Genomic DNA, 141,137 nt, shown 5'->3' with positions numbered 1-141,137 from the left:
CCCCATGGCCAAAGCCACAGCACTGACACCTGTAACGAGCACAAGGGCAGCTGTTTGCAAGCCAGAGTTACAACTTCTTGCCCGTTATTTTCAAAGCAGTGTAAGATGAGATTTGCCAGTCAGAAGAGCATTAAAATGAAGGCATGTCATGATTAGAAAAATAGGAATTTGCTGAATTCCTTTGGTTGTACAACTGGAATCTGAAAGGATTTATTTACAGTCAGAGCCATGCTTTCTTCATTGCAAACCTTTCACAGGCCAGCAGATTCCAGGAAAAGAAAGGCCTGCTCTCCACATGTGGAGAAGACACTTGGGCCTTGCTCTCAGATATTAACAGGTTAAATAAAGTTGACTGTTAGCCAGGACAGCTGGAGCACAGAATAAAACTTCCCAGACCTCTGCAGTGATTAATCCCCACCAACGCTTTGGACAAAGACTCCTGTCGCTCTGCAAAGGCAGCAGAGCATCTGCACACCCCAGTGGGATACTGAACAGCTCAGCAACCCACAGGGAAAGAAATTCTACTGCCCTGCTGCACACTGGTTGGTGCTAATGCCATTATTGGAGCCAAGAAAGCACAGCTGGGATGTAACAGAGTGCTGTGCTTGGGCTCAGTGCACACCCAGCCCAGGGCTCCCCTGCTCACTCCTTCCTTTTCACTATTTTCTCTATTTCACACAGGTCAGACCGAGTTTCCTCCGTGCAGACACCTGTCACTGCATTAAAGGTCTTCTCAGGCATTTATTTGCATTCAGGCAGGCTTGAAAAGCCACCACCTCTACTCCCACCCTCTGCAAAACACAGGCAGGAAACTTGCCGTGCAGGACCCAGAGCAGCAAGGTACAAGCACACACCTGATCCCAGAGGGAGCACTCATGCCAAAGTCTTGTTCAACAGGGCATCAGAACAAACAGCTTTTACCAACCTCTTGATGCTTTCTACTTCCTCCTCCTCTGCCAGGCCCTGCCTTTTAACTGCTAGATTCGTATCTATCACTTGTATTTTGGAAACAGTGACATAAGAAGAGACCAGGGCAGATAAAAGCTTTCTGCCTCAGAACCTGAAGTACAGAGTAAACAGACAGATGTCGAGACAGCAGCTGAGGACCTGCACTTGCTGCCCATTTGCACATCAAGAGAAACAGCTCCTTCCCTACGGTACTCACTGGGAACTGATCCCACTGCAAGCTAAGACCTGAGTTTAGGATTCCAAGTTTTTCAGTGTTTCCCCCCTCCCCAGCTTTGGTTGTTTCAGTTCTCTGCCTCAACCCTCCACTGAGTTAAAAGCCATCAAGAAGTGCAGCCCATATGGAGAGAGAGGGAGACAGGCTGTACAGAACACACACTGTCCTTCCAAGGAAGGTCAGTCTGAACTGAGAGGGGCTGCACAGGTGTTCCCAAATCCTGTGACCAGGAGCTCGTGGCTACAGCACAGGGCTCCATCCTCCTTGGCTTACCCTGGGTCTGTCAGAGCATCAGAACAGAAATGTTTAGACACCACCTGATTCACAGAGAACAACAGTGCAATCACATGCCCCACACTCAGGTGAGGATGCAGCTGCAAACAGCATTTCTGGTTATGTTTAAAGAAAAAAAAAAAACCAAAACAGAAATACATCTTTGTGTCACTGGGATAAACCCCCAACCTGAAAGGCTTCTAACTTTGGTAGCACACCACAACAGGGTGGTTACTGAGGGCCTAAGGCCATCACAGGGAAATTACATCATGTTTTATCTGAAAAAAAGTTTATATCTTCATGCAATGAACTCAAGACAAACTATTGTCATCACTCTTAAATACACAGCCAGTGGGAACCAGAAATGATCTGCTCCACCCTACTAGCTGGTCACTAACCTCAGAACATGAATAGTTTTGCTCTATAAAAAGATTTTCTCAGTTACAACAGCAAGAAGATAATCTTAACTGGCTTTCAGCTTCTATTAAAGAGTGAACCAAGTAGGGCACAGCAATTCCACAGTGTGTGGCTCAGGAGCAGGAACACACTACAGTATATGGAAGACACAAATACAGTGAATATGGGATCTCCTACTCACCTGTGGAAAATAAGGTATGAAAATTAAGAAGGGAATAAAATTAGTACAATAAATGACCTCCATTTTTAACAGTAAAGTTAGTAATTACATTTAGGGGTGTAACATGGCCTTTGTTACACTCAAGAGTTGTAAAACTTGTGTGCTTAGCAGACTCGTGTTGCTGGTGCACGTTTACTGCCAACTGTGCTTGTGGAGTCTAGGCCAAACCTCCAGTGATGTTATCAGCAATGTTAACCAGCTTTAGTCTGGAATGAGCAGACATCTCCTAGGTGGTTCAGTTTGCCAGCAGAGCTCACTGAGCTTATATTGACTTCAAGACTTGTATTTCCCTCTGCAGCTCAGAACATTACAGCAAAGCTGAGAGAAGTAAAGCAGAATATAAATAAATAAATAACTGCAGACCATGGAACTGAGTTGTCAGCCAGACCTTAAAGTCAAGAAGAGACCAAGTGAGATTTCAGCATGACTCAGGGGTTTGCTGTGAATTTGCTGGGTTCTGGAGGACACCACAAGCCACTCCAACCAAGTACTTAGGACAGTCAAGGGTTTGCAGTGGATAAACAAGCCTGATCCCTTCTCTCCCACACACACTTGTGTACAAACACTTCCACTGACATGGACTCAGAGCAGCCTCCCTGACAGAGCTCCCCTGGCAGGGGTTGCCACCCTCTTTGTACTTGCAGAGGCAGGGGAAGCCCATCTGCCCCACAGGGCTCTGGGGACAGAGCCCACTGCCTGCTGCTGCTCCAGGGAAGACTTGTTCATGGTACTGAATCCTCAAAGAACATCACTGCCTACTGTGGGAGTTCACACACAGCTGGAGCACTCACCCTCTGTCCTCCTCTCAAGATCTGCAATTTCCTTGCCCCTTTTTACATTTACTTCTTTGCAAGCAGTCAGTAGAGGGAAAGGAAACAACCACACTGCTACACAGAAGGCAAAGCAGGCTTGTTTTGGCAAAGGGAAGTAACACTCACCAAGTACTTCACTAATCACTTGCTCAATAACTGTTATCCAAGACTAAAGAGAAGGCACATTACAACCCTAAAAATAGTCTGCAGCACTGCTCAGCCTTGGAAAGCCCTAGACAGTGTCAAGGCAGTTAAGGATTTATTCCAAAACTGCCAAAGAAACTACCAGTCCTTGAGTGTATCATAAGAGGTACTGTGATGAGAGGGGGAAAAAAAAAACCAAACAAAAAGAAAGAAAAGAAAAGCATTGTTATCCAGCAGTAGAGAACTCAGAAGCAAATTAAATTTTCAAAATCACTTATATTTACATCTGAGAAAAAAAAACCAAACAAGAACTTCCACTATTAGAGCAGTACACTCAGCTCCAGACTGAGAAGAAGCAAGAATTGAGAGCCTTCTAGCAGGAAACCTTAAGGCTGTTTATAGAGTGGGGCTGCCAAACTCTACAAGGACTTCTCTCCAGCCTGACAGAATCCTTGCTTTGGATAATTTAAAAAAGGTATAAAAAAAGATTATTGCTACTCTGCCAAGAAAACAGGACAAACTACAGGAAAGAAAGAAAGTGCATTCCAAGTCTTTTCTCAAAAACCCACAAGCTTATCAGCCACCACAGGCTACAGACACCCAAGTACCAAAGACAAGATTCTCTAACAATCCTTTCCTCATTCTAGCTCTTCTTCCTGCAGCAATTCCTTCCCTTCCCTGTAAAGGCACTTTCTATATTCTATATCCTTATGCAGGGAAACACTTCCAAGTTTTCCATCTCAACAAACAGAACAGTCCCACAAATACACAACATTCAGAAGGAATTTTAATTAACAAAATGGTCCAGGAAAGGGAAGGGAGAACCCAAAAAAAAACCAGGCCATTGCATTTGAAAGGTTGCATGTCAGTCACTAGGTATGCCTGCAAGCCCATGCACAGGAAACCATTTGGACCTTTGTCAGTGCAGAACTAGTCTCAGCTTCCAGAACCACTTCTCTACTCCTTCCTTATATAGGCTAAATATTATATACATATATAAAAAAAATACAAACTTGAGTTTGTTATAAAGTGGCTTCTCTCTCTCTCCCCCTCCTATGCTTGCTTGGCACATGAATGCATGCAAAGCTAAGTAGGCTCTGAGGGCTGCACAAACAGCAGGTTTTGGCAACAAAAAAAATAAACACAGCTAAAATAGATAAGCAAGATTAAAAGCCACTGAATTGAAAACCATATATTTTTCCAATTGTATAGAATTAGAACTACAGCTACGACTTAAAACTGTAAGAGTCTGTCATCCTCTCTCCCAACTCATGTCAAAGTTCATAGCAGCATAACACGAGATTCCTCAAGAAACATCAAGCCAGTGTTCTCTGCTTCAGGAGTGAGTTCACAGGTCCAAGTTCAGTCTGTCCGAAGGATCATGGGGGGATGCTCACTGTCTTCGTCCAATCTAAGGGAGTTGGTTTCATCTTCCAGGCAAGTTCCACCCACAGCACCCAGTTCATCAGTATAGGCTGGAGAGAAAGGAACAAGGAGTTGGGGAATCAGCGGCAACAAAGTAAGGCTTGGATCCAGAGTGAATGAGCAGAGCTGAAGTACCAGGCATTACTTGAAATAGTTTCACTGCCACCCTATGTTTGTTTTTATCATGACTCTGTTTCATGACTGTGTTTCTCCAAGCCAAGTGCAGTTCATGATCAAAATTAAACTGTGTGTGTGTGCAGTGCATACTGGAGCTTTGGGCAGGCTGGTGTTTTCAGTCTCCACTGATGCAGTGCAGTACACTCTGGTATGTGCTGACTGCCCTCCCTTTGCAGTGAGGCACCAGACATGGCAAAAGCTCCACTGACTTGGAGAGCTGCAGCATAAACCAAGTTCTCATCCTCTTGATTTAACAGAGCAGTGAATCAGGCTAAAAGGTCGCTGTTCCCATAAGGGAACAATAGCAGCATTTATCAACCTTTCATAAAAAAAAATCTTTAAAAAGGGAGCAGGGCTATAATTCAGATGCTTTGCACAGTCTAAGCGCAGAACTGCCTCAAGAACCATGTGGCATGTGCTGAAACTATCACTACAGCAATCAACCACAACTCAAGACAAAATTCTACCCAGAAAGCAGCAAGACAAGTGATCCATCTACAGGAAGCTACTGCACACCACGAGTGCTCTTTTCCTACTGCTCACCAAGGCTCCACCTCGCACGCGCGGTTACGCAAAGCTCGGTGCGGACGTGGACCAGCTCACGCAGCCATCTAGAAGGAAGCAACAGGCAGAGGTGCTCCCTGCCCCATTCCCAGCCTTCTCCTTACCATGCCTGGTGGGTGAGGAAGGCACATATGTACCTTTAGTCACAGCAGCACTGTATGTCTGCGCTACCAACGGCCGGTCGTGGGATGCAGACTCCAGAATTTCATTGGCGGGCTCCATGCTGCCATCGAGCCTGCCAGGGAGAGAGGGGTTAGCTGGAGAGGTGATCTGGGCAAAATCCAAGATAGTTTTCAGCTACAGGAAAATATTTCATCTGATGTGCAAGAATTATGTATATAGAAATGCAACAGGAGGAACTCAGTCCCTCTATTCCAGAGGCCAGGCTAGAAAGCACCTGACAACACTTGGTATTTCTCTGAAGACTCCTCAGCCTCATGTTTGCCTCTGACACAGCATCAGGATCTAAATCCTAGTAGCTCATAGCAGGAAAAGAAGACTCCAAACAAGACTGCATGATTAAACCCCCCCATCCCAATCAGCAATATTGTGGGATATCTTGGGCTCTGTCACAACAGAAGCAGTTGCTTCATGCAGATACTACAAAGCCCTTTAGAGAAAGCATTTCAAAGATTAACAACTTGGTAAAAGCTTCCCTCTATTAAGGCTTCACTTCATCCCTAACCAGAGGTCATGCCTTCAAATTCTCAGATAAATGTATGATTTTTGACCATAATTGTAGGTTGACCAAAGCTGCAAACCTGAATTATCATCACGAGTTATTATCTTTAATTCTATGGTTGATCAAGTAATTTGACTGTATTACCCCAGCTTTTCCTGCCAACCCTTATTGAAAAACAGTGCATTGTCCTATTTCTGTAAGAGTTCTACAGAACTGTTACAGAACACCAGCTGCCTGGCCTATGTGCAAGGAAGTTTAATAAGGACACCAGCAGAGAGAGAGCAGGGATAATTTCACAGGCCAGTTTCCCCTCTGTGAAGTCAGAGTAGGATCTTTCTCATGTTTGTAGCCGCTTCATTTATTGATGAAGAGGATGGTGTCACACGTTTCAAATTCTTGTTTAAATAACTCAACTCAAAGTGCCAGGAGGAAACAGGAGCACAGAGAGAACAGTGATTGATCCCTCCCTGCACTGGGACAGGGTTAAGTTTCTGCTGGTAAAGCGGTGCTTGGTGTAGTGGATACCTGCAATGAAGGCTCAGGGGGATTCTGAAGTTACTCATTCATGTCAGAGGTCTGGAAACAGATTAGTTTGAAGAAATGAGCTGTTCTAAGTTAGACTTTTCCAGAACAGAACTAAGTTGGAGAAGAAACTGCATTTTGAGAGGAAATAAAATACAACAGTTCTCAGCTGATGTGGACTTACTTGTGCTGCTTCATTAGTGTGCACTCGCCTCCTTCCTGGGGGTCTAAGTTGTACATGTACAGATACCCATCAGCAGCTCCCACCAGCAAACGAGGGATCTTCTGGATTCTAGAGAGATTTAGAGCAGAAATTATTAAATAATAGATTATTAAATAACATAAGAAAGCATGCTTCCTCCCCGCCCACAGTTTAATGGTTAGACTCAATCTCAGAGGGTTTTTCCAACTCAAATGATTCTATGACTTTAAGGCATTATTTTCCACACTTTTGTTCCTGGACAGGGAATGCTGTTAATAGTTAGAGCACCCAGGAAAGAACTCTGTGTAAAATATTTACAGCATAACCACATTTTGGGGCTAACAGGATGCCACAGCAATCAAGCAATTACATATAACTCACTAAAAAAACAGATTCAGAGTTTACCATCCTGTTATCAAGCTTTGTGCAACTCCAGAGACAAATATTCTAACGGGAAGGATTTACTTATTTGAGAAATGTTACAAAGCTTAATTATTGCTTAAAGGGTGCTTTGAGATCAGAGGAGTGAGAGTATAGACATGAAGTCAATTTAGCATAAAAACTATAAAACCCCCACAAAGTAAGTTTACAACTGCTCAGCTTATTACTTTGGTAGCTGTGCCAAATGGGACCTGCCTTTGAGGAAGACAGCATAAAAGATTAGATTTAGTCCTCAAAATTAACTTTAATGAATGCTAGGCTGTTTTAGAGACAAGAATTATATGAACTTGCTTTCAAAGACTTCTTTAATGGTTAGGCTGGATTGCCTAATTTTGCAATTCACTAACAACATACACCATCACTCCCCATAGCACTAATGGAAACAAATGCCATAAAAGCCCATGGGTCTGATCTCAATATTCTAGTTTCAAAATTAAAAGACATCTTTAAACAACACTTACAAATGGGCTATTCCTATCCAAACATTATGCCCCCCTCCTCTCACAGGACTGTGAGGCGTTAGCTCTGCCACACTGCTCTAAAACTGGAATGATCACAGGTTGCTTTGCTGCAGATGAAGCTGTGTTTTCCAGCCTCTCCAGAGCCCAAACAAGCCAGCAGGGTGGGGAGTGCAGGCCCCATCTCTGTACTCACGTGGCAAGTGCACAGATGTTTTTGTGCCCACAGAAGGGCAGCCTGACTGTAGCAAAGGCTCTGCCCTGGTTGAACATCTCTGTTACTTGAGAGGGCAGATAGCTCGTTGAGGCCATCAGCACTTTTCCAAAGTAACCTGTCCAGGTTGTAGGCTCTTCCTGAGGTCTGCAAGTCAGAAGAGAAAAAGTGTGCAAACACTTGAAAACATTTGATTTTTAAAAGCTATTAAACAGCTGTTTCTCTTCAGAAGGACTAACATCCTTGAGAATTCTAACACACTTCATTTATGCTACAGGACAAAATGTGTCCTCCAATAACCTCAGCCTGTTATTTAAGTCTGTTTGATTGTAAACTGATACTTTTGCATATAATACTGTGTTTTATAACGTTCATTATACAAGAGCAGAGTCCACTGGAAAGTGCCACGCTTCAGGATTTTATTAATCTGTTTATCACTAAGAAAATCATTGTTTCCAGTAACTTCCACTGAAATGGAATTAACAGTGTCCTCTCAAATCATAAATAGGAACATTTTACAACTTGGTGCCTTTTAAAGGTCCCTGTATGCAGCTGGAAGACATTGCTGAGATAGCTCTTCCCATATGGATGTCAGAGGAGGTGAAACAAAAGTGACTGAAAATGTAAAAACTGCTCCACATTGCTCTGTGAAGGATGGCCAAGTTCTCTTTGGCAGAAAAACACCTTTTCTACTCAGTGGGAGAACAGTACACAGCTCAGCTGCAGTTGCTGATTCATAAGTGACTTCTTATGCCCTTTACTTTACAGTAAAAGTTCAAAAGAAGTCTGTCCACACTTTTGAGAACTCATTCTGTTTAGCAGAGCCAACTTTTAAGCCTTTTCCTTGAAAAATCTAAGGCACCTTTGAAACCTACTTTTCTTTCACAGTCTCAAGTTTGAAGATATGCACCGTCTCCGTGTTACTGGATGCAGACAGAAACATGCCATCCATGCTGAAAGCCAATGAACAGATGCTCACACACCTGGGAAAAAAGAGAAGAAAAACAAGGAAGTCAAACTATCTGGTTTAGTAGTCACCACTACTTTGCAAGTAAGAAAAAAACCCCTTCAATAATAAGCACTCTGAATTCTATTATAATTTCTTGAAGCTATTCAAACATAAGAATAATGATGTTCAGCTCTGATGTTGACCAGGTATCAATTAGTAACAATCCGAACTCAGTGTTACCCTGTACAAAGTACAGTGGAACCACAGAATTGCTGCTATCACAAACCACAACACCATTTCAAAATGGCCATCAATGGCCACAGCATTAGAAGGATGTAGAAGAGAGTAAGAATATTAGATGTACTGCCTCCAATTGCTATAAGAATACAATATATCCTCCAAAAGGTGACCCACTTTAAACAAGTTCCCTTACCAATAAATTTTTAAAAGGCAAGAGGGAGTACAGTTCTGACAAGATTGATTTGTAGAATAGTCAAGTCCAAAGGAATGAAATTGGAAAACATTCAAGCTGAAACTGTTATAAGCATACATGCAGGGATGAATGAAGATGAAAACAAGCAAAAAACTCAGGATGCCAGTTCAATTGCTGAACATATTGGAAATCAACCATAAGGAATAAGCACAGGTAATTAACCCAGCTGAACTTTACCTCTTCACTCCCCTTCGGAATTCAAAGAGTTTCTGTCCCTCTGGAATGGAAAACACTCTTATTACTGTCCCCTGCAAAGAAAAAAAATAAACAGATCATTTTTCATTTCAAGTTCATTCACTGTGTACTAGCTCTAGTGAGCAGAGTACAAGTAGAAGCAGCAAAGCACTTTGCTGTTAACTCATTGCTGTGATACAGCCCAGATACTACATGAAGTATTTATGGAGCTTGTTTGTAGGATGTGTTTGAAGAGTACAGAAACAAGAGGTGGGAGCTACTAATGGAGAGAACAAGCTGTGCATCAAAACCAGCCCTTCTTATCATATTTGGTCATGAAAATGAGCACACTAGGCAAGTACCACGAGTGCAGTCACTTGGATGTCTTTGTGCCTTTATCAGATGCAATCAGTTATACCTTTATAGTCTAAGGTTATTACTCAAGGAGCACAGGCTTCAGACTCTCTAATTTACACACATTACATGAACAATTTGTCATCACATGCCAGAGACTAGCAAGGCACTTCTCTCTATTTGGATTTTAACTGTCTTGTTTTCATTAGGAAGACAGCATCAAAACAAGACAACTAATTTCTAATAAGTATCCTGCACTAAAGGGAGAAGCACTCAGAGGACTGCCCTAATTGCAGCCAGAGTAAAATGTTTTATTTAAATAACCTTATTATCCAACATTTCACAGCATGGAAATTGTGTCAAATATCATTAACAGATCTTAACTTAGATTTCCCATTTTAACTGTAAGCCTTCTTTTCTGGCACTTGCACATGGAACTGTGCACACTTAAGATACTTAACAACAAATCTGATTTTTATCACTGTTGGCAAAGCAATCAAAAGCTCCCTTACCTTTTCTGAGGCTGTGGCAAGTTTAGTACCACTTGCATCAAATGCCAAAGCAGCCAAGGGACTATCATGAGCTGGGATCATATTGGCAGCTCTCTGCAGTGAATCAATAAAACAGAACCTTAGAACAGCACAGGTTAAAAGCTACATGTGACTGCATATTTAAGCACATTCAAGGCAAGTACAGGCCTTACTTTCTGGACAACAGCATCAATATTTTTTCAGTAACTTAAGTACATAAAATTATCACTGAAGCATACACATAGACAGCACAAGCAGCAGGAAGACAATTCAAATAGAAATTACTTGGTTCCACCCATTTGCCCAATTTTACTTATTCAAATCTAGTATTAGCACTTGCATTTTATTTGCTGACATTCTGTGAAACAAGAGATGCTGCACAGAAACCCAAGTGTCCAGTAATTCCTCTCTGAGCAAGTTAAATAATTTTCAAAATCTGCATCTTTAGAGGAGGAAACAGCATTCAAAGATTCTTACCAGATTGATAGTGTCAAAGACTTGTACTTCTCCAATAGTTGCACTTCCTGGATAGGCCAGGTAGCAATTATCATTGTTTATTGACAAAGCACACAACCCTAGGAGGGATGCAGAAACAGGATTATAAACAGGCAAATTCCAAGACTTATGCAGTAAAACTTTCTGATTTTGCTCTTGAGTAATAAAAATAAAGCAAATTATCAACAGAAATAAAAACAAAATGAGTAATCTCAGAGTCAACCTGCAGTATATCCAACTATTTAGTGTAAGTTTGTTTAATGTAAAACAGAAAAGGAAGAATATCAGTAGAGTTACAGTAACTGATTAAACAGCAAAACTTCCCATGTCTGCCATGATCCCTAAAGCATTAACCTGACAAAGTCTTTAACTACACCAAGTGATGTCAAAATCCAGTTTTTATCTCTCCTGTTGTTTTCTAACATTTCAACACATCCACTCCAGGAGACCAAAATACTGGGAGGATGCAGTTTAGGGCAGAGTCTGCTACTTGTTCTTAGCTGGATCAAACATGCAAGCTTTCAGACAACACTCATATTTGTTATTGTATTTGAAAGCAGAATTAACACCACCACATTTCCCTGCAGGGAACCTCAGACACTGACACAAAAAGCACTTTTCAGAGCTCTGCTGATTCCACCATCACATTTACCTGCAGGATTGGGAGGTGTCTCCCTGATTGTATGTAATACCTTCATGTCTCGTATGTTGTGTATATAAAGAGACTCTTCCAGACATACTATCAGCCTCTAGAAAAGGGAAAGGGGACAAAATGGTGACATGGAAATAGAGTTCATATGGATTTAACAATCTTAAAAAATTCTATCCCAAAATGCAGCAGGAACCTTCCAACAGAGAAGAGGCTGTACCCACCTGATGGGGAGAAAGGTCTGACAGAAGCCACACAAAATCCAGCTCTTGACACAAACACTGCACGTGGTCACTTGAACTGACCACTGCACCCACTTCCCTCACCCTCATCAGTGCAATCTGAACACATTCCCATTACTAGTTTAAGTCAGCAAGCCAGAAACCTCCTTATTCTTATTTCTTCATTCTTATTCTGTGCCAATTTACACATGGAAATAATGGAAATTACTTTCTGCTTTTGCTAAACAGAGAAAACAGACAAGACTTTTTAATCATTCATAAAGCCTATAACTTATCCATAATCATTTGTGAATGGTCTTTTTTAAAAATTCTTAGTAAGAATTCTTCATCACCTCATTTACTTTGTAGACTACATGTGGATGACTAATTAGACATTACTCATGTTACACTAACTCCCTGCGCCAGAAATCAATTTACCCACTCTTTCTCTCATGACTTTAAACAGGAAACCCCTCCTCCCCCCTCATATTTTGGGGGCAAAGACAGTCATTAAGATTTTCTCCTCTAGATGCCATTCCCACTAGTTTGAATGAACTGACTAAAGACAGAAGTCTGTATTTGCTGAAGAGCCTACTAATGGTTCAGTCATACAGCAAACTATGCTTGCAGGTACTTTAAAAATTCAACAGTTGCATGACATTTTTTAGATTTTATTTTTTGAGAAGAATTCAGCAAGCAGTACTTCCAACCATAACAATTTAATAGATAACTTTAAATTTTGGCCTGAAGAGAAAATGTCAGTCTTACATACTTTCACATTCAGGATGATTCACACTGGGAGGGACCTCAGGAGGTCTCTAGTCCAACCTCCTACCCAAAGCATGCCCAGTTTACTCAGGGTATTTCCCCAAGTAAATAAATAAACACAAAACCAGGAATATTTAACCAAATATAAATACTGAGAAGCCACACTTGGAAAGTTACTACTAAATTTCAAACAGCAATTCTGTCACTAAAAGGAGAGACATCAATCAGCAGAGGAAGTGCCAGAATAAGATCCACAAGCCCTCTCCCACATTTCCACCCAGGAAAAACTCACCTGTCTGTTGAGTTTGACAGCCAAGATGGTGTTGGAGTAACTGTAGTTGCAAATCTCTGTCCCCTTCTTAAAGTGACAAACTTTCAGCTTGCGTGGAGCTTTAAGGCTAACTATGGCCACCAGACTGCTGGAGAAGAGCCTCTCCACAATGCACACATCTTCTGTGTCAGCTGAGGAATCACAAGAGAAGGGAAAAATACAGAGGGAGATTTCAGGGAAGAAGAATGATGCACATCAACAGGAAATACTGTCTAAGAAAATCATAGAATTATAGATTCAGCCTATGCAAAAACACAGTTTATTCTGCCATGACAGTTCAGAGTCAAGGTGGGACATGGGACAGGTTTTTAAAGCAGAAAATCCACAACAGTGAGTGCTGATCTCCAAATATTTCCTCCCCCTTCCCCAAGGTGTCACACAAGTTTGTTTCAGAACAGTGTCTACTCCCCACACCCAAAATCCAAGAGAAAAATCCCAAAGTTACAAAACCCAGAAAACTGCAAAATTCCAGAATTGCACAACTTTCTTTTATCTCTACAGAAATCTAGGAAAACAAACATTTTTTGGGCTTTTTTTGTGTGTGTGTTTGGTTTTTGTTTTTAAAGCTGTATTACACTTGACAGAGTTTCTGATGACCCAAACCCTTGGCATTTCCATTTACCTGTCCATGAAGAAAGAAAAGTTTCAGCACTCAGAGAAGCTGGTGAAACTCATTTGCCACAAGACTGCTGCAGCCTCCAATTAGCATTTCCACATATACCATCTTTTACCTGACAGGTCCTAAGAGCAATTTGTGCAGGAATCTCTGATGCCCAGCATTCATGCAGAGCCATAAAACATCACATTTGCCAAGTGTTTCTACTATGGGAGCACTGAAAGCAAAGGAGGAACACAAACCCCTATGTGAGGGGACAGCAGGAGGGAGGAGAGCCCAGGATTTCTGGCAAAAAAAGCAATTTCAGAGCATTTGATCATAGCACAGCATTGGACCAGGCTGGCAGGAGGCCAGGTCCCAGCACCAGTTATCCTGGCATCTGTGCCTCCCTCTCCATCCCATAAAGTTCCTCTCCAAAGCCCCAGGAACACAGTGGACACAGTTGTCAGGGCAGTGAGAAGCTGCAGAGAGTTTTACCATGCTCTGCAGCCCTTTCATTACAGAACCCAATCAAGACAAGTGACTTGAGCTTTTGGCCTTGATCCATCAAAACAAATTTTTCAGGAGTTGGCTTCTGGATTAGCTCAATGCTTAATACATTCCAAACTACAAAACTGCCAGTAAAAAACAACAACAAAAACAGCACCAAAAAAACCAGCTTGTTTCTGAAGGCTTCTGTTTTGGCCAAGAGAAACATTTAGTAATTAATCTGCACTGTTCTCATCAGCAGTGACAGAAATTCCATGAAAAAAGTTCTGTTCAACATTCTCAGTATGTGACACTGCCATCATGTCTGCTTTTAAACTGCTTTTTCTGGGCAGTTATTGCAAGAAAATGAACACACAAAGTATTTAATGTCCTACATTTTTTGAGAGAAACAGCCTACTTATGAAAGAGGAGCAGGTTTATACCCTGCATTTTCAGTACTCCATGCTGCATAATTGACTTTTATCTACATCTTGTATTTAATATGGTACTTTTCCAGAGAAGACATAACAGCTCACAGAGGCTTTGAAAATTCAATTTTCTCATGCAACAGAGATAATGCATTTTAGTAATTACTTTGTTTTCAAGGAATTGTTCTCCATTTTTCTGATACTATACAAAACACATGAAAAAGAAATACAAAAATCTGCTTCAATAAATGTATGCAGAGACTTTGAAACGCAGAGGTCTGTGTTCTTGAATCAGAGCAGCTGCATAAAAGACTCTCAAATATTTTATAAGATGGGTTATCAGCTTTCCATCTTAGCCTGGAGTACTTCAAAATGATGACATCCTTTAACAAGAGTTAGAAGACCAGCACACAGAGACCCAAACCCCACAGTCTGACTGCTCCCAGCTCCAGGGCAAGCACAGCTTCTTTTCCCATCCAGGGACAAGTGTTCAGACACAACTTGTGGGATTTGTCACCCTCCCAGGCAGGCAGGAGAACTGGTATTTCAGAAGAGCAACAGCAGCAGAGATTCATATGGAAAAAGTGCTGTCCTATGCTGCACTGATGGTGGGCAGCAGGGAAGGCACACAGGGAAGAGCACAATCAACAACTAAGCCACCAGACAGAAGAAAAAAATTTCAATAAGCAAAATGCCTCAAAGGTATTGATAATCCTTCAGTCTCACCACAAAAAGACTATAATACAGACAGTTACCTTTAAAGAAAGGCTTTGTGATGGACATTTAATTAAATTCACTTTAAAAATACAGGATGCACCTCTGCTCCTTTGTCTTCCTTTAACAGGAAGAAGAGATAAAATCACTCCACAGCTGCCAAGTAATTTATGCTTCCCAAGAGCAACTATTCAAAAGGGTACCAGGCTATACTGCCCATCCTGTGCTCATCTGACCTGAATTAATCATATGTTTAGCAGCCCTAGAGCCCTATAGCAATGCTGTTACTCAGGTTTTGGTTTTTTCTATTAGTATTATCTCCTTTATTCTACACAATTGAGCATTGCCAGAAACTCAGATTCAAAACAGAGTAAGAACAAAAAGAACTGCAAAACAAATTAAGTATCAGCAGTGAGGGGAGAACAAGCAAACACATAACAAGATTAGTTTCATAAACACAAGCATGTAGCATCACAGACAAGAGCTGGTTAGAGCCAGCTAGATTATGATCAGCTGTGTCTTTATTCCAATTTTAATCCAAGAACATGAAGCATGTTAGAAGCATTCATTAAGCCTTTAAGCACCCTCCAATCTAATGCTTGTTTTTACAGTGGGATCAACTGCACAGGGAGTCAGGAGATTGGCAGACACAGGAGAAGTCAGTGATGGGAGCAGCCACATCTCCCATCTTTTTTTGTGTTTCTCTCAAACACAAGACAGCTGAGGCATATTCTGCAGCTCAGTTTAAACACCTACACAAGAGCTGGCAGATCAATCTTCCAGAAGAGAAGGAGGGGTCCTTAACAGTGCTCACTCAACACAAGAAGTCTTCAGAACCACTTAAACCAAACTGGGAAGTGGGAGGCACCCTGTTTCAAGATACCTTTCCTTGAGGAAAGGAGGTACCCAATGCACAGGAAGCCCTCCACCCTCATATCAACTTTTAACAGGCATGGTTTGCAAGTCAAACACTGAAAAGTATTTGACTCATACAAGAAACTGAAGGTCTCTCAATATTTTGATCTGCTTTGAGCCAAGACTTTCTGGCTTCCACAGGCCAAACCAATGGATTTTTTTGTAGTGAGAGTACAAAGAGTAATGAGTTCAAACTCATAGAGGGAAAATTCAGGCCTGGTATATGGAAGAAATTCTTCCCCATGAGGGTGGTAAGGCCCTGGCACAGGGTGCCCAGAGAAGCTGTGGCTGCCCCATCCCTTTAAGTGTCCAAGTCCAGGCTGGACAGGGTTTGGAGCAACCTGGAATAGGGGAACTGAATGATCTCTAAGGTTCTTTCCAATCCAAAACACTCTACTAAATATTATCTCATACTCTGTGCTCAGCTTTCATGGACTTAGCACTCAGAAATCTTAAAATATCAAAGAGTTTAAGTCAACACAAGGATCCCAGAACAGTCTGAAGCCAAGACTGGAATCAGCAGGTCAAAATTCAACTTCCAGCTGCCTTTATCAGGCTATTGCAACATGTTGAACACGGCACTTTATCCAACCTGTACTTTTTCTCTCAAGGACTACCCAGAAGATGCAGTCCTGCCCAGTGCAGGATATTTTTTCAGTGTCTTGTGTAACAGGGAATCATCTTCAGTCTCCTGGGGTGATAGCAGGGCAGCCACTGTAAGTGCCTGACATACTGCAGAGGTCAGGTACATAAACTCCACAGCAGAAAATGGAATCCAAGCCACTTATTAACCAGTACAACCAGCCCATGACTCACATAGGAAGATGGAGCTCCAGTACAATTTAACCTGACCACAGGTGCCTAATTTGAAGCTCCCAATGACTTCTCTCCATTGACTGTGTACAGAAGGAGGCTGTCATCCCAGGTAATGGGTGATCTGAATCACACCCCATTTCCAAACTTAACATGCCACAGGGTCAGGTCACTTTGGGAATGGAGTCTGAGGACAACTCTGTCATGGGATCTCACTGTAAATGCTGACATCACAGCAATTGGTACCAGCTGCTCACATGGAGTTTACAAGAAAGCAAGGATACTCATACACAGCATTCATAGTTGACTTATTAGCATCTCAAAAAAGGGAAGTTATGAACTGCTGGCAGAACAGGGGATACCACTCCTCCCCCAGGCCTCCCTCCACTTCAGCTCAGATCCTGCTCAACTGTGATCAGTATTGATAAGTTATGGGAATAACTCAGATGAGTTATTCACCCTTTTGGATGAGCAAGTCTGCAGCTATCGTGTTAAAGAGTAATTTTCTAACAGAAAATACTAGGATAAAAAAATATATAATTGAGGCTTTGTTTTCTTATTTCATAAAGGTATATTAGTGCTTCCATACCTCAACAGCCAGTATAAAGACCCAAAAGACACTCCCTCACATGAGTAAATTATTTTTATGCCCAGCTGCTATGTAACCTGGCTAAAACCTGGCTGAACATAAAATCAGAAAAGCAGAGTTCTCACAGCTACTACCAAATATCACACCATACCAGCTAAATATAAATATAGAGCATTGATTCATAGTTTTACCCTGCCTGCAATTACTGTTTTATATTTATGTGATATTTAGGTTCCTTTTATGCCAATTTCAAACAACCTGCAAAAAAGTGAAACATTTCTTATTCTTCCCACATTAAGCCAACTGAGGGGATTAAAAAAAAATAAAAAAAGATACTCACTGCATTCATAGATCTGCTCTAATTTGTCCACAGAAGAGAGAGAGAAGAATTTGTAGCCTGATTTACTGCCAACTGCAAGGGATCTGCAAAAGAAACAAGCCAGTCAGGAACATGAACTCCATCAGCTGTGATTACCCTTGGACAGATCATTACCCAGCTCCAAACCTCCATCTGGGTTAGCTCAGTAAGAAAAGTGATAACAAGTTTGTCCAAAAAAGTCATAACAGACACAGACAGCTTCCTCAATTCTGATTAGACCAAACAGCTTCAGAATTACAGAATGTGGGTGTGGAATTCTGCATCACATTTATGAAATGAGAGCTCATAGCCTAAAGTAAACCTAGTGCCCAATTCTCACCGGTGATTTCTTCACACAGGCTAAAAGCTTTAGTGTGGAGGGAAGATGATGACTTGAATAATGTAATGCAAACCAATTACATCATTGCCTCATCACTAGAGGTGACCTCCAAGACCTTTTAAACTGGGCTGTCTGGGGATTTTTGTTCTTTACAGTGTAACCACCCCCGAGCATCCCAAAAGAGTTTTCATATTAAAAAAAAAAAGTAATTAAAGACTGCCAACTCTAATTTTCTCTGGCTTTAAGTGATGATGTTCTAGCACCTCCATTGTTAGGTCTCAGTCTTACAGATGCTCATACTGAATCTTTGATCAGAGGCACCCTCTCAAAAGTGCCAGTCACTGATGTTAAACAGATCGAACAATAGCAGAACATTAAAAAACTGACTAAACCCCCTTTTTTCCTCCATTACTCAATTTTCACACTTAGCTCACAGACCATTTAATTGCTTTTCCAGCCAGAGTCAAAGGCAGGTCTTAAATTTTAAGCTAGGAAAACCTTTAGCCTGTCTTGCAGGTCTTTACACACCAAGGCAGAGGACAATGGCTCATTCTTGTTTCCCCTCCCCATTTGGAGGACGATTTTATGCCACAGATAAAGAAAATTAACAGTCAATACAGTTTCACAGGAGTGCATTAGCATGCTCATAGTTCATATATTTCTTACTGCCAAGAAACAGGAGGAAAATTTCAATAAAATACATTTCAATACCCTAAATTGTGGCAAGTCATTCAACACAGGGCTCCAATCCAAAGGTGTCATTCAGCCTGCCAAAAACGCCTTTCTGAACTCAGCAAGATGATTCTCTGCAACAATTAATGCTGCAATGAAGATTCCTAGATTTCATCTTCTTTCTGTATTTTCCACTTGTGGCTCCAAAGTGAGTCTTTTTTAAATTTCAGCATACCCAGAAGATTAAAAATTGTTCCTCATATAGTTCACCCTCTGAAATTAAGCTACAAAATCAACTTCTGTAGGATGGTGTGACCTTCTCTTCTAGAAGAAAATACAACTGGCACGATCTGGTTAGGAAATTATGTTTGAGAAGGTTTAAACCTTCAAATTAAAATATGAACCATGCAAGCAAGAGATTCAATTCCACAGATTCAATAACCAAGATATTAAAAAAAGTATATTAGGCTTAGAGATAGAGAAGCAATCATAAAACAAAATTTTGTTGCTGCTCCTCTAAGTCACCCTAGAAATACTGAATTTAATTTTCCTTCAGACAAAATCAGTATGTTCAGCAGTCTCCATCTGATTAATCACCAAAGACACTTCAGTGGTTTTGCCCAACTACTTTTGTACAACTCAACAAAAACTCACATTATGTGAAAAAAAAACCCTGAAACTCTAATTTGGTAAGACAAAGCAATGAATCAGCTTTTCCTGTATCATCTACAGTTTTCTTCAAAAGAAAGTTTAACAAAGAATGACATTAAAACTGTCACTTTGCAAAGGTAAACAAGCACTCCACAGAGTTAAAAAATAAATGGACTCACAAGACTCTTTGCAATATAAATGATCCACAAAAGACACAGGATGATTTCCTCAGAGAACCCCACACAGCAGCTATTTGTATTACTAGGCAGAACTGACTCCTGAATTGGATTTACAGCTTTAAATAAGAATACTGCTGAATCACTGTTTTACTGACAGGATCACTGAAAGCAGTAAGGAAGCCCATTTTTCTTGTCCTATGACTATACCTCATTCAAATGAGCTGTAGACAATGGCAAACAAGAATTTTGTACATGATAAAAATCACTAGACTGAACCCAAAATGCAGAAGCACAGAATGGACCTTTCCTTCCATGACAATTGCTTTTTGTTATTTGTTTCAGGATGGAGGTGAAGCCACAAATTATTTGTTTACACAGAGCAGTTCAAGTCAAGATAATTAAACCCATTTCAAGTGCAAGTGTAACTGCAAAATAACCCTTTTTCCTTCTGAACAGCAGTCTTGTTTTTAGAGGGGTTGCTTTGTTGGTTTGATTTTTTTAAACGTAGTCTTAAATTACTTCTTATGAAACTACTGGAAAAAGGCTTTTTATATGTAATAAGAACCCACTAGGCTGAATTATACCAGCATAATCACAGTGATTTAAATCTCTCATCTTCCCCTGCACTGATATTACACTTAAGCCCTTAAGACACCCCACAGCCATCTAAATGGCCAAATCCACAAAACAAGGACCTAGCCAAAATTACCTCACCTCTGGAAAAAATGTGCAAGCATATGGGGGAGAAATATGATCAATAAACCATTCAGCTCATGCTCAGATAGACAGTGGGTAACAAGAAGCTGCTGTGGTTTATCACAAGCTCCTTTTACAGCGTAGGTGTTGTGCTTTATAATCACTGATTTTCAGAAGCTGATGAGGGACTGAAATTGAAAATAAAAAATATTCTCTAAACCAGCCTTTTTTTCTCCTAACATTATGCTATACACATGTGGGTTTTTAGCTCTATTATGTGTAGCCTCTATTACACACTTTAGACTGTAGGCTCTGAGCTATTTCATTATGAAGGTTGTCTCCTCACTACAAAATTATCAATATAGCCATGATTTATGGAACTGTGTTTAGCCACTTTTTGCAGAGATAATGCTGCAGACTGATCCAAGACTACATAAATCTTGATAGTATTTTCAAGAGTGACTACCATAAATAATTAAAACTATCCTCATCAAGCAAACAGTGCTGGGAGATTGCACACACTCATTGGAAGATGCTGACACTCTAAGTGCACTCACCTAAAGTGGGAAATCAGCTGCTTCAATCTCTCTGGCTCTTTAGGAACAAGTTTTTTCAGCTGGGTTAGAATCCTAAAGTTTTCTTTTGTTTCTTTAATATACATATAGAAGGAAGAAAACCAGTTTTTCCCTTTCCATATCACAGAGGACCTTAACTACTAATCAGAAATATTCTACATTAATCAGAAGGTTCTTAACAAGGGCAGCTCTCTCAAAGATTAAATCAATTGCAGCTGCAGCATAAACATGACTCTGAAAGTCATTACTACTTTAAATAACTGGTTAATTAAGCCTACTTTCATTATGATACAGTCTCATTAGACTAATGTTCCATCTCATTTCAAAACCAATGTAAATTTCCACAGACAAAACATTCTGGGTTATGATGAAGAAGGGGAAAATAATAATAATAAAAGAAAAATCAATGAAGACGTAAGAATTGCTAAGGAATTACTAAGGAAATGTACCTTGCTTTATTTCCCCCTCCAAAATATCTGCTGCAACATCTCATGGACATGCCTTAATATCAAAGGTCATTATTTTGGAAAAGAGACACAGAACTTCATACATTCAATGTTTTTGTCAGCAACATTCTGACAACCCACAGGAGATTTTCCCATTATTCTTATATTAAAAGAAAACCCACAAACTTAAATCTGCTACACCAAAAGGAGACTATGCCTGCTCATCACTCAACATTTTCTGGGACAACAGAAAGTCCATCATCCAAATAAATATCACTGTTCTTGGGCCAAATCCCCATCCAAATGGTCACACAGTGAGGAACAGTTCCTCTGAGCAGCCCCCCTCAGCTGCTGTGCCCTCTGCAACAACAGCAAGAAACACAACATACGGTTGTCTCTCTCAGCTATCCTCCCTGAGTGTAGGAGCTACGTGACCGCTCTGTCCTTCCTTTTTTTGGTCTGTGTTTAGCTTTAAAGTCTCCTTGGAATAGAGAGCTCTCCTGTCCTCAAGGATCACGGGTGAAGGACACCTGAACCTAGGAGAAACAAAGGCAGAGGAGTGAATGCTCAGCACCTAACCCTTGTTCCTCCCACCACAAGCAGTTTACTACAGAGCTCCAAACATCAAAGAGTAAGGGGATGAGAATGCAACTTGTAGGACACAAAACATGCCAGATGCATATAGAGACAGCAGCATTTGCTCACCATGTAGAATGAAATCGATTTGTTTGGGAAATAAAGGGCAGAATTAAATTGGATAGAAGAAATACATGGATTGATACATGTCCTGTGTAACTCCCCACATAAATGAAAGCAGAGCCTGAAGAAATCCTTGCCAGTAAGGCACAAACCAGTGTTTCCTTAGAAGGCCAAACATGAGATTTCCTCTTCCCCTTTCATCAGGAGTCTGTTTTCAAAACTGCAGTGACTGTTTTGCTTCCAAATGCTGTCACACAATTACTTATTTAAAAAAAAAAGATGACTAAAACTTCTCTAATGCCCACTTGCCTTATTTCACAAGCAGGCTGTTCAGTGGGGTTATTTTTTGTGAGTGTGGGCAAATGTGTGCATATTTGTAATTGTAAGTACTTCCAGAGAATACCTGTGCAACAGCTTCAATACTGAAAGTTTTACCTATTATACAGATACATACAAGTTTTGGGATCTTGAAGTTATGCTTTGCTTAAAAAGTCACAAACTTCTAATCCATTAGCACTTCCCTTAAGAGATGTAAAGCTGCTACGAGTTTGTGAGCTGTTTAATTTTTCATAAATGTATCTGTGCTCAGTTTTAGCAGTTTTCCCAGAAGCAATACCAACTGCACTGGGGTTTTTCTTCCCAAGTATCCATTGTTAAAGACTCACAGCTGTAAAACCTACCTAGCACCGAGGCCACCCACAAGCTTCCACTGCCTGGTTTTGCTGGGACACCCGAATTCCAATCGGTTGCTCCACTTTGATCTGCAAGCTGGAGCTTCTGCCTCTCAATCAGAGAATGCCAGTCATGCCAAGTTGTGCAATGATTGATTCACTGGGGAAAAGGGCTAGGTCCAAAACAAGCACACTAACATCTTTGGAAAATACCCTTCTCTGTGTTTTTACTTAATGAAAACATTATATCAAAGAGAAGCCACAAACCAACCGCTTCTGCTGCATTATAGGTGAAGTGTTTTCAGGCAGAGTTCCAGTCCCAGCCAGTAATTCAAAACTCTCATGTAAATAAAGCTTAGGGCAATGTGGGATAAACAGGCAAGACAACACTTGCAATAATGCAGATACTATTCCAAGAGACAATGTCACTACACACAGCATCCATGAATGAATATTCCAAGTCTGGGAAAACCAAGGGACTAAAAGCAGGATAGAGGATATCTGCTTCAGTCACCAGGGATTGCAACAACTGGGAAAAGCAGAAGCAACTTCTATGATGAAACATTCTTATAACTACCAGCAATCCAATTTCCCAAGACTGAGAGCCACCATGAAGCTCATCTTCCTACAGGAGAGAGTAACTGATTACCAAATCTTCATAAAACCAAAGAAAAGTCAGCTCGATGCTTATTTTCAGAACTGGTTCTGCTGTGCAGGTAAGCAAGACACAGGCCTGAGTGGAACTGGCACCTTGTTAGGGTGAAGGTAAAAGCTTTAAATGTAGTAACAACAATGAGCCCATGTCACTTATTTTCCAGTTTTGTCTGTCAGCAATTTTTCTAATTACTGAAGCACCTTAAAGCATGATGTGAGCTCTACTGACTGGGCAGACATAAACAAAGCTTTTCTTTCATATACTGCCTGAAAGAACATACATTTGTTTACCTTGCCTGTCTGGAGAAGGGCTCCAGTTACCTGTAAAAGTTGAAAACAGGTGAGCTTTCTGAGGCCCAGCATGGGAAAGTGTAAGTCACTCCTAGTAAGTTCTTTTCAGCTCTTCTCACCTGGTAAACTGTGATCTCCTAGATATATAAAATAGAATACTATAAACCCAGAGAGCTGCTCTCTTGTTTCTCTATTCAAACAACAAACTAGGAGAGATCATGGGTGGGAAACAGAAAAAAAAATTAAATAAACTTCCAAAAAATTCTATTCTAAATTCTATTCAGTTTAGGAACTTGAATGCAACTTGGTTGTTTGGGCCACTTACCACATCAGACAAGGGTTTCACTGGGAAGCTGCTCACAAAGGCATCTGCAAGACTGGTTTTATACTCACTACTTTTCTTGGGGAGTTTTATTTAAGACACTGTTAGTAAGAAGAGATTATTCCTCATCATCCACCACCTCATTTATCTCTAAGTGTCCTTTTAAATTAATCTCAGAATTTTGAGACAAAAGTATGAACAGGAGCCTTTTGATATTTCTGTCATTTCTACATCAGATACCTGAATTCACAAATATTTTAAAATTACACAAAAGACCTAGTAAGACAAAACTTGGAATTGCAAAGATCTATGGGGCAGGTCTGCCTCACATAAAAGATACATCACCAAAATTCTCATAAATTAATCTCAAGGGGATTTTTATATAAATAATATTTTTTAAAAGCATCATTTATTGACACAATGGATATCAGAATACCAAATACAAAAAAAACCAATCCAAAACCAAAACCCAAACCAGCTATCAAATAACATTTTTTGGTTAGTTAAAAAAATGAAATGGGAAAAGTAGTGCAGCAGCACACCCAACTGAGGAATGAAATCATTAGCCAGGTGTCCCTTTTCTCTCCCTATAAACTTGATGTTATAAAGCAATTATCTTTACACTACTTGAAGAAAGATTTCAAGGTGTACAAGCCAAAACTCATTTAAGTAAGTTTATGTTATATTTGCTTTCTTTTTATTTCTGTCTTGGTTTTGTTCTCAAGTCAATCTGCATTTGAACTCTTGTTCAAATTAATTGAGGTTTTTTTGTCACAGCTCACGGATCTTTAGGTACATAAAGGTCTCCCCAAAGCTAAGGTGCAACTAAAAATGCAGAGATGCCACACTGGAGAACAGAGCTGAACTTCAAAAACTTTATCATGGCCTTTATAAACTGCAGAAGAAAGAGGTGACAAATCCCCTAGTTATAATGACTTGGGTTTTTTCCAGTAATAGGTAAAAAATGAATGGTAGCTAAGCAAAACTTGGTCATGTTTTATATGGACAGAGTGAGCTCTATATGGCACCCACTGAAAAAATGTGAAAAGCAGTTGCAGAAGTCTCTGGCTTGAATCAATATATGGATAATGATTTACTTGCAAACACACAGAGCACTACTGCTCCCCACCATAATTTACCACAAGTCATTTACTGCCAGAATCTCTTGTCTCAAATCTACCCAGCTCCAATTGCTCATCTCTTCACCCTCAACAAAACCTACAGAAGCAGGCAGAGTCTCTCCTGCTGTGATGTAACTCTGCTTGGCAGTCACCAGAAATAACCTTCTCACCTTCCCAACTCCCATGTGCTACAGGACGTGCTGAGGACAGGCACAGATCTCCCTCGTGAGGGTAAGATATTGTTGCTTGCAATAAGAACAAGCTGTTAAAAAAACAAACCCTCCACCACACACGTGGGCTACACTTTGTGATGCCAACCTGAGATCATTTCCTCTTACTCACTTCCTAAAACAAAACTCCTTTCTCGAGTACAAGTTCTTTCAGCTCCTACTCCCCCATTTCATCTCTCAGGTATTTAAGACAGTCAAATTCTTCTTTAAATGATCTTCAGTGCTCCAATCCAAACTAATAGGAGGTTCCTAAATTAAAAGCATTGCTTTATAATACCCCATATAAAAATTAATATGCCCTAATTGATCTAAATATGCTGCAATGATTAAGTAATTTGCGAGACGTGCAGCTTGAACCATCCGGAGCCCAAGGAAGCGCAGTTTCAAGGATCACAGAAAGGCCTCTTTTCTAAACCAAAACCAAAAGTAGCACGTGCTCATAAAAACATCTCCAAGCCTAACTCTTCCTGCTTCAACATAGCAGGTGACAATAAAATAACTGTATGAAAAGACAGCTCTAAGGAACTTTCAGATGAAGTCTTTGCACGTCCTAGAAGTCCTGGGGCTTCATGTCAGGCCCTCCTAGGGCTGAACATCAGCGAGGAGCAGCAGGAGCTCCCCTTCCGACCCCTTCCCCAAGGAACAGCCAGCGATGCCTCCCAGGCAGGAGCAGAAGTTCCCCAGGGGGAAGGAGAGGGCACCACGCTGCCCCACAGCTGGGTGTCCCCGCGGGAGGAGCGGCCTGGCTCCGCGGGGTCACAGCGAAGCCGGAGGGCACAGGGGGGCTGCTCCGGTTCTCCTCCCGCGGGGGACCCCGGCCCCGCTCCGGCCCCGAGGCCCCAGCAAGAGGCGGCTCCACCAGCGATCCCCGCCACGGGAAAGGGCGGCACCGGGGAGACCCCACCACGCCGCCGCACCCCGCGGCCAGGCCTGCTCGGGACCCCCAGGCCGCTGCCCCCTCCCCGGCCCGGGCCCCCCTCAGCCCGGCCCCCTTACGTGTTGTCCTGGTTGAAGTTGGCGAAGAGCAGATGGCCGCTGCCGGCGTCGCCGCTCTGCCCGGCCAAGTTCATGGCGGGACGGCCCTCGCCACCCCCGTCCGGCGGGGGGAGGACGAGGAAACACCTCCGGAAGGCTGCGCCCCTCAGCCGCGGCCGCCCCGACCCCGCCGCATCCCCGCCGGGCCCTTGTTTACGCGGCGGGCGGCGGAGCGGCCCCCGCGCCTGCGCCCTGCGGCCCCTCCCGGCCACCGTACGGCCAGCGCGCCTGCGCGAGCGCGGCGGCGCCGAGCGGAACGCGTTGCGAAGCTAAGCAGGCTCCACCGCGGCCGGCGGTGGATGGGAGACTCGGCACGTGCGTGTGATCCCCGGCTCGGGCGTGTCCCCGCTGTCCCCAAGGCGAGCGCGGCCACCACGGTCCTGTCACGGTGGCACGCGGTCACATCGTCACACCCCGCGCTGTTCCCGCCCGCCCGTGCCTGTGCAGTTCCGCTTCGTGCCACGGGGTGTCCCCGAGGCTCAGCAGATGAGCGAGCGGGGGCTCCGGGCTTGGGAAAAAGGAAAAAAAAAAAGCTGGGGCTGTTCAGCCTGGAGAAAATTGCATGGAGAGATCAAAGCAGCCTTCAGTATCTCAAGGGGCTGTTGGTCAGGATTTGTAGGAATAGGACAAGGAATAATGGGTTCACATTGGAAGGGGAAATAGATAGACAGAAGGAATTCTTCACTGTGATGCTGGTGAGGCACTGAACAGGTTGCAGATGCCCCTCCCAGCCCTGGCAGTGTCCAAAGCCAGGCTCAATTAAGCATCCTCTAGTGGATAACACAAATTGCAGGGAAGAAAAAACAACAAAACAAAAACCAAAACAAACAAAAAACCCCCACCCAGAACTGAAAAAGCGATTTCTGGAAACGGGATCAAAACCAAGGGATTAGTATGGAAAAGGGTAAATCTCACAAATATGAGCCATCAGGTGTTGGGTTTGTGCCTCTGGAGCCAGCTGGCCCCAGAGTGATGCTCATGGAGCAGTGTGGAGTGATGGATCCTCTCTCTCACCAGCCTGGGAGGCAGAAGCTGCTCCCCTCCAGCTCTGGCACAGGGACCCCTCCAAATGGCCTAAACCCAAGAGGCCGTGCCCCAGCTCCCTGCTACCCTGAATCCACCCTGCCATGTCCACGAGAGCCAGTCCTGTCCCCCACATTCTCCTCTGCCTCCTCTACACCTGCTGCCACTACATCCACGTGTCCTGTAGCTCTTTCTGCCCATCCAAAGCATCTTTGTTCCTGCAGAGCCTTTTCCTACTGATGGCAGATTTTAATCTCAAATTGTCTCTTTTATACCTGTTGGCTGTGGCAGTTTGATGTGCAGGAAAGTGTCCCTGCCTGGGGAAATGGGATCACAGCATGTGCTGCCAGGGGAGCCCAACGCTGCCATCACTGCAAAGCTGTGGATCCTCACACTGGGATCCCCCAGAACATTTCACTGGGGACAATGCACAGCTGTGGGAATCCTGCAGAGAATCACAGAATATCCTGAGATGGATACACAAGGATCAGAGTGCAGCTCCTGGCCCTGCACAGACACACCAACAATCCCAGCCTGTGCATCCCTGAGAGCAGTGTCCAAACACTCCTGGAGCTCTGGCAGCCTTGGGGCTGTGACCATTCCCTGAGGAGCCTGTTCAGTGCCTCACCCCCTCTAGGGGAAGAATTTTTTCCTACTATCTAAACTAAACTTCCCCAGACAGCTCCAGCTGTTCTCCCAGATCCTGTCACTGGTAACCAGGGAGAAGAGATCAGAATGAAGGAAGAAAACATCCCTGGGTTCATGAGCCATTTCTCATCTAAAGCAAAACTCTGCAGAGTTTTGGTGACATTAAAAAAACCCCGACTCTATTCAGGGTACCCCAGAATATTGGAATTTCTCCTTAACACCCTTACAATTTCTCAGATCTTTGCGAGCTGGGGAGTGCACCAGGGATGGGAGAGGAAAGAAAAACAAGCTGGGCTCGTGGGCAGAGTGCATGAGGAGAGCTGCTGTGCAGGGAGGGGACACATCCCAGTGGGGTACAGGTGGTGTGAGCGTGGACAGCTCCACTGCCCACCTTGGAGCAGCCCCTGGCTGCCTGTGATTCTCCGTCTGCCAGGTTTGGAGATATTGCTGGGGCTGGAGCCATTCCCCAGCACGATGCTCGAGGCTTTGGTTGCCATAACAACTGGATTCAGGCTTCAAAAATAGTAACTTATTTTTCATTCAATTTGCCTTTTGCCCTCTGAGACGGATCTATTTTGGGATGGATGGTTTGCTTCAGGTGTCCCTTGCCAGCACCCTCGGCTGTGGGCTGGGGGCTTGGGGGATGGGGGTTATTTTCTTAAATGTGATTTAATGTCCTTTCTTCTTCCTCTCCTCTTCAGGCCCAGAGAACAGGTACAGCAGGGCACAAGAATCCTGACATAGGATCTGCCAGATCTCATCATCTGGGAAAGGAATTTGAAAAAAAATCTTCCCGGTTAAGTAGCAGAGCGTGGGAGAGGTTTTCAGAGATGATCTCACTGCATCTCAGCTTGGACCTGCCACTCTCAGCCAAGGCTTGGCTGCCCCAGATATCCTACTGAAGATGGGGTTTATTTGGTTGCCCCTGCACCTCCTGACCTGTTGCCACCAGCCTGGTCCCCACTGGTGTCTTCCATCCACAGTGGGAATTGTGCAGGAAGGCTGAACCTGCTGCTGGCTCCTGGGATGCTTCTTGTGTGCCTTGGGGACACCCCACAATGCAGCTGCACCTGGAGCATCCTCTGAGGGATTGAGCTGCTTTTGGAAGGGGTTGCAGAGGGTGCTGGGATTAATTCCTGCCTTGAATTAAGGGACTGTTTCCTTTTTGTCTGCTTTGGCTTTTGGAAGGCCTGTGTGTGCTCGATTTCCCACGGAAATGGCCATAGGAGCACAACCCTTCTTGTCAAGATGTCCCTTTTCCACCTTCAGCAGGGAGAGGTGGTGTTGGGGTGCCCAAGGCTCTGCTCCTCCTGGTGCTGCTGACCTCTCCTTTCTTGTCCCTCAGCTGCTGGCCTGAGGGTGGCTGCAGTCCCTGGCACAGCGAGGGCAGGGGTGACACCCACACAAACCCCCGTCACCTCTCTTGTCCCCTCTCTGAGCTGCCTGACCTCAGATGTACCTCGGGATGTCACCTCCTGTAGGAGCCTGCTTGAGTGATGTAGAGGAGGGAGGGGTGAAGGCTTTAGGATGGAGATGGGCAGATTTGGGGGTCCTTAATCCTCGCCTTGCTGCTTTGTCCCCCTTCTCCCGAGCAGGGAGGGATGGTGGGGTGCTGGATTTGTGCACCCGGCAGCGACGGGGCTGAGGCAGAGCCACGCACCCCAGCTGGGGCCTCTGGAAAATAATGGGAAAAAAAATAAATCATTCCAACCAAATAAATAAAAGCAAAGCCAAACAAACCAGCTCCTTGGGGATGGCGCTGCCCCGGCGCGGGCAGAGATGCCACGGGGACCCTCGGGGGGACCTGGCCGTAGGGTACCGTGGGTACCGTGGGTACCGTGGGTACCGGGTTGTGCCGGCACTCTCCCCCTCCCCGATGCTTTACTCACATTTTCAATTCAAATCTGCTGCTATTTGATCCCCCGGGGGTGGCAGCGGGGAGGGTGGGGGATATTTTTAGCTGTGCTTAAAGCTGCCGGGGGGCGGAGGGAGATCGCGCAGGTTGCTGTGGCCGGGAAGAGTCCCCCCATACCCCCCTTTCTTTTTTTTTCTCCTCCTCCTCTTCCTCCTCCTCCTCCTCCTCGTTGCACATCTGAGGGCGGCAGCGGGGCTGGCTCTCCCCTCCCGGAGGTCGCCTTTGTTTTCCCCGTGTCGCTTCTCCCGAGCAGCCGAGGGGGCGGGAGGGGGCCGGGGCCGGGCTGGGCTGTGCCGGGCTGGGCTGGGCTGGGCTGGGCTGGGCTGGACCGGCCGCCCCTTCTGCTGCTCGCCCGCCCGGAGCTCGCCGAGTTGGTGCCGCTCCCCCGGGCAGCACTTTCCCCCCGGGCCGGGGCTGAGCAGCCGCCGCCCCCCGGGACCCCCATGGCACCGCCGCGATGTTCGTGTCCCGGCTCCTGGATTTCCAGAAGACGCGCTACGCCAGGTAAATCCCTCGCTGCGGCGATCCCCGACCCCCGGTGCTCGCGGAGCCCCCGGACAGCCCCAACCCCTCCCCGGGCTCGGCTCCGCTGGGATGGAGCCCGAAAGGATCTTCGAGAGCTGCCCGGTGCCTCAAAGCACAGGGCAAGTGCGGGCTGGGCTTTCGGCTACCTGCTTTTCTGCATCCCTGAAGGATTCTCAGCATCCTTGGGGAGCCTTCGCCGCCTTTCGCTGGGTCTAACTTCACCGCGGCTCTCATCCTGCTGCCGGCGGAGCAGGATCCTGCCTTGCCGAGGGAACAGACCCTAGCGCTGGCTCCGAACCCCCCAAGGAGGGACCAGCGTGGTCCAGGGTCCCGCTGCTCCCGGGTGAAACCCCCTCGGGGCGGCTCTCCCAGCCTGGACCCGCAGGCTCAACAGGGCTCCCACGGGATGCACGGGCGGTGGATCCTTCTCTCCTTCCATGGAACCTCCAGGGAGGGTTACCAGCAGCAGCCGGGACTTGTTTTGAAAGCTGAGGTGTAGCAGGAAAGCTCACGCTGTTACCTGTGCAGGGGAAACCTGAGGATTGCTGAGCACAGGTCAGGGGGCACTCGGCCACACGCGCAGGCTGCGGGATCAGATGTGGCCTTTAGAAAGGAGCTGGCAGGTGACACGGGGACAACGCCAGCCCTCTGCTCCCCGGGATGAGTCAGATGGCACCGGGTGCTGCACAGATGGGGACCAGGGGGCTGCTGGGGGGGCTCAGCTTTGCTCCCAGCTCCCTGGGGCTGTGGTGAGGGTGTTTTCCTCCCCACGGGCTGGCACAGCTCCTGGAGGCACTGAGCTCTGTGCTGCCACTTCCAGACTCCCCGGTGATCCTGTTAGGGGCAGATACCAGAGAAAAACTTGTACAAAAGAAGTGGTGATGGTGCTTCTCACCTGCTCCAGGCGGGATGATCCCTGAGGGATGTTTGTCTGGGCTGGGTAAGGACAGAAGACCATCCTCCAACCCCCTCCAGCCATCAGCTCCTTTCCTTCCGGGTGTCCCATGGGGAAAATCCATGCTTGTGTCTCCAAAACCTGCCTGAAACGTGGCCACTTGCTCAAAAACCGTTTTGATGCTGTAGCTGCCTCCTGATAACCTTTGCCTGGGGGAGAGGCAGGAGGCACCCAGCAGATCTGCACAGTGTGCCTGGTACAAAACCTTGTGAAAATGGAGAATTCAAGACTTTACCCCTCCTCCCAGTCCCCCTCAACTGGCATGCAGAGGACAGAGCTGGGAGAAATGGAGCTGAGCAAAGCTCTGTACCCCCCAGAGCAGGAGGCAAACCATCCCTTTACCCCATGGCAGGGGTGCAGAGGCTCTTTGGGAACTGGGCAGCAGATCAGAAGCTGCTCCACTGACATCAGTCTCCCCCAACAGAACCCATTTGCCAACCTGTTGCTCGATTTATCCCGAATCAGCCTGCTCCAGCCTTGTTGTGGTCCTTTCTGGAGACACCTTGTTCAATGGGGTGAGGCATCACCGAGAGCCTTGCAGGGATGGTGCCCACGTGCAGGGCAGGGGCTGTGGGGCACGGAAGGGCCAGATCCACAGGGAATCCTCCAGCCCTCACTGTGTGCCAAGGCTGGCTGGGGAGCAGCAGGAGGATAAGGGTGCTCCCTTGGCTTCCACCCCAAGAAAGCCACCAGCACGTGATGCTAACCCAGGGCTTCCTGTATCATCGCCGAGATCCTCTTAGCCCAGTGCTCAAAAATAACAGTGGGATAATCCCCGTCCTCCCCACACTCCCTGCACACCAGCTCTGCTCTCCATGGAAATGCTCTGCTGGGGAAGATCCTAAAAGAAACCCTAAAGCTGCTTCTTCCCCTGTGCCAGGGATGCTATTTCAGCTGGGCTCTGAGGTGGGAATTGGGGTGAGCACAAGCCAGGGGACTCATGGTGGCACGTGTCCTTCAAGGCAGCATCTCCAATCCTGTGTTCAGTTTTCACTACAGGAAGGATGTTGGGGTGCTGGAGCAGGTCCAGAGAAGGATAAGGGAGCACAAGTCTGATAAGGAGCAGCTGAGGGAGCTGTGGTGGGGCTCAACCTGGAGAAAAGGAGGCTTGGGGAGAATTTCTCACTGACCACAACTCCCTGACAGGAGGGTGCAGCCAGGTCAGGCTCTGCTCCCAGGGAATAAGGGACAGGATAAGACAAAATGGGCTGGAACTGCACCAGGGGAAATTTAGAATGGATATTAGGAAAGATTAAAACAGGCTGCTTAGGGAAGTGGCTGCATCAAAAACACATGTGGATGTGGCACCTGGGGACATGGTTTAGGGTGAAAATGGCAGTGCTGGCCTAATGGTCAGACTCCATCTTAGAGGTCTTGTCCAACCTTAACAATTTTATGATTCCATCTTGCAACATCTTTTCAAAGAATGTGGCCTTGGTTATGGTGTCCCTTGAAGAAACAAAAAATATCAAAGTTTTCCTTGTGGTGGAAAAGCCTGGAACAGGCTTACATTTTTCATGTCATTTTATCTAACTTTGAGCGAGGACCAAGAAAGGAGGAACTTGGCCATTGATACACCCACCAAAAGGAATAAATAAAACACAGTGTGGTGATGAAAGACCTGTTGTGTGAGAACAAAGAGATGAAAAGCAGTGATCAATGTGGGAACATTCTGTGAACTGCCAGGAGAAAACTCAGGGCTGGAGGGCACTAGGCTGTCTCCAAACGCCTCCTTGCAGGGAAGGGCTGTCACCGTGGGGGGAGCAGGGTGCAGGGCAGTGCCATTTGAGCACACTGTGGTTATAAATGAGAAACTCGGTGGTTCCTGCTCTGCTGTGGGGCCCAGGAGGCTCTTCCATCACTGACACCGTGGGGAAATGGAGTTTCAAAGCGCAGTTGCTGCAAGGCTTTCCCTGTCGCTCACAACCTGCACCCTGACAAGCAATATCCATCTCCTGCCCGTTTAACCACAACACCAGCACAGCACGAAGTGTGAGCAGATGTGATTCCTCCTGCTTTATCCAACCACTGGAGGGTTATTCCTCTGCTCCCTCTCCACTCTTCCAGCTCACCAAAACAGTGCTGGGTCCCTCCCAGACCAGCAGACCAGACCAAGCTGCATCTTTATCACTGGGTTCACTGGTCAGGTTACATGAGCTGGTAACCAAACCCTCCTTGCACCTCACCACAGCTTTGACCCCATTTTGGCCCAGTTTTAACTCAAACAGGGTCTGGTGCCTCCTGCCCTCATAGCTGCCATGGGGCTGAGTATCTCCCTGTGGGGACAATGAATGCTTCCAGACTTTGGCCATCCAGAGCTGTAATTGGAAGGAAACATGATTAATCAGGGAGCTGCTGTATCTCTGGAGCAGCAGTGGAGAGGGCTTTGCTGGGATCTGCAGGGCACTGAATCACCCTCACAAACTCATAGCAGCTCCTTGGATTTGCTCATGTAAAAGGCTCTCAATCTTACTCTGTTTGCTTGGCTTGCCCTGCATGGAGCAACACATAGAGGAGCAGATGGGAAAATCCACATTAATATCTCAGCCCAGGAGCAGGGGTCTCTGTGGGGTCTCTGCAGGTGCAAGGTCCTGGCTTGTCCTCACCTCCCTGTGCCTGCATTGCCACCTCCTCACCAGCATGAGGGCATGAAGGTCTGAACTCCACGCTTGCTCAAACCCAATGAATTTGAGAAAAGGCAGCTGGGAACACCTTCCTTGTTTCTCCCTGCACCTGTAATTATTGAGCAAGGAGACATTCATCAGCTATTCCAGCATCTGTAGCCAAGACAGGAAAAGCAGAACTAGCAGGTATAAGAGGAATAGGAAATGTTGAGGTGCTCAGACTCCAAACACAAGGAAACCAATGCCAGGCTGACAGCCTGGACAGAGCAACCCCATTGGGAAGACCCGTTCCCCATTGCTTTGCCATGAAAACATGAGCCTGCTCCCACACACTCCAAGATGCTTTCCAAGAGCTCTGCTTCCCCCACAGCCCATGTGGGATGAAGCAGTGAGGAGGGAAATGCTTTCAGTGTTGATTCTGCAGCCTGAAGCTCCTCAAGAGGCAGGGGCTGCTCACTTTGCAAGCACCAGCCCCATCAAGACCTACCAGTGTGTCCCCAGCTGAGCAGACAGACCCCCTGATGCAAAAGGCACTGCTCCAAGAGATGGAGAGGCCCCCAAAATAGATACCCTCAGATACCCTCTTAAAATGGCACCAGTAGGAGTTACCTCATGTAGCTCAGGATGCAAAATTAGAGCCGGGTATTTGGAAGGCAACAAGCTCTCAGAGCAGCATTTTTATGGGATATCCACTCAAACTGCCCCATTCCATCCTCTGTGAGGGTTGGGGCACCCAGCAGGACAGGCTCAGATGGGGACCACCACATTGAAGAAGTGCATGAGTGGGCAAACCAAGCCCCATGCCTTGTGCTTTTGGGGGAAGGATGGTCTCTTGGCTGCCCAGGATAACACATGATCTTTCCCCTCCTTCAGCTGGTGTTGGATGTCAGCCTGATGTGATTCTTTGGCACAGTTTGCTGTGTCCAGCTTCACGAGGTAGCAGCCAACACAAGCCATGGGAAATTCAAGCCAGTGCCCAGCAGGGCAGGTCAGTGACTGTGAGAAATGGGGCTCTGCCAGGACTGGTCCCAGGCTCTCCTCCCCTCCTCCTCCCTTCCCACACCCCCAGCTCCACAGCGAGACAAAGCCATGCCAGCAAGTACAAGTGCCAAAAAAAGGAAGGGAAAAGAGCACAACTTATTCCAGTCCTTCACTCCTGAGGGGTGCCTGGCTGCAGCTGCACGAGGAGTTTTGTTGAGTCCCCAGAGATGCTGCTGCCAGGGGATGGATGCTCAGGGCTGGGTCTGAGAAAGGCAGAGGAGACACAACCAAACACACAGAGCAGCTCTCTCCAGGTGTGACAAACTCAACATCTTCATGCAGTGGGAGTCCAGAGCCTGATAGGCTCTCTGTGATAACACTGCAGCCTCTCATGATAACACGATACCACAGGTATCATATTCCTGGTGGATGAGTCAGATACCTCTGAGCTGAGCCAAGCAGTGCTGACCTTCAGCAGAATTTGGAGTCAACTCTGTGCTCCTGATCGACTTTAAAGCCCAGGTTTGCTGCTGCTGAGGAAAGGATTTTATGCAGGAAGAGATCATCAGGTCAGGGCAAGGAGTTGCCTCCTCTCTGTGCTGAGCAGCACTGGCTGGCACAGCAGAATTAGACACAGCCCTGCTCTCTGTTGTAAGTAATATTAATGGAAATCTTACTATCTGCCTGCTTGGCTGGTGAAATACATGATTTTCCTCCTGTGCCTTTGCTGTCCAGAGGCATTTGCTGAATAATTTACAGATATGATTTGTGCTTGAGCAGCATCTGGGAATCCCAAATGAGAGCCTGGCTGTGCCTCTCAGGCCACGCTCTGGGGAGATTTTATGAAGCTGGGACATGGTCACCTGCCCATGTATTTCAGTCACAGCCAGGGTTAGAGGCTGGGAAAGCTCCAGCCCTCAAACCATCCAAATCTTCTGCCAGCAGGCACAGGATGCAGTGGTCACGCTCACTCCTGCCCACCTTGGCTGTTGCAGGATTTATCCCACTAACTCCTTGCTCAAGGCAAGGCAGCAAGGAACATGCACAATGACTTTCCAAACAAGAAATTAATGAATAATAGAGGATTTGCAGTTCTGGAAACACTCCTTCCAACATTTACAAAACACCTGGGACATCAGAGTCATTTTGTGACTAATCAGCTGTTGTTGGACGTCTCATGAGTATCAAATGAAACAAAAAGTCCCAGCTCAGAAAGTAATTTGGGAAACACTCACCAATCCCATCTGTTGTGAATAAACAAACAGCTCTGCTGTGGTTGCAGGGTCATGAATTGCCTTGGAAGAGTTAGAGATACCATCTACGTAGAGGGTGGGGAGAAAAATAAATATCCCTGCCCACAGGGGATATGGACAGTTAGCACCCTGTTGGGAATTACTGCTGAGTTTCCACCACCACCAACCAAGCCCTGCTGGGTGTACAGGGGCTCTTGTGGGTGCAGAAATGGTCAATGCCTGCACCCAGCCTGCCTTGGAGCCTCCTGTGCTGTCCCTGCTAGGATGAGGAGCAAGAAAGGGATTGTGTATGCCCTTGGTATGTCCAGGGGAAGAGCAGCATTCCCTCCTGCACCCTCTGAGGCAGCAGGATGTGTCAGGGGTTGCCTCCTCTGTCCCTTCTCAGGGGACATCTGTGCCTGTGGCTCAGAGCCAGGTGCAGCACGGAGCTGGCTGAGCACAGGGAGCATCTCTAAGTCAGCAGCAGCACTTCTCATCGATTCTCAGGGCATGCAGGTTGTGGAGTGCCAGGGGATGCTCTGCAGCCAGCCCAGGGTGCTTGCACACGTCAGAGTGCTGGGGATGAGCAACACTGGGATGGGAGGAATGAGGTGATGGATGATGATCTGATCTGTTGCCTGTTTTGACTCACTTTGGGGAAGCAAGACTTGCACCAGGGAAATCTGGGTGGGTTACTCCAGAAATCTGGTGATCCACTAATTTACCCATGAGAAAGACAGAGAAATGCTGGCTTAGATAAAAACCTCCCATTTCCTGCTCCCTACACAAGCTGCCAGCTCCTCGCTAGGAAACGTGACAAAAGAAAACATTGAGTTGTGTCCATCAGCCCTCCTGCCCCTCTCCCCCAGGATGAGGCACAAGAGGAGCCCATGGATGGGCCTGCCCCATCTCCCCTGGCCCAGGAGCTGATCCCAACCCACAGGAGGAGCCCCTGGATGGGCCTGCCCATCTCCCCTGGCCCAGGAGCTGACCCCCAAGCTTCCAGCAGGCAGAGCTGAGCTCTGCAAAGCAGGAGCACCATATGTGTGTGTGGGAGCGTGCAGGCACTGAGCAATGGGCATGGAAGGGAGGGTTCAGCTCCCAGCAGGTGCCAGGCAGCCACACATGCCCGTGTGGGTGGCTCTGCAGATGGCACTGCCGGGCAGCATCAGCCTTGGCGTTTCTGCTCCCCAGGGGCAAATATTCCCATGTCAAGGGGTAGGAAGGAAAAGCAGGATTTTTCCTGCTCCTGGGCTGGATAAAGTAAAGTCTGGGGGATCTCCAGGGCTCAAGGTGGTCCATGGGTGTTTCCTCGTGGTCCTGAGCCTTCTGAGCCCAGGGATTGTAAGTGTGTGCTGTACATAAACAGCAGCCAGGCTCCACGCCAGCACACACAACTCCCCAGGACTGAGCTAATTACAAACCACAGAGGAGCTCAAGGGATTGAAGCCTCTTACCAGGGATGCAGCTGGAGCTTTACCAGATTCCGGATCAGAGGCAGAGCACTTGCCAAGCCCCAGCTTACGGGGATGCCACCACAGCAGCTCCCACGTGAGCCCCAGGACCAAGCCCTGACATCTGTGCTGGGTGTGCAGCCTCAGGGCTCTGAGAGCAAACCCAGGACATGCACTGGAGAGTCAGAGGCCAGCCTGCCCTACAGGGACACATCTGCTCCATCGCTGACACCTCAGGCATCACAACACTTGTTCTACCAAGGGACAACCCCAGCAGGACTTACCACCACTGCTGATCAACATCCAGCTAATTCTCCCTCAAGCCTTTATCTCTGAGCACCACCAGGATCTTCCTCTGCTACTTTAAAAGCAGCTGTGACACCCAGTCACAAGAGGAAGGAGAAATCATCTCCCTTTGCAGCCAGATCCCAAGAACACAGCTTGGAAAAGCCCCAGCTCCTTGGGCAGGAGGGTGGATGCACAGCCAATCCATCTCCACAGGCTTTAGGCCAAAGCCCAGCCCTTTTATAAGCCATTTGTAGGTGAAACCTGTAGAGGTGATCTGCTCTGGGGAGATTTGTATCACCTGGGATGACCTTGCACTGCTGACTGCTCCTTTGTCCCCGTGGCACCCAGCCCACAGTGCAGACACACAGACAAATGCACAGCCTGATTTATGGCAGGGCTGGGGAGGGCAGGTGTTGGACCAACTCTTTCAAGGGCAGAAGCCCAGCTCACACCTCCCCATCCACATCTTAGTGGTGATTTTACACCCTCCTCACATTATCCACCCACATTAAAGGATGTCAAAATTATTATCCTCACTTGGAGAGAGGGGAAAGGGGAGTGAGAGGGACATGAAGAGGTGTGGCAGAGGCCAAACAGGGAGTTGTGTCAAAGGCAGGGCTAAACCCCACCTGTCCCAAATTGCAGCCTGGTTTGGGTCTCTTTTGGGGCTGTTCCCCTCATGTGTGCAGCTTTCCTGCAAGTGTTCCATGGCTCTGTTTGTGTGAGTGTCTGGTGACCATGGAGTGACTGATTCAGGTTCTCTTGGTGCCCTCAGGAGAGCTCAGATGGTCCCACATGAGCCCTCCAGAGGAATAATTTTACTATATCCCTTTCTTACCTTCTTCCCACCCTGGCAAATAAGAGCCAGGCAGATCTGCATGATTTTTGAGGTTGGGATTTTGTCCTTGGATAAAAGTCTTTTAAAAACTCAGTAAAAACCCCTAAAGCTATATTAAAAAAAAACCCCAACCCAAAAGAGTGGGAGAAAGAGCAGCAGAAAGGAACAGGCCTGGGAAGCCAGCCCTGCACTTTGCCCCGGCGCCCAGGGACAAGGGCTCTTTGTTTCGCTGGCCAGAGCTTGCTGTACTGGCCCTTTTCAGGCTCCCTCCCTGGGAAAGAGGCCAGAGGAAAGCAGGCACAAGGCAAAAACCCTGGGGCTGCTGTGAATAACCCCTGGTCAGACCCTCAGCAGCCTCCCCTCTTCATGGAACCAGTTGTAGGGACTCTGCCAGGAGCAGCACCAGGAGAAGGTGCCCGGGAACCCTTTGGCTCCCTGCTTCCCACACACCATCCCTGGAATGGAACATGCTCCTGTTCCTGCTGAGCAGGAGTCTTTGCCCTTCTCTGTTCTTTTGGACTTTGCCATCCTGAAGCACCTGCTGAGCTGCACTGGAGCACTCAGAGGTGTGTAAACACCTGTTTGTGGCTTCCTGGAGCCAAGGATCACAAGTGCTCTTTGCAAATGCATCCATCTGTCTGTCCAGGCTGGAGCTGTGCTTTGAGGCTGGCATGGCAGCTATCTGCAGGCTGGGAATGCTGCAGGGCTCCCTGTGCCCTGCCCTACATCCATGCCAGAGGGCACAGATAACATGAGCTGGTCCATAAAATCCCAGAGAGTAGGGGAGGAAATGGCCCCTGCACCCCTGGGAAATAAGGTACAGCCAGGGACTTTTCCTGCCTTGACAGGAGATGTGCAAACACCAGCTGAGGACCACAGAAATGTGCCAAATTAGCCCCAAACACAATGCACATCCCAAAAGTGGGGCTCAGGCTGACCCAGCACTGTGCAGCCAGGTCCCACATCTGCGATGCTCCAATTTCCTACCGTCCACAGGATGATGCTTACTAGAAAGCAAGGCAGGAAAATAAAAGCAGCCTCTCCCTGGGTGGAAAAAAAAAGGTTCTTTCTCAAGGCTCTGGGAAAAGCAGGTTTGTGGTGTCCCACACCAGCACAGCTGTGGGCTTCAGGAGCACAAATGCTCTTCAACCTCATTACATGGGGATGGCTTGAGGGTCCTTCCCAGCTTCTCTACCCTGTACCAGAGCTGGGGAGGGTATTTGCACCCCAGGGACACCTTCTCAAAGGGGCTGGGTGCTCCCCAGCCCTGGGGAGGGGGACTGTGGAATTGATTCTGTGCTGCTGCTGTAAACAGCAGAGGGAAGATGGAGCAGGCTTTGTTAAAATCAATAAATTCAAGGAAAAGGCCTTGGATGTGTTTCCTCAGCAACTGTGACGTCATGTGGACGTCTGGCCTCCCCTTCTTCCCCCCCTCCTTCTTATTATTAAAAGGGAAAATAAAGGGAAGCAGACAGTGAAGGGGAGCTGGGGACAGTCTCCTGGCAACGCTGGGGACAGTGAAGTCCTCCTGCCAGGGAACGTGGCTCCAGCTCAGGCAGCCCTGCCAGGACTTGTGGCAGCAGTGGTGAGGTGGGGAGGGCATCCCTGGTGTCCCTGGGGTGGAGGTGACACCATCTGGGCACAGTCATGTCCCCAGGGATGCCCAGCTTCTTCCCAGCCCTGCTGAGCCCCAATTTACCCTTGGTGAGCAGAGCAGTGGGAGCTTGGCTGCTCCATTCCCCCTCTTAATTCCAGACATTTTTTGGTGATGAGGACCATGAATCTCTTCCCACGGTGCCAGGGTCTGGCAGGAGGCATGGCAGGGCAGGGGCTGGGGACAGGGCCCCTCTGTGGGCTGTCACTGTCACCTGCTGGGGTGCCCCTCACCCTGCTGTGGCTGCTCAAATCCCCCCACACCAAATCCTTGTCATCTGAGCTATTTAACCCATCCTGGCTCAGTGGCTGAGGCAGTGGGGCCAAGCAGGCAGGAGGTGGCAGAGGAGTCCACACAGGCATGGGTGTCTTGGGGACAGGGAGAGGGGACTTTTCCTCTGCTTTTCCAAGCATCCCAGACTGAGACATCACCCAGTGCCCAGCAGCAAGGTCTTGCCAGCCCCTGAGCCCCTTTGCTGGGCACAACTCAGCTGTGAAACGCTGCAGATGGTGCTGGAGCTGGGGGCAAACAGGGTCACAAAGCAATTAGCCCAGTCCTGCCCAGCAGCCCTGCCAGTGCCTGGCCATCCTGACCTGAGCCACAGCAGGAAAAGTCTTAAAGCCCTGATTCTCAGCACTATGGAGGCACCCTCTGCATTTCCATTTTCCTGTTTCTCATTCCCTTTGCTAAGCCTCCACTGCTGTCTCCTGCCAGAAGAGGGTGGTGAACGAGCCTTAGCTCAGACCTGTTATCCCAGATGCACATTTAATTTGTTGTTACATACCCAGCCATGGGGTGACACTATTTTTTATCGCTGTGTGTTGGTCCAGCAGAGGAAATCAATACATTCCTGTGAGAGCCAAGAGCAAGCTGATGTCTCCTAGGACTAAGAGAAACAGGAATAAAGATGCAGGTTCCCAGGCTTTTCCCCACAGCAATCTGTGTTGGGATGTGCAATCCTGGGGGTGTGCAGGTGGTCCATAAAATCCAGAAACCAAAGGCATTGCAGGGATCCCTATTTTGGAGCTGTTGTGACATAAAGGTGTCACCCCTGGAAGGGTTGGGGTCCCACAGGTCTGCTCACTACCCTATGTTCCCTCTTTGTTGCTGGGGCTCTTCCTGCCTCTGCTCACAGCACCTGGCAGAGCTGCATCCTGCTCTCCAAGCAGCAGCAGCTCCCAGGAGCTGCTCCAGCCTGAGCCATGGCTGAGCAGGACCTGGGGTCTGGCACATGGGGACAGCCAGGTGGACACGCTGTGCTCTGGTGTCACTTCTGCAAAGAGCAAAGCTGAGCCATGGTAGGGCTGAGGGTGGCCCTGTGCAGACCCCTCCAGGAGGGTTTTGCTCCATCTCTGTCCCCTGAGTGTTTTTCTCCCTGTTTCTCACTGCAGGTTCATGAATCACCGTGTCCCATCCAACTGCAGGTACCAGCCCACGGAATACGAGCATGCAGCCAACTGTGCCACCCACGCTGTGAGTCCTGTCCCTGTCCCTGGGTGAGGGAGGATGGTGCTCATCTCTCTGGGATCCACTGAGGAACCTCAAGGGACACCTGAGAATGTCTGTGTTCAGCCCTGGAGCAGTCACTGAGGGTCTGAGGGCTGTGATGAGGTGGATGTGCCCCTTGTGCTCCTGGGGATTGGGATGTTCTCCCTTCTCCTGTCTTGGGAAGCTGATATGCATCTGCCTTGCTCTCACCCACTGTGGCCCCATGTCCCTGGGGAAGCAGGCTGTGGGCTTGGTGAGGCAGGAGTGTTTTAAAGCTCCCTGAAAATGGATTGTTTCACAGCAAGACCTGTGACAGGAGCCCGTGGGGCTGCCTGTGTAGCAGTGGGAGGGACCTCTCCCCCAATCAGGATTTCTTTTGGGAGCTGACAGTTCCCACTCTGAGTCCTGAGAGATGACTCAGAGACAGCCATCATCCATGTGCCTTCCTCCTCCTCCTCCTCCTCCTCCCTACCTTCTGGACAAACTATTTTGGAGCTGCACCACGCAGGGAGGGACCCTGCCTGCCCCTTATGGGTGGTAGCTTTGACCAGAAGCTAAAGAAACACCTAGAAGGAAAAGTGGAGGCTCTGTTGTGGCAGAGAGTCAACAGAAGGTTTGCTTCCCCTTCCAGTTCTGGATCCTGCCCAGCATCCTTGGCAGCTCCATCCTCTACATCCTCTCTGATGACCAGTGGGAAACCATCTCAGCCTGGATCTATGGATTTGGCTTGTCCAGCCTCTTCATTGTCTCCACCATCTTCCACACCATCTCCTGGAAGAAGAGGCATCTCAGGTATCATCCCTGATTGCTCAGGGCTTGGGAAGGGGGAGAGGGTCCAGCTGCCCCCAGTGCTGTGACCCATCTGTCCGTCCTGCAGGACTGTGGAGCACTGCCTGCACATGTTTGACAGGATGGTGATCTACTTCTTCATCGCCGCCTCCTACGCTCCCTGGTGAGTTGCTGGGGGCCTTCACCTGGCCCCACTGAAGGGGAAAAAATCATCCTGGTTCCAATAAATAGAGTTTCCCTCTCTAGCTTTGGTTCTTCTCAAGGGCATACCTTACCCTTTTCCACAAAACCTTCACGTCCTGTAGATTTCAACCTCTTGAAGCTGGGAAGACGCTTTGGTGGGACAGCCATGGGGGAGAGGGGGTGAGCCCAGTGCAGGGTGCTGCCCTAGACCTGCCTCACCACAGCCCTGGGTCTTGCAGGCTGAACCTGAGGGAGCTGGGTCCCTGGGCGTCCCACATGCGCTGGATCATCTGGATCATGGCATCCATCGGGACTGTCTACGTGTTCTTCTTCCATGAGCGGTGAGTGCCTGTGCCCGAGCCTGGGGGTGTGTGGGACAGCAGCAGGGACCTGCTGCCATGAGTTGCTTCCTCCACGTGGTGGCACCAAATAAAAAGCCAAAGTCCCCAGAAGTCCCGAGTGCCAGGTCCCAAGCCAGTCCGCACATGAGGACATGGGACCTGCTGTGGTGGCACTGCCACCCCTTTCTCTGGAGTGCTGCTGTGGAAATTACAAATGGAAAACTCAACCTCCCTCTGTCCCTGCTCCAAGCTGTCTCTGTCTGCTGCAGGTACAAGCTGGTGGAGCTGGTGTGCTACGTTATCATGGGCTTCTTCCCTGCCTTGGTCATCCTCTCCATGGTAAGCCCCTACTGGGAAGCACTCAGGCTCAGCATGAGGGACAAACCCCAGGAGGGGTTTGAAAACCCAGAACAGTTTGTCTCTGGTGGGTTGGTACAGTCTCCAGGCTGTGTGAGGGATAAAGACATCCCTGATAGATGTGGCTCACCTTGGTTTTGCAGGTGCTTTGGGTACCCAGCAGGCACCACATGCATCTCTCCCATCTCTCCTTCCTGGGCTCTTTTGGAAATTGTGGGATCACAGAAACATAGAATGGTCTGGTTTGGAAGGGACCTCAAAGACCATGCAAAGATTAAAGGTCATTCTCCCGGTGCTGCTGGGTCCCTGCTGTCCTGCTTGCAGAAGGCAGAGAAGCCCAGAGCTGCAGCTGGACAACACTTGTGTTCTGACTGGGGTGGTGGGGAGAGGGCAGAGCCCCCTTGGCCTCACTGAGCACTGCCTGCTCCAGCCCAACAGGGACGGCCTCCTGGAGCTGGTGCTGGGCGGCTTCTTCTACTGCCTGGGCATGGTGTTCTTCAAAAGCGACGGGCGCATCCCCTTTGCCCACGCCATCTGGCACCTCTTCGTGGCCATCGGAGCTGGCATCCACTACTATGCCATCTGGAGGTACCTGTACCGGCCCGGAGCGCTGGACACCGACACCTCCCGCTAGAAGCCTTACAGACATTGTTTGTGCCACCTGGGGACACAGAGGGCACTGGGGACACAGCCTGCCCCAAACCGCTCCCTCACCCCATGGACAGCAGCTGGTGGTGCCCTTCCTGCACAGACAGGAGAGCCTGGAGGTTGATTTTAAATATTTTTGTTTTTTTTAACCTCGGGAACTGTTTATTTTTTTAGGCAAAAGTTTCAGAACATAGTGATTGACTGGGCTGTGGGTGATAGGGGAGTGACCGCTCGCTGGGAGCTTCGTTCATTCACCTGGTCTTGAGCATCCCATGGGATTGGGAACCTTGGCCCCACATGCCCCTGGCTATGACACCCTGGGTTTGGCTACTGGAGTCCTTAGCATGTGCCCCTGAGGGGACTGGAGGAGTCAGGATGAGGGGAGAGACCCAGTGGTGACACCCCTGCACCACCTGGACTGGCTCCTAAATCATCCTAAGCCCTGTCAGCATGAACAGCTCCATCCCAAGTCCTTGAGGGGATGGTCCATTCTCAACAAGCCTTACCAGAGACTGAAACTTGAATCTCTTCCAGGGCATCCCAGCCCCTGAGCACTGGGAACCCTTTCTCTAAGCCAATATTAAGTGCACAAATCAGTACATCCCTGGGATCCCTTATGGACATTTTCTCCCTGGAGTGCTTGGTTTTCCTCTCCAGCCTCGGTGCCAGTGGCAGCCTGAAGCCCAGCCCTGCTCCCAGGCCCTGCTGCACCAGTGCCTTCAGCAGGGAGCACAGCTGGGATCCAGCTGCTGGCATCTCCCTGGCTGGGGTCAGCCCATCCACGTCAGGGGATTCCCTTTCTCCTCAAGGCAGGGAAGTGAACTCCTCGGGCTGGGCTCATGGGGGCTACCTGCCTTCTCTGCTCCCATTCTGCTGATGAACCTATTGCTCATCAGATTTAATTCCACTTTTGGAAAGATTTCTAGCATTCCCAGGATTGCTGCAGGGCAGGAAAGCATCCACACGAAGCCTGGATGTGAGCTGTGATGGAGAGATCCAGTGATGCTCAGTTTTTACATGCCTAACCACGGGCACACAGTGCTAACTCAGGCTAAGGAGACATGGAACATCCGTCCAGCTGCTGGGAAAACCACACCTGATCCTGCTCCCCAAACACCCTGGCAGAGCTGCAGGAGCCAGGAGGGTGTGGTGTATGCTGGGCTGTGCCTGCACCTTCCCCATCAGCCCCCAAAAGAATCAATTGCCCAACACATCTTTTTTTGCCTTTGATTAGTCACAGCCTCTGGCACAATGTGGCAAGTGAAGGAGATTTGTGGCCACCATCCCACATCTGTTTCTCCAGCAGCATTCCAGAGAGCTGAGCAGAGCTTAGGGCCCCCCAGCCTGTGGCACCCCAGGACTGGCTCTACAGGGCTGTGCCATTTTGCAGCAAATTACCAAAGAGGAAGCATCTGGATACTCACCCCTCCTGTTGTGGTGGCTGTGGTTGCCAGGCTGGCAAAAATATCCAGTGGGTTTTCACTTCCATAGGCAGAAGGTTCCTGTAAAAGGCTCTGGGAGCTGTACCCCAGCCTGGCTGGGGCTGCTGGGGATCTGGACACCCCAAAGCAGCCTTTGGGCTGGGGCTGGTTTGGGGTGAGGGGTGGTCTGAGGGATGGGGGTGAAGGAGCTGTGTGAGCCCAGACTCTGCTGCTGCCTCTGCCCAGCCCTGGCCCTGCCTCCTGCTGCAGATGGAGAGGTGGAGAAGGACAAGCTGTGAGCAACCAGCAGTTGATGGAGCATATCCAGGGCTGGAATAGCAGGATACAGAGCTCCCAGGATGGGAGATGCCATATTTTCTGTCTGGCAAGTCACTACCCTTCTCTGTGCCTCAGTTTCCCCATCTGGGAAGCAAAGACCCTGACCTACCTCACAGGGCTCGTGTGAGGACCCCGTGAAGCACTTGGAGGGCAGCCAGAGCTTCACCAACACCTGCTTCAATTTTCACTGAGTCTGGGGGAGCAGTTCCCAGAGCCACCACGGGCACAGTGACAACTTCAGCTTAGTGTGTGTGCCTGGCTCTCCTCCCCCTCTGTCCCCAAATCCCACAGGGAACCACCCTGGGCTCAGACCATGCAAACAGCAGTCCCAGCCACAAGCAAATGTCCCCTGGCAGGGGCTGAGGATGCCCAGGGACCACCACCGTGTTTTGCTTCATCCCAAGGGATTTATCTCACAAACTGTTTTGCCATTGTGGTCTTTTGGCCCTAAATCTGTCCCAAGGGCTCCTGAGGCCCAGGGAGGTGCCAGAAGGACCTTTCTGAGGCTGCTGCATCTCAGTCTCCTGCTGAACATCCAGGGCAGGACAGATATCCAGGCAGGAATGGATTTCCCTGTCGGGAACATCACCACCCTGCCTTCAGCCCGGACTTGCAGAGTGGGCTCCTCTGGAATTGAGAGGCTCCCCCTCTTCTCTTGCTCCTAAATCCTCCCCTTGCACAGCACAGGGGACACAGAGCAAGTTAGCAAGGATTGTCCTCCTATTTTATACTAATTTTCAATGACTTGTAACATTCAGGATGTTTGTGGAGGAGGGCTCGAAGGGAACTTTTTAGCATCTCATGTTTTTCACCATCCATCCTTGTTCAATCAGTATTTTATATTTAACACAGTATTGGGTCAAATACAAGCAAATGTAAGGAAGATAACGCTAGTGGATATTGTTTCCTGTGGAGTAGGATCGAAATAAAAACTCAAGATACCTCACTCTTGCCTGGTTGTTGAATCAAAATTAGTTCCCCTGCAGCACCTGGAAATAAACTCATTTTCTATCTGACTCATCCCACACGGCTTTGCTCCCTGGTGAGGAGAGGAACCACTCAGCCAAGTGCAGGGTGCTGGGATGCTGAGCCCTGACTCACCCTGGTGCAGGGATGGCATTGCCAGCTGCTGAATAAACAACCAACCAAACCAATCAATCAGTCAGTGAGTTTGCTGGCAGTGCCCCCGTGCCCAGAGGTGCTGGCTGAAAGGCTCACCAGCATCTCACCACAGCAGCTTCAGCAGAGCCCCCCACGCCTGCCCCAGCCCTGCCATTTCCCCTCCTCCTGGCTGAGTCAGAAGTCGAGGTGTGGAGCCCCAGGGCTGGCACTGCAGGGGGATGGAGCATGAAGGATGCCAGAGCCACAGAGGAGGAGAAAATCTGTGGCAGACTGAGCAGAGAGTAAGCACAGCTCAGTGACCCCACAGGGGAAACCCACATCACCCAGCAGCTCCCACAGCCTCTCCCGTGGGTGCTGGCTCTTCTTGGAGGGGCAGAATTTGCCCCCGTGCTGGAGCCACCTGCCCTGGCCCTGCCCATCCATTGTGTGTCCTCTGTGCCATAATTACACAGGGCTGAATTCCCCCCAGGCTGCCATGCTCAGCGGCTTTCCCAGAAAGCCAGGGAGGGTTCCCTGCTTCCAGGGACAGCTGAACTCACCCCGAAACCTGACCCACAACTTCCACCTCGCCCATCATTTCTTTGCTGCTGGCAATTGGGCTGGACTGGGAGGCCTCCTGACTTTGCTTTGGTGCTGTCATTCCCAGAGGGTGTCTGGGTGGCAGAATTGCTTTCCCACCCAGAGCAGCCCGGACAGGGAAACACCCTTTTACTGAAAGGAGACATTTTCACCAAGGGAAGCAGAGCATCAGTGACCATCTCAGCCTGAACAGCAGTGCAATAATGATCCATCCCTCACTCCTTTCAGGCACCAGCCTGTGTGCAGCCTCAGCAGTCTCCAGGTCAGCTCTGGAGCTGGTTTGATAAAACCTGTTTGGCCAAAGCCAGCCTGTGCAGCTGAGCCTGTGAGCTGTGCTGCATGCAGAGCCCTGCTTGGCTCGCTCCTGGAATTTTCATAGAATCCTAGAAAGACTTGGAACGAACCTTAAAGCTCATCTTGTTCCACCCCCTGCCGTGGGCAAGGACACCTTCCTCTAGACCAAGATGATCAAAGCCACATCCAACGTGGCCTGGAACTCTTCCAGGGATGGGGCAGCCACAGCTTCTCTGGGCAACCTGTTCCAGGGCCTCCCCACCCTCACAAGGAAGAATTTGTTCCCAATATTCCATCTAACCCTGCCCTTTTTTGGTGGGAATCCATTCCCCGTTGTCCTGTCACTCCATGCCCAAAGTCCCTCTCCAGTTCTCCTGGAGCCCCTTTAGGCACTGGAAGAGGCTCTGAGGTCTCCCTGGAGCCTTCTCTTCTCCATCCTGGTCTCCCCCAGCTCTCCCAGCCTGGCTCCATAGGAGAGGTGCTCCAGCCCTTGGAGCATCTCCTGAGCCTCACTCCAGCAGCTCCACACCTTTCTGTGCTGAAGGTCCCAGTGCTGCATGCAGTGCTCCAGGTGGGGTCTCAGAGACTGGGGCAGAACCCCCTTCCCACATCCTGACCCTTCCTAAATCCTGACACTTCCTAAATCCTGACACTTCCTACATCCTGACCCTTCCCACATCCTGACCCTTCCTAAATCCTGACACTTCCTACATCCTGACACTTCCTACATCCTGACCCTTTCCCTCATCCCAACTCTACCCCAGTCCTGACCCTTCCTAAATCCCGACCTTTCTCACATCCCAACCCTCCCCAAATCCCGACCCTTTCCAGTCCCGACCCTCCTACCAAATTCTGACCCTTCCCCAAATCCCCGACCCTTTTCCACATCCTGACCTTTCCCCAAATCCCGACCATTCCCCAATCCTGACCTTTCCCCAATCCCGACCTTTCCCCAATCCCTACCCTTCCCCAAATCCCCGACCCTTTTCCACATCCTGACCTTTCCCCAATCCCGACCCTTCCCCAATCCCGACCCTTCCCCAATCCCGACCCTTCCCCATTCCCGACCCTTCCCCATTCCCGACCTTTCTCCATTCCCGACCCTCCCCAATCCCGACCTTTCCCCAGTCCCGACCCTTCCCCATTCCCGACCCTTCCCCATTCCCGACCCTCCCCAATCCCGACCCTTCCCCATTCCCGACCTTTCCCCATTCCCGACTTTTCCCCAATCCCGACCCTCCCCAATCCCGACTTTTCCCCAGTCCCGACCCTTCCCCATTCCCGACCCTTCCCCATTCCCGACCCTTCTCCACATCCCGACCCTTCCCCAAACCCCGATCCTTCCCCATTCCCGACCCTTCCCTATCCGGACCCTTCCCCATTCCCGACCCTTCCCAAATCCCGACCCTTCCCTATCCCGACCCTTCCCCGCCGCTCCCTCGCGGGCAGTCGCTGCAGTTCCGCCGCTGTCCGCGGGGGGGCGCCGCGGCCGCAGTCGCTCCGCCCCGGCGGGACGGGACCGGCCCGAGGTCCCCGCGCAGCCCCGGCGGCTCCGGGCGCTGCGGCCGCGGGAGCGCCGAGCCTGCCCCGCTCCGACCGTGAGTACCGGCACCCCGCGGGGGAAAAGGCAGACCCTACCCCAGGGACCCCTCTTTCCTGGGGGGCAGATCCCCGCTGTTGAGTCCCCGGACACCCTCAGTGCGTCGGGCGGGAGCGTTTGGTTCTCGTCCCCAGGGAAGCGGAGGCGGGAGGAGCGCGGCGCTCGGGGCTTGTCCGGTTGCCGTGGGAGACCCGCGCTGCCCGCGGAACCGCAGCGGGCACGGCCGGAGGGAGGGCTGTGCCCGAGGGTCCCTGTCCTGTCCCATGGCCGGACACACGGGGAGCCTGTCCCTGGGGGTCCGTGTCCCATCGCACATCCCTTGGAATCATCCCCGTTCCATACCCCTTAGGCTCCTTCTCCTCGTTGAACTCTCCTCGGAATCCTTGTCCCCATTCCATACCCCTCAGGATCCTTCTCCCAGTCTCATGCCCCTTGGAGCCCTTCTCTCAGTCTCATGCCCCTTGGGCTTCTTCTGCCCCTTGCACGGTCCTTGGGATCCCTCTCCCCATTCCGTACCCCTGGGATCCCTCTCCCCATTCCGTACCCCCTGGGATCCCTCTTCCCGTTGCTTGCCCCCTGGGATCCTTGTCCGCTTGCACACCCCTTGGGATCCCACTGCTGTCCCACACCCTCCATTTCACCTGTGTTCAGCATCCCAGGCCGTGGCAGGGAGGTGCTGAGATGATCTGAGTCCCTGTGAGGCTGGAGCAGTTTCATGCTGAGTTGTAACTTTAGCAGAGAAAACTCAGGGGAGTTCGCTACTTGCTTGGGAAGTGCTTATTTTCAGCTCTCTCCAGGACCAGTTAATTATCGCCGGAAAAAAAAAAAAAAATTATTGCTAAGATCTTATAATTAGGCAGCCTACGGAGACTGTGGAGCTCGGGAGGCAGCAGAAAGCAAATGCTTTTTGTGCAGTGTTTCTGGGGTGTGTGAATAGATGCCCGGGCAGAGGGCTGACATTTGCACTGGTGCATTATCGGAGAGCTGGTGCACGTTGGCGGCTCAAAAGACCCTGCAAAATAATTACAGGAGGGAAAAAAACCTGTAAAATGAAAAGCTGCTGAAAGGACTCCTGTTGTCCTTGTGGATTCAGGTCCCAGACTGTTATAATGTTTGTGGAGCATAGATGCCTTTGGGACAAGCTGTGTTTGCGGGACCGGGGCTGCCTTGAATCCTGCTTGAACAGTGCCGGGGCCGCGGGTCCAGGCTGCCTACTGCTAATAATAACGTGGTAAGGAGTTTACCCGCCCTGATCCGGCTAAAGACGGCAGCGAGGGAGCCATGGACATCAGCAGCCTCCGATCTGCCCCTAGATTAGATGGATAAAACTCGCGCAAGGAGAGGCCGGGCTCTGGAGCGGAGACTCGGTCCCCAAGGAGGGGAGCGGGGGGCTCCGCTCAGAGCTGGAGGGTTTGGGGTTTTCTGTGGGGATGGCATCTGCAGAGGGGCAGGATTTGGAGCTGAGGAGCGCACGTCAAAGCCACCAGGGCGTTCTCATTTCCTTTGCTCTCCGAGTTCTAATTTGTTCCACATTGCAGTGCCGGAGCAGCCTCTCCCTCCACTTGCAGCATCCAGGCTTGCGGTCACTGCCGTTAGTCCGGGGCTGCCGCTCCAGCGGTTTCCATCCCAAAGAAAAAAAGAAAGGCAGAAAAAAAAAGAAAGAGAGAAAAAAAAGAGAAAAATGTCAAGCAAAGATCTGAGGAAACAGCTTTTCTGGTTCCTATTCTGGAGTGGTTATAGCTAAAATCTCACCACCCATCCGTGTGCTGGGATGAGCCTCGGGGAAATTCCAGATGATTAAAAAGTGTTTTAACAGTGTTGTTGCTCTTCTCAAAAGGGAATGAGATGACCTGGTAGCTACAGGTTGATTGGCTTGATAGCATCCCCCCAGGGAGAAGAGGGAGAAACCTGGCTCGAGCTTGAATTGATTAAAGACTTCAGCACCAGGAATAAATTCCTGCCATCCAACGTGGCTGTATGGAAAATAACTCCTGGCAAGTAGAAATTATTTCAGTCTCCAGCACGAGAGGTGACTCTCTGGCTGTAATACACTTCTGAGAAGCATTTGAGTTATGTGAGGTGATATTCTTGTAAAAATCTGCACTTTCCAGTATTAAAAAAGTCAATCCAGTCCAGTATTTAGAGCTGACATTGCACAGTGTCAAGAAAGCTGGTATTAAATAAAAGTGATCCATTTCCAAGGCAGTTATCAGGGAGATTATCACTGCTGGGCACTGCTTGCTGGTAACATGGACTTGGTGTTTTTATCACTAATCTGGAAGAAAGGAGATGGAAATGACTTCTGAAAAACCTGGATGTGACCCAGAGCAGCTGAGTGTTAATGGTTTGTACAAATCCGGGTGGTGAGCTGAGTGAGCAAAAGGCATCCTAACTGGAGCAGGATGGAACATGGAAATCTTTTACACCCAAAAATAATAACTGTGGCTGTACGTGGTTTCCTGTCCCTAATCTGGATGGTAAATTTTCAGCTGGAGCTACATGCAGATGCTGGGAGACAGCACAGGGATTCACCAGGCAGCAGTTTGGGGGGGTGGCTGCCTGTCTGTCCCCATTTCTGCACTGGAGAATTGAAAATTTTCAGGATAATGTGAAATTTGTCTCTGGGAAAAAAAAAAAAAAAAAAAAAAAAAAAAAAAAAAAAGTGCAGTTATTTGCATTTCTGGTCACAACCAACTTTGGGCTTATGGCAGCCAAATCCAATCTTTCCTTCTCAGCAGAGGAGATGTGGAGTCTGAGGGGAAGGGACCAAGGGGCTGCAGAAAGGATCTTACAGTGGAGAGGAGGGGGCCATCCAATGATCCACTCATCAATCAAATCAAAGAGGAAAGAGGAGGGCTTGGCAAAAGCATCTAAATACTCTTGCAGTGGAGAAAATACATGGTAGCCAAAAGCTCATTAATTGAGCAGAGAAAAGATGGCAAGAATCAATATCTGGCAGTTGAGGGCAGACACATTGGAAATAAGGCATAAATATTTTACCAGGAGGAGCGATTAATCATCAGAAGAAAAGTGGAGCAGCAGAGGTGGGGTCAGCCCCTCTTTGCCTTTTGCATCACAACCTGCAGAGTTTCTCCCACAGCCCCGAGGCTGGGCCAGCAAGAGGGACTGGATCGAACCACACCGAGGCCCTGATTGGGTGATTTAATTAGAGGATGATGCATTTATCTCTCATCATGGTGGAGCCATGGATAAGAGTGCCCCGATGGCTCTTTCTGAGCAACACCCATGAAATCCCTGGTGGCACTTGGCAGATGCTTCTTTTACCTTTGTCTCTTGGTCACCAGTGGTTTTATTCTCACAGATCTGTGGTGAAGGCTCTTCTTGGTGTCCAGCAGAACAGACTGAGATTCAGGAAAACAAATGTCAGTGAGCATCCCAGCATGCTGGGGGAAAGAGCTGGTTCAGGGCTTGTTTGTCCACCTGTGGGTCAGAGCATCCCCAGCCTGGCATCCTTGGGACACGTGTGCTTAGGAGAAAGAGATAAAGGTCACAGGGCTGTGGCTGCTTCCATCTCCTCCCCTTCTCCTTTCCTTTCTTTTTCTCCTGCTTCCTCTCCTTTCCTTTCCTTCCTCCTGCTGTTCTCTCCCGGTCTCCCATGTGATGGGGTTGGTGCTGTTGGTTATAAGGGGTGCAGATGTGGCTCAGCAGCCCACATGCAAACATCAGGACCGTGTTGCAGAACCTCTGAGCCTTCCAAACCCAGCACACTGCGAGCAGCCGACGTCTCTGAGCCACCCAGGACCTCTCTCCTCTTGCTCTCTCAGAAACGTGACAGACGCCTGCCCAGGATGATGCACAACGAGGAGCAAAGATTGTTTTGAGAAGGAGGATAAATGGAAGGGAAAAAGGCACGTGAGAAGGATGGCAAGGTAGGGAGAGGCTTTTCCTGAGCGCTGGGTGGGGGCACTGGGAAGGAGCTGCTCACCCGTAACGGGAGCAGGAACCTCAGGCTGCAGGAAAGTCCCCGGCGGATGCAGAGTCAGTTGTGGTGATGGAAGGACATGTGGTGGCCACGTGAATACCACGGGCATTTGTCAGCTCTGCAGAGCTCAGACACACAGAGCTGGCTGTGGAAAATAGCTGGTTTTGGTGTGGTCAGGCGCTGGCTGTGATGAGGTGAAGGATCCCTGACACAGATCTCGCTGGGAGGCAATCCCAGGCTTTTGACTAATTCTTGTGTTGTTAGAGAGACAATGCCATGAATGCTGGAGAAAGGGACTCTGGGGAAAGTCTGGATCATGCTCCATAGCTGCAGGCTAGCATCCTTCCAGGGAACTGGCCTGCAGTGAGAAAGCGGCTGGGGATGTCCAGGAGCAGGGGTCCCACTGACCTGCTGGCAGGTGCGACATTCCTGCTGGCAGGTGTGACATTCCTGGCTTGTCCCCTCCTGCAGCAGGGCTCAGTGGGATTGCACGCACCAGAGATTTCCTCCTGGTGGGAGATGCCCGAGCGCACGGATGTGGGAGGAGCCCATTTCATTATCATCTTATCCTGTCCATTAGAGCCCTCAGGGGGATTAACACCGGGTGTGTTCTGCTGTCCCCAGGAGAAAGCTGTGATTTCTCAGGTCATCCAGGCTGGTGCCTGGTCAAATCACACCGGTGCTGCTCTAGATGCTGAAAATTGAGGTGACCAGGCTGGCACCGCCTCCTGATCCAGGCTTCTGATTTTTTCCTGGTGAAATGTCTTTGCCCCTGAACTCTATAGGAGCTGCATTTGATAGAAAGAGCAGAAAAATAGCTGAGCTATAAATAACACATTCAAAACCAGGCAGGGACCTGCAAGAAGCAAGGATGGTGTCTCTGTGATGTGGGCTTGGAGAAATGATTTTGCCACCAGCAGATGGTAAATGGTTTCCCTTTGTGCTGGGGGTAGTTCAGGGTGGAGGAGATTAAATCCATGAAACCAGTGATTTGATGACAAAGTTTTGTCTTTTGCATTCTTGATGACAAGGTCTTGTAGGGACTCTGGGGCAGTTTTCCTTCTGGTCAATGTTAATGAGGGCTGTGCTGGAGGCCTGGGGCAGCTGTTCCTAAACCTGACTGTCTGCCAGTGCCCTGACCTGCTCCCCAGGTCGGGGCTGCCACGGCACTCCCGGGAGATGTCACACAGCAGACATCAAGGGATGTCCCCAGGGATGTCCCCAGCAGGAGCAGCAGCTCTGGGCTCAGCTGGAGAGGGAGGAGCAGCAGTGTGGGGGGAGCCACAGCCCCAGCCCCATCCCTGCCTCAGTTTCCCCACTTGCAAAGTGGGAGCAGGAGCAGCCTTACCTGAACCCAGTGAGCTGGGGTGAAGTTCTGGGGCAATATAACACACAGGGTCCTCATCCCTGCTGTCCTGTGCCAGGACTCCTGCCCTTGAGCACACCAGGAGTCAGTTTTGGAACCAGCAGGCTGGGGAGAAGGACAGCCCCCAGCATTTTCACAGTCCTGGTAGGGCTGGGAAAGGGGAAAGGGTGCAGCAGCATTGCAGGATTACACAGCTCCCAGCCACATCCTTAGCACCTGGTGCCTCAGTTTCCCCACCTGCAGCATTCCATGGGCATCAGGCTGTGGGATGGGGTGATGCACACCCTGCAGCAACCTCCTCACAACAGCTTGGAGGTGGTTTCTGGGTTAGAAGGTGACCTCTTCCATTAGCAGCAGGGACGCTCTTTTTTTCCTGAATTAGATGGTGGTTTGGAGGCTTTCCAGGCCCGCATCATTCTGCCTGATAGTGCTGAGCTTGCTCTGGAGGCACGGCTGTGCCCGAGCAAGTTGGGGCTGCAGCTGTGGCAGTCTGCTGTCACCTCGTGTGTCCCCAGCCAGGAACAGCTGGATCAGCCCAGCTGCTGATCCACGTGCTCAGGCAGCTGTGGATGGGACATTTTGGGGTTTCTCTGTGTGTGCATGGAGTCCCTGCATGTTATAGATCAGGAGATGAGGGAGTTCTCGGTTCTGTCCCAATCAGGAATGCTCAGTTGTCATTCCAGCCCTCCCCTGCCAGCCCCAGTGTGGCTCTGGGTTATCAACACCACACAAGCACCAGGTGCTGGGGAAACCAGGATGGGATTTCAAAGCCATCTACAGATGGTGACAGTGACATCAGGAGTGCTACCCACCTACATCCAGAAGTGATTTGTGGTTCCCAGTCCATTCCAGGGGGTTGAGGAGCACTTGTTGCTGCCACACAGCCTTGGCCACTTCTCCTCCAGTCTCTGCCCACTCGGGGCTGCCCTGAGCAGCCCTGCCCTGGGTAAATGTGACAAGGGCAGCCTTGTCAGCGATGCCACCCTGGGCCTGAATGTCCTCCACAAACAAACAACAGCCAAGCGATTTGCCGGAGTCAGGACATTTTTAGAAAGGCTAATTAAAGCCCATTTTCACCCTGTGCCTCTCACTGAGCAAAAGCATTTAGCAGTGACCTCAGAGTGAGTGAATTTGCACTTGAGCTTTCTGCTTCACCTCTAAAAAATGGGATTGCTCTGTAAACTCGTTAGTGAAAGTAACTCCTGATGCCTTGGCTCCTGACCAGGATGGGCCTGGCCAAGTCCTGCTGGGCTCTGCTCTCCTCCCACTACATTTTGCCTGGGTATGAGGGACTCTTGGTACACACCGTGGAGAAATACAGGGCCTCTCCAGGCTGTGTTTTCAGGGACAAATCCATCCTGGGGTAACCGTGCTGGTGCCAAGCAGCTTGGCTGAGTTTTTCCATTTTGGGTTACACGAGGGAAATGACCCTCCCTTGACCTGCCACCTTGGAGGTGACAGTGGCTCCTCCATGGCCACCACCTCGCTCTCCCCTGCTGCACATCCGGCCTGCAAACCTCTCACCTTCCCCTTTCCTCTCTTCCCTGCCCAGCTGTGCTTCATGACCACCTCCCGCACCATGTTTTACGGGCCGTCCTCCACCATGGCTCCGCCGTCCAAGAGCCGCCTGAAGCGCCAGAGCCGCCTCTTCTCCCAGGTGCTGTACCGCACCCTCAGCTACAAGGACCGCAGCGCGGCCTCCCCGGCGGCCGCCGAGGACGACCCGGCCGAGCTCTCCACCCAGCTCTCGGCCCCCGGAATCCTCAAAATCTTCGGGGGCAACATCTGTGCGGGCACCAACTACAAGAGCGTGCTGGTGACGGGCAGCTCGGGGGCGCGGGAGCTGGTGAAGGAGGCCCTGGAGCGCTACGGCCTGAGCCAGCTCAGCGCCGCGCAGTACGCGCTCTGCGACGTCATCGGCCGCTTCCAGGGCCCCGACAAGCAGTGGCACACGGAGGGGCTCAGGGTGCTGGGCGACCACGAGAAGCCACTGCTCATCCAGGACCTCTGGAAGCCCAGGGAGGGCTTCTCGCGCCGGCTGGAGCTGCGCAGGAGGGCGGAGGTGGAGGAGATGGCGGCCAGGGATGTGGATACCACCACGGCAGGTCAGAGCTGGGTGTGGGGCAGGGAGAGGGGTTGGGTGCACCCCAGGAGCCCTCCCACACTCACAGCTTTGGGTGCAGGGGGTGGTACAGGTGGGAGGGTGGCCACATTTTAGCTGCAAGGCTCCTGGGTTGAGGCAGGACTCAGCACTCTGCTGCATCAATTTGGTATCTGGGACCTCAGATATTTATCCCAGCCAGTTTAGGGGTTAATAACAAACTGTGCTCGTGGCTGGGGAGCAGCAGGCAACAGCATCAGTGCTTCCTGCTCTTCCCATCAGTGAGCCAGCACCCTGGTATCCCCAGCTTCGTGCCTGCTCCCCTGCATCCCCATCTCCCTCTGGGCATCCCCCAGGCCTGACACCCTGGGCAAATCTGCAGGAGCAATTAAGGAAAATGAAAAGCTAATGAAAAGAGAGCAATGTAGGGCAGGAGAGCCCCTGCAGCAGTGCCTGATGGAGGCCAGGGCTGGCAGGAGGAGATAAGTGCATCATTAGGAACCAGCAGGTTCATAAATGACCCCAGCACATAGTAATGAAGCTTTTTCCCCTCCCACCCTCAGTTAAAAGCCCTGTGAGGATGAGGGCAGAAAGGTTTAAAATCAGATTTTTACTTGCACAATGTGCTGGGTCAGACCTGCTGACAGAGGGGTCTGGAACAGGCTCCAGAGGTGTCAGCCACAGGATTTTGCTGGGATGGGCCCCGAGCGGTTCCTCCCACTTGTAGGAAAGGGCTGTTATTGTCAGAACTAAAATGATGATGTGATGCAGGATTACTCTGTGTGCTTGGCAAAGAAGAGCCAAGTTTCTGCCCCAGCAGCAGCAGAACAAATAGTCCAACCTGTCCCATGCCAGGGGGGACTCAGCTCCCCTCCCACCCATCCTAACAAAGGCTGGAAGGAACCCAGGCACATGCTGAGGGAATCCAGCCGTGGCCATTCCAGGGCAGAGCAGGGGCAGCTGGACCCACCCAGCTGCAGTTTTCAACTGGGACTTCACCTGGTTCTTGAGGAGACAGGGCTGCCTCCATCCTCACCGTGTCCAGCCTGTGGCTGCTCAGGAGGGGATGCCACAGGTGGTCCCAGCTCATTGCACATGAGACACAGAGGTGGCAGCTGTCAGATCTTGGGCCAAGGAGGTGGATGCTCTGCTCCTCTCTTCAGCTCTTTTTTCAGCCAGGATCAGAGAGCTGTGAAGCACCCTGGGAGAGCAGCAACTCTAAAAACAGCTTTTGTTGAATAGAGGGAAGGGCAAGAGCCAAGTGCAGTGGTTGCAGCACACGGTGGGCAGGGCCACGTGGCAGCTCCCTGCAGCCCAAGGTCACACTCAAATCCTCCCCCTCACATGCAGAAGGCAACTTTCCTGCCCGTGACCTGGATCCTGGGTGGGCTGGGAGCTGTGGGAGTGCAAGGCTGGCTCCCTCACAGGCAGGGGAAGCTGCAGGGTCTGGGCTGCCCAGCACAGGAGCAGCCTCGAGCTGGCCTGGGACTGGCACCCTTTGGGCATTTGATGAAGGAGCAGTTCCTGATGGCATCCTGTGCTCTGGATCTGGAAATAAGCCCGTTATGCTTTCGTTATCACTTCATTTGTTTCAGCACTCCTGGGTGGGGCCATGGAAATTCCCCATTTTTTAACCTTTGGGCATTTTCCATAGCTGACCAAGCTCTTCCAAGGCAGAAGCTACACCCACAGTCAGGCTGTTTGCTCTGCAGACTACACAGCCCACAGTTGTCTTACCTGGTAAAATCTCACTCCTGCAGCCCTTTCTTGTGGTGGCACCAGGAGCTGTGTCACCAGTCTCACCCTGTGCTGGTGGCACTGGGATGCTGTGGGGCTGGGACCACCCTTTCCTGCCTCATCTGCAAACTGCCAGCAATGAATGTGAGTGATGCAGCCTGTGACCCAGCACCCCAAAAAGACAAAACTGGTGCAGGGGGTATTGACCATGAGTGCCCTTCACCAGGGTCACTCTTGTCACCAGGCTCAGGCTGGCAGAGGTCCCCTTGCTGAGCAGCACTGCCTGCCCAGGGTCGTGAGGCACCGGCGTGGAAAACACAACATCTGTGCAAAAATAAAGGGACTTTAGGCTTGTAGCTCCCTCAGAGAAAAGCAGAGGAATGCTCTGCTTCATCCCCAGGGAAATACCTGAAGGCTCTTCCCCACACAGGGCATTGCTGGAGCAGCAGGACTGGGATGACTGGGACCACTGGGGTCATGCAGGTGCATCACTGGCTGGGGGAAAGGCTCCACATCCATCCATGACCTGTTAGCAAATAGCTTAAGAGTTTTATCTGCTCAGTTACCCATTATCCTAATTAGTTTATTAGCTGCTTCCCTCTGGGGAGGACAGTGCTGGCTCCTCATGCCACTAATTGGCAGCACAGGTAGAGCCTCTGCAGCAAAAGAGGCAGCTCCTCTCTGCCTGCTGCCCCCAGCCCTGCTCCTTTTGGGGAGCATAGAGACAGCAAGGAAAACATGGAGATGCAGGGAAAACACCCACAAACTGCAGCACTCGGCATCTCAGTGGCATTCCCTTTTCCAAAATACCCCCATTTTGTATCAGGTCCTGTCCTAACTGGAGCTTTCCCAAGAGGCTGGAGGCTGAACTGCACACGCAGCTCCAGAAACTTGGGATTTAAGCCTATTATTCTAAAAGATGCTCTACCAAGTGCCTTTGAGGATCTGGCTTTGATATACCTTAGCACAACTGCATCCAGGGAAGGTTCCCTGCAGAGTCTGCAGAGCAATTACATTAGGAAGGACTAGCCTGGTCTTAGTCCCTCCTGGGTACATTCAAAGCATTTCTTATTTCCTGGGGCCCACAAAGTTATTTGTTGATTTATTTCCCAGCCAGGAAAAGTGAACCTCTTTCCTCAGCTGAAAAAGAGGCAGATCCCAGCCAAGATCCCAGGCACCACAACTCACAGTTTTTCCCCTGGGTTGCAGGATGGATTTAGAGGCAGCAGCTTGGTGGGGTCTGATGGATGCTGCCCAAGGGGTGCCAGCTCTCCCTAAGGATGTGATCCAGCCCTGTGTTAGGATCTGATTAGTGAGAGATGCCTCTGCCTGAATTGAGGTGCAAATGAGACAAATGCTGAAGTAAATAATACAGATTTTATTAGCAATCAATATAAGGTAGAGAAAGAGGAAGGAGGAGGGTCAGAGAAGGAGAGAGCACTCTTGTTTTGAGCTGGTGGTTTCTTGGGTTGGTGGTCGTGAATCTCCCCCTGCCAGAATTGCCTCTTACCCAGTCAGAGCTGATTCAGCACAGTTGCTGAATTGCTTCTATTAGTTTCTTCCTTATCTTGGGAGTTCTGCCAAATGTCCTTGTGGCCTGTAAATTCTGTATTCTTTGTGCCCACTATCAGTGGTACATCCTTTTTCCCAAGCCTTGTTGACCTCCCCCTAGGCCTGAGATCATTGGAGCTTGTCCAGCCCTAAACTTTAACAAGGCCTAACACCCCAACAGTGGTACTTCCTTTCTACAGTCCAAGTCCTGGCTATCCAGGGAGGAATGTAATATTTGGGGGTGCTCTTAGGCTCCTTACACGCTGTTCCCATCCCAGTCTCCGTGTGGATTCAGCAGCCACTGGCTCTGCCCTGGAGATGTTCAGTCTTGAGTTTTGGGTGGAATAACCTGCACATGCTTGGGAGGACAAAACAGTACCAAAGGATGAAAAAAACCTAACCCAGTTTTATGGAGGGACTTTGTTATGCTCAGGAAAAGAGCTGTGTTTATCTTTCCAGCACAGCCCCGGGGTTAGTGGGAGCCTGTGACGGGGGCTCTGCTGGCAGTGAAAAAGCAGCTTTTTCCTACACCAAATAAATACAGAAGCTTCCTTTCCCCTCGATAAGGGGCTGGTGATGGGCTGTCTGTGCAGGCAGTGGGACCCCAGTCCTGGCAGGCCCTGCTCTGTCCCACTGAGCTCCAGCAGCAGCTGCTCCCCAGGATCCGGCCCCACTCCTCCCTGCTCCCACAGCCTGGGATCTGCATTGCCCCAGCTGTCCTTCATCCCTCTGCCCATTTCCACAATGTGGGCTGCAGACAGGGCTCCTGGGGGAGCTGAGTGTCCTGCAGACACGTTTGGGGTGGCCTTTGGCACGCCCAGCAGCATGGCTTGGGTGGGCTTGGTGCTCTCCCTGGATGTCACATCCGTGCCGTGCCCGGGATGGGGACGGGAGCGGGGCCAATTGCCTTTTTAAGAAGGACATGGGCAGGGGACCTTGGGGTGGCTTGACTGTGCCTTGCCCTAATCCCAAGGCATGTAAACAGCAGGGGTTATTTTCTCCCTATCCCACCCCCCTCCCCATCCCCATGTCTTTGATTTTCCCAGCAAAGGAGCACTCCATTTAAAACAAACAAACAAAAAAATGTATTTCAGAACCAGCAGCCCATTCCTCACCAAATAAGGCAGATTATTTTTTTCTTTTTTTTGGGTCTGAGCTTGTGAGTGTCCCTTTAAGCAGCCCTGGGCACCAGGCTCTGTTTTTGCCGTCCCCAAACCCCGCCAGCTGTCCCCAAATCTCGCTGTCCAAAGCCTGCTCCCCGGTCAGCCGAGCCGGGAGCGGGGCTCAGGCTCTGGTGCTGCACCGACAACGCTGCACTGCTGCTCCTGCAAGCAAATCCTTTAGGTTTGTCCCCTCTCTTCGTCCTCCCCGAATGCCAGTGACCTGCTCCCAGGAGGCTGCCCAGCTGAGGTACGAGCATCACCCCTCGGACACACAACTTCCCATTTCTCCTGCAGAGCTGAAGCCACGCTTGCAGCACGGGGGGACCCCCCCGGGGCTGGGGGTGCCATGTGAGGGGCTGCTTTTGCAGCTCGGCCAGGCCTGGTCATTCACTCCGTCTCCTGTTTGTCTCACGGACAGACAGCTCTGCCCGAATTGATGCTCGGGAGAAGTTAATGACAGCTTGTTCCTGCTGCAGCCGGGCTCCACTGCAGCTCCCATGCCTGGCTGACACTCGGGGGAATTGAGGGGGGGTCCCTGCATTTCCCCCTTGCTGCTGGCGACCGAGTGCCGAAGGGCTGAAAGCCGAATCCGGGCTCTCTTTTTTTTTTATTATTATTTTTTTATTAGCAAAGCTAGAGTGCAATTCCTTTTTATCAGGGATTTCCTCTCCCCCCAGCCCTGCAGTGTGGCCAGGGCAGGTGGGGGATGCTATGGACCGGCTGCTCTCCGTTCAGTGAGGTTTGGGGGCCAGGGGAGGGCTGGGACACCCCCTTTTTAGCGGTGGCATTAGGACACTAAACTCTCCGCGCCGGCGTCACCTTTCGGGGAGGGCAAAGGAGCAGGGACATGCAGGCAGGGGTGGGTGCGCAGCGCCGGGAGGGCTCCAGCTGCTCCATCCCCGCTCCGAGCTGCAGCATCCCTCCAGCCGCGGGGTGCTGCGGCGGGGCTGGGGTGCTCGGGGGGGGCTGCAGGGGCTGAACACCGCTCTGTCTCCCCTCCCCATCCCCGCAGGCATCAACGCCCAAGCGCGGAAGCTGCAGCGGCACCGGGCGCGGGGGGCCCGGCGGGCGGCGGGGGCTGAGCGGCGCGGGCCCCCCCCGGCCCTGCGGCGCAGCCTCAGCGAGACCAGCCTGGGGACCCCGGTTCGGCGGGCAGGGAGCGGGGCCGGGGCCGGCAGCGGGGCCGGCAGCGGGGCCCGGCTCCAGCGGCACTGCTCCACCCTGCCCGGCAGCCCGGCGGCGGCGCGGAGCGGCGGCAGCAGCATGCGGTACTCCCTCTACCAGTCCCCGCACCTCCTGCTCCTGCAGGGCTACAGCCAGCAGCATGTAAGCACCGCGCCGCCTCCTGCGCACCCCCTGCTTCTCTCCCACCCCGCAAAGCCCCCAAAAGGGAGCGGGGATGCTTGCATGGCCGGAGCTGCTGGGGTCGAGGGAGGTGGTGGTGGTGGTGGTGGTGGTGGTGCGGATGAGCATCCTTTAGGAAACGGGCTTGGGACGTGCAGCTTTGTCCTCAAGTCTGTCCCCAGCCTGTCCCCAGGTACGGGGAACACGGAGGTGGCAGCAGTGATCCTCTGCAATGCCCCAGAGGGATGCGAGGTGGTCCCCAAGCAGCATCCCTGCCCCGGCCCAAGGGATCCTGGTTCTGCGGGTGGTGGCTGAGCTGCCCCGTCCCCTGTCCGGCTGCTTCCTTAGTGACAGATGGAATCAGAGGCTGCAAGAGCAGTGCGTTTGCTGGAGGCACTTGGAGAACTGCAAAGGACAGGGTCGGCTCTCGCAGTTAATGGCTACTTTGTGCCCGTTGATTATCCGGCTGTTCCAAGTTTTTGGCAGGGTGACACCGGCACTGCAGCCATCCCGTTAGCGCTGCTGGGGAAACTGAGGCACGGGGTGGTCCCCTGAGCTGCCTCGGGGTGTGCGGGCAGGCTGCAGGGAAAGGCAGGGCCAGGGGTGGATGCTCTGACCGGGGTCCCACTGTCCCCCCGGGCAGGGGGTGCAGGCATCGCTGGGAGGAGAAGGAAAAGCAGCTGGGGAAGGGATGAGGGGCAGAGGTGGAAGGAGGGCTCCTTCTGCCCAAAGCAGCCCCATTTACTGCATGCCCAAAGTCATTGTACCCATTTATTGGCGTGCCCAAGGCAGGGATCGCCGCTGTCCTGCTTGGCAGCGAGGACAGTAAAAAACCAGAAATGCTTTTGCCATGCGAAGGTGCATGGGGGACAGCTGGGGACAGCGAGGGGACAGCTGGGGACAGCGGGAGGCTGCAGCACTCACTGCATGGCAGGGAAGGAGGGTCCCTTCTCCCCCCTCCCCGGTTCATGCTGCGTCTCCTCGCTCGGCAGGACAGCCTGGTGTACCTGCTGAACCGCGAGCAGCACACGGTGGGCCAGAGGACACAGGCGAGCAAGCCCAGCATCAGCCTGTCAGCCCCCGACATCCTGCCCCTGCACTGCACCATCAGGAAGCTCCGACCTTCGCGGCATCGCTCGGACGAGAAGCTGGTGCTGGAGCCCATCGCCGGCGCTGGCATCGCCGTCAACTTCTCCGAGGTGGCCCGGACGGTGGTGCTGCGACACGGGGACCTGCTGTCCCTCGGCCTCTACTACCTGCTCCTCTACAAGGATCCCATGAAGGCGCAGCCGCTGCCGGCGCAGACCCTGCTGAGGCTGCGAGCCCTGCACCCCGAGGGTCCCCACGTGTGCGGGGCGTGTGGCAGCCTGCTCAGGGAGAAGGACCCTGCTGCCAAAAAGCGGGGCCCCTCGCCCAGGACGCCCCGCAGGAGGCTGCAGCTGGAGTTCGAGCCGGCGGCCGAGGATGTGCTCCTGCGGCGCATCATGACCCTGATCGAGCCCGGAGGGGATGACCACAAGCTGACACCCGCCTTCCTGCTCTGCCTCTGCATCCAGCACTCGGCCACCAACTTTGAGCCAGGAGACTTCGGGCAGCTGCTGCTCAAAGCGGCCAAAATGATCCAGAGGACGGTGTGGGTCAGTCAGCGGTGGGATGGGGGGGTGTTTGGGGGGTGGGGGTGTTGCTCAACCCCTCCCTGGGGGCTTCTCAGCCTGGTCTCTGGTGGCACTGAGTGCTGCTGGGGGTGATGCTCGTGCCACCCCATGGCACTGGTTTTCACTGTGCTTTCCCCTTCTCTCCCTGCCCAGGAGCGGACACGGGAGCTGGCTGAAAAGCAATCCCAGCAGTAAGTGTGACCCTCCTTGTTTAGCCTCAAAATGGGGAGAATTCAACCTGCTTCTTTCTCCATGAGTGAGGGAAGTCTGTAAAACCACACTCCCAGCCTTGTAGCAGTGATGCAGGATGAGTTTTCCTGCTAAATCCCACGCATTCTGCTCTCTGGTCCTTTAACCATGATGCCTGCACAGAATGTGTGTGTTTGGAAAAGCTTGGGAGGGAACAGGACCTGCAGCAGCTCTGGGGTTTTCTCTGATCCAAGACCTGGCTGAGGCTTTGCACTTGTGGCTTCAGCCCTGAGTGATGAACCTGACCTTCCTCATGCTGGAGACCCCTCAGTGGAGCTGAGGTGGAGCTGGCACTGTGTGTGTGCATCCAGGGGTGGTGGCACAGGGTGTCAGTGCTGGGAGCACCGTTCTGGACAATCACAGTGGTGCAAGGAGCTGTCTTCCCAGCCATTTCCAAAACCCCATCTCTTAATCAGTGTCTGGAGAAACTGTTGGTGCTTGCTGTGAGCTTTCCTTTGGGATAAACTTCAAGGATGCTTCCTAAGTCCTTCCTATAGCAAGAAAAAGCAGTTTAGCAGTTGAGAAATTTCCCAGATGCTTTTTATTTTATTTTTGCACAGCCCAGGGCGGGTGAGCTGGGTTTAACTGTCCAGAGCTGGCAGGAGCAGCACATACCTCTGGGGAAGGCTGCTCTTCAGCCACAAGTATTTAGTGCAGTTCATCTGTGTTAGGGGAAGTCTCCCCCAAAAGGGGCACCCCACAAAGGCCAGGTGGCCTTGGTCAGCCTGGTCCCCACAGGGTCCCCTTTGCCACCCCACAGAGCAGAAATCACTGAATTTTTCCTTGTAAAGAGTCCTTCTAAGGGCAGTGCTGGGCTTGGGGGTGGGGGGATGTGAAAGCTCTCTGGCATTGCCCCAGGCTGGCTGTTTTCTCTCCAAAAGCCTGAGTGAGGATGCTGAGGAGCAGCAGGTCTAACACCTGCTGTGTCTCCCCAGCCAGGACCCTGCCACGCTGTCCCGCTTCACCATCACAGACCTTCTGCCAGACCTGCAGCACATCATCTTCTGGATGGCCAACGCCATCGAGATCCTCTACTTCGTCCAGCAGAAATCACCCACCTACATCCAGAGCATGGAGGAAGAGCTGGACATCAAAGGTAAGTCTGGGTGCAGCATCCTGCCTGTTCCACCAGAGCAACTCTGCTCTGCTAATCCCCAGTCACAGGTGGTGGTCAGTGCCCTCGAGATGCTCCGTTAACCCTCCATAATCCTCAGCAGCAGGGACATCTCTGTGCTGTGGGCTGGGGAAATCTGTGGGAGGAGCAGCCTCACATCCAGCCTCACATCCAGCCTCACATCCTGCCATGGAGCTGCCCAGCTCCAGAGCCAGGCTGTGTTGTGTTCACACACAGGTATCCCCTGCCACCACTGCAGCTTGTGGTTAATACCATGGGGGGTTTTCTTCACCCTGGATTTGTAGGTAGCCCTGCAGAACTGCTCAGCAAAAGGGAAAAAAAAAAAAGGATATTAAACCAGCCTCAGAAACTTTCTGGTCTGTGCAAACAGTTAAAATGTTCTTGGGCCAGGCAGGTGCTGGAAGGAAGGTGCAGCCCTGAGCTGCCAGCAGTGATGGGAGCTGTGGGGGATGATACAAACCTGGAAACCCCAATAACCCACACCCTGGGAGTTTGGGGACCTTGCTGCTGCAGGTTTGCTCCCCATCCTCCTCTCCTCCTGCAGGCTCCAAGGAGTCTCTGTTCTCCTCGACCATCACGGCCAGCGAGGAGGCGATGACGGTGCTGGAGGAGGTGATCATGTACACCTTCCAGCAGTGTGTCTACTACATCTCCAAGGTACAGCGTCACACGGGGCCAGCACGAGCATCCCCAGGGCTGTGCAGGAGAGGGTTTTTTAAAGCTTTTACTCCTTGGCAGTTGCACCACGCTGAGGTGTTTTCCTTCGGGCTGAAGCGCCCCGATTTTTGGTTGCAGCCCAGGAAAAGTATTGAATTACTGCGGCGTGTTTCCTTGTCTGCAGTGCAGCGGCTCGGGGGAGGTGTTTGGGGAGGGCTGCTTGGCTCGGGCCAGCGCGGCATAATGGTGTGATTCAGGGCGTGATGGAAAGGGGCCCCTGGCCCGCGAGAGCCGGGCGGCGTTGGGAACAGAGCGGGCAGTGTGCGGCACAGAAAGGCTGCCCTGTGCCCTGCCTCCCTGGCCACTGGCACACGGGGACACGGGGGCTGCTCCTGCACCGCTCCAGAGCGGCTCCTTCCTCCCCTGAGCCCTCCTCCTCTTCCTTTTGCCCCGGCAGAAGAGTGCAAGGAGCTGCTCTCCCATTTAAGCAATAGGGAAAATCATCCCCATGGATCTTTTCTTTCACTCTCTTGCCCAGCTGATTGGTTGCTGCCCTGGTTCACACCGTGTTTTGCAGATTTTAGCTGGCGTCACACACCATCTCTTCTAACTGCCAAACTACCTTAATTTTTATAATTTTTAAAACTTTTACACAGCACTGGAGCCCATGGAGGCCCGGGGTGAATAGAAGCAGCCCCTTGCTGGAGAAGCACTGGCAGGGTTTGCTTGGCTTGAGAAGGTGAAGGAAAGGCTTGGCTCGTGCAAAAATAGAAAAACCCAACAAAGTGAGTCTGCTGTGAACTTGCTGCTCTCCCTGCAGTGTCTGTACGTGTCGCTCCCTGCCCTGCTGGAGTGCAACCCCTTCCAGAGTGAGTGCCGGGAGAGCTGGCGGGGCACCCCGCCGCTGCCCGAGGAGCTCCGCAGGGTCGTGCTCATCTACCAGGCTGTGCTGGACCTGCTCCACCAGTACGAAGTGCACCCTGAGATCACCTCCCAGATGTTTGCCTACCTCTTCTTCTTCTCCAACACCCTGCTCTTCAACCAGCTGCTGGATAAGGGTCAGTCCTCCTTGAATTGCGCACAGGGGACTGAGTTATTGGCACGCCCTCCAGTCCATCCCAGTGCCACCTTAAGGGGTACGGGAAGGAGGGGGCTGGAGATGGGCAGGTCTGAGCATTGTTATAGGGAGGCCAAGCACAGACCCAGCTGCTGGCTCCTGGGTCCCCATCCCCACAAAGATCCCATCCCCATTCCACTGCAGAGGAGACTGAGGGCAGTTAATTGGGGCAGCTCATTAATAAACTATAGCAGCCTGAGGTGCTCATAGCCCTCATTAACACAGCTGCCCTATTGTAAGTGCCAGGTAAGATCCACCAGGAATCACAGCCACAGGATGCTGGGGACATTAATCTGGGGCAGGGGGACTGTTCCCTGATATGGCTGATGGCTGCTTTGCCTCCCCAGGCTCCTCTCTGGGCTGCTACCACTGGTCTCAGGGGGTGAAGCTGCGGGCCAGCGTGCGGCTGCTCCTGGACTGGCTGCGCAGCGCTGGCTTCGAGCAGCTCTCCCAGCAGTTCTTCGCCAAACTCGCCAGCGTGGCCAACCTGCTGGCCATGCCTGGCTCCCAGCTGGTGCAGGTGAGGGATTCCCAGCCTGGGGCTCGTGGCTTTGGGATGGGCATGGGCAGGAGAGTGCCTGCTCGATGTCTGGGGTGTCCTTACAGTGATGTGTCCCTCCTGCAACCTGCCACCGGCTGCCCTTTCCCAGGGTCTGTGGGTGGGCAGTAACCAGGAGAGGTTGTTCTGGTTCTCTCCATCTTGCCTGACCTCCTGCGCCCTTTGCAAGCTCCTGCTCCTCAGAAGAAGCAGTTTCTCACCTCTGCCCCACCTCCTGCTGTGTCTCCTCACACAGATGACCTGGTCATCCCTGCGAGCTGAGTTCCCAGCACTGAGCCCTGCACAGCTGCACCGGGTGCTGAGCCAGTGCCAGGCAGTGATGGACGTGGGCTGCATCTCAGCCTGGCAGCCCAGTGAGGAGGAGAGCCCAGCCACCTTCCAGCCTGGTGAGTCCTGGTCAGCCTGCTCCAGTCACATACAAACCACACAGGTAATTCCCTTCCCCTTCCTGGGTGTCCTGTAGTAACTTCAGCAATTGGTAATAACCATAGCTCCAAAATTCAGATATTGCAAAAGATGCAAAGTGCATGAGGCTTTTTCTGCTGTCCCCAGTGAGGGATGCTGCTGGCTCCACTAGGTCCCTGATGCCAGCTGGGACACTGCACATGGCTGAGAGCTGGGAGGCAGAAGTGGGGTGCAGCCTAGCCAGTGCTAACCTCCATCCCTCTGCCTTTCAGATGAGATGCTGGAATCCTTTGACAACCACCCACCCATCATCCTGCCCAGCGGGGGATTCAAAGTGGACCTGGAGGTGGAGACGTTGGACGACAACATCTACAGACACCTCCTGTACATCCGCCACTTCCTCTGGAGCCTGCAGAGCAGGAGCCCCCACACCAGCGAGGGGTCAGGCTCAGCACTCCCAAAGGTAGCCTGTATCCCACAGGGGGGTTGTTCCTCTCCTGGGTGGGCAGGAGGGTCTTGGGTCCCTCTGCAGACCCCTCCAAGCCCAGTGCCAAGGGCTTGCTGCCCTGGCCTGCAGCCTGGAGCTGTGGCAGTGCCCTCATGGAGAGCTTCTGGAAGGATTAGTGCTGCTAATCCCCCAGCATGGGGGGCACGGGGAGGTGAGCTGGAAGGACAGGCTCTTCCCAGCAATCTCGTTAGCAGGGAGGAAGGGGAGATGTCTGTGGGCAGTGCTCCCCTTCTCCCTGTGTGTTCCCTGTCCTCCCTGTGCTGCACCCTGCTCGTCCCCAGCAGCCAGGCTTGCAGGAAAGCAGTAATTAGCTAATGCCTGTAAAGCACGGGGAGGGTGATACGTGCTGTGGGTGCTAAGCTCAGCTGCCATGTGGAGGATTCCCTCCAGCAGGTCCCCTTCTCCTGCCCCATCCCGTCCCCATTCCCTGCAGCACTCACAGGCACTGCTGCCTCCTGCTGTCACACTGCCCAGCCCGTGGGGCACAGGAGGAGCTGTGCTACCTCAGTGTCCCCTTCCAATGGGATCCCCCAGCAGGGACATGACCAGGAGTCAGTCTGGCTGGCTGGAAACATCCCCAGCACTGCCCTGGCCACCAAACTGGGGTGTGGGGGACAAGCCTGGCAGTGTCACGAAAGCACCAGGGCGCTGGGGTACAGGCAGGGGGTGAACAGCACACGCGGGGGGTCCCACAGCATTTTCCTCCTTCTTAAGAAAGAGGCATGCACGACGCCGGAGGTGCTGGAGGTGAGCGAGGTCCCGGCGGCCGCCCTGGGCAGCACCATCGCCCCGGAGGATTATTGCTCCCTGGGCGGCTGTGCCGAGCCGGAGGGCAACCCCCAGCTCTGCCTGGCCACCAGCGAGCCCCCCGCCGGCGAGCCGCAGCTCCAGGAGAAGCTCAAGCAGCTGCAGCTGGGCAGGAGTCCTGTCCCCAAGGGCAGCACGGCACCCACGGACTCCTCCTGCCTGCTCACACCGCCCACCACCCCCCTGAACTTCGACTCCGGCAGCCCGGAGTCCCCGCAGGGCACGGGCAAAGGGCTGCAGGACCCCCGGAGGAACGGCATGAACGGCACCAAAGGCAGCACCCCCGAAGGTACCGAGAGCTGGCGCTGCCCCGGGGCTCGGGGGCTGCGTTCGGGCGGTGCCAGAGCCGTAAGCCGCTCTCTCCGCTGCCAGGCTGCTCGCCGACCCCCTATGACTACCCCACGCCGGAATCCTCCAGCCGCAGCTCGGCCACCGACGACTTCTGCTACGTGTTCGTGGTGGAGCTGGAGAGGGGACCCATCGGGCTGGGCATGGGGCTGATCGACGGCGTGGTGAGTTCTCAGCTGATGGCCCTGACACGGCTGGGTTACACCCCAAGAAAAGCTGATGGCTTCCCACGGGAGCTAGGCTGCTTGTCCTGGGGATGAGGAGGCACAGAGGGGTCTCTCAGTGGATCTGTACTCGTAGGTCACTGTGCTGTGCATGCAAAGTCCACAGCTGTCCTGCAGCTGGGAAGAGCAAACAGGCTCAGCTCTCTTGTGGTAGGAAAATGACTCAGCCGAGGTCTTTCCTCCACCCTTCAGCGGTGGCAGGAGAAGCAGAGAGGAGCAGGGAGGCTCACAGGGTGTCAAAACAGCTCCTCCTCTGCATTAGGAGGAATCTGGCACTGTGGGGTGGATCATGTTTTTAAATGGCATTTCACATCTGTGCAGTAGGAAACAGAGCATCACCGAGCCCTGGGACGTGTGAGCAGAGCTCCCATCCCAACATGGCTGCAGGTTAACAATGCTTTGCTCTTAATTAAATTGAACAAGAGCAGATTGCCCCCACCTCTCTGTGTATAAATTGATACAAAACTAAAGGACCACATTTCCTTCCTGTTACTGTCACCACCATCCCCATCACATTCCCAAGCATCTCCAAGGTCCCACTTGCCCTCAGGCTTGGTTGTGAGCCCTGGGGGAGAGTTACCCTGCCTGGGGAGCTCAGCCCTTTGGAGCCACAAATCCTTGTGTCCCTTTTTTTGCTCACTGCCTTCCCCTGCCCACAGCACACACCTCTGTGCTCCCCGGGGATCTACATCCGCACGCTGATCGAGGACAGCCCCGCGGCTGCCGACGGCAGGCTCTCCATCGGGGACCGCATCCTGGCTGTCAACGGCACCAGCCTCATCGGGGCAGACTACCAGAGGTGAGTCTCACCTCACACAGGGCAGGAGTTACTGGGAGGTCCAGGTTTCTGGCTGTTTTGCTGCAGTCCTGAGGATGCTGCGGTACCAGCAGTGACCTGCACAGGACACCAGAGAGGGGGGAAGGCTGTGGGTTTGGAACAGGGGTTATGGACCAGCAACTGGGGAGCATATATGGGAAATAAATGAGAGCTCCAGAGGTGGGTGTCAGCAATGCAGAGCTGCTCCAGCCCCATCCCACCCCAGGGCCAGCTCAGAGGCAGAGCCCAGGTGCCCATAGCACAGAGCAGCTTTCGGCTTGTTTGCCCTCGTCCTGGCACCACGTACCTGGAGGCCAAGCCCTCCACAAAGCTACAGGCAGGAGAGAAACAGCCCCTGTGTGTAGGCCTGAGCAGGCACAGGTGATTGGCAAAAGGTGGGGGGTGTTTTGTGAATATCCATGACTTGGCAGGCTCCTGAGGAAGCCAGAACTCACCTCTGTCCCTGTTGCTGCTCCCTGCAGTGCCGTGGACCTCATCCGCTCCGGAGGGAAAAAGCTGCGGTTTCTGGTTGCCAAGTCGGACATTGAAATAGCCAAAAAAATCAGTTCCAGCTCCTCTTCCTCTTAGTCCTTGTGGTCCAAGGATCCTTCTGCAGCAGCTTGTGGCTACAGCTCTGGTTAAGGCTGACCTCAGGGAGCCTGGAGTGTGAGAGGACCAGGACTCCCCAACAGCCCTCGATGTGCTTTTGGACACTTTGCCCCTGCACTGCAGCTGATGAAAGGACACACAAGGATGGTGCACGCTTCTCCCACTGCACTGGCTGGGAGCATCATTCCTGATCCATTGCCCAGCTTCACCTTATACCCAGTGCTGTCCTTCTCAGGAGCTTTCCTGTTCCTTTGTCCCCTCTGGCAGGGGGAGGGAAGGGAATGCTCCCATCATGGGGACTTGTAGGCAGGCTCCTCTTTTCCTCTAGGCTGACAGCCCTGCGTGATATTTCATGCTGGCAGGCAGAAGGCTTGAAATAACTTTGGGTTTTGAAGAGAACACGTGGGGCAGGCCTGGGCTTCGCTGTGGCAGTGGCCACCTGAGGTGCTGGCACGTCAGGCTGGAAAAGTGTGCCCAGCTCTGGGAGTGGTGAAGGCAGCACAAGCACCCAGGAGTGGGATTCCACACAGGATGCATGGCCAGGAGTTAATTCCTGGTGCCATACACTAGCTCAGGTGCCTTTCTGCTGCTGGGCTGCAGCCCTGCCTCAGGATGGGAAGCAGCTCAAGCAAAGGGCTGACACCACCAGCAGTTCCTGCGAGTCCTGGGGAGAGCTCTCTGCAGAGAAGGACTCCCTTGCCCTTGCTCTGCAGATTTACTGCCCGGCTCTGGCACCACGATCCCGGCTGAACTGATGTCCTGCCAGGACTGATGGCAGGATGTTCCCACGGAGGATTGGTGCCACCAGGAACCTGAGTGAGCCCAGCAGCACTCGGCACTGCCACCAGCCCAGGCAGACAAATGACAGCTTGGCACCATGTCCTGCTCCTCCTCCTCCAGCTTTGCCAGCCCATTGCAAGCCACCCTGTTTCGTGCCGTGCTCGGAGCATCTCCCAGACGTGTGTCGCTGAAATGCCGACAGGTGATGATGGGCAGCGGAGACTCCCTTTGGGAGGACCTGTGAATATCCCAGAACTGCTCTGCTGCCGAGCCGGGTGTCAGCTCAGCCGAGGGCTCAGCTCCATCGTGTGGCTACCCTGGGCTCCGCACGCCCAGCCTCCTGCCCGCCGAGCCCGTCTGCTTTTAGCACCATTAACGGGATAAACCCGACCTGATTTCCACATATAGACAGATACCGAGACCTAGTTTAGCCGAACGCTATTAAAACAGCCTGCAGCAAACCTTCCATCACACCTTGCACGGTCCAGGCTCTGGCAGTGCATCAGATACTCACATGGCATCTCACAACAACAGAGCTCTGAGGAGTGTGATGCTAAAACAGGGTTGGCTTTAATTACACCTTGCTGCTGCAGTTTTGGCTCCTGTGCTTAGTCTTGCACGTTGCAGGAGGAGAGAGATGTCAAAACACTCCATGCAAGGGAAATGCTCCACTACTGGATTTCAATGCAGCCTGGCCTGCTTTTCTAGGCAAGATGGACCAGGCACCTTCTCTGAGACACGAGTGCCTTGCTGCTCTGCTGGGCCATGCTCACAGCCCTGGTGTGGGGTGCTGCCCCAGCAGGGACTGGGAGCAGTGCATCCTCCTGCCACTGACTCAGCTCTACCAGGCAGGTGAGCAAAGGCTCAGGGCTCCTGGTGATTCACTTCACTTTCAAGCAAGTAGGTATGCTGGCCTGTCATCCTCCACAGAACTTGAAATGGGCTTCCTAAAGCCCCTGGGCAAACTGCATGCACTCCTTAATCCCCTCTGCCCCAGAGCCAGGGCTTGGGGGGAGGCTTGGTTTGCACTAGACAGTGTTGAGGCTGCATCCTGGCACGTTCCAGCAGTACCAGTGCAACCCACTGAGCACCCCTGGAGCTGGAAAACAGCCCCAGGGCTGTGTGTCGTTCACAGTGCAGTCAGGTATTGAAACAGACTGTAAATAAACCCTGCTATTTACTAGTGTGCATGAGGGCTGGCTTCTCTCAGGAGGAGTGGGATGGATTGACTTCCCTGTGTGTTAATATGTACAGCTGAGATGTGTATAAAGCTCTGGTGCAGATACTGAGCACAGCATGGCGCCTGTCGGACACGGTGGATGTTAAGAAATGCTCTGTGTCAACAATAAACTGGATCAATAAATCTCTCTAAGCCCTGCTCTGGCAGCTGTCTCTTGGATCTGTGTTCACTCCAGTGGTGAGGGCTCCCAGATGTGATGGAGCCACTCCTGCTTCCTCCAGCTCACACAGGCCTTTGCCTGATCTGCTGCAAGGAGAGGCAAGAAAAGCAGCACATGCAGGTGTAGTGAGAGCAAAGGGGACGGGAAACAAGGCAGAGAAGGGGAGTGAAGAAGCACATCACCAAAGGAACAGGGTGTGCTGGCAGGGTATTAATGTACCATTCACTCTCCTGCAACATTCACACAAATCCAGCAGGATTTGCAATGTATACTCACCAGGAAGGGATAAGACAAGCTTAGGAGATAAAAAAGCAACAGGCACTAGGACACAGAAATACAAATAAAAAGCTTCAGACCAGAAGAGCAGCCTCAGCTCTCCTTATTCCTTTTCTCTGTTTCATTCAAAATCATTTGTTCCTCTTTTCCAGTTAAGATCAGGGCCTCAGCCTTGACTGTCAGCAGTGTCCAGTGAGTTACTCCAGAAACCTCCTGCCCTCACACTGGCATGGAGCCTGGGGCAGGCTCCAGGAACTGGGTGACCATCCTCAGGGCCAAAGGGAGGGAGTCATTCACCTCCCTCTGAAAGCGTGAGCTGGCCTGGGGTGGGGTGAACACAAACTGAGCCACACTGGGCATTTTCAGCAGGTTCATGAGCTCAGTTGCCCGTATAAGGATCTCCTCAAGGTCCTCCTCACAGTAAACAGAGGTTGCAGCAGGGCTCTGCACAAATGTCCTCATCTTGGACAGGAACATGGACACTCTGTGGGAGAGAAAAGACATGGATATTAGCTGGCAGGACCTTTTCACCCAGCCAGGTCACTGAAGTGTGCAAACTCCAACAGACTAGTGCAGGTGACAGATTAATCCCACTCCTCCAAACTGTGCCCTTCCTCAGCTCACCTCTGTCCCTTCTCAGCTGCCAGACTCAATTATTAATTAACACCAGCAAACCCACGGACATCTGCACGTTTCAACCCTTTGCTGGTGCTCACCTGGGGATCAAGTCTTGGCTGCGGGCTGCCAGCTTGGTCAAGGTGGCCATGAGGACACTGATGGCACGGGGGGCACAGCTGGGGGTGCTGGCCTGTGGCCGGAGCTGGGTGATCTCGAAGAGCACGGCCTCCAGGGTCTCGAAGAACCGTGTGATCTGCTCCACCGTGCAGCGCTTGTCGTAGGACACCGACAGGTACTCGCCGACAGCCCACGCCTGGGGCCAGGGAACAAGGGAAAGGGAATGGAGTGAGTTTTAGGGAATAGAAAATCAGGAGAGAGGAGGAGAGGGAAGGTAGAGCAGCAGAGTGCAGCTGGAGCAGCCTGCTCACCATGTGGGTGAAGATGGCCTCCTTGCTCTGGATGTTGCTGACTGCTCCTGAGAACTCCAGGATCTCTGTGGACAGCTCCACCACGAGCGCAGGGCGCAGGCTGCAGAGCACTGCCAGCTGTGAGCCCAGCACCCTGGAGCAGAGAGAAGGGCACAGCTCAGACCAGGGCAAGGTGGTGATGCCCAAAGCCAGGAGGGGTTTTGGCACAGGGCTGTATCCTCAGGATGTTCCCAGCTGGGATGAAGGTGCAGCCCCCATTCTGCACCCTTTAAATATATGTCACAGTGGGGACTGGGCCAAAAAGGCTCCTGGGCTGCCCTGGGATGCCAGGAGAAGGCCTGGGAGCTGAGCTGTGCCTCCCATCTCATCTCACCTGTACACATCCTCTTTAAATGCTGGGATCTCATAGAGCTGGTCACTCCTCTGCAGCAGCAGCACCACCAGCTGGTTTATCAGAGACCCATCTGCAAACTGAAAGCCAGCCCTTGTTTCAGCATTACCAGTGACATCCAGCAGCCAAACCCCAAAACAACCAGCCAGGTGAGACAGCTGGCAGAGAAACTGCCTGATCTAGGAGGCGAGCAGTGCACAAAGCAGGTATCAGGCACTCACTGTACTCTCATCTCTCCCTCTCACAGCTGGCTGAGAGCACAGAGTGAACCTGACACTGCTCCACAGAGCTTTTCTGTTTCTCTGCATCAAGTGGCCAGCTCAGTGCTGGTTCATGCCAGTACCAATCCCACCCTCTACTCATGCATCCCTCTCTGGGAGCTGCAGCATCTTCTCAATTCTGCTGCTACGACTGCTCTTTACATAAGAGGAGACCCCTACAGCACAACTGGGAACCAAACTCCCCCAAAAGGACCCACCTCTGCCACCACCCTGAAAAAGAGCTCCAGTAAGACAGGGACAGTCTCTGCACACTGCACCACTCTTGGGCTGCCAGCCAGGGCTCCCAGCAGCTGCCGAAGTGGAACCAGACTGTGGGCAAAAGAAGAGTTACTGTTGAAGTTACTGTTGAAGGTTTGTTCCCAGTTGCCTTTCCCTATTCCCCACAAGGCCTTTGAGCACTGGCAAAGCTGACAGAGGGAAGAGAAATCCACCTCACACCAGCTCAGAGCAGCTGTGCCTTTCCCAGTAATCCCAGTGCTGCCTCCCAGAGCTGGATGGCTGAACCACACTCAGGAGGCTCCTACCTCTCCGGGGCATCCTGGGGAGCAGACTTGGTGCGGAGGAGATACTGGAACATGCTCTTGTACAGGGGGTGGCGAAAGGCCTCCAGACACGTGGCTGGTTTCCCAGCTGGGTCACCCCCAGCCTTCTCAGAGGCAGGAAGAGATGCTGCCCTAGGAGGGAACACACAGAATGTGCTGCACTGTGAGAATGGGCCAGGGAAGAGCTGGGGTCCTGAACATTGAACAGCAAGTTGGTCTAATCCAGGCTCTCCGGAACCAGAGAGACAACCTGATGATGTTTATATTCAGGCAATAGCTCTAGGTGCTTCTGTGTCACACCTGGGAAAGGGAAACTTTGCATCCCCCAGTCATCCAAGCCCAACAAGATCTGTCTCTAGCATGAGTCTCTTTTCTAAGCACTCCAGAAAGAGCTGACATGTCAGGAAGAACAGAGATACAGCCAGTTCCAGTCCTACCCCATCTTCATGGAAACTCACAATTAAGATCTCAGGAAGAAAATTTTGTGTGCCCTCAGAAGAACAAAGCCAAAAACAGGGCTAAGAGCAGGAAAAGAAGAATAGGTATTTCACCTCTGTACTAAGGTGGTAGCTCATGGAAAACTCAAACATGTGGCAATCATTTGGAACTGGATAGGGAGAAGGGAATGGCAACAGCTCCCTGAGCCCCAAAGACAGCCCAATACCGAAATGTGAGAGCTGGTCACCTTCTCTTCCCATGTACAACACATTACAAGGAAAACTGGGCTGACATCTGTGCTAACCTGACTGCAGTGATGCCTCTTGCTCTGTGACAGCTGAGGCTCACAAGTGTGCACTGGGCTTTGGCCAGTGTTAAGATGCTGATTAACAACAAGTGAAAGGAAGGGAGGTGCATTACCTCAGCTGGATGTCCAGAGCTGCTGTCAAACAGGGCAGGTCAAGCAGCAAATGGAAGATCTCAATGGTTGTGCCTGCATCCAGCAGAAATGGGAGAAGATCCACAAACTCAGAGATCAGAGGTGGGCTGTTCCATGCCAGGAACTGCAAGGAACAAGCACAAACTGCTGCACCATCCCTGCTACTCCATCACACACCCAGACAACTCCACACTGTGACCAGATGGGATGGGGAAGGGAAAGTCACTTCTGAAAAGCAAAACCAGAGAAGTCTGAGGGTTTGGTCAAAACCCAGGAGCCTGTTAGAAGTTTAACACAGGCCTCTGGCAGCTGGTTCAGTGGCTGGCAAGCTGCAACTCACTAAACTTTTCCAGAAACAAAGTGCTGTGTCCTGTGGTAACTGTGCTCCCCAGCCCTCTACAGTCCTGCTAACCCAGACTCTTCACTCCTGGCAATGCTAAACACACCCAGAACCCTCCTCCCCTTCAAACTCACAATTCTTCTTGCCTATGCTCTCCCTAGCACTGCCATGGAGGCACATGGAGGGCTCTGGGGTGCAAAAATGAAGTTCTAGGGAACAGAAGAGGATGTGAAGCAGGCTCTCCCCTCTGCAGCTCCAACATATTGTACCTTGAAGAGATTTGGGAAGCTCTGCCTGAATATGCTGGAGGAGTCTGTGAAGAGCTGGCTGTTGTCTTTGCAGAACTGGACAAATTCGAAGGCCAGTGATGGGTTGTGGAAGAGCTGAGCTGGGATGTCAGTGAAGAGGTGTTTGTAGATGGCATCTGAGTCCACAGCTGCCAGTTTGCCTGGAAGGACACAGCCCCTTGCTGAGCACAGCCCACCCAGCAGCCCTGCCAGGCTCCAGGGGCTAAGAGAGATCTGGGTTATGTTCCCCTAAAGAGCAGGGCACACCTCAACTCCTGGGTGACCTGGGGTGGGAACATTCATACCAGAGCAAGGTGGAATTACCAACTCTGGCAGGCAGCAAACTGCCAGGACAAAAGACTGTGCTGGAATAGGCAAGACTGGATTGTGGAGGAAGGGGTGGGAGCTGAAGACTTACTGTGGTTCAGGAAGAACTGGGCAATAGGCAGCAGTGCCCTGGCATAAGTGGCATCCCCACAGATCCTGCTGTGCAGGATTTTCAGGAAGGAGACAGCACGGCACACGTAGGAGGAATCCTGTTTGCAGATGATGTCCATGATTGTCACTGCCTCAATGAGACACTGCAGGAGAGCAGAGAGTATAACTGGAATGGGGGAAGCCACAACTCCCAGAGCTTGAGCCCCACCACTGTGTACTTACAGCTTTCTGCAGGTCTCCATCATCTTTCTTCAGGGGCCCTGTGGGAGAAACAAGTCCAAGTTAAGCTTTGAACCCACACAAGAATATGAGGCTGTCAGTTTGAGCACTAACCCCAGCTTCAGAACAGGCAGGAACACACACTGATCCTAAATTCAGGCCAATGAGAACCAAGTTTCACAGCCTCCCTTGCAAATCAAGGAGGCAGAACAAGACTGTTGCCTCCAAATCCTTCCCAACACCCGGCTCAGGGCTGCTCAGTGACTCGCCCCAGCAGCTGCAGCAGGCCCTATCCCTAGGAGCCTAACTGTGGACTCCAGGGAGTGAGATCCCAGCCCAAACATGCAGCAAACCAGAAGTATTTTGGAGAACACTACCAAGAGGACTGCCAGGAGGGCTCATGGCAAGACTCACGGCGGTTGCTCTGCTCGATGAGGCGCTGGCAGTACTCGAAGGCTTTGTCCCGCAGACGCTCCCTGGGGGGAAGCAGCCGGCCAGCCGTGCCTGTAGTGGGGACCATGGATGTCACACACCTGTCCATTCCTGCTTTGTCATCTGCACAATAAACATCACACGTGTCAGCCTGTCACAGGCAGTGTCACCCACGCAGCAGCTCAGTAACAGAAAGGCAGCTGAGTGTCCCCAGGTGCAGAGTGAAGAACAGGAGGCTGAGGGAGAAGGGAATGTTACAAGAATACTAAGGAGATGCTGTCTCCCATCACCCAGGCCTTCTTACCTAGGAATCCATGGGGCTTTGTCTGAAAACAGGAGACTCACCCAATAAGTAATTCCCCAAGGAAGGATCAGTATGTATCAGTCAGGAGATTTTGTGATATTCCCTCCCAAACTTTCCCTGCTCCTAGCCCAAGCCCATATTCCTGTCACTCAGAATCATAGAATGAGAGGATGATTTGGACTGGAAGGGACTTGAAGCTCATCCAGTTCCAAAGCCCCTGCTAAGGGCAGGGACACCTTCCACTCTCCCAGATTGCTCCAAGCCTTGTTCAATCTGCTCTTGACCACTTCTGGGGATGGGGCAAGCCAGCTTCTCTGGGCAACCTGTGCCAGGGTCTTCCCACCCTCACAGGGAAGAATTTCTTCCTAATATCTAATCAGTTTGAAAGAGAGGACATTGCTGGGTTGCTGGCACAGCCACCACATATGACATCTGTGAGCACACAGCCCTCTTGGGGCTGCAGACCTTCAATCCCTACCTGGATTCAGGGTGTTCAGCTCCTTGCCCCCATAGCACAGCAGCCATTTCCTCAGCATGGAGAAGGTCTGCATGTTGAGCCACTGGTCCTGTGTGTAGTGCTGAGCCACTGAGAGCACTGTGAAGAAGTCTGTGGCAACAGTACCATCCACCTCTGTGATAGGAGCAGGCTGAGAGAAAAGATACAGCAGGTCAGAGCCCCAGAGAAAGGCTGAGTGAGAGGGCAGGGAAAACCCCACTGAGCCCAGGTAGACAAGGAGCCCTTGTTTGGGGTCTGCAGGAGGGCAAGTATCCAAAGAGAGAAAAGCCAGTGTGCTGGATCATGCTCTCCAGCTGAAACATTCAACAGCAGCACTTCTAGGCTACTATTTTCCAAAAAAAGGCAATTCTGGGAATCCAAACCAGCAGTTAACAGACTAACAAATGTCCTTGTGAGGTCACCATGGTAACTCAGCACTCACCTGTTTGGTCCTGGGACTGGAGAAGAAGCCTCCAGAGGGTTGAGCCACTCCTTGCTGAATGCTTGCATACCTCAGCCAGTCAGCCAGCTTTTTACTGACAACATTGGTCTGTTCTGTACAAGGGAAGAGACAGGGTCATTGTTAGACTGGGCAGAGAAGCAGCCTCTGCAACATGTCCCTGTTAACCCTCAGTTGCTGTGCTTTTTCTTCAGCCTCAATCACTCTCTGATCCAGCAATCCACAAAGAAATTGGTGGATGTTCTACACTCTTCACACTACCTTAGTCAGGGAGTGAGTGCTGGAACCAAGATAATTTAAGAGATACTTGTTCCTTTGGCTCCATCCACAGCTGCTATTAGGAGGAATGTGCAAAAACACTGTCAGTTTATTCAGGCAGTGTTTGGCTTCACCAAGGGCACAACTCCCTCACTGGGAACTCACAGAAGCTGGGGCAGGTGATCCTTCCTGCTCTGGCAGCCCAACATCCTCCCAAAGCTTCTCCAGCACACAAACCTCACAGGAAACTCCCAGAAACTCATTCTTGCTCACAACTCCTCAGCATTTTAAGCCTGGAATGCTCTCCTAGGTCAACTCACCACTACTCATCCAGTGCTGCCTCTCTGATGAAGAGCACCTCTAGTTGTTTCTGCTGCTCTCTTGACCACATGCACAGGCACATCTCTGTTTCTCTCTCTCTCTCTCAGCTTGATGCTCTTCAGGATAGCTACAGTTCCACACTCCTGCTGCATCTGGAGATCTCAACTAGAGTACATGACCCTGTTATATAAATCCATGGCCAGGATTTGACTGCAAGTCCTAGTTCTGTGTGGTGGAATATATCTCACCCACTAAGTTCCCTTTCCCTGGAGCAGAGATGTCACTTTTGACAGCATTTTCCAACTGAGAGCCTTCTGATCACTACCCAGATCACAGCCAGGTGGCAATGTCAGCCCTTCCTATAGATTTACCTTCTGTTAGAGATTCTGGTGAAAGGCTGATGACATTTGCCAGGACAGGAAGAAGGAACCGAGCACTCTGGCCCTCGGGCAGTCTCCTTTCAAGGACTTTCACAACACGCTGCCCCACAGCTGCCACTTCACCCTTGTTTTCCTAAAAAATAAAGCAGAAGTGAAGATAAATAATCTACCATTACTAGAGACCAATCTCCTCCATCAGGCACCAATACCAAACACAAAAAGAACTCACAGCACAGGGGATTTTTAACACAATGTACAGAGGTTTTCTGCAATTTGAATTCACAGATCTCAAACTGTGGGGCTGCTCATGTGTGTTTTTACATTGTGGAACTGCAGGACAGTCTCAAGGCTGGATATGGGAGAGAGGAGCTTTGTGAGGCAGCATATAAGTAATACATTACTGGTTTCTGTTTCATTTCCTTTAGTTAAGTAGACTCAGATGAATGTCAAAAACATTGGAGACATTTTAAGCACACAGTGAAACTCAGAACGAGAAGTTTCACAAAAATATTTTGCCTTTAGCAATAAAAGTAAAAGAAGGAGAGCAAAAAGAAGAAGTTTCCAGTTTGTTCCCCAGGCAGCACTCAAAGCAGGAAGGTCCTCATCTTTGCTTCTCTTCATGGAGAATCTGGACCTTTGAAGTGTCATATGCATATACAGCCCTAAATGTTTTATAGATTCTACATATATTTTTATGTGTGAACATGGAAGCCAATATCATAAAAAGAAGTAGCAAATTCACTCCAAAATCTTTTGCTTTCCATGTTCAAGCAGCCCTGGTGTGAAATCTATTCCAGCAGCCAGCACTAAAGGGTTATTTTTGCTTCCAGGATCTCAGTGTCTAAACATTACAATTTTAAGCACTTTTTGTTGTGCAGGGCTGGACACAAAAATTTGCCACTTTTTCCCTACGTGAAGCAGAATAATGAGGTCCCTGAAATGAACATCGTAATGCCTCTGCTTTTTCCTGCATACTTCCAACTGATTTTCACTCTCCTTGAGCTCAGGGAGGAGCTCAGGAGCAGGGAACAATCAAAAAGCAAATCCATATTGACAAGGGAAGATCTCTGACTTGACAGGCCATTTACCTGAGCCAGAAGGACGGAGGATACCAGGCTCAAGAGCTTTGTATCTTGAATCTCATCACAGGAGAGGATAAGATCATTGCAAGGTGACATCTCTCTCAGGATGGCAGCACATAACACCTGAATCTGCTCAGGACTTTTGGGTGAGCACAGCACAGTCTGCAGCAGCTCCACAAACTTGCCATCGAGCCTGCAAGAGTCACAGTAAACATCACTGCAAGGCAAGAAAAGCTCCAGATGTTTATTTCCTGCATATTCTTGGTTTTGGGATGATCCCCACTGGCAGTGATTAATGCCACTCATCATTTTCATTTCTGAACGCTGTTCCCCAGCGCACTTGGACAGAGATCTCGGTGACACCAACCCTTGTTATTCCTGCTGCAAAAGGAGATGGGCACCTTCTGCTTAGCATGGGGGTGAAAGGCAACGAGGGGCTTTGTGTTTAAACTGAACTTCGGGTTTTAAAGCCCTGACCACGCCCTTCCTTTCTTTTTCTCAGGACGGTAACGCTTTGCTTCCTCGAAGCCCCGGGACACCCACGGGCACTCACTTGCGGGGGTACTTGGTGGCGGCCACGGTGAGGTGCAGCCTCTGCAGCGCATCCACGGCCTCGGGGCCCGGCTCGGGGCTCTGCAGCACGGCGGACACACGGGCGGTGAATCTCCGCAGCTCCTCCTCCTGGATCTCCCTGCCGGGGCAGTCGGGGCTGTCAGGACCGGGGCCCTCCAGCCGGGCCCTCTCGGGGAGCTCGGGGGTGAAGGGTTGGTACGCACCGCCCTCCCCTCCGCCCGGCTCCCCGCTCAGCCCGGCCGTCCCTGCCAGCATCCCCGCCCGGCCCCAGGGCTGCCTGGCGCTGTCCCTGTCCCCTATCCCACCTCGCCTGCCTGACCCAGGGCTCCCTGGCGCTGTCCCCGTCCCCTGTCTCACCTCGCCTGCCTGAGGAAGCTCTCGGCAGCCGCCGTGAACATCGCGGCCTCGCCGCCGCCCGGGCCCGCGCCCCGGTACGCGGCCAAAGCTGCCCCCCAGGGGCGGGCGGTACGCCGCGCCGGCGCCGGGGGGACGCGGCGGCCGCTGCACGAAGGTTCCGCCCCGGCGGGAAGGGCTGGCAGCAGAGAATGGTGACAAAAATCCTCGCTAGTGGCTGCTCACGGACTGCTCGAGGTGCTGCTGTTATTATTTGCCACCTCAGGAGCCTGAGGACAAGCTTGGCTCTGAGACTGCCCCGCCCTAGCACTCAGACCTACGGAGAACATAGATGAGAGCTGGGGCTTCTATGGCTGTGATGGTAAAAGGATTTGTCAGTATTTCCTGCCACCTGTTCATAAAACACGGCTTTCCAAAACAGGTATGAGATGCTAAAACCAGCTGCTCAGGTCTTCAGCGCTCCCAGAAGTTAAAAATCAATCAGGACCTTCTCTCCCCACTGCCAACACGGCTGAAACTCTCAGCACCACGCTGAGCATTGCAAGGAGGAGATGCCAGGAGCTGGAATTTGGCATTTTGCCCTTTGGTAATTCCCTGCCCTGTGCTCTCCTGGCATTAAAGTTCATTAACACCATGCCTGGGCAATCAGCCAGCAGAGCAGCAGCACGTGGGCAGCCAAAGATAGGATAATTTTAAAAGACACCCCCCAGAAAGGGGTCTGGATTAATGTATTTGTTCTCTGTGTCCTGTGTTATTAATTTTTTAATTAGATAGTCAATTAAAATAAATCCTCCCAGTAGTACCTGAAGAGAGACTACAAGAAAGATGGAGAGAAACTTTTTAGAAGGGCATGGAGTGACAAGACAAGGGGGAATGGATTCAAACCGAGGGGACAGGGTTAGATGGGATTTTGGGAAGAAATTCTTCCCTGTGACGGTGGGATCACCCTGGCACAAGATTCCCAGAGAAGCTGTGGCTGCCCCTGGACCCCTGGAAGTGTCCAAGGCCTGGCTGGATGGTGTTGGAGCACCCTGGGACAGTGGAAGGTGTCCCTGCTCATGGCAAGGATTGGAACGAGGTGATTTCTAATGTTCTTTCAAACCATTTTGTGGTTCTAAAATCCTGTGAATTACAGCTACTTTATGTCAACTGAGGCCTTAAAAGATATTACCATTTAATTCTGGAGCTAAGCATGTTTAGTCAAAATAAACCCAGAACTTAAATTAGGAGGACAAAGCTGCATTAGGAGGACAAAGGAGGAAAAGTCTAACTACAAGACAGATAAAGTACTGTTTTCTGATCTCACAGGCTTAAATGAAAACAATTATTATAAATTACAGGGGAACACACTGGAATAGTTTAACTTTCCAAATAACAATGTTTCACTTCATGACAAAACAAAAGCTGGAGCTGGAGGAAGAGTTTATCAGCCCCAGGGGAAGCATCAGGGATCTCAAACACACAAGTCCATATGTTCCCTCTGCTGCGAGTCAACAGCTGCCCAAATAACTGACAAGGGATCAAAAGTGGGGTGTCTGAACTCTAAACAGTGCAAGGTGTGCAGATACACACTTCCTTCCTACATGAAAAAAAAAGGAAAAAATATTAAATCCACTGTCCCCTCACTGCTGCAGGAAACTCAACCCCTGTGATGCCACGCTGGAAGGATCCAAGTTGGTCACCCCAAAAACAGCAAAGCAATGTCAGGACATTTTCTCTTTCATATATAATTTTATTTCTGGTTATAGAAACAAATGCTAAGAGGAGAAGCAACATTCCCCAACCACATACATCAAATTAAGGTAACAGAACAGTTAAAATAAATGAAAAAAAAAAAAAAAAAGTAGAAATTTAAACCTTTGTTATAGCTTTAAAATATTAACGTTCTCGATACATTAGAAATCACATTCAGATCTCAAATTACTTAAAAAAATGTATGGCTCTATATTAAAAAAAACAAACAAACAAAACCACTGTATCCCATTTGATGTGGAAACACAGGTCCTGCTCCTTGGATGCAGGATCCCACACCCTGGTGGGAGCCACGGCTGCCTGGAGCATCTCACAGGAGCAGTGCTGCAACATGGCCAGAGAAAGAACATGAACTTCACATCCACTGCCCCACACGGAGCTTCCCCCTTGGGATACACACCTGCTTTTTAAAAAGCACTGATAACGAAAACAAGTCACTTAAAAAAAACCCCCAAAAAACAACTTTTGATATCGGCTGTAAAAAAAAACAAAACCCACAAACCCCAAAACATCTGGCTGGAGGTGTCTTGCACAGGCAACACCAGGAACTGAAATGCAAGCATGGCTTTAATTTCCCCTTTCCATCACCTTCTTATTTTATAAAATAAGTGCCAAACTGAGGTGAAAGGGGTAAGGCTGGCCCAGATGTCTGTAGCAAACCCTTCTGTGAAGCCATTGAGGTATTTCAGGTTCTCCTCTCAGCCTTCCCCAGGGATTTGGTGGGAATGAGCATCTGCAGAACAGGGGGAGAGTTGGATTTTTCTGAATTTGTTTTTCATGAGGGCAATTATTCAGAGTTGGATCTGAATTTCCAGCTTTACCATCCGTTGCTCACACACAGCTTTTGATTTATCCCTAAACAGCTTTTAACAGTCCTTTGGATAACAGTCCTTTGGATAGCTACAGACTCTTAAAATGCTCTTTTTGGCTACGTGGAGGTTGGCTGGCAGGCTGGACAAGGCCAGCCTCCTCAGCACAAACAGCATGTCCAGAACCCAACACAACATATGGTCTTGTAAGATTTTTGTATTTTAAAGCCATCTTCTGTATCACTACATTTAAAAGAGTTTGGTTTTGCTTTTGTCGGCGTTTTCTTTTTTTACATTCTGTTTTCTATTAAAGCAAAAAGAACTTACAAACAACACTCTGGTTCCCTCTACTTCAAGCCCATTTGAGGGAGAAAAATAAAAAGGGGAGATTAAGCAAGTTTAGGTTTACAGTAATTCAATTGCTACAGAGCCAACTTAGCAGCCTGCCCACCTCCCAAGAGCAGCATATAAATCAGCAGAACATCAGGATGTTCTGCACCAGACTTTTAGCAGCAAGACAGTGAAACAGAAGGAATTCTCACTTTTTCTGCTCCATTTAAATCTCATTTTTCTTCAGCTACCAGACATTTCTCCTCACCATTGCCCTTAGCTTTAAGGAAGGCTCTGTCTCAGACTGCTTTAAGTGAAACTGAGGTGGGGTAGGAGCAGGACAGAGAGGTCCAGATCACAGCATAACTTGGCAGCAGACACGAGGCAACAACCAAATATTAGGGGAAGTCTGGGTTTCCCAGGGGCAGTTTTCTGCTGGATGAGGAGGAAAGCTGCTTCATTTCACTGCTCCTATTCTGGTCTCTCTTCCTACCACCAAGCCTGTCCTCCCTGAAGTACTGAAGCCCCATCACCAGCCAGTGATTGCTGAGGTGAAGCTTTCACTCAGACCCTCATAGAGAATTTCTGCTTCTGGAAGAGCAGTTAGGATTAGGAAGTCAAATATCACCTGCTTTTATTCTCAAAAGATCCAAGTGGTTCAAAACACACCCTTTTGTGAATTTAGTGATCCCTGTGGAATTAAACCACATCTGAACTTTGGCCAGTTCAGTAAAATTTACTCCCTGTGAATGGAAACATTAGAAAAACTCTTCAGTGCTTGTTTTTAAGGGGATATAGACACACCTCACCCCACAAAGAGACAGAAGCATGATAAAAGGAAAATAATCTCACCACAGAGGAAAAGAAACTATTTCCTAGTGCCCCAGTCTTAGCTTAGCCACCTGACAGGCAGGAATTCCTCAGCCTTACAGCACCCTCGTGGGCCCCCATCAATCTCCTGTTAGAAATAAGGTCCCATTACGTAGAGAGCAGAATCTGTAAAGAACTCCCTGATACTGCATCTAGAGAGAACAGACAAGAAAGGATTCCAGCTTTCATTAGTGCCACTTGAGGGGTTTTCTTGCCAGAAAAGCAGCATGGATTGGGGTTGCTGAAAGCAGGACAAAGCCAGAAGGTTTTTTAGGGATCCTACACAAGGAAGATGCAAGTACCAAGTTGCCTCTTCTGCTCTGCGAGAGGAATGAAAGCAATCACTGAAATAAAGCTGCTTCCACTGGCTGCTCACATTCGTTACAAAAATAGGTTCATCGTTCTTTCAGAGTCAGTGCCTGGTGCAGGAATTTACCAACACACTGTATAAAAGTCTGTGTAAGTACCATTCAAGAGAAAGAAATAGTCATGGACCATTTATATATCTATATTGACACACACGCTCACACACTCACACATTAATAAATATAAATTTTATGTTTACACAGATCTAATTTAATATTCTCTGAAAAAAAAAATATTTAAAGGGTTTCTTCCTTAGCTGCCACCCATGAATTGTCAATGGTTTCTTTCTGTCTTGAGAGCAAAGGGGCAGATTTAGCTCAACTACCCTCATGCTCTGAAACTTAAAGTGACACATAAGGAAAGGACCAACAATACATTCTGAAAGGTTTTAATTCAGTGTTGGTAAATCGAAAAGGTATCAAAAGAATTTTCTGAACATATAAATACAAACGTCAAAAATCGATTCAAAATTTGGAATTTAAATATAGTGCTCCAAGAAAACCAACTATTTTTCAAAATGTCTTGCTCAGGCCAAAGTAAAACGCTCCCTGGTGTATTATTGCCCCATGAAAGACACCCTAACAGAGAAATCCCACCCTCACAGCTACAAAATTCCCACTGCTGATTATGGCATGGGAATAAATCCACACCTGTATGCACAAACAGGTGCACTGACCTGCAAACAACCCACCCAGCAGAGAGAGATGCTGATCTAACAAACCCCAGCCTGACAGCTGCCAGGCAGCCCAGACAGAGAATGCCCAGCCACGTTTTGATCAGGTGCACATCAACATGCAAGGAGGCATCACCTCCCAATCCCATCAGCTCCAGCAATCCTGATGACCTTGTAGTGTAACTGTTTTCTGCAGCACAGCTGGCTCCTTTGGAAGCTACACTTTCCAGCAGTAGTGTATGCTATAGTAGCAGCAGCTTGGGCATTAATTTTTCACCCAGAAGGACACAAAAAGTTCTACAACAGATTGCTTACTCATGTAACTGCAACCTAGTACAAGAATCCTCGCCAGATGCAGACCTTCAAGCAATGGAATTAAATTAAGAGTTGGATTAAAGGACTCTGGAGTTGACAGAAATAACTACAAACAGAGGGGGAAAACTGATGAGGAGCAGAAACAGGAGCTGCCCAAGAGACTGGCTGACAAGAGAAGACAGATGATTTGCTGCAGGATGGCATTTGCAAACCCAAAAACTCAGTGTGCAGCAAGGGCAAAATTATGAAGCAAGTCCTGCTGCTTTAGAGGTTCATTCTTAATGCCCTAGTCCAACTTATTAGCAGCAGGACTTAAAAAAACCTCAAAGATTTTGCAGCAGGTAGAAACTCAAGGCAAGTTCCACACTGGATTGAAACTATCACTTGATAAGACAAAGCACAGATTCTTTAAAAGTTATCAGGATCCTTCAGTGCTGCTCCCTGCTCAAAAAGACCCAAGCTAGGACTGTCCCTGGGAAGACAGGGACAACATGGTTGCATCTGCACAAATGCAATCCAGCTCACTCTGTGATTTGTTCCTTACACTTTACACTTGTTTTGCAGCAAGAGACCAAACAGGTACTGGGCTGTACTGGCAGAAGTGTAGCTAGCAGGCCAAGGGGAAGGATTCCTCTTCCAACCCATCCAGCATTCCCCAGACCATGTCTGCAGCAGTGTCTCTGTCTTTGGGCTCCCCAGTACAAGACTCACAGTGACCTCCTGCAGCAATTCCACCTGATGGACAAGAAGAGACCAAGACAACCAGGCTGGTTCAGCCTTAAGAGGAGGAAGCAAATTGGAAAAATCTTACTGGAATCTTCAAGTACCTATTTGCAACATGCAGAGGAGGCAGAGCTGGGTTCTCCTAAGAGGCAAGGAACAAATGCAGCTGCATGGAAAATTCTTTTCAACATGTGTGGTGAGAGTGGATTCCCTAAGGAAAGGTACAGAACTACTGCTAGGTGAAATCCTTGTCAGCCAAGATCCCCAAACCCAGGCAGAGCAGGGAAACACTTCTCCTTTCACCCTACATTTTGACATTCACTTACACACCAGCACACACCAGTGATACCAAATAAATACCCCCTTGCTAACACAGATGAAAAGCTCCAATACCAGCTGAACATCCCCAGCAGGCAGGGAGAAGTGTTCCACACCACACTGCAAGAGAGTTCAGGTCAGATTTTCTCACTTGCTTACATACAGGTCCCTAGCCTTCTGTGCTCCAAGTGTTATTCCATTGTGGGCGTTTCCCCACTGAAAAAGGAAAAAGAAAAGTGGAAATTAACTCTGAGTGACAACTCTAAGTCAGTACACAAGACCAAACATGCAAAATCAAGTTCACTCCCCCCAAAATATGATGCTAGACCATGACACTGATGGCAGAAGCACTGTAAGAACTTGAGCTGTTATCTCTTTCCTCTTAAAAAGCTTTAACATGTCCCTGAAAACACTGCTCTGAATAAGCTCTGCCCAACAGTAACATGCCTAGAACACAGCATGAAAATTAGTACAGGGTGACCAAATTGACCTTTCTCAACCTGCTCTGGAGCTCCATGTATTCACCAGGTATTTTCATCCTTGAGTCCTCAGGCAGAGCTTAATGCAAGGTGCTGCTCCTGTCAGTGGATAAAAATGACTGGATATGCTACAGGGGACAGTGTTAATGGTATGGGGGAGGGAAGAATATGGGAAGGAAAAAGAGTTGAAAAGAATATATGAGCTAATCATGAACTTCAATTTTGTGCTCAGCACTGTGCTGTGTTATCACTAAATCAGATTAAATTGATCTTTCTCTAAAAAGCTTTCTGTATCATAAGAGCCAAGGTCAAGACAAACAACATGGAATTCCAATGGAATAAAACAAAGAACGACTGCATTCAACTCTTACAAAGTGGGGCAAAGAAAGTTGCTATAAACTAACTGTGATCAAAGTAAAATTAGTCAATGTCATTGCCTAAGGTGAAAAAAAAATCAATAGGGAATGGTGGAAAGTGAATTCACACATTAAGAACTTGGCTTTACAGTTTTCCCAGGTCTAAGTTATCGCAGTTTAAATATTGAATATGCCTTGACCTTCATTACACAGAGAGCAGAAAATCCAGTGAAGCCTACACCTTCACTTCCCCTCAAACCTTCTTTAGCTAATGTAATCAAAGAAGAGATGCAACTTTTAGACAACAAAAACAGGTCAGATTATCAATTCAGAATAATCCTGCATAGAACCATTAAGGTAAACATTTTCTTTCTAGTTGAAGACTTAATTCTACCACCACATTAACTTTGATGCCTCTGCAGCCTGGAGAATCAGGACTGGTATGTAGAAAGAATGGTGCTGTCCTCCAGACTGAGCAGTGTTGAAAGAATTCATCTGGAGGCCTGAAACAAGATGTCTTCATCTCACATATTCTGGATGAGGACGACACTTTTCCACAGCTCTCAACACGATTTAGCAAGTACAGTTATTTTACCTGGTACCAGGCAATGTTTAGGCAAACATACAAAAAAAAATCTGCAAGTGGCAGGACTGCTTCCTACAGTAGCAGAGGGATGCAGCAGACTGATAAAGGAAAAAACCCCTGACAGGATGAACTGACAAGTTCCAGACATCTCAAGCAAAAAGGGTGAACAGAACAAAGATATTTGCTTATCCTCAACTCCCACTTGAACCAGCAGGCATTGTGAGCCACAAAAAGAAGAGAGAGGTATTCTTCTGTTCTAAATACTCAGGAGGCAGATCTACACATGCAACCTGAGGATGGACTTTCAAGAGGTATCTATAGAGCAGCAGCTTTATGGTGGATGAAACCATTGTCACTCAGCTGATGTCTTTGGTGCTGGATTCGTTTACAGAAGTTTAGGGCTTAATTATTTAGACTCTTCAAGAGAAATGCATCAGCAAAGAGAAATCCACAGAATCTTGGCAGCTCCACATGCTGAACAGTTTTCTGTTGGTTTTTCATCTTGCTCTGACTCACCCAAAATTCTGGAAAGCCAAGGACTGCTGCGCTTCCGCAGCGCTCCCAAGCCTCGGGGCTGTTTCAGAGGCGTGCCTGGATCTAAACCAGCAGTCACCAGAAAGTAATGATTCATCACAGATAGACTGTGCTGCACTCTCACTTGTGCCTTCCACCTTGAAGTTCATTTTATTGACTCCTGGCTTTGAAAAGGCTATAGAAAACAGAGCTGATCTGTGTGCTTTTCCGCTGTGCCACACCTTGCCTTCCTAGCGGGAGAAGGGACAGCTGGAGGCCAGCCTGCTTCAATTACTTCGTGGTCTCTAACAATCCTCCTTCACAAAACCATTTCAAAGTACTAAAATCCCATCTAATAACTTGTCACTAAGGGCACACACCTGAATTCTGAAAGCCCAGCTGAGATAAATGATCTGTCATGAATATTTTATGTGCCTCTCTCCGCAGAAAGTAACCGCAAATTATGAGACAGAGAAATTCTTTCCTTCTTTCAGCAATATTTCTCACACAACAATGGACTTGAGAATTAAACATGTCTGGGTTTTATTCAAGTGGTGGGACTTGGTTATTGAATAGGATTTGGCAAAGACAAAGGAAACCTAGAAGGGAACAAGTGATGCCAGCTGTTACCTTGTGGATTTCCTGCCCGAATTCCAGCAGGCACCGAAGGGCTGTGCCTTACCCCTAATCCCCATGGATATGCTGACAGTATCATTTACTGCACATTGGGGAAGGCTTTTTGCAATGTTTCTGCAGTGAGTTTTGTTTCTCTTTGCACAGTACAGATGGGGGATAACCCATCAGAGGCACAGCCCACCCCTCTTAAGTCTCTTGCCATTACCAAAGCCGTAACATTTGCTAAATTAAAAAATCTCTGCTGTGCTGCCAGAAGACATGTTAGCCAAGGGGACTGCAAAGGGTGTAAAGCCAAAGGGGTTTGCTGGAGGCTACAGGCAGGGGTGGATTTTTTTGCCAGTCCTAAGGTGTCACAAGCACCCACTGTGGCTGAAGTGAGTCAATCTGCCTTCCTCAAAAGACATCCTTGTACTGTGTGAGAAGCCTGGAACACACTTGGAGTAAAGGCCTCCTCCTACTGGCCAACCCAAATGGTCCTCAGAGCAGGAGAGATGGGAGAGGGAGCCAAGCAACAAAAGCAAACCTCCAAATCAATTTTGGTAAAACAGTTTGAAGACCTCCAGTGAGTTTTGCCACATACAAAACAGGTCTTTTGCCTTGGTCTACTACACCCTGACAGAATTTGAATGAACCATGGTATGACCTCTGCTGCCTCTCATCCAAGCCCTAAACATCCCCCTCCAAAGAGTAACACAAGAATTTTGCTGTTAGCCACGGAAGAGGGTCAGCTCTGACCTCCTGACCACGCTCCATCAAGCTAAGGACCACAGCACCACAGGAGGTGAGGGTGCCTGCTTTAGTGCACAACACCAACCAATGTTTTATCAAGTTCACAAAGACAGTGGCCATGCCTTCACCTGCAGTGCTGATTTGAACAAAAGCTGATGTTCTGCACAAGCTGTGATCAATCAAATGCACACAGAACCTCCTGGAGACACCCTTCCCCATGTGATCCTCAGGCATCAAGATACTTTGGCTGTTGTCCCAGAGCAAGTGATGAATGATTGTAAGAAATTATTTGTAAAGATACAAATCCCTTTGTTTTTAACATTTTTACAGGAACCAAGTTAATACAGTTCCTCTGTCATCCTATTCTCCCTCAGAGGGAATGGACAGAAATTGCATCTGGAGATCCAGGTGGCTGAGCCCTGAAACTCTTTCTCCTCAATCCCCATATAAATAAACATTTATATTCAGAATTTTCTGTTTTAAAAAAAACAGAATCATTTGCCTTTTTTTTTTTTAAGCTTGGTACCATGTTTCTTTAATGTTGTTGTGAGATACTGCACCCATCTTTCAGCATTTGATTGCCTTAGGTGACCTTTTTAAAATGGTTCTATGGTTCAAAGCTCTCAGAAGCGTGGTATTAAGGCATTGAACGTGAGGAGTTTTCTTTCCAGGGAGCAGGCTGTATTTGTATTACATTCCTTTAGATTCTGAACTGCAAATCCCATCCCCTTGGAGCCAAAAGGGGAAAAGATAGTTAAAAATATCCCAGCAGTCATACAATCAGTTGTCTGTATTTTTTTTGACGCTTTAAAAAAAAAAAAAGTAAAAGGAAAAAATATCCCATAAGTAGAGACAGAACAGAGTTCCAGATATGGGTTCTTGGGAGGGATTTTCCATTCTTTTTGGCACCTTGTGATTCTAACAGCTGTTGTCCTCCCATTGAAAAATCTGCCTTTAAAAAGAGCTCTTTATCAGCTGTGTTTTGAGCTGTTACAGTTGTGGTTGGTTTCCTGTGAAAGCTGCTTTAGGGCTCCTGCCATCCCATGCCCACCCCATCACTCCAGCTCCTCCCACCGCTTCTTCATTCACTGGTTGCCTGTCCTTGTGGCACTGTGGATGTGATGACTCCAGTCTGGGCTGGCACTGCTCCACTGGGCTCTTCTATCCGTGCTCTTTTCACTTCAGGCTCACTGGAGGAGGCTGCTGCCGTCTCTTCGGTCCCCGGCTCGCAGACCCGGCTGACTACAACAGGAGTGGATGAGCTGGCCTGGGCTGCAAGGAGCTGCAGTGGATTTGTAAGAGCTGGGAAGGAAGATAAGAGAGAGAAGCAGAATTAGTGGGGTGAAGCAGAACAAGCCTTTGCTATTCCAAGAAAAGCAAGAAAACAAAATCCCACCATCAAAAGCGACAGCTGGCACACGGTCAAGTGTTGTTTCCCAGTGCATTTTGAAAGCCTGGCTTGCCTCCTCCTTCCCTCTACCTCCTCAACCTCAGCTTTTCAAGTTTACCAAACCAGCAACAACCCCTCTCACAGGAGAACTTCCTTCTTTCCATCCACTGTCAAACAAGGCATTGCTAGCTAAGTATTTGTTTCCAGTAGGGGAGGCTCAAGCTTTAATTAAAATTACAGCACATCTCTTTGAGAGGGAGTTCTGATTGTAGCTGGCCAGAGAATTTCTCATGAACTCCAACATCCATGTGCTGGGCCTTTTATTTGGAGGTTCAGAGGCTCTCCTGAACCCTGCTCACACAGGAAGAACAAACCAGGCTGTTGGGAAATAGAATGCAAATATTGAGTGTACTGACAACCCACTTGTAAAAGGGGCAGGAAAGAGCTCACCCCAGACAACCACATGTGTTCCCATCAGAACTGGGATCAGAACATAGGAATTTCTGGCTTCCAATCTTGTACTGCAGTACTGACACAAGGTCTGACCCTCCCATTAATACAAGTGGTAAGAAAAAAGATGATTTAAGTAGCAACTCTCCGTAAAAATGTCTACAATTCCTAGTTCCAGACAGAGAATGTGCTTACACACTGACTTTGGCACACAGCACTGCTTGGAAAACAAAACACATGCAGTTTTTGGACTCTGCATCAATCAGAGAGGAAGCCAAAGGGGACTCAGGAAACAGCACATCCTCTGCCCTCCAGACTCATTTACAAAGGATGGAACGACTGAACATCAGTGCTGTGTTCACTGCTAAATGCATGAAAAAAGGAGCCCTAGGATAAATAAACAAAGCCAGCAGAACAAAGGGCCTCAAAGCCCAGCAATTTCTACCAAGGCAAGAGAAGAAAGCTGTAGAATACCAAGAGGATGAAGGGAAAAGAATAGTGTAAAGATGAGGGCAGTCAGCAATTACAGCTTAGTGACTTAGAGAACCTAAATCACGCACTTGAAGAGAAGTTAACTTAGCACAGATGAGAGTCAAGAGACTCAGACTTTGTTTTGTAAACCAGGAAATTTACTGCCACTTACAAAAAAAACCTATATGCAACTGGACTACTTCCCACTTTGATGAGAGTTAAAAAGTTTGGTGAGATTAAAATATTTTAACATAAAAATGTTAAATAAATACTGTCTGATTCTGTAGTAGAGAAATGCTACTGTGGGTTAGCAGAAGCTTGACCTATCTGATCTATTAATATCTTATAATAATTGCATAAAAATCTTATCACTATCATTTTTCATGGTTCCAATGAGATTCTTGCAATTCAGGCCAGGTGGTAACTGTGAAGACATGGGGCAGAAACATTCCTACCTTCATGAAAGGCATTCAAAGCCCAGTAGTGCCCTTCATTTCAAACTCCCAAAAGCACCAGCCTGAGACAGCAAAAGGGCTTGGCCTCTTAGTGAAAAAAAGCCCTAAGAAACTTGGATACTCCCATCCCCAGCTGAATAAAATCTGAGGTGCTGAGCAAGCAAGAAGAAGCTGCCAAGACATGGCTTGTATGGAATTTCAAAAAACCATGCCTGACAAATGACTAGAACACATCCTGTGTGTACAAAAATCCTACATTCATTCACCTGGTGAAATAGATCTTGTTTCTCTCAGGCTCTAAGACTGCAAGATGGGAAAGAATGTTATTTTCTTATAACTCTACTGAGTCATGTTTCACAAGATCTAAAGAGCACCATGGAAATTTTATTATTTGGAGTGCTGCAAGCAAAGGCTGTTGGTCAGAGGAAAATAAATGAAAACAGGCTCTCCACAAAAATCACTGACACTTGCAACAAGTAACCTCAAGAGGTAGAGAGTCTCAGTACTAATAACTGCATAGCCAAGGGCAAAGGAAGGACAGAGCTTTTCTGCCAGAGAGCAGGGCTTCTCCCCCAGGAAAGGGAGCAGAGGTGGACATAGGAGAACCTCCCATTGATTTACAGCCTTAGAAGAGGAAGAATTGCAATACCTTTGAGATGGACACATGGAATAACTTGATACACAGAAAGTAAGAGGAGAAAACACTTGCCTGGCTGCTAAGCTTGGGGAGCAGGGGCAGCCAGGAGCAGGGGAGCAGGAGTGGGGAGCAGGGTCAGCCAGGAGCTGGGGAGCAGGGGCAGCCAGGAGCTGGGGAGCAGGAGTGGGGAGCAGGGACAGCCAGGAGCTGGGGAGCAGGAGTGGGGAGCAGGAGTGGGGAGCAGACCCACCGTAGGCGCTGCCCGCGATGCTGTTGGTGGGCACGGCGTGTTTGCCGTTCTGGGTGACCGCCCGCACTGGGAGCTGGTGCTGCCCCAGGGCCACTGGAGCTGCCTGCTGCAGGATGGTGACAGTCTGCCCAGGGACACCCTGGGCCATCTGACTGGCCACTGTCTGGATAACACGGCTGGCCGTGGGGATGGTGGCAAATGCGATCGTTGGCTTCTCGTCCATGCCTGTGGAAGAGCAGAAGAGACAAGGATCAGTCACTGCCCTGGCCCAGAGGCAGGTTTTATTCCCATACATACCTCAGGATTACAACACCTCAGCACCACAGAAGGTCAAGGGTTAGGGTATTTGGAAACACTAAATTATTCTCCATTGCACATTTACTCTACCAATATTAAGAACGTTTTTCTTACAGCATAAGCCACAAGAAAAATTTTTAAAAATCAAACCCATCTATTTGACTCCTTGCCCTAAAAATGCATCACCTCCCTTTATTGGCACATCACAGCTGTGATATGGACAGCAAGCACTGCAAATCTCATAGCTTACTTTGCAATTTCAAACAAACTGGCCTGACTTTCAATACCACACAGCAGGAGAAGGCATTAAGATCTTAAACAATGCCTGGAGCCAAAAGTCTGCAGCAGCTTGCTGTCAGGCCTGCATGGAGGTTGACTTACAAGGAAGTCTTCCCACAGTTGCCAGCTTTTGCTGTTGAAGTATAGGAAAAAAACAGGATGGAGGAAAAATAAAAAACAAAAAAGGAGAGCAGAAATCCTGGACAGAGGTAACTGCTTGAGAGCACTAAACCACTTTTCTCATTTCCCAGGATAAGTAACAGGTCAATTCAGCAGGTATGCAACAGATACAGGACAGCACCCTGCCAGGCAGGCAGGAAAGGAGAGGAACCACTCTTCCAGGGGCTCTTCCAGGGTCTCAAAGGAGAGAGGACAGGAAGCACAATCTCATTAGTCCTGTAGGAAAAGAAGGTCTCTCCCATTTTAACATTCTCACACAACAAGAGTGGAGTTATAGATGGGATATAAGCACTGAGCTGAAACCTGCAGGCAACCTGATGGGAATGGGGAGACAAAAGGCAAGGAAAGCAAGGAGTTCAGGAAGGAAAATGCAGCAAGCAGGGAAAGTAGAGACCATAAAAGGATACCAGTGGGACAAGTAGGGAAAGAATAGGCAACAGCAAGAATCAGTAATGAAAGAAGGCAGCAGGTGATAGGCAGCTGCAACTGTAGTGCTTCAGGAACATGTATGGGATCCAGACAGGAATTCCTAGAGAATGCAAGTGAAACTCAAGCAAGATAATCAGTGCTGAACTAAAAATGCCAGTGGTCCTGTTGGTGCAAGAGTGGAAGCTCTTTCTCATTTTTCCCTTCCCTTAGAGAGAGAGACTATTGTCCCAAAGCAGTCAGAGAAACCAGCTTTGCTGCTGGTACAACATACACTGACCTTGCAGCACTAAGACCTTCTGAAATGGGGAGCAGACAAGGTGCTGTCTAGATCACAGCAAGAGAATATTTAACTCACTAAATCCCCCAAGGCTGGAATTTCCAGCTTAGGGACAAAAAAAGGCCTTTGTTCTAACTGGTTTTGAAGATTGCTTTAAAGGGGCACTGCCTGCACTTCCAGAAGCACATGCTTTCCTCGAGGAATCCAGGCCTGCAGAAAAGAAGTGCTCAATCATTTATTTACAAAGCTATGCTGGAGCAGAGTTGCAGCCTTTCCCAGGCTCTCTCTTTTGGCTGGAAAATGCACACACTTTCATAGCCAATATACAGGCATAATATTGGTATTTGGGATAATTACAAAATCATGGGGAGACAGGACAAGAGAGAATGGCTTCAAACTGAAAGACCAGGTATAGATATTAGGTAGAAATTCTTTCCTGTGGGGGTGGTGAGGCCCTGGCACAGGTTGCCCAGAGAAGCTGTGGCTGCCCCTGCATCCCTGAAAGTGTCCAAGGCTGGACCAGGGCTGGGAGCAACCTGGGACAGTGGAAAGGGGATTGGAATGAGATGATCTTCAAGGTACCCTCCAATCTAGATAATTCTATGATTCTATGGTAATAAGCAAATTTTAAGCAATGTGTGTTTTCTCAGACTCCAAAGTCTGTTAGTTTCATTCCTCAGGAGACAAGGGAACACAGCTGTCCTGACAAAAAAATGGATGAGCTCTCACTTGGTTTAAGTTTTACCTGTAGAAACATCTTTTTTAACAGCTCATTGCCCAGTGAGTGAAAATGTTCAAGCACTCTCCCCTCTGAGCCTGCTCAAGACTTATTAGCAGAGTAGCAAGGGGGGTGAAACGCTACCTCGGTGGTCACCAGCCAAGTCCAACACTGCTCCTGCAGCTTCATGAGCTCCTCCTGCTGTGCCCTGGTTTGTGAGGATGTATCCATTTGCAGAGTTTGCAGAGGAGGTCACCACTCGGACCATGGTGACAGTGGGAGCTTGCTGGACGACGTGGATTGCGTGGCATGGAGGCTGCTGAGAAGTCACTATGGATGCTGGCATGTAGGCCACGGGTTTGGCCACCAGGGTGGATGGTCGGGGAGGAACAGCCATAATCACTGGCTGGGCACTCACTGGAGATCCTGGACAGAAAAGAGAAGCACATGTTAACAGGAGAGGAAAAAGATCCCCATTTATTTCAGCTGCAGAGTTTCAGTCCACTCAATGCTTCAAGACTGGGAGGAATGGAGGTAGAAACAAATAAACAAACAAATAAAAAAGCAAGCTTTCAAGTATCCAACTTTCAAGCCTCTCCTCCCTAATGTACAAAACCTTACTTGTCATCTGAGCACATTTCAGTGAATGAAAGCCACAATAAACATTAAGAAAATAGCCCAAACCAAGCTTTCTTTAATGAACTTTGCCTTCTAAGTTTACACGACACCCAGGTCAGCACAGCTGACAAGCAGATACTCACCAGGCCCTGGCCACAGCACCAGAGCTTGGTGTAGCCAAGCTGATCTTATCCAGAGGCTGGTAAATGAGACCAAGTGAGCCTTGTGCTGCCATGGCTACTCTGCTGTCAGATCTTTACAGCCAGCAAGCTCAAGGTTAGATCAGCTGTCTCCACACATTCTGCCCCTCACCCAAAGGGGAGTAAAAAATGCTTTAAGTTGTACTTGCACCAACAGACTATAACAGCACAGTGGAAAGAGAGCCCTCCAAAAAACACTTCAGAAGCCTTCCTGTGGTGTCCTCAGCATGGCACAGCAAGGGAACAGCCACCCTCTGGAACAGGAGCTACTCACCAGGTGCGCTCTGGGAATACCGATACTCTGGAACTGAGGCTAACTTTGAGCCAAAGTCGTGATCGTGTGGAATGGGTGAGCCCTCCCGTGACAGGCACTCTGGAGTCTGTAGGCCACTAGAGTGAGGGGACAGCAGGCCAGGGTGAGTAGGGGAGGCAGGAGCACTCCTGAAACACCAAAACACAGTGTTGGCAAGCGCAGATGCATTTTGACCACAAGACAGCAGCAGAGACCCAGAGTTATGTGCAGTACAGGATTCTCTAGGAAGGACAGCCTTGCCCTGAAAGGCACACAGGGACTCCACAAACACTCCAGCTCCAAATACTGCTGTGTTATTCCTTGCTGAAGGGAACTGGACCCTTCAGAGTAGGGTTAACATTTCATTGTTAGACCCACTGCTGACAGAGAATCCCCAAATGCTGCATGCTCAGATCAGTTTTATAACTTCAAGCCATTCTCAAAGAATCTGTGTCAGAGTTTGACAGGGACAGGGAGAAGAAGAAAGATGCAAGTCGAGGCAAGTGTCTGGCCCTGCATATGCTAATAGTGCAGTTGCTTCCCCTTCTCCCTGTTGCCTTCCTCCCTTGCCTTCCTTCCCAAATACTTGGTTCCCACCTCTGGTCCCAAACATGTGAGCAATTGTACATTTCTTTAAAGACAAACCAGAATAAAAAGCTGAAAATTCTCCTCCTGTTTCCCCCTCATTTTAACAGAGAAAATAGGAGGTGTAGGAGGAATGTTCCATGAAACTGCTCCAGCTAGTGCTGAATTCTCCTCACAGCTACAGGGCTCAAAGAAGCTGTCATTGCACAAGGCAGTGAAGCTGAGTGGAGCAGCCACACAGAACTCCCGCTGCTCCACTGCTGACAACCACCAACCTGATCTTCCCTATAGGAGAGTGTTTTAAATACCACAGAACTTATTCCCACTATGATCTAATCCACATCTAAACAAAGCTTTCCTGAAATCAGAGATTGGCATCTGAAAACACTCACTCCAGTGATAACTGCTTTGAATTTCTTTGAAATGATGCCAAAACAGATACGTTATTTGATGCAGTTTTGCAGTTTGATTCTGGATTTTTTTTTTTGTTAAACACTTAAGAAGTCAGAACAATTTTCAGATTATGCCTCAGGACTAACTACATCACCTCTCAAACCATAAACAGAAGCAAAGTTTACTCACTGCACTTCAGGAGAAATTTTAGTTTCTTTTCTTTGTAATGAGTTTGGCAGAGAGATGAGAGGAAATTGAAGTTACCTGGAGGAGAGAGGCCCAAAAGGTGTTCGGAAGCAGGACACTCCTCTTTGCCTTCTTTTTCTAAAAGCTTGTTCTACAAGTTTGGCTTCAGAGGCAGGGTCAATTCGCCAAAAGGAGCCCTTTCCAGGCTCCTCTTGGGAGCGTGGGACTTTAATAAAGTAACGGTTCAAAGAGAGGTTGTGCCGAATGGAATTCTGCAGGAAGCAGAGGAATGAGGTGATTATTTTGCCATGAAGAAATATGTAACAAAGACAAATGGACTGCACCACACAGCTTGGAAAAATAAATCCACACTGCCAGAATCAGTGTTGAAGGTAGAAACAAGTCACTCAACTCACACAGCTCCAAAGACACAGGAGAACAGCAGGAGAAAACCTGGGGGAAATGTCAGAGTTTCTCCCAACCAAGCTGAAAGATGGGTTTGCTTGGTGCTAACTTAAATACATCTGGAGCCAGGCAGAGCAGTGACTTCTCTGTGGAAAGCCATGAAAGCAGAGCTTTTGCTGAGGCAGGGGGAAATCACTGTTAACCACATCAGAACTCTCTCAAAAGACAGGCTTTATTCTCAGCAAGTGAAAAAAGTTGCCTGAGCCTGTGCTAACTGCTCACCTGCCAAACGATTACCAGGGTGCCCAAACATGCCCTAGAGGTCACTGCATCTCACAGTAATCACAATGCAAGGCAGCCAACATGCCCTCAGCCAGCTCTGGGAGGAATCCATGAGCTCTGTGGCACTCTGCAGCTCTCTGGATGATGACAAGACTGTTTATCCTTCCCATTGCAACAGCCCAGCTCTTACAGGGTGCAGTGCTGCCTTTTGGGCTAGGGAAGGGCTCAGCAAGCCTCCATGTGCACAAACTCATCTCTCTTCCACTTTCAGACAAAACAAAAGCTTTTCTAGCAGGTTTAGACAATCTCTTCACTGGTGAAGCCTTACAATGCCACTGGAGGGGAGAGAAAAGGCAACTTCACTCCCTGCTGAAATGCAGCTCTCTGAAGCAGGATGCAGCAACTGGTTCACAAAGCACAACTCTGCCGAGCAGGTTAGGGCAGGAAGTGAATTCCACAATTAATTAGAACTGCAGGGAAAAGCCAGGGAGGCAGAAATGTATTTATTCCAACTGCACTCAAAGTGCACCAAGCAGTGCTGCTCCTGCCAGTTGCACACAGTGAGATCAGCAGCTGCAAGAGCCTTTGCAGCTGTATTAGTGTATTACATTCAAATGCCAACACCCATGGCAGAGGTGTGATGCCAAGAAAAAGTCTGAAAGCAGGTGGAGTTGAGGTTCCTGAAACTTTGGAAGCAGCCCTCAAGTGAACATTGAAGTTTGATTTAGCATGTGTTAACTATATCCAAACTCTCCTCTGAAGCTGGTCAGGTTTCCTTGAGAAGCACATGGAGTGCATGGACTCACAGTTTCCCAAGTTCCCACTCAAGTTCAGAACTTGCAAACTGTGACTTAGGCAATGCAGTTGATAGACTGGGAAAATAAAACATCTGTAATGATTTCAGGTGTTATGATTAAAAACTGGACCCTCAGTTTTAGGTTGGATATTCTCTGCTTGGAGAAATCATGCCAAAGATGAGGTAAAGGATTAAGCAAGTATCTGGGCAGAGGAGTGAATGATAGCAAGGATGTAGGGAAATAAAGTACAAAATGAAAGACACATGACTACAACATTAAAAGAGGAACCAGAGAGCCCAACAGTAACATACTACATTGCCCTACAAAGTATTCAAAAAAACCCCAAACTAATCACCAACAAACGAACTAGTCAGCTTGTGTTAAACAAATTCACTCTGGGAACAGTCAAAGCAGCTCTATTCCCAGTGCTCCAAATATTTAATAAATGCATTTCAAAGCAGATAAGCCATGTCAAAGTAGTTTAAAAGCTTGTCAGTGTCAAGAACTCACCTGCCAGCCTTTGTCAGCAGTCCTGTAATATGGATAATGCTTGGTAATGTGGGCATAGATCCCACTTAGTGTTAATTGCCTGTCCTGTGCTGAAGATATAGCCTGCACAATTAGCTGAGCATAAGAATAGGGTGGCTTGGATTCATCCTAAGCAAGAAAAAAAACCAAACAAAAATTTAGTTACGAACAAAAAATTCCTACACTGCAGTTTAGCACAACCCAAATTTAAAAAACACATTGGGCTGTAATTTTTACTGATGCCAAGAGAGCAACAGGTCAGCTAAGAGAGCATCAGCTCTCCCACTGCCATTGGTGTTTTATGTTGCCACCACCCCGTTTAGCACAAGCATTTGTGTGCAAACAGAGTTACAGGGTTGAGTCAGATGAAAGTATCTCCTTCCATCTCCCCACACACATAAAAACCCCCAATTTCAATCTGATTCCATTCTCCACTGAATTTCCCATACATGCTCACACCAGCACAAGGAAAGGGGTCAAGACAGGCAATGGAATCAAGAAATAGAGTATAGGTACATTCACTGCTTTCTGTGCTCATGAATTAAAGCCTTCAGTTCTGCCCAGCTACAGCTCCACTCTGTTAGAAAGGTTTCAGGCAGTATGTTATCAGTCCTCCTCCCAGCAACAAGCCCAACATGAAACCTGATCCCTTCCCTTCTCCAGCAGGATTTGTTTCATTCTAGGAACTTTAATTTGTTTGCTAGATCTCGTATTTCCAACTCTTCGCATTGCTCCATCAAGAACAACCCTTCTTGTCTCAAGGGAGAATTAAGTTTACAAAAAAAAAGCCATCTACTAGTGTGCTCCTCCACCCAATCCCAAATCAGGTGGTTTTGGATATGGAACTTTCAACTTTGATCTGAAGATCAGCTCACCAAAATTACATTTTATCATTCTAAGTTATTTTTTAATCTAAATTCCACTTGCTACTCTTCTCGTTTAACGCCTACTTGACAGATCTTAATGTTTGTTTTAAAGTCTGACTACAGACTTCTCATGACAAGGATCTGGTTTCTTCCCCTACTTCTGCTTTCTTCAACTGTGTTTTGCAAAATACCATTAATTAAAAGAAGAAAATGAGATGTTGAATTTTATGTGCCTCTTCTTTATGGCATCTTGATTTATCAAATAAGCAAAAAAATTATTCTTGCTTAAACACTTGAGTGATTTGAATACATTTTGGGCAGCCAAGCAAGCAGACACTACCACCAAGCCAAGGACAGTTTGACCTCAAACCTCTGGAGGACACTACACAGCACCTTTATGGCCAGGGTGTTCTTAAACCCCTTTTAACTCTAACCAGGACTAGCAATAAAGCCCCATGTTTTACTAAACCTCCCAAGGAGCACTGCTGGTGGTGGGTAAGTAATGTTTGTGTGAACCTTTGGGCTGTCCCCTCCAGATGCATCTGCCTGCTGCTCTGACGCTGCCTTTGCCGCATACTCTGCTGCCAGCTGCAGATCCGAGGTAATGTTGTGAACAAAACGATATCCTGAGGATCCAGCACCACGTGGACTGGCTGGGCAAGAGTTGGGAACACTGGAGAGGCAAAAAAAAAAGAAAAAAAAAAAAGAAAAAAAAAAGAAAAAAGAAAAGAGTTGTTACTTCATTTATTACCAAGGCATGCAGTTCTTAGTCTCAAAGGTACAGTAAAGCTCTCTGGTCATGGAGAAGCAGAAGCAATGGCCTTACTTTTGCCTTTGTGGCTTATCCAAAGCCCAGACAGATTGACAAAAAAAACCCCACCAGAGATAAAATTGGAATTTCTACAAATCCTGACACTCCCTGCCATACACACTTCCTGCAATCACAACAGAGCAGAGTTTCAAAGTATTAAACAACTCCTTTGTGTTTAGAGAAGCACTTAGAACTTCAAACATTCAGTGTTCCAGGGATGAATATTTAAGTAAATTAGTAGTTTGTTATTATGACTTGTTAAGGAACAACACACCAATCTCCTTGTAACACAGATCATATTTAATCAATCCTTCTGACAGCCAGTTCTACAGCACCAGAGCTGAAGCACCCAGAGCAGGGATCTGCCACATCTGAGCCCCACAGGACCCTACCCTGAGAGCAGACAGCTGGAGACAGGCATTTCCTCGATTCACCCACACTCCTGCAGCCAGCAAAGGGGAGCTGCACTCACTACCTACACACAGAAGCAGCCCAACATCAGTTTTGGCTGGAAAAGGCACATTCAGAGTGGCAGGGCCACCACAAGATGGCATTACAGGAACGGTGGCTGAGCACCACCAGCTCTGAAAGGTGATAAAATGGTACAAACACATAAAAGGGGGCTATAATTTGCAACACCATTCAGGCACACAGAAATGAGTGCTACAAGATGAGAACTAATTAGAAAGGCTTGTCTAGAGATCACACATCCTTGATTTGTAGGGCTGGAAGAATCAAAGAATGGCTTGGATTGGAAGAGACCTTAAAGATCACGTTGTTCCAACCCTCTGCCATGGGCAGGGACACCTTCCACTTTTTCCAAGCCCCATCCAACCTGTCCTGGAAGGATGGGAGGAGAGGGATGAGTCTGGGAAGCTGAAGTTTCCTTTTTCTGTCTCTGCCTTGTCCTGTGCTGTCCAGAATTGAGGGATTCAGTGCCAGAACAGCAGGATGCACAGCCAAATCCCAGGATTACAAATGTCTTTTAGGAGCAGAGAAACAGTAAACAAGAAAGCAAACCAATACACAGAAGATTTACATAGCAAAACAAGCAGTTCAAATTGTATGAAAAGATGCAAATTGAAGCTCACAGCTGGAACTAGAATTCAGTAAAACTGGCATAAACAATCCTCTTACTGGTGAAATGCCCAATAACTGACACAAACAAATGCTGACACTCATCAGAGCACTGCACCAAATGCTGTATGAAAGAACACTGAGTATGGTCCCTTCCCCAAAAGGTGACTGTCTGGATAGCTTCCCCCACACACATGGGGATGGAGGGGAAGCAGTGAGACAGCCCTTGTGTGCTCAGTGGGCAATACCTTGGGTGCAGAAACAATTTGTCAGTGTAAGGACTGACCATTTCCTACCACAGTCCAGCCTGTAAACTGAGAAGTGCTGCTACTCCTTGTGGTGTCTCTGCAAATGGCTGCAGTGCTGAGCTCAGCACAACCCAGACTGCTCTTTCTTTTACAAGTGAATTACAGAATGGGGGGCTGGGGGACAGAAAAAAGGCAGCAGAAATATCCAGCCACTACAAACCCCTGCAACAAGGAGCCCAAACTAACCCCTGTCCCACACACCAGGCTTGTACAGCACCTGGAAACCCTTTCAGTGCCCACCAGAAGTCCTGGGCATTAATGGGTGATGCTGCTCAGGAGCACAGCAGAAGGTAAAGCTTTCAGGCAGTGCAAGGTATAAAATGTTGATGAGCCCATGCTTATAGATCTCCCTTTGCCAGAGATAAAGGCATTTCTTACCCAGCCTTTCAAAGAGCAGAGACCTCTTTGTGCAGGAAAATGAATGAAAATTTGCTACTCCAAGCTTTGGAAGTGGATAATACTGAACCACAGAAGACACTCTTGATGTCTTAGTATTCACATGAGGGGTTGGTGCAAATTTACTTATTCTGCTGTCATTTTTCAATAGCTTTTTCACATACACACTTCTTATAATGTGCAGATAATTACAAATGAAAGCCATTTTCATACATGAAACAATGACAAACCAAAAACACAGCAGTTCTTTTTGTTTTTGGCACCCGAGCAATTATTGTAACACATGGGCTGGAAATGGAATAGGATGAAACAGAGCTCTCTGATTTTGTTATTTGTCTGCAGAAATACAAAAAAGGCAAACCACAGAGGCAGAAGCCAAAACTCAGGACAAAGATATGGAAGAGAGAAAAGTTCTCCAATAAATCCATGCTTTGCAGAGCTGTATTTCTTGCTTTTTCTTTTCCTTTTTAATAAATACATAAATAAAAATAGATAAAAAGAATTTATTCCTTTATTCAAGATCAGTAGAGCAAGCAGCTCAGTTTTTGCCTCTCCAGCTCTAGCTTCTGAATTTTAAGTATGATCTCCTGCTTAAAAAACCAAACAAACAAAGGGAGAAACCCATCCCTTGCAGGGCTGTGATTCTCTGGAGTGTTGACAAAGCCCCTTCAAACTAAAGTGTTAATAACTTGTAGAAAACCAGGCTCTCCCAGCAGATATTCACCGAAGAACACAATCATGATCATCCCCTAAAGAAGCAGCTGCCCCTTGGGACAGCCACAGTGATAACTAAAGATTTGGAAGAGATACTAATCTTTTATCAGAATGAAGCCCTTTGGTCCAGGTAGATCTGCTTCCCTTCAGCCTGGATCAATGATCAAATCAAGAGATGTGGGGACAGAACAAACAGCAGCATTTAGGCACTCCATGCACAGGCAGGGTAACACATGCTGCTGAGTGTTCAAGCTCTCAGTCAATCATCACAGCTCTTCAGAGGGGAGGCAGAAAGAGCTGACTACTGGAAAAATCCAGGAGACACAATCTGTTCCCCTCCCAACACGGGACAGAAGGAGCAAAGACACAGTTTTACTAAAAATACCCCTCTGAGGGTTAAGTTAAAATTAAACATTAGTGCAGTCAAAAGAAAACAAGCAAACACAATGCAGTGACATCAGTTTCCTGGAGTTCCTGGAATTCTCCTCACCACCCAAAGCCAGGGGCTGGCCAGGGATGCTTGCATGCACTCACACCCCCTTTAAAAATATTATGAAACAAAGAGTTTTCCCAACAAACACCTGTTTGTGCTATAAAGCAAAAATCAACTGCAAGGACAGTAATAATCATTTGTTAGATGTTACCACAGCATCAATACTCAGCCATAACTTGATCCATGCTGATACTATAACCTTTCACTGAGAAAAGCACAGCTAGGTCTGGAATTTCACCCTGCTCTGATGTCCTACCACACTGCTGTCATCCATGCTCGCTGTCCATGCTGGCAAACTCAGCTTACAAGCAATCCAAACTAATTTGGGTTAAGCTTGCTTGTTATGGAAGAGCGCATTTTGGAGAGGAAGCAAGTATTTTATATCACTGAAAGACATACAGAGCATGGAAGCAACCCAGCTGCAGACCCACAGTCTTAATCCCATGGTACCATGGTTAATGCCCCAAGTGCCAGAGATCTTTGATATCCACTGAGGATTCAGCATCTCAACTTGAAACAGTGACTGCAGGCAGCCACTGAGCCACAGTTCTCTAAATACCATGCTGAGAACTCAGCTTTAGAATCAGACTACAACCACGTGCTGAATCACACCAGTCCTCTGCAGCATGTTTTCCATTTCAGACTTAACCCTTCTTTGGCAGGGAGGCCAGAAAGACCAGGGCTGAAGGCAATGTCTGCAATACACTCTCCCATGTAAGTGGCAGGATGCCTTTTAAACATGGGGCTTGAACGTTCTTTGTAACACTACAATTCACTTTCAACTCCTGCCAAGAGGAACCCAGCCTGTGAGTTCACAGCACTTGCTAGCAGCAATTAACTCTAAGCTGCTGGAGAGTGTGTACAACTGTGCTGCCTTGCTATTGGAATGTCCACAATCAGTTTGTTTAACCAAAGAATCAGCCCGCAAAAATAGGACGTACCACCGTGTGCATGGTGTGTTCACATGAGGACACTGTGTGTTGTTTGTCTACTCTCATTTAAAAAAAAAAAGAAACGAAAAAGGATAGAGCAGAGAAGGTTCTGACTGGGATAAGTAGGATGACTGGAGACATAGAATGGATTTCATACAAGAAAAAATTGTTTAAGACAGAAGCTGAGGTGCAAAGCGACAGAGCTATAAAAACAAAGCCAAGAGGAAGTATTTAGCTCCTGGCCTCTTGCACCAGAAGAGATGGTGAGCACAAAATGAAACTAAAGCAGCATGTCCAAAACAAAAGAAAGTGCTTCTGCTTCTGTGGCTACACTGTGGAGTGACATGCTGTAAGACAGGGCTGACAATAAACTCTGTATGAATGGAAAAGGTGAATAGACAAGTTCTTGGGGAAAGGGAAAGACAGAGAAGCCGTCAGGGGCTTTAGAAGACACACAGTCAGGAAGTCTTTGCTCCAAGGCAGTCACCTGCCCAAGAAAATGGAGGCCAACTACATCTACTCTGCTTTCTGTGTTCTTATATGATCCCCAAGATACCCATGTCTGAGGCAGAACACTGCTAGAGGGATCTGTTCCCTGGGCACACTAAGATTCTCACGTAAGGATTTCCATAATCTCTCAATGTTAGGCACATTTCATGGACTAGGGGGTAATAAAAATGAAGCAACAAGTGCTTACATTATTTATTTATGGTCATATTACAAGTCTGTGAGCAATCTGGAAACCAAAACACTTCCAATACCAGTGCCAGCTTTCCCAGAAGGAGAGGCAATAGCAGAATGCAGGAAAGTTGCCCTACTACTCAACTGAGGGATCAAGCTATGGAGGTTAAATTTAAGCCAGACACATGGAAAAAAACCTATCCTCTCTATAACAAAGAGGAAAGATTACCTGGGAATTGTTCACCTCACTTGGAATCTGTGCTGCTTAAGGAGAACAAAACCATTGCTGGTTTAGGATATGGTATGCACATGGTAGCGCCTTTGAAAAATTCCCATGTGCACATTTGTGAAGCAGGTACAGAGACACAGCAGGGATAAGAGTTACAGCCCTGGCAATGCTGCCAATATACAGATTCCAGTCTGACTGGGCATTTTTAAAGCCCTCTCTGTTGGATACAGAGGGGAAAAAAAAATCTCCATTTCTTAAAATCCTCCCCAGTTTTTTCCTCGAATGCAAGCTGGAGGATGTTGCCCTGGGCACAAGGACTGTGGTTAGAGAAATAGCACAAACCTCTGACTACCCCAATACTCCACTTCATGAGCCCACAAAAAGGGGCATGAAGATACAGGGACGCTTTTTATGTGCAATAAGCAAGAATCAGGTCAAAGTACAGCCCTTGGACTTGCGAAACAAGCCTTTCCACGATACACCAATCAGCAAGAATGGCTGAGAATCCTCCACTGCTCTCACCTTCCCCAGCCTAGCCCCAAAATCCTAACTCAAAGAAAGGCAAGTCCTTGCATGTTGCGTGTTTCAGACAGGTTTCAGAAGCAATCACAGGTGGTGAGACTGCCAAACCAAGCTGGATTTTGATGTGAAAGGAGAAATCTGAGAGCTACCCTGCCTGCTTAATGCTGAAGAAAACCAAAGCTGTCGAACAAGCCACAAGTGAGAGAAAGTGAGCTCTCCACGAAAGGTGAAATTGTTATTACTCGTCAGTGCTCCAGTGGTTCCCCTGGAAAGGAAGTGACTTCACTCTGACTGTGGATTCAGTGAACATTTTATATTCATTGGAGAAGAGGAAGTGTTCCTGTAGCTGGTGACATCTGCAACCCCTCCTCCAGCACATGGCTTGGCACATCTCCTCTAGCACACAGTCCATTATCTGCAATAAACATGCGTAGGAGCTCCCCAGCCCAGCACAGACTGGTGCTTCTCTTATGTGATGTATATGCATCACCCTCCTTGGCTTGTGGTTTGGAGACTTGGGTGATTAAAAATAATCACCTCTCTGTCCAACTGTGGGAGTTGCCTGAGCTGTGCATTCTGCCTGAGTGCAGGAAGTAATGTATAACTGAGATGATGCAAAAGAGCTGCAAAAATCCTGCCTTGGAGCTCTTCAGTGGCGTTTCAGTTCAATGGCTCACAGTGCTCTGGGAAGAGGCAAAGCCTGAATGAAACGGAGCAGGGAATATTTATGCATCCTGCTCCAGAGAGTGAATGCATCCACTGAAGCCAGGTTTCATTCAGCTTCCCCCCTCACACCTTCAGAATAAATCCCAAGGGTTGTGAAACAGCAGTGCATGGCTATCCTAGAGCTATAAAAAGCCCCCCCACTTTTTCCCAGCCAAATCTGAAATGAAAGCAGAGCCAGCATTTGCAGTCTGCTGGAACATGGCTCACACACACTCTTGTCATGCTGTATGGAATATGAGCTCAATACATAATTTATCTACTACACACGCTTGTGAAGTAGTAATTACACTATGCATGCATAAAAATCAGACAATGAATTTAAATGACCTGTTAAAGGCCACAAAACAAGTTGGTGGCTAAGTCAAGATAATTGCAGCTACCTCTGAGTAATCCGCTATCAGAGCATGCAGTGTGTTACTGAACTCATTTCTCTTGGTGAAAAAAGGACCATATGAAACCAAGCAATTCAGCTCACACCTTCTGGTTTACTAATCAAGCTTATAGAACAAAAGAAGTTGATCTTTCATTATTCATGCTATTAACTACGTTGTAAGCTAGTTATCAACCCTTCTAGTAACAGCCAAACATGCACATTAAGTACTAACAGTTAAAACACAAATTTGGGTTCATACACAAATATGTGCGTGAATGAACAGTTTAGCTGTTAACTCTGAACCTCACCAGGCACTTTTCAAGCAGTGATTCTCAGAGGGCCCTAAGGACTCTTACATGTCAAAGACATTTTTTTACTGATAAAGACTGCTTGTGAGCTAGGAATCCATGCCCTTTTTGTGAAAAAACCCAAACAAGTACAAGACAAAACATTCAAGCCCAAAGTTATTCTAGTGCAGAGATAAGCCAGAAGTAGCAGTCATAAAATACAAATAATAAAACCAACCTCCATAGTAGGACATTTAGTATTTCTGTATTGTAGTGTATCTGTGTGTATATATATATCTATATATCTCACTGAGAACATGATTGTTTAGAATAGGGAAGCAAGTACAAAGGAAAGAATTTAATTTTCATAAATATTAAAACCACCCCAGCTCTGAGGGGCAAGGCTGCAGAGAGATGCTATTTGGTAAACTGAGTTAAGTTATTGCTATAGGGCCATTAACAACAACTGGACTATAGTAAAAAGGAAACTAAAAGCTGTAAATCTAAACTCCAACTCAGCAAGACTTTGAGACCAGTCCTGCATCACACCTTGCCTCTGTAGATCTGATAACAATCCAAGCACAAGCCACTCTGCAGACTGGGTGGCAACACAGAGTCACATACATGTAGATATTGTGCATTTATCATAAAATCAGGCAAAGGCAAGTGTTTGCAGCACAGGTGAGAAACTTTGTGGAACCACTGTCACACAAAGAGGATCCTCCAAATCCAAGGTGCAGAAGCTTAAAGTCATGTACTGACAGACAGCTCCTTAACTCCTGAAATTGTGACTCAGTTTTATCTCCCAAAAAGCAGAGCTGAATTCAATCAAACCCCACATGATTTTCACAGAGCTTTTCAAGGCCTTGAACCTACTGGGGAGTGATTTGATGCTACTCTGCTCTTTCATATGCTGTGTAAAATGGCAGGCTGCTTCTGCTGAGTTCTTACAACCACAGTGGCCTTTTCCTTTCTGGAACATGCAAGTCTGATTTTTTTTGAAAGGAGTTTTGAGCTCAAAGCAGGAAGAAATAATCCATGCCTATTTGCAACCCTCACAGCATGCTGCCAACCAACATTTTCCCTTACAGCTGTACAACAGCATTCAAAATACATCCACACACAGCCCCTCTTGGAGACAAAACACCTAGCTGAGAAAACAGTGAGCACATTTCTCCCCAGGAACAAGCAGGAATCTTGCTTTGCAAAGCTGCTGAGGGTGGCAGGTTTGGTTTTGTTTAACTAAAGCTCATTCCCTCTCTAGGCACTGCACTTTGCAGAGGGAAAATAAATAGGTTGGAAAAAACCCAGAAGCTTGCAGGGGAGAACCTGCAGGGAAGCAAGCTGCAGTGTAAACAGGGAGGCAGAGCAGGGTTGGGGGTCAGCAGGGCAGGGCTGGATCTGGTGGGGGGGGTGCAGGTACAGCCCCAACCCTACACCAGGGTGGAGGTAGGAAAAGGGGGCCAGGAGCCACTTTCCAAAAAGGAAATTTCACCCTGCCCAGGATTTCCAAACTGCAATAATTTTCCATGGGCCAATCAGGGAGGAGCAAGGCAAACGCACCAAATTAGGAAAGTAAATACTAGAAGGGGGAAAGGAAGGAGGAGGAGGAGAACCCAGCAACCACCTCCCAAAGGCAGCAGTGGGAGAGGGGTCTGAGTTTCATGCTGAGCCCCACCAGCCCTCCCAGCTCTGCCTCTGGGAAGGAGGAGAGGACACTGTGCCAGGCTCACCCTGCACTGTGAAGCCACCAAGAGAGCAGAGAGCTGCCCTGGAAGTCAGATGGCCAGAATGCACAGCTACATACTGCCAAAGGAGCATTCCCTCCTCAGGCAGAAACACCCAAATCACCTCCCAAAGCCTGGCCCACAGGGGAGAGCTGCAAGACCCTGCAGGGGAGAGGGGAAGGCTGAAGGGGCTGAGCTGGGATGTTTACAAACGTGTCAGCCCCTCCTCTGTAAGAGGAACTCGGAAATGAAAGGGCTCTGGTGAGCGAAACCTCAGATGTCTTTTGAGGTTTTCTGAAGACTTGGCTGGATTAGCTTCTGCTCAAGACAAACGGATGCAATCATTAATCATCCTCAGTAAACACTGCGTTAGGGGCCGAGCACAATTCAACACTACTATTTCCACTTTCTCCTTATGCAAAAGAAACATTCTCAGGGAATCAAATATCAGTTGCAGGCATATGCCAGAGTCAAAAGATCCAGCCTCTGTTAGTAACACAAACCACACTGTGCTGCTTTGCACAAGATGACTGAATGGAAACTAACTACCATATGTTGGCAAAGGAACCATCCCCCTCCCCTCCCAGCAACAAGCTTCATCTAAAAGGAGAAGGTTAAATATAAACTAAAAGCAGTGCCTGAACAGAGGAGCAAAACCACAGCTACCTCCAGCCCCCTCTTTCTAGAATATCTGCACTGCACATCTGTGCAGCTCTGTAAGACGGTCGGAAAAACCCAAACAAGCCTCCAGATCATGCAAACCCAAACTGGCCTCATTGTGACACTGAAGTCTCGGTCTCAGGCACGCAGATTTGAATACTACTCACTGAATTAATGCTGGCAGAAGAGATTTGCATATTATACTTTTTTACAAATGTACAGACAAGAAAACAACCCAAAGGCTACTACTATTACCAGGCACACTCTTGCTATTTTGATGCCCACACGTTTTAAAATTCTAATACATCATCCTGTACCATGAGACTCCTTTACTTTATAAAACGTATTATACTTCAAATAACAGATTTAATTTAAAAAGATCTCACTGAAACTCTGTAACCTCAGCTCTTTGCTGAAAAAGAAAGAAAATATTCCATACAGTAACTGTTCAGCTTATTTCTTCTGCATTTTACTTTTTACTGCATCTACTACTTTCTTCTTCTACATCCATGGATCAGATAATCTACAAAACAGGATACTTGCCCAGATGAACATTTAGATTGCTACAGCCCCTCAGTACATGGTCAGCATCCTACCCCCATTTCCTTCCATTCCCAGGAAACCACGTGCCAATGGCCACCCTTGTCCCTAACTCCAGATAACAGCAGCACCACCCAGCAACAACAGAATATTACTGAGATAAAAATAAAACAGGCAGTCTTAAGATAGAAAGTATATGCCTGCTTTCTTTTCTCCATGCATATAGGTAGCTCTCAATAAATATTTCTAATTCCACTGCCAAAGATAGACTCTATATGTAACTCTATAGTGTGAAACCAACACTCACATTTACCCTTGAACCTTCTGAGCTCTTAAACAAAACCCTTTAACAAAACCTCTGCCTTACTGCCAGCCACCAGAACGGTTTTTAGCAGTTTTCCATCACTTTGAACATCAGAGATTTAACTAGCTATTTTTAATGGGGCATTTCTTGCACCAAACAAAACAGGGCTGACAGACTGATGTCAGAGAACACATTTTGGAGAATTAACATCTTACCTGATAGTGCCTGTGGGGGATGGGAGGGGACTGACCACGCTCCGGAGATCCGGCTCCGGGATGTGGATCTTCAGAGGTGAGATTTGAGGGTAAAGTGGCCGAAGGGGATGTGTTGAGGCTTCCTCTTTTACTTCCTCTTTATGGTATAAAGATGTGAACTGGATCTTTATAACCGTGCTAGGGAATCGGAAAGTACATCTGGAAAAAAAGAAAGGGAAAAGTCAGTTTCACACGATGCTGAACGTGTTTAAGAGGTTTTGTATGCAGTTGATGCATCATTAATTCATTCAAAGTCCACCATTCTCTACTGAGCCTTCTGCCCAGTGTGTTGGGCAGAATTACTGATTGTTCATAAAGCTCTGTAAATACTTCACAGTGGATCATGGGTCATCTAGAGATGAGATGCAAGCTGAAGGTTTGGGTAAGTTCAGTGATTTCCTCAAGGCCGTGTATTCAATCAATGACTAAACAAGACACACTCCTTTAACAAAAGCTCTTGGGTTCCTGCAATGTATCAAGGACTAGGATCTATTTTTAATTACTAATTGCACACATCTCAGGAAGATCCAAGACACTAGAAAGTATCAAACCACAAACAATAGGGAGCAAAACAGCCATAAAGTCCAGGCAGAACAACAAACAGCCTCCAGGTAAGACCTGAGAGCACTAGTTAAAAACTTGTCTCCATACATTGTATAATTGATACCCATTTATATTTGTGCACATGATGTTAAAGGATCATCTGGCAGATTTCAGATTAAAATACATTCATTTAGAAGTGCCTCCCTTTAGGGTTACAGCTAGCAGGTTTAGAACAGGGCCCCTGCAAGCCTGTGGGGCCTCATTCCTTCTCTAAGTAACACTTCTTTCCAATTGTGATTTAGGAAAAAAAAATAATCACACATCTACAAGTGCAGCCTTCAGGAGATGCTTGGAAAGTCAAAAGGAAATAAGCACTGACATTTTCCATATTTGAACAGAAAGCTTTCTAATTTACAGTGTCTACAATAAGCACAGGGCTGTAAGAGCCAAGGTTCTGCAATTCTTCTTATTGCACTTTAATTAGACAATCATGTGCAATCAATACAAGCTTTCCAGGGATCATTTCACTGATACTAAGGTTAAGGCAGCAGGAAATAAAAACCAGGTTTCACCGTGGGAAAGGCCAGCAGAGCACAGTAATTGTGCTGGATTCCAGCATCTTGCCTATAGAAGGAAAGGAAAGGATTTGAGTGGTGTTGTTCTAGCACTGTAAGTGCTGGTGTGGGCTGAACAGAATTCTTTTAACCAGTGCATTATTGAATCCTACCAGGTAACAGAACAAGGTGACAAGCAAGTCAATCTGTTTTTGTGACCACCTTATCTTAATGCTGCTATCAACAGAAACGCAGCTCTAAAACACACACTCGCTTGCTCTTGGTTCTTTGGCACAAGCTGTATGCTGTGCTGGATGTATGTGCCCAGAATTATCATTCAGGCATGGGAAGCTCATTCCCATCTCCCATCTCATCTCTCAAATGAGCTGCCTTAGCATTCAGTGGCTCACAATGGCTCTGCTAGTACAGGAGTTTGCATTGCATTTAATTCACTTCAGAGGTCCTGCCACCTGCATTCATTAATGCATTAAATAAGGACATCATTGCTGGCAATGCAGCCCAACTGTGCTTATCTAACTCTTCTAAACAGGGTTCCCTGTAGACTCAACATGAAGGCACAATTCAAAACAGCAGTGTCCGTGCCTTGCAGTGTCTGCCAGCAGCAGGCACCAACCTCCTGAGATGAACCTGAAACAAGGATGTTGAGCCACTGCCCTGGATTTTAAGCTTTGTACTGCTACATGGATTTGCTTAAAGAGAAAAAGCTCAAAGTACATGTATTTGCAAGGAGCATCACATGGACTAAGGCTCAAAACCAGTATGAGCAAAGCTTCATAATTTCTCAAGCCCTTATCAGGGAAAAGCTGAGCTGCCTGTCACAGAGAGATGGAATTCTCTGCTCTAACACCAACTGCTCAGCATTTTCCAACACCTGAGTCAAGGACAAATCAGTCCCTGCTCAGCAGTGTCCCAGCCTGCTGCTGATCAACAGGCCTGGCTGCACAGAGCCCTAAGGCAGTTTTGCAGCACTGCTGAGCCAGGAGATCCCCCACTGCAGCCTCACAGCAGTAAGGAGCTCTATCCCACTGCCACTTGTGTCTTCCTTTTCAGAAGAACCCCATAATGCAAGATGCACATCTCCTGAATTGCTCTGAGGTGATGGTAAATAAACTCCTTAACTCTACTCCACTTACTGATGCTACAGCAATATTAGATAAAAAGTGATATCTGCAGCCAAACCACAGTGAGAGGCTGTCCCATCAACCTGTGAGTGTGGGCAGTCTCAAGAAAATCTGTTACTTTTCCAAAATCGCGAGTCAACCTGAAATGTGAAGTGTAAACCAAGGCATGAAACATGTTGAAAAGACCCATCCAGTACTGCTTTTTTCCAGAGCCACCCGACCCAGCCATGTGATTTACCCACAATCTCAGCCTGCAACCAGGGCAGAGAAACAGAGCCTGGGCTGGGCTGGCTACACAAGCAAACAACTTGTTGGCTGCTGTGATTTTGTTTTGAGACAGACAGGCTTCCAGTTCACTGAAGCAGAACCCAGGATGTACAACCAGCTTCCATGGATTATGGTAACTAGCATGAACATGGTCATTTTGTAAGGAGCCAAGAAAACCAGGGAGTGCACACATGCAAGGGTGCTCACAGCTTTGGGGAGTCCTGCAGCCTGCTCTGTGCTGGCTTCAGTACTGACACTGCCTGCAAAGCCAAGCTGGGGTAACGTGGCTGAATTTATGTTTTTTCCTAAAGTAAAAACCTGCGAGCCAAGAAATGGAAATTCAATGCAAAGCAGATTGTAAATTCCTGCGGAACTCCTCCCTTCCCTCAGGGGCGAGAAGGTGCCCGGGATTAAGGTCATTGTTCCAGTCTATCACAGCCACCACAGCAATGCAAACAGGGGCTCCAGCACAGCCCAAGCCTCTGCTGCAAATCCACACAGCCCAATGCTGGGGGACCCTGTCAGTGAGAAATCAGAAAAACATGATTGTGGAAGCATCTTGTCACAGGAAGCTCACTTTTCATTACATTGAACCTGAATGCAGTTTTAATAAGCTTTTCTATTGTTCCCTTAATTACCCTCTTTCCAGCCAAGAGGATAAACTTAAATTATATTAGGTAGTCCTATTTAGCAGTGAGGCACATTACTGCAGGACTTAAACCTTTGTAAATTACACTTCCAGAGAAAATAAGCAGGACAAGACAGACAACCCAAGCAGAACTGAGCATGCATTCCTTAGGATTACTGTATATATTTCAAGTTATTTAAATTGAGTTATACAATTTGATCCACATTGCATGATTCCTATCAAAGATGCAATAACAATTTTTACTCCTGCTTAACATTTTCATTATGAGAAAAAGATCAATCTGAAAGTACAGATTAGACTCAACATAAAAAGCATAATGAAGTTAACTGGTATTTCCAAGGTGCCCAAGAGACAATTCTTTCAAGCACCTCTAAAATTTCCAGCCAATTAGATGGATGAATTAATGGTCTGCAAAATCTTTGGTCTTGTTACTGGCAGGAAGAGCCTGCCTCAGTTACAGATCTGCTGAGTTCACATAATAACCTCCTAAGCCAGGTACATGCTGCAATCAATCCCTGGCCATAGAAATCATATGGGCTGAAATCACATTTACAGTATGGCACATACATCAATTCCTTGTGGGAAAGGGTTGCAATTTCTCTAGGATGCCTTGCAAGGCAGTGAGAATAAAAAGTTTTTTTTTTTTTTTTAGTTTGTGTCAAAACTCAAAACACACAAACAGCTTCCCCAAGTCCAAAAACTGCACAGAAACAATTCTTGCCTTCTTAGACTACAGGCAGGAGAGAGTCACAGAAAATGGACTGCTGGCTCTGTGCTGCCTGCTGGAGTGCACAGAATCCATAGCAAGTGGCTGAATGCTATATATACACTGGAGACCAAGGGGAAGAGAAGGAGTGCACATTCCACACATGGTTACAGTCACATAAAAGATGTTGCTAGAATTTTGTTTGCTTGTTTTACACGAGACAGATTTTTCCAAAAGTTTCCTGGGCCAGCTCCTCCCACTGACAGCCCAGCTCCCATGCTCTTAGGCATCCTTTATGTGGTGAACCAGTGACAGTGACCACAAGCATTTCATCTACATAAAGTCTGAAAATAAAGTGCTAGGAAACACTAGACTTTATATAAACAGTCACCCTACAGCAGACTTCAGGAAAGATGGTTAGGGGGAAAAAACTCAACAAAATGACTGCATACCCTGCATGGCTCTATAAAAAGCAGGCATTTTCCTCCTCCTCAAAGCACCTCTTAGTCACAGATGCAAAGGGAACGGAGATGCATTTGCCATAACATAGTACCAAGTTCAATAGAAGCCTTTACAGTCACCGACTTCTTTGTTAAAGCACCCTGAGTGGTGTTAGCAGCAAATGACTTCTGCTAGGATCTGCTGCCTGACAGCAAGAAAAGGTTATTTAAAGATTTTTAAAGGAGGCAGGAAACTGTGCTGGATTTATGCTTTTACATTTACACTGAGGAAAAGCACAGTGACAAAAGATGACAAATCATGAGAAAGCCAAGGTGAAACACATATATATAAAATATACATATAGCACACATATATAAAACTTGGAATAATATTTTTATACATTATGTTGTATATATAAACATAATGTAGTGTGTTATGTTATATATAAACATCATTCCAGTTCATCATGCAAAAGGAATAACCAGAAAAGTAAGCTGGAACTACTACACATGGGCTGTAATCAGCAACTTGGTACCATCTTTGTCTACTTTATCTCGCTATAATTTATGAAATCCTGTTATTCCTGAATGTTGGGGGTATAACTGCACCAGCAGCATCTGTGCTACAGTGCTACAGAGATGCAGGTCGAGCGAGAAGCATTGCAGGAGGTGCTCTGTTAAATAGATCACTTTTTACAATTTAAAACAGAGGGTACCACAGGCCTCAAGTTGTGCCAAGGGAGGTTTAAATTGAGCACTGGGAACCATTTCTTCTCCTAAAGGGTTGCCAAGCACTGGAACAGGCTGCCCAAGGCAGTGGTAGAATCATTGTCTCAGAAGGGATTTAGAAGAAGTGTGACTGTGGCTCCTGGGGACATGGAGGGATTTAAATGACCTGTGGATGTGACACTTGGGGACATGGTTCAGTGGTGCCATTGGCAGTGCTGGGAGAATGGTTGGACTTGATGATCTTAAAGGTCCTTTCCAACTTAAACAATTCTGTGATTCTGTCATGTGAGGGGACAGTAGTCCAACTCTTGAGGAGGAGGCACTTTTCTCTGCAATCAGTAAATACCTTGGATTCAGCAAAGTGGCCAGCCAGGGCTCTAATCACAGCAGCACATCATGATGATACACAACTATGCCCCTACTGGCTAAAGTTTGACCAAGAATGCCCATAAAAACCCTTGTAAAAGAGAAAAAATCCCAAACAACCCCCATGAAACAGCTGTTTCTCTGTTCCCTGCAATTTCTCTGAAAATCACTGTTTTTGTGCCAGTTACACATAGCTCACCCCAAAGAATGCAGTGCTATTTCCATGAACGAAATTCCAAAATCATGTTGGGTCTCTCAGAACAAGTGAGAATTTGCTGTCAGTTATCTCTGTCAGGCTGTTACCCTTACCAGCTATTTCAAGATACCAGACATAATTCTACTTGAGGGCAAGATGGATAGCTGTCATCCTTTCAGTGAATGTGTACCATAAATACCAAAATTTCAGGCTGCAATCAATGCACAGGTGCTGTACAGAGCAGCCATTTCAGAAAAGTGCCCAGTTACCTCCTGTAATCCATTTTCTTCATCTTCTGTAACCAGCTAAGCAAAGAACCACAAGCCTGCATCTATGAAAATCCTAAATCCACTCCCTATTCACAAAACCTTTTGATGCAGTGTGAAAGGATTTGCCTTGGACAACATAAAAGACTCACTGGGAAAGTTTAAGCACCTGTGCACCAAAAATGAAACTAAATTTGGTTAGAAAAGGTAACACTTTGCTTCCCTTAACTAAACATATAACTAAGCCCTGAAGGTCTGCCCACAGAGAGATAAGCTAAGACAGGAACAACTATGTGAGATTTTGATATCTTCAAAAACAAGGCTCTGAGAATTGCTGTGACCTCTGCACCAGCTGAGTTGGGAGTATTTTCTGACCAAGACTTGTTGCTTTGTGATGCTGCACTCTGCCCAGGGACAGCAATGCTTTTCAGAACTTCAGCACAAAACCTCACTGCATCACTTAGTACAAAACAAAACACTTCAACTGCAAAATACTGAGAAGGATGTCTCTCATTTCAGTAACTAAAATAACCAAATCAATGTTCTCTGCCTTCACAAAAATAAACTCAACCCTTGCACCCCAACGGGAATAATCATCACAAGTGTTTTGCTCAGAATGATTATGTTTCTGGAACTAAGCTCTCTGAGGCAGCAAGGTGGGCAAAAGCACAAGCACAAAAACCACCTTTCAATCACAAGTGAAGGAAAATGAATATTAGTTTCAATGACTGTCATAAAACCATACAACAAGCTCTGAAAGCTGTCTGAGCTGTCACTGGAGATTAGGTACTATTCACCCCTCCTTTGCAATAAAATAATAATACTAATAATAATAAAATCATCCAACATTTCCTGTTCCACTCCCTAGTCTACAATTTTTCCCCTAAATAGTACTTGGTAAGCAATACCAATAAGAAACCAGTTATATAATCCACTTGGGTAGTGCTATCTGCATTCCAAAGAAAAAAAATTAATTGCACTGAGACTACAGAGAGTTCTGGAGCAAAGAAGACAGATACATTTTATTCCTTTTAGTCTAAATACAGATCACAAAACAAGCATGTGCCTATCACCATGGTAATTTAAGAGTCACTATAATGCTTTTCCTTGCACTTCTCTATATGCTACAGGACACAGGCAGTGTCACTGCCAGTTTTAAGAGTATTTGGTTCATTTTGGAGATTACTGCAGTCTAAAACGAAAGAGTTTTCAGCATTTGCTATTTCCCTTTCAACTGCTCCACTGCTCTGAGCAGTTTTAGCACAGAAACTCTGAAGAAGACCTACCATAAAGTCCTTTATCAAACACACAGAGAAATGCCTCATGGCTGGTGAAATCACTTGTTGTATACATGAAGAGATAAGCAAATGGTCTGCAAGTAAATGGTGAAGTCCAGAATCCACATTTGTTCTTCCTGTAATGAATCAAATCAATCTGAAGAAAAGCAAGACATGCACTTGGTCAAACAGCAGCAGGGCAAGGAAACAAACTGCAGAGCTGCCTGCAAAAACACTTCTGGTATTACCCTACTATTGTTCAGTGAGAGCAAAAGCTAGAAAAATCACTGTTACTCTTTGTGACATAACTGACAGAAAACTAGATTTAAAAAGTACTGAGATCATCTGCAAATAAAGCATTACAGTGATCTCCCCCACTGCTCCAATGACAGAGCAAGCCATTGTAATGTTTGGTCATAATTATTCTCTAAGTCACCACATGAGTTTAGATCTGGAGGACTGGTTCCTAACCCCAGAGTTACCCTGAGCTCACAAATCACTTGCCTTGCATGCTTTGCAGCACACTCACTGTATTTAATATATGCTGTCATGCCTAACACTGCAGATACACAAAGGAGTTCATCTGTCAGCCAAGACTGAACCAGAACTGCCTGTGTGCATATGTGAGTGAGCTCATGTTTGAAATAATTAGTTCAATTCAAAAGACATTGGTCTGTCTTCTACTTCATGAATTTAAATTTTCTTCTGTAGGGAACTTCTTCCATAAGAAGTTCCAGCAACTATTTCCACTGCCATGTTCCAGCAGATGCACAAGTAGCTGAACATCAGTGTTCTGGGGTCCCTGGCATTACCAGCCTAAGGTATTGCTCCTGTACCAGAAATAATGTAAATCCAGTTTTAGTAAAGGCAAACTCACAGTGAAGCTACCAGAAACTCCTCACACCCAGTCCAGTGGAATTATTATTGACCACCCTCTAATTCCAGATTCCTTCCCCTGAAATACATCTGAGTTAGCTGGAAATCCTCATCTTTCCTGGACTTGCTGGGATGAGTAATGGGAAATTCTGTGTCTCACGTGGATGGCTCACTGGTTTCATCTACCTTAAAAATAATCTCCCCAAAGAGATATCAATTGTGTCACTCAATCTCATGTAGATTTATTTTAACACAATCTAAATCTGATTCTCTGCTGTCAGAGGTATTTCCTTCTCTCCACCACCATTCCTTCTCTTCTGCAATTTCCTCTCAGTATCACCCTCGTGCCAACAGTGCCATCCAAACCTCTGCACAGCAAGGCAAACCAGGTAGCTGGAATAGTTATTCACCTCCTTTGTTGTAGGGACTAAATTGCCAGGCAGATCAGATCCCTTAGCTTGCCTTCCAGATGGCATCACAACACAGAGAAGGTGGAGGGGAAAAAAGCAGAGAAAGGAGAGAAGAAGGTACCAGCAAAAATGTTGCAGATTTGTAATAGACTATAAAAAGACAGAGCATGTAACCACAAACTCAGATTTAAGCATCACATGATCCAAGGGCTGCATTCTCCTTTCAGAAAACAAACTGCAATTCATTCATTTTGAGAAAAGCTCTGGTCTTTATCAGGCAAATCACATCAGCCACATGCTGATACTCTCAGGCTGGAAATTTTCAAAACTTCCTGAATCAGAGAAGTCACTATTTTAAAAAAATTCTGCCTAATTATTTCAAACCCCAAGTCACTCAGCTGTGCAACAAAGGGACAAAACAAAGACCAAAAATGTTTTCTGCATTCCAACAGGAGCTTTCTGTGGCTGTGTACCCATAGCAATCCTCCCATGGCAACCTGCAGGGCCCATCTGCAGGAGCAGGAGTGGGTTTGTGTTTATCTCAGATGGGATACACAGGCTCTGTATGCTGCAAAATCAATGCTTTTTAGTACCTTTATGCTTCCTGAGCTTATTCACTGAATGGCCTTGAGAAATAAGATGGCTGAACAAGGACAATGCTTCAGGAAAATTCAAAATTGCCATTTCTTGGTCACAGACAAGACCTTTTCTTTATGCTCCTTGTTACTGTTTAACTGGAACTGTATGCACAATAAAGACTTATTCCCTTTATGAGAAGGCACCCAGGTTACACTGGGATTTGCCTAACACTGCAGATCACCAAGCTTAAAGCGAGGTTTCCAACACAGCCAGGCAAGATTTCAGATGGGCAAAGAGCGTGTGCAGGCAAGTGCATCTACTTAAAACAAATACTACCAGCAGCATCAGGCAAAACCACAACTTATGAATAGCTACATCTCTTAAAAGCACCAAGTAAATTAGCTGTAATGAATGTTTCTATTGAGCACAGTGGCACAGGGCTTCCCTCTATGCCATTTCATCAAGGTTCAAACAAATTGAGAAACACTTCCACATAGAGGCAGATTTTCAAGTAGGTATTTTAGCAAACTCCTTTTGAGGACAGCAAAATTTGGCCAAACTTCTGGGATTCTTCTCCCTGCCAGCAGTAGGCACACAGAGATGTACACAGAAATGTACACAGAAAATATCAGTGATCCCTCAGTCCTTGCACACATCTCCCCTTACAGCACTGAGAACTGCAGGCTCTCAGCCACTGCCCATCCCAGGAAAAGGCAGAGAGTGAAACTCAGCCAAACAGGTGGTGGGGGGGAAGGAGTATAAACACCCCCAGGCTGATAAAAAAGGCTAGAAAGGAAAAGAGATCCCAGAAGCCCAACCCAAAGAACTACAAAATGCTGGTTTGGTTCATATATTACCTTCTTTACAAGCACACAGAAGAAGGAGAGCATTTTGGTTTTAGGCTCCAACAAACGGATGTTAAAAGTAAAACCTCCAGGAGGGTTTGGACTATAGATATCATGCTGTGAAACTCCAACAGTCGTTTTATTCTACACATGTTCCCCACAATATCTGATCTTTCTTAGCAATCCTTTTAATTGCTGTCAGATAAATCGATAAATTGAGCTAATTTTTCATTCAAGTGAGAACATTGGAGGCTGCTTCACACTGGAGAATTAGCAGTGAAGAATCAAGAGCTGTATTTTTGTATCTATGTCTTCATTTTACATTCCTTACATCTCTTTATTAATGCTCTGATTTCACTCTTTGAAAATTATTTGAGACATCAAGCACAGCCTCACTTTCAGATTCTCCTCTTTAAGTAAAACAGTGCAGAAAAGGGAAAAAAAAAAGAGCAAATCAGGTAAGATATTATAAGTGCCACTTTTTCAGTGTAATGAAACACTGCAATGAGGTCAGGGAATAAATTCATGGAGTATCAAAATAGCAGCTGACAGAAGAACAGGGGAGAAATTGCCAAAACTGCTGAGAAGGGTGTTTCAATCTGCTAATGGAGAGTAGCAGGAATAGCAGGAGGCTCCCTCTGAAGTTGCCACCCTGCCTGGAGAATTAACATTATCAACAGGTCTTCTCCAGATTCTGCTATCCCCAGCTTGGCAGGATGTATCTTATAATAATCCTGCTCAGTCCAATGCCAAAAAAAAATCTCTAGCAGAAGCTGCTCCAGTCTTCTCCAGAGAGCCATCAAAGTGCAAATGGTCAAGAATGTGCATTTTCAAAAAAGACCTTTCTTCAGCAGCAAATATCAGCTAGCTCTAAGTGTCTGTTCATTCACCTTACTGCCTGCAAAAAAAGCTGAAGGATATTCTCAAAATGCCATCACTATCACCAGTTATTTACATACTCAATCCACACCTGACTAGGGATTAATTCACTTATTTTTTTAAAACATAAAACTTATATTAAAATTGATCCAGAAAAATCTTGACAATTATTTCCAGACAAATGATAAGCCAGATGATGTCAGAAAACTAAGCCTTGGTATAATCAAAAGAATTAATTAATAGGTTTTTATAACAAACACCATTAAGGTGAAGGGTCTCTGTTGAAGCCTGCCACAAAAGTCACCTCTCAAATACTCTTGACAACACAACATATGGCTGTTACTGGGTGCCCACCCACCAGGCAGAGAAAAACAAAGAGGTGGTGCTGTAATTGTACCTCCCTCAGCTTCACATTTCAAAACATTGGAGTCAGCTTCAAAATATGCCATTCATTCCAACCCAGGAGTGCTGGGCACAGGGCTGGCTATCAGAAGACAGATTCCTGCTCCCTTCCCGAGTGCTCCTATTCCTCTGCTCACTGCAGGTCAGCAGCACATGGGGCTGGAGTACAGCCAGTGAAGATCTAGCTCAAGTCTGCCAAGGTGCTAAATGTAGGAGCCTCAGAAGGTCTTGCCTACACCCACAAAAATCAGATGCAATTTTACATCGATATAAATTAATCTGCATCAATGACATCTACCTTTTGATCAATACTGGGTAGGGGTTTTATTTGGTTTTTTTCATTAAAGGCTCCCCAGGGTGAATTCTGGCCCCACTTCCACCACAGCTTTACAGAAGCTGCTCTGTTCTGCTGTCTGGTCCTTACTGTAAACAACTTCATGTCTCTGAGCACAGTTCAGTTACAGTGAACTTTTTTCTGTGTGTCATATGGCAAACCACATCTTCACCCAGCATCACACTCTGCCAGACAATTCCACTCTGTCATTAATTCTGCCTTTCAGCTTTTCGATGCTGAAAAGCCCTGCAGTTGCATTCCCAGGGGTGTTAACAGACCTGCAGAGAACATTTAGTAAGATGTCCTTAAAGGCTAAAATTAACCATAAAGCTGCTGATTATTTTGAAGCTTGGGAACAGGGAGGTGTTTTATGTGTCAGAATGAGTGGCTTGACATCAAAAACCTTATATGAAAGTTTGCCACCGAAGAAGTGGGCTGGCACAAAGAGCAGACGAGGCTTTTATTTAAATGAAGTTGGCTGCCAGCACCAGAAAGTTTCACTATCAGCACTGCAGATGCCTGATACCATCTGTAACACACAGCAAGCCTATTATGTTATTTTGTTGTGTGTGTGGTTGTATACATAAAAATAAGGAGAGTTAAGAGACTCTATATAACACACAACAGCCTGTGTACCACGGTTCTAATCAGGTATTCCAGCCTGTGGAGGTCTAGATCCTATCTTAACCATTTCTGCACCAGCCAAGAAATATTTGAACTTCAGAGGAAACGTAAATTACGTGCAACACGTGTGTGTATCTCACTTGTATCATCAAATATTGTAAGTGCAAAAATCCCTTTCCATGTCAGGCTGATCAATCTGTTAATTTTTTAGTATATTGTGTTTTAATTGTTTTTCCTAAAACTTGAAAATTATCAGTATCTGTGACTTGAAAATAAATAACCAAAACTTAACATGCCACATACAGACACTCCAAAAGCTAAGCAATTATCTGGTTTGTACATAGCTAAGAGGGGGCAGGAAACAAATTGCTTTAATCCCAGAGAAGGCTTTTTAAAATGAATTCAGTCTCTTTATAACTCTTAATATTTCTGTATTTTAACTTATACATATTTCTCACTTTCCAATCACTTCCAATCTTCCATTTCGAGCTTCCACTTCCCAATCTTCCATTTTGAACTTCCTTGCATTCCATATAACAGCATTGTATTTCAAGATGTCTTTTTTAAAAGAATCACTGCTTAAAACTCCTGTGGGTCACAACCCCTTTAGCAAGCTTCAAATCCTGATTTCTCTCTCTGGAGATCAGCAAGCCTCTCCCACCAAGAGGAAAACAGAGGTCCCCTCCTAAGAGTGATGGGATGTTTCCAGAAGGCCAAGCTGAAGAGAAAGGAGTGCATCACCTACACAAACTGCCTTGCTTGAGCTTTTACTGTGTCACACACAGGGAAAAGGGCTGTGCTGCCAGGGCTCAGTCCCTTGGCAGTGTTTTTGGACAGCAGCCTCTGGGACACACCACGGCCCCTGCACAGACACGTGGACAATATCAATAACATCACTATCAGCTGCAAGTAGACACAGATGACCAGCCAGCCACTCCCTCCTCCCAGCCTCCTCTGTGTCAATAAATCTTAACCTGGCTGTTTGAGCAATGTTTAATCATAAACAGTTGGGAACATGCTTCAGAATATAAACAAAGGTGAGTAGGAGAAAAACGGAGAGCGCAGTACCGAGAATCACTCGCCACTTGCTGCTGAGCCAGGTAACAGAGCAGAGAAACAAAGAACTGCTGGGAACAGCACACAAGCACCTGGTGTTCATTTAAAGCAACGACCATGCAACAATAAAGTATCCAGGATTGCAGCCATGGAAGGATTTCAAGGACTAAATGCATTAACATTCTTGGTTCTCTTAAAAACAAACAAAAAAGAGAAATTAAATTGCTTAGAACACCCACTCAGATGCATGGAAATAAACTATCCTCATTGATCTCATCCCACTGCCATTTACAACAGTCATCTTGATTCCCTTCTGTGTTGCTAATCAAGCTAAAATTAACTCCTCTCCTGCTTACCACACATGCTAGAGCCACAAAAATCAACACAGGGGCAGCAGGATCAATTGTTTCTCTCTACAAATACAGCCCACCTTGCTCATGTGGTAAACATACATTTAGGATTTATAGGATCTCTCCAGGGATTTTAACCAGGTTTATAATGGGGTTGGGTAGCTGTCTAGACTGGGTGACAGAATAAGCAGCTCTACCCTTCAAACACTTCTGAACAACTTCTAATCATTACTGGCCTCTATGGACCTCTGTAGAACAGACTGCAGGAAAGAGGGGATTTCAGTCCTGTTCAGCCAGGGTCCATCTTGGAAGAATCTACATCACATTTGTGACTCCTGCTCTGACTGACAGCTAAGATGTGTCTTAAGGCAGCATCTCCACAAAGCCCTGGAGGACTCTTCATTCCCAGAAGTTTGGGGCTTATTCAGAGAGCTTTGTTTATATGCCTGTTACTCTAACAACACTGGTAAAAAAAAACCAAAAACGTATCTGAGTGTTCAGTTCTAAAGCAGCTTCATTTTAGATCCCCATGTGATGTTTTAAAGGAAAAATGCCAAACCAAAACAAAATCCTAACTCCACCAGATAACAGCCATTAAACAAAGCTGAAGTACAGATCAAATTGGCAGAACTATGGAGTGGAACAGAAGTTTCAAAGAGAAAAGCACTCCGTGGAGATAAATATACTTCAAGTGTGTGCTTGACAGCAGCCAAGGTTTTATGGTACTGGAAAAATACAGTACAGTGATAAACAAGGTTAGTGCATCCACCCCCATGGTGACTCCCTGTCCAACTAAGTCAATTCAAGGGAAATGCACAATGAAAGGCACCTCTTATGAAACAATGCAGGATGACATTTAATTCTGTGTTCTGCTCTGGCCACCTCATCCTGCACCAGTCCTTCCTCAGACACCAAATTCTGTAAGGCTGAAATGGCAGACACTGCATAGTCCTGGGTCAGGAGCACGTTTTGCTCAGAGGTCTGACAGTCTCACCTTCCTGGAGGATTTCTCATTTCCCACTTTCCCCAGTCCTAAGGGAGCAGTGCCAAACCACAGCTCCCAATCCCAATGACAACACATAGCCCCTGGCTGCTTCAAGACTCCTGGACTGTGGCTGCTAAGGCAGCACCAGGCACTGAGTCTGACATTGCTTTCCAGAGATGTCACAGAAACGCTCAACACCAGCTCTGCAATACTCACACATTTGCCCATTTTCTGGTGCAGTGCAGTGCACCAGAAAAGGCTGTCTAGCCCCTATTCACACTCAATTTTTCCCTGCTCCAAGACAAATCTTGAGATAAGAGCCTAAGTCTGGCTTCCATTCTACCACAGCAGAGACCACAAGAAGTGACTCAGCCTCTGCAGCCACCTCTCATTCCTTCTCTGCTTCTGTGAAACTCAGGAGTCCTTCTGAGAGGCTTTCCAAGCCTCTGCTAGTCCCACTGATCTTGGTTGAAATGAAAAAGGTCAATATTAACTATTTTCCTTCTTTGCTCATCTTGGCAGAAACACTCAACTATGTTTCCCCCTCAATCATAAACCACAATTAACACCTACCTCAGTGCCAAAAAAAAAAAGCCCCACCTGCACCCACGCTCAGAGGAACTTCCCTATACCAGCTTCTACACAGAGTTCTGTTTTCAATAAGAAATCAAACAGTACACCAAAAATTAAATATGTACTGACAGTATGGAACTAACTGCAGGGCCACATTAGCTTCTACAAGAAGCACTGGTTATTCATTTCCATACCTCACTCAATACCAAGAATTTGAAATCTTTGCTTAACTGCCATGGAACTTTCAGCTGGCTGCAGATTCTGCCCCTTTCACCACATAAGTTTGGACACTGCTGCCACAGGCAAGCAGCAACTTCAATTCTACTCCCATTTCCTTGAGAAGACTCTTCCTTTATTACTACAAGTATCCAGAGTCTTGGGACATTTTTGTACCCTGGGGAATAAGGGGAAATTAACCATTTGAAAATAGCAGTTCATAAAATCTCCTAATAACCTTTTCAGAGAGAGGCACTTGTTTCAGCATCTTTGCTGGATACACTACAGCAGTTTGATTCTCATGTAAAATCTCATTTACCATGCCATCAAGTTTCTTCTAATGGCCCATTCATCATAGCAGGGTTTGCTCTCAAGTAGCCAGCCCAATACCTTGAAAGGTCTCACACAAGTAATTTAGCAGACTCACCCTTCCAGAGCCAGGGAACTACCTATAAACACATTAGGAAGGGCTGTGCAAAACAAAATCACCTCAGTAAAGCTCAGGGAAAAAAAATCCTAATTTCCACATATATATGCCAGAAAAAGCCTGTGTGTGGGATGGTACTAACCTTTGAATTCAATCAGACTCTCTAAGAGGCTCTAACACACAGAGCATGACTATGATGTATTTTCCTTTGAGGCTGCTTCAGTTCATTTAGAAAGTGATTTGGAAAAGCTAATGTACTATTTATATACATTATAAAAAACTACCCATATGGAGTTAAAACTTTGCAAAATGTTCACATAAGTCCGTTCCACTCCCTCTGAAGACATTTCACAATCCATTCAATACCCATTAGAGGAAGCCAGGATTACTGTTTTAAAACAGCTCTGAGGGTAGTTTAAATGTTTTAAAAGCTGACAGCTTCTAGACTCAGAGCCAAATAAACATTTGGGGCAACAGAGAGCCTCTTACACAAGTGTCTACAAAGTGACATCCACCTGCATCCTTCCAAATATTGACATTTAAAATAAAGGTTAAAAGACAATCCCAGGCACAACCTTCCCTACTCCTAAAAACAATAATTTTACTATGATTCAGATGATGATGTACTGAACTGGCTCGTGAAAGACCACCTAGAAGGATGTGGTTAAGATTGCAAACAATAAAGAACAATCTCAAGATTTCTAAGGTATTTGAAATCATTCCAGTATATACCACTGTGCTGAGGGGTGTAATCCTTGAAAAGAGTCTAACCAACTGAAGTAACAATGACTCTTGCAAAATACAGTGTATGTGGAAGTTGTCACCCCAGTGGTTTCATTATTTTTAAATTAGGAAAGTTTTAGAGAGTTATCCTGTCATATTACTGGTAGAGTTTAATGTTCTCTTTCTTTTGTTCCAGGAGAATATACAGAATTAGGGAAACATTTTACTTTAGTGGATGTACCTTACCTGAAGATTTATATGAACTTCACAGTTTGCAGTATCAGCTTTTTGGGGAACAGAATTCTGGCCATTTTCTGGCTAGAATTCCTATTTTTTTCAATAGGAATTCACATTCTTGCAATGGAGAACAAAGCAGGAAGAAATTGAGAAGAAAGTGTAGTCTCTTGGAAAAGAGGATGCACCCACTTGGTGACAACAGACCTCAGATTCAGAATCAATATCCACCAAAACAAACTTGTTTCCCAACTTCATCCCGTGGCTGGCTGCAGCGATTTTTACACAATTGTAAACAAACAATGTGCAAGTCTAAACTACTCAATTGTGCCTATTTTCAACAGCCAGTCTGCATAGGCCTTGTTTACACAAAATACACAAAAAAATGATAGCAATTCTTTTATTGAAGCACTAGCAATCAGGAATTTTCTCCTAAGAATTCCTGTGCCTGAAGGAAACTTCAGTGCTTGCCTTAACATTCCATAAAGGTACTAGCAACAAAGCATGTGCCAGCCTTTGACTTCCTTTGCAGGTCTTCCCAGGACTAAAACAATTTCATTATCTTGTCTCATTAGACGGTGTCTGAGGGAGACATGGGAAAAGAAGAGCTACAATAATTATCCAGATGAATGGCCAAGGCAGAAGGAGGCAAAGCCACCCAATTGCCAGGCTTGCTGACAGCCAACACCCCTTTACACATGGTGGGCAGGCAGCCACCAGCACCACGTTACAGCAGCCATAAGACAGTTAAAAAAAGGAATGAGATCAATAAATACATAGCAGTTGGCACATCTCCCACACCAAGAGCCTACCCTTACCAGCTTGGGCTACGCCTCAAACTGAATATGAAAAGCAAAATCATTTTTGGTCTACCCATCAGGTAGAAACAAAATTTGCTTTCTGTGTCTGGTCCTTTTCTCCTCCCACACAATCAGGATTCCATGTGTAAGAGTCCAGAGTTCTTATGCCCTCGAGAGAGGAAAGGCCTGGAGTTGCTCAAGAACAATTCCTTCAGCAAGTGCACAAACTGGCTCTGCAGGGAGTCCAGTCCTGCTTAGACAAACTGTTGGTGGCTTCTGTATGTGGCCTAAAGGGAGATAGAAGATTAAAACAGTTTGTGTGGGAAGATTTCCCAAGGCTCTCCTTGAAGTGGCACGAAGCAGAAAAAAGGGGTACAGCTCCAAGGTTGTATTTCAGAGAGGGAGGGAGGGAGGATGTCCTTTTCCACAGTGCTTACACCACCTCTGCAAGGCTTTTTGTCTCCTCATTCTGTCCTGAAAGATGGAGTGGATTGTACTTGCACATGAAAACAGGCTCTGAGGCTAGAAGGTACCTGGAGCAGGATAAGAAGTGGTAACAATGTGCTTAAAGTTTCCTTCCACTTCTCCTCCTATCCTAATCACACTGCATACATTAACAGAACCAGACAAAGACTGTCCATCTTTGCTCCTTCAGCTAAGGCAGAGCTCCTAATTAACTTCTACATTATTTCTCCCCAACTGTCAAGATGTCCTCAAAGAACATGAAAATTACATATCTGGAACATTTAAAGGAGGGAGGAAAACCACCAAAGTAAATTGCACATGCACAACAAACAACAACCCAAGAAATTAAACTCCCTTTTAAGTTACTAAAAATAGACAGGATGGGAGGGAAGGGACTATCAATCAAATCTCAGAGTTGCTGAATATTCAAAGAACAGCCTTGTAATAGACTGCTCTCTCAAGATTGCTTGAAATTTTTATGATAAAAAATGCACGAGGACATGAAAAAAGGAGCAGAAGGATAACGAAGAGCAAAATACACATGACAGAAGTGGATACAGAGTATTAATTAGGCCATTAAGATACTTAAATGTTTTACTGTCCAATAAAATATGTATTTCATAAAAATTAAGTGCCATGCAGAAGGAATGCACACATGCATTTACTGAGCTGTTCTGAAGAAACCAAAGATGTGAATTACTAGCAAAAAACATTTGTGGACAAGAGTGAATAGACATTAGTAAAATTGTATTTGTACTATGAAAACAAAGAATATACAATTGGATGGAAATTTTCACTCACATTTACTCAAGGGAGAAATTCATCTGCTCTATAAGTATCTCATCAATCTGCTTTTATGAGGAGTCTGCAGTCAACTGAAATAGGGAGACTTATAAATACTTGAAAAACAGTTCAGTGATTAATACTGAATTATTGACTGAAGTGAATGCATTAAGAGCAGACAATAATTTGTACTCACAATTAGTCGATTAACCATGTCTGGAAGTACATCAAGATGTCTTTTCATAGCTCATATTCGGGAGACAGAAAAAAACGCTTCGGCTTTTTCATCTTACAAATTTGTCAAAGAAAAAAACACACTGCAAAATTGACACCCAGACCTTCAGCTCCACATTTTCCCTGGTTTCAGTATTGCAGTCAGTTACAGCAGGGCCCATCAGCCATTTCAGATGCATAAAACAATATTTTAACCTAAGTTTACCTGTAAGAAAACACTGCACAAGCTCAGGGGACTTCCAAGGCATTTGCTGCAAATCATATGTAACTGTAAGAGAACAAAGACCTTCACCACCCAACACACTTTACAGCACATTTCATGCCATACTTTTCTTTCTTTATAGTGGATGTACCAGCCATGAGTCTGCAACCTCAGGAAACTCCTGGATGTACAGGGGTTGAACCAAAGATAATAAAACAAAGCTGGTGCTGGGCATGGCTACATGTGAGAGAAGCCTCTGTGCTCTGGAACGCTCTTAAGGAAAAGGAAAGAATCTGTACTGAAATTTTCTCCCTTTTCATTAACATCACCAGCTCAAAAGCACATGATTTTTCTTTTTTTAACCACATTTCCACTTGGATTGGAAAGAAAAGCTGCCTCATCCATGTCTAACCAGCAGTGAGGTGAAGCTTGGCCTGTGAAGCATTTCTGCTTGGGGAGCCCCTTGGCTCTGAAGGCAGAACACCCAGACACTGCTCAGACACCGAGCTAGAAGGAGCCCAAAGTAAATCACCACATGCCAGAGGAGCTGATATGGAGCTGAGTGCTAGCAGAGCTCCCCCCAGAATAGGAAAGCCAGCTGGAGGGAACTGTCAGCTCTCTGAGTGGTTTAACAAGCAGCCTGTGTCCCCTCTGTCACCCCAGGCTGTCACACAGCAGCCCCCAGACCCTCGCTGGCTCCGCTCTCTGCCATCACTGCACAAACTCCTCCCAATAACAGACACCAATCACCACACCAGGGCCACCACAAGCCTTTATTTGCATGGCACAAGTGGGCAATTTAAGTAGTTCCCTGCTCTCTACCAACATCCTGTTGCCACATCTACTCCTCCAGGAAACTGCAACACCGAGGGAGAGAATCTGGCATCCCACAGACCAGCTCTGACGCCAAATGGCCAGCGGAGCAGTTACTGGGAGCTTGCTTACAAAGACAACAGGCACGTTAATCTGCTTGTCATTTATGCTTTCAGTTATTCAGTGCAAGGCTGCCTATCACGTTTTCTGCAGAGTAAAAAACAAAGCAAACGGCATTATTTTGATTTGTTACCAGGACAGATGCTCTGCAGTGAGTATGCTCACACAGCTGGCACCAAAATAACCAGGATATGAATTACTACAGATTTCATCATTTTTATTTCCCATTTTCAGAAAAGCAAAAACTTTCACACTCATTCATCCTCTAGATTTATATGAAAATACACCAGAGCCCACAGGAAGGAATCCACAGTCACCTAAGGATACGTGCCATGATTAAGAGTTTGCCAGCACAAAGAAGTTACACCAGCATAACTTGAATCCACATTTATGACTTTATAGCTGAGACTCCACACAAAACTGTACAAGACAAGTGTGGCATGTTCTCCTTATATTAATCTTTTCATAATCAACAAAGCTGAACCAAGCCTGGTTTACAAGAATCCATAAGGACATACACTGAGCTTTGCATAACCTTAGTTTATATTCACAACCTGACTTACAGCACAGCTATTTTTGAATCAACAAATTGAGCAGCAGTTTCACATGAGAGAAACTTTTCCTCAAACGTTTAATATAACTCATGACAAATTGAGCTGCTTAGCCAAAAATTATTACTTGACATGAATTCCATAATTAAAATCAGGTAATCCTTTATCACATCTTGTTGTGCAACAAAAAAACCTGTTCTCAAAGACAGTCTTTGAAATTAAGTAAGAGCACAAAAAATACAAGATGAAGCACTAAGAAAGCAAATCTTTAAAGGGTTTCTAGCAAGAATAAAACAGCCGTTCACAAGCTGTAGCACAGCAAACAACGTATTTCAAACAAAGAACAAAAAAAATAGTTGCAAATGCAGATAATGCAATATTTAAGAAGCAAAACTACCAGAAGAGTTACCAGAGACAACATACATATGCAGCATTGCAGAAACAACTAGTTCTGCAGTCGTGGTTACGTGGTAAAAGCATTTCCTTAGTGTGTGCACAGGGTGTGCAGCTGCCCCAGATGTAAGGACACCCTCCCTTGTACCCAACCACAAGAATGGAGCTCACCAAAACACTGCAGTGCATTGTGCACATCTCCATTTTCCTAGAAAATGGCATTTTGTAAAACCTGAATTAGTGCCTCGAGTTTCTGGCTATCAGAATGTACAGCCACGTCCCTTAGAAACTGGATCTAATTCTCCATCTTCTGGTTGCTAAACCCCAGTTGTTGAGACACCCCCACTACACAAACACTGAAGGGAACTTGTGTACTCACAATATGGAAAGATTAATGAATGTGTAAAATTCTGCAGGATCAGCACCTTGGTGTGTGGTCAGAGTATTGGACTATTTATTTTTGTCAAGTTTATTGAGCACTAGAAAAATCCCATTATAAATAAAACAGCATGCTCTTAATAAAACTTGACATGCATGGTAAACTTTCAATTTATAATGGGCCTTACATACATAATTATTTTTACTTTAACTCTATGTTTTAATTTGATTTCATATATCCATATATTTACTTCCCTCGTATTTATTCTCAAGCTAAAAAAGCTCCTCCATTTATTTCCTAAATGCTAAAAGAACTGCAGATTTAAAAACTTGTTTTTATGTTTAGAAACCTCATACTGAAAGAACCCATTTACAGTGAAAAACGCCAACTTCAGGCTCCATTAATTATGCTACTGCAAAAATTCTAAATGGTCACAGAAGCAATAAGCAAATATCCCTTGAAACATTCTCAGACAAGCATCATTTTCCAATCTATTGAGCTCACAGTTCAAAAAGCTCAAGTGCTATTATCAGGCTATGCTCAAGCAACATTTGCAGGTTTAGTCAATAGAACTTTTGTATTTAGGAGCATCTGAAGACCTGACTAACAGCTACTTAAAATTCAGGTTAGCAAGTTTAACTTTCAACTGTTACAGTTCTTTCTGTTCTGGGGGACAAAATAAATAAACAAACAAGTGCTTATTTCAGTTACTGAAGTACCTAACTTGTTATTGCAAATTATTTTAAAAATGAGTCAATTTTGAACACAACAAAGTTAATAATTCATCATTAACCTGATCCTGTAAACACCTGATTACACCATAAATTTGAAGAAATTACTGTCTTCAACAGGAAAAAATACTCGTTAATGGTTCCTGCTCTATCTTACACTTTTGCTGGTACCAAGAGTTTTTAAAATCTAGTGCATATTCTGCAGTTTTGAGTTCTTCCTATAAGAAAAATACCCAGATATTTATCTAGATTTCTAGCTCCCACCAGCACAGCTCAAAAAACACTGCAAGCTATGAAGAGTTTCTAGCAAATCTTTAATTTGATTTGAAGCACTTATTTTTGATGTAAGTACTTCCATCATTTCATCTTGATTTATGTTTATAATGTCTGCTGTAATGTGGCACTTATTAATTAAACTGATTAAGGATCTTCAGCTGTACCATAGGTCCTCCACTCTTCCACCCACTTTGCTCCTAACTGTCATTAACCTCTAGGAAATGTCCTCTTTGTTGGTTATTACTGTTTAATTATACTGTATAGTTATGTCATCACATCTGTGAAATACAACCTCCCATAACAACACAGCTGTGGAATATGATACTCCTGCCCAGCAGTAAAATCTTGGTTACAGCAGAGAATCCACACACACCACGTTGATGGAGGAAGTGATACAAAGCTTTTCAAAAGCCCTTGAGCCTGAGTAGGGCTGTTGAGACAGGAGGTAAGTACAGCCTTCAAGAGAGGTCTCAAACTCCCCCTCCTTCCTCTCTTCCCACCCCTCCTGACAAGATCCTCCATACATTTCAGGAATTACTTCTAAACTCAGAAAACTTAGAAAAGAGAACTTCTACACAGAAAAGTGAAGTGAGAAGGAACCTCAGAAAACAGAATTTATGAGCTCATAGTCTATTTTTTAATGAATAGTATGAACTACAACTGAAAGACACTTTTTCCTGGAACCCTCTGCTTCCATTCATGATCTCATGATGCACAAGCATTTCCTCTGCTTGTAATGTAACAGCAGCAGCGGCTGCAGTGCTCTAAAGAAAACAGCACTCTGCACATTTCTGCCATCCTTTACAGGTGTGGGAGGAAAAGGGAGGACAACCACTCAAACAACTGGTTTTTAGAATATTACCAGCAAGAGCTCCCCACATCACAAGAAGATCCCTGTAAAACACTGGATGGAATGATCAGCAATTCCTGAAATTTAACATAAACTGTACATTCTGCTGGTACACGGAAAAGGTGTGGCTGTATCAAACACAGCAGGAGTGTTACCACAACATGCAGAAAACATTGTGTAAAGTCTGTGTACTCCAACCTGTCCTCCTTCTGACATTAGCAGGCAGCAAGCACATGAGTTTCTCTATAGGAAAAAAAGGCACTTTATATTTACTGGGGAGAGATTTCTGTATGTTTATGTGTGTGTGTGTGTGTGTATGTGCAGTGTGGAGAGGGTGACTGGGAGAGAATTGTCTGAATTTTCAAGAGTGGAGATAACGAGAAAACAGCAGCCAGTTTCAAGCCTCAATCAAGACTGTGTACACCAAGCTTCAACAAGATTTTCTTTTTTCCTGGTCTGGGTGAAAACCCCTTGACTGGCCAGTAAGGAGTTGTTTACCTGATAGAAGCAAGGGGGCAAATTCCTTCAGATTGATGCAAAACATTTTCCTACTCTGGAAGTCAGAATGGGAGGAGCACCAAGTTTATTTATGTAGCTCGAACAGCAGCCAAGCTATGAGGATGCCTTATTGTGTAGAGTTCAGAAGTGTACATTAAACTCCTCCCTTTAAAGCAATGCAGAAGGAAAGTTGCCATTCCCATTCCAGGAGTCGGGAGCAAAGGGGAGAAAAATAAGCAACTAGGTTGCTGTTTGACATAGTTTTCTGTCACAATGGTTATGATTAACCAAGTGAAGAAAACAGAGTGACAGGGAGGAGAGAGCTTGCACAGACACCAGAGCCAGAGGGAATGACAACAGAAGTGCCCAGGGCTTCTGGTGGTCTTGTTTTACAAAGCCAGATTAATTAACCAGACCCTAAAGGACAGCTCTTTTAGAAAATGAAACACGTTAGAAACCAAAATGCCTCAGAGAGTGAGCAGCTAGGGAGCTATAACTAAATTACTGAGTACAAAATGAAGCAGCCTGCAGAGGAAATGAGTAATTAAAAAACCCTCCCCTGAGCGACAGGCTGGAGAGGGATGACTCCAGGACCCCGGTACTGGAGGTAAACAGTACCAAAGCCAAAACGTGACAGATGAAAACAGATGTTTTATACAAACAACAGCCCCCCAACCTCCTGCCTTCACAGCACACCCAGAGATGGCACTAGGTTCAGTCAGTCTGGAACAACCTGAGGAGATGCACACAGGAATTACATCACCCACCACTATCACGCTGCTGCCCTGGGGTGAAGCACTGCAGTCGCTGGACAGTACTCAGCAACTATAAACAATGTTTTCAGAGGAAGAAATAGATTAACATCAACCTCGTTCTTCTTTCTGCAAGAGAATTTAACAGAGCACAGACCCTGGTAGCACAGCAAACTCTTCTGCACCCCTCTCCCCTTCCTTAAGCAAGCAAAGACACCTTGGGCACCTGCTGTCCTGGTGAGCAGCATCACTCCCAGCCTGGCCTGACTCCTTTTTTTCTGCTGCTCCAGAGACACCAGGAACAACACCTAACTTGCCAACCCTTAAGTAAGCAATTCTGGCAAAGTGGTTTCCAACTTTTTCCGCTAGATCTTTTCCAAGGACGACAAGCCTTGGGTGTAGCAACTTTTAGCCCGCTGAGAGTCCTTCCTTCTTCTTCGTCTTTTTGAAACCCTTAAGAGCCACCAATTGAACATGCAGGCAAGCATGGAGGATGATGACCAATGGGGCAGCAAGGCGCTCAGACTTGCACACTTTTTCATACATGGTTCCTTCAGAGGGCACAGCCCCAGTCCCAATGAACATCATCCCCTTTCTCGGATGGCAGCAAGGCCGGGAAGGTGAGGACAGCCCATGCTGATGCTGAGAACCTCATCAGAGGAGATGTCCCTCACCAGCAGCTCAGACCCTCCACCAGGTGAGTGCTCCTCACCCACTGTGACCAGCTTCAAGCGAGGGCACCTTCAGTGTCCCCTATGGCTCTCTGTGAGCAATGAGTGTCCCCTATTTCAAGCCCTCCACTTTATTCAGAGGCAGACCCTCAGATCCCTGGTGAGCAGAGCGACCCCTGACCCATTTCCTTCACCAGCTGTGGCCCCCACCACCACCTCAGCCCCTTCTCCCGGCAGACACACATCCCCCGCACGGCACACGGGCAGCTGTGCGCTGCCCCCTCGCCGTGCCCTGCTCGAAGGAGCCCCCGCTCCGCCCAGCCCCGCGTCCCCTCCCCGGCACGGAGCGCCCCTGGCCGCCCCCCGGGGCCGCTCCTGCCCTGCGAGCGGGCCCGGCCCCGCCGCCCCCGGCACTCACTGCGGCGGGAGCTGCAGGGCCGGGCCGCCGCGGCGCTGGAAGGCGCCGTCCACGAAGACGCCGTTCTTGCCGAGGCAGCGCAGGTAGAAGTGCGGCTCCTGGAAGCTGAGCTGCAGGTGCCGCCGCGAGATGAAGCTGGAGTGCCCCATGTTGACGTCCACCGAGCCCTGCGAGGAGTTGCGGCCTATGGTGACGGCCGGCTGCCGCATGAGGAACTCGAACTCGCGGCCCTGCAGCCGCGCCAGCACCGGCCCGGTGCAGGCGGCGGGCGGCGCGGCCGGGGGCGGCGGCCCGGGAGGGGGCGCGGCGGCGGGGCTGCAGGGCGCCGAGCGCAGCGCCAGCAGAGCCCGCGCCCCGCTACTGTCCTCCCCGATTTCGGCCATGTTCCCCGGCAGCGAGCGAGCCAGCGTGCCGGCCTCCGGGGCGGGGCCGGCGGGGCGGGGATGGCGGGGACGCGGGGCGGGGCGGGAGCCGCGCCGGCCGCCGCCTCCCCCGGCAGCTCCGCCGGGCGCGGCCGCCCCGCCGCGGTCCGGGGCGCGGGGAGGGGGCGGCAACGGCGGCCGCGCGGCGCCGCCTGCGGGCCAGGGCGGGCAGCGCACACGGGCAGGTGTGAGGGAGCGGCCCTGGCTCCCGGCGGTTTAACCGCTCCGGGCCGGCCCCGGGGCCGCAGCGCCGCGCAAACACCGCCCGAGCCGCGGGACGGCCCCGCCGCACAGCGGGGGCTCCGGGCTCTCTGCGGGCAGGGCAGAGCCACGCCACGGCGCGGTT

The 141,137-nt window shown here is 48.0% G+C and overlaps 5 protein-coding genes across 7 annotated transcripts; 2 read left to right on the top strand and 3 right to left on the bottom strand.

Moving 5' to 3' along the window:
* Window positions 1-3,814: 3,814 nt before the first annotated feature.
* On the bottom strand, window positions 3,815-26,367 carry WIPI2 (WD repeat domain, phosphoinositide interacting 2). Of its 2 annotated transcripts, none has more exons than XM_033073959.2 (12): window positions 26,143-26,367; window positions 17,582-17,664; window positions 12,660-12,829; window positions 11,382-11,478; window positions 10,712-10,809; window positions 10,217-10,309; window positions 9,354-9,424; window positions 8,610-8,717; window positions 7,717-7,881; window positions 6,604-6,711; window positions 5,320-5,450; window positions 3,815-4,524 (listed from the first exon to the last, which is right to left on the bottom strand). In XM_033073959.2, the coding sequence occupies exons 1-12, from the start codon at window positions 26,214-26,216 to the stop codon at window positions 4,412-4,414; spliced, it is 1,311 nt and encodes a 436-aa protein (XP_032929850.1). In that variant the 5' UTR covers window positions 26,217-26,367; the 3' UTR covers window positions 3,815-4,411. The 2 variants fall into 2 exon arrangements, with proteins under 2 accessions (XP_032929850.1, XP_032929851.1); XM_033073960.2 differs by having other exon boundaries at window positions 5,353-5,450; window positions 26,143-26,343.
* Window positions 26,368-30,077: 3,710 nt separating this feature from the next.
* On the top strand, window positions 30,078-46,830 carry MMD2 (monocyte to macrophage differentiation associated 2). Its single transcript, XM_033074308.2, has 7 exons — window positions 30,078-30,271; window positions 41,710-41,791; window positions 42,438-42,598; window positions 42,684-42,758; window positions 43,018-43,119; window positions 43,389-43,458; window positions 43,907-46,830. Exons 1-7 carry the CDS (start codon window positions 30,225-30,227, stop codon window positions 44,108-44,110), a joined length of 741 nt encoding a protein of 246 aa, XP_032930199.1. The 5' UTR covers window positions 30,078-30,224; the 3' UTR covers window positions 44,111-46,830.
* Window positions 46,831-52,196: 5,366 nt separating this feature from the next.
* Window positions 52,197-73,940, top strand: RADIL (Rap associating with DIL domain). The gene is made up of 15 exons (XM_033073787.2): window positions 52,197-53,369; window positions 56,341-56,893; window positions 62,353-62,666; window positions 63,677-64,321; window positions 64,493-64,530; window positions 65,524-65,684; window positions 66,268-66,380; window positions 67,201-67,438; window positions 67,845-68,017; window positions 68,292-68,442; window positions 68,734-68,924; window positions 69,684-70,065; window positions 70,149-70,288; window positions 71,008-71,147; window positions 71,648-73,940. Exons 1-15 carry the CDS (start codon window positions 53,334-53,336, stop codon window positions 71,751-71,753), a joined length of 3,381 nt encoding a protein of 1,126 aa, XP_032929678.1. The 5' UTR covers window positions 52,197-53,333; the 3' UTR covers window positions 71,754-73,940.
* A 204-nt stretch (window positions 73,941-74,144) lies between these two features.
* AP5Z1 (adaptor related protein complex 5 subunit zeta 1) lies at window positions 74,145-83,396 on the bottom strand. 2 transcript variants are annotated; one of them, XM_033073788.2, is made up of 17 exons: window positions 83,315-83,396; window positions 82,938-83,075; window positions 82,391-82,577; window positions 81,294-81,435; window positions 80,326-80,438; window positions 79,866-80,034; window positions 79,066-79,206; window positions 78,655-78,692; window positions 78,413-78,575; window positions 77,977-78,155; window positions 77,349-77,491; window positions 76,473-76,622; window positions 76,146-76,257; window positions 75,650-75,747; window positions 75,277-75,409; window positions 74,947-75,161; window positions 74,145-74,714 (listed from the first exon to the last, which is right to left on the bottom strand). In XM_033073788.2, the coding sequence occupies exons 1-17, from the start codon at window positions 83,353-83,355 to the stop codon at window positions 74,450-74,452; spliced, it is 2,427 nt and encodes an 808-aa protein (XP_032929679.1). In that variant the 5' UTR covers window positions 83,356-83,396; the 3' UTR covers window positions 74,145-74,449. The 2 variants fall into 2 exon arrangements, with proteins under 2 accessions (XP_032929679.1, XP_042635707.1); XM_042779773.1 differs by having other exon boundaries at window positions 83,263-83,345.
* Window positions 83,397-85,022: 1,626 nt separating this feature from the next.
* On the bottom strand, window positions 85,023-140,752 carry FOXK1 (forkhead box K1). The gene is made up of 9 exons (XM_033073961.1): window positions 140,370-140,752; window positions 114,747-114,944; window positions 104,268-104,424; window positions 102,868-103,014; window positions 100,952-101,145; window positions 99,692-99,858; window positions 98,744-99,025; window positions 96,420-96,644; window positions 85,023-94,068 (listed from the first exon to the last, which is right to left on the bottom strand). The coding sequence occupies exons 1-9, from the start codon at window positions 140,750-140,752 to the stop codon at window positions 93,848-93,850; spliced, it is 1,974 nt and encodes a 657-aa protein (XP_032929852.1). The 3' UTR covers window positions 85,023-93,847.
* Between the last annotated feature and the right edge of the window lie 385 nt (window positions 140,753-141,137).

This window comes from Catharus ustulatus, chromosome 16, assembly GCF_009819885.2.
Source record: "Catharus ustulatus isolate bCatUst1 chromosome 16, bCatUst1.pri.v2, whole genome shotgun sequence".
Taxonomy (NCBI): Eukaryota; Metazoa; Chordata; class Aves; order Passeriformes; family Turdidae; genus Catharus; species Catharus ustulatus.
This window is presented reverse-complemented; position numbering and strand designations above follow the sequence as displayed.

Excerpts from the sequence above, each read along its gene's own strand:
- MMD2 (XM_033074308.2), top strand. The coding sequence starts at position 30,225 with ATGTTCGTGTCCCGGCTCCTGGATTTCCAGAAGACGCGCTACGCCAG. Across the intron at positions 41,792-42,437 it reads CCAACTGTGCCACCCACGCT|TTCTGGATCCTGCCCAGCAT; the intron begins GTGAGTCCTGTC and ends TTCCCCTTCCAG. Across the intron at positions 43,459-43,906 it reads CCTTGGTCATCCTCTCCATG|CCCAACAGGGACGGCCTCCT; the intron begins GTAAGCCCCTAC and ends TGCCTGCTCCAG.
- RADIL (XM_033073787.2), top strand. The coding sequence starts at position 53,334 with ATGGAAGGGAAAAAGGCACGTGAGAAGGATGGCAAG. Across the intron at positions 65,685-66,267 it reads GGAAGAGCTGGACATCAAAG|GCTCCAAGGAGTCTCTGTTC; the intron begins GTAAGTCTGGGT and ends CTCCTCCTGCAG. Across the intron at positions 68,925-69,683 it reads CAGGCTCAGCACTCCCAAAG|AAAGAGGCATGCACGACGCC; the intron begins GTAGCCTGTATC and ends CTCCTTCTTAAG.
- AP5Z1 (XM_033073788.2), bottom strand. The coding sequence starts at position 83,355 with ATGTTCACGGCGGCTGCCGAGAGCTTCCTCAGGCAGGCGAG. Across the intron at positions 80,035-80,325 it reads CCAGTCCCAGGACCAAACAG|CCTGCTCCTATCACAGAGGT; the intron begins GTGAGTGCTGAG and ends CTTTTCTCTCAG. Across the intron at positions 78,576-78,654 it reads ATGGAGACCTGCAGAAAGCT|TGTCTCATTGAGGCAGTGAC; the intron begins GTAAGTACACAG and ends GCTCTCCTGCAG.
- WIPI2 (XM_033073959.2), bottom strand. The coding sequence starts at position 26,216 with ATGAACTTGGCCGGGCAGAGCGGCGACGCCGGCAGCGGCCATCTGCTC. Across the intron at positions 11,479-12,659 it reads CTGTCAAACTCAACAGACAG|AGGCTGATAGTATGTCTGGA; the intron begins GTGAGTTTTTCC and ends TCCCTTTTCTAG. Across the intron at positions 7,882-8,609 it reads CTTGAGACTGTGAAAGAAAA|ACCTCAGGAAGAGCCTACAA; the intron begins GTAGGTTTCAAA and ends TCTGACTTGCAG.
- FOXK1 (XM_033073961.1), bottom strand. The coding sequence starts at position 140,752 with ATGGCCGAAATCGGGGAGGACAGTAGCGGGGCGCGGGCTCTGCTGGCG. Across the intron at positions 101,146-102,867 it reads CTGCTGACAAAGGCTGGCAG|AATTCCATTCGGCACAACCT; the intron begins GTGAGTTCTTGA and ends TGCTTCCTGCAG. Across the intron at positions 96,645-98,743 it reads CTTGGCTGGTGACCACCGAG|GCATGGACGAGAAGCCAACG; the intron begins GTAGCGTTTCAC and ends GCTCTTCCACAG.